At 42.9% G+C, this 144,179-nt stretch overlaps 4 protein-coding genes across 5 annotated transcripts in view; 2 read left to right on the top strand and 2 right to left on the bottom strand.

Moving 5' to 3' along the window:
• Positions 1–18,551: 18,551 nt before the first annotated feature.
• Positions 18,552–22,277, bottom strand: LOC115161122 (ankyrin repeat and SOCS box protein 9-like). Its single transcript, XM_029711878.1, has 5 exons — positions 21,924–22,277; positions 21,719–21,798; positions 21,268–21,375; positions 19,661–20,634; positions 18,552–18,838 (listed from the first exon to the last, which is right to left on the bottom strand). The coding sequence occupies exons 1-4, from the start codon at positions 22,015–22,017 to the stop codon at positions 20,443–20,445; spliced, it is 474 nt and encodes a 157-aa protein (XP_029567738.1). The 5' UTR covers positions 22,018–22,277; the 3' UTR covers positions 18,552–18,838; positions 19,661–20,442.
• A 1,899-nt stretch (positions 22,278–24,176) lies between these two features.
• LOC115161125 (G-protein coupled receptor 143) lies at positions 24,177–37,590 on the top strand. 2 transcript variants are annotated; one of them, XM_029711881.1, is made up of 10 exons: positions 24,177–24,377; positions 24,703–24,983; positions 26,914–27,023; positions 30,168–30,262; positions 31,524–31,616; positions 32,187–32,296; positions 33,654–33,762; positions 34,536–34,653; positions 34,814–35,081; positions 36,625–37,590. In XM_029711881.1, the coding sequence occupies exons 2-10, from the start codon at positions 24,725–24,727 to the stop codon at positions 36,726–36,728; spliced, it is 1,266 nt and encodes a 421-aa protein (XP_029567741.1). In that variant the 5' UTR covers positions 24,177–24,377; positions 24,703–24,724; the 3' UTR covers positions 36,729–37,590. The 2 variants fall into 2 exon arrangements, with proteins under 2 accessions (XP_029567741.1, XP_029567740.1); XM_029711880.1 differs by lacking the exon at positions 24,177–24,377 and having other exon boundaries at positions 24,650–24,983.
• A 221-nt stretch (positions 37,591–37,811) lies between these two features.
• LOC115161124 (F-box-like/WD repeat-containing protein TBL1X) lies at positions 37,812–77,659 on the bottom strand. The gene is made up of 15 exons (XM_029711879.1): positions 77,304–77,659; positions 52,250–52,359; positions 51,149–51,294; positions 48,716–48,935; positions 43,356–43,488; positions 43,031–43,172; positions 42,834–42,897; positions 42,628–42,725; positions 42,451–42,511; positions 42,218–42,339; positions 41,942–42,016; positions 41,685–41,812; positions 40,573–40,738; positions 40,155–40,256; positions 37,812–39,911 (listed from the first exon to the last, which is right to left on the bottom strand). The coding sequence occupies exons 2-15, from the start codon at positions 52,305–52,307 to the stop codon at positions 39,885–39,887; spliced, it is 1,542 nt and encodes a 513-aa protein (XP_029567739.1). The 5' UTR covers positions 52,308–52,359; positions 77,304–77,659; the 3' UTR covers positions 37,812–39,884.
• A 25,764-nt stretch (positions 77,660–103,423) lies between these two features.
• LOC115161126 (anosmin-1) overlaps positions 103,424–144,179 on the top strand; it is a 75,293-nt gene continuing 34,537 nt past the window's right edge. Inside the window, exons 1-2 of the mRNA XM_029711882.1 lie at positions 103,424–103,680; positions 111,869–111,916. Of these exons, the coding sequence (XP_029567742.1) occupies positions 103,486–103,680; positions 111,869–111,916 (243 nt within the window). The 5' untranslated portion in view covers positions 103,424–103,485. The remainder of the gene's footprint in view (positions 103,681–111,868; positions 111,917–144,179) is intronic.

The raw sequence follows: 144,179 nt of genomic DNA on the forward strand, positions 1-144,179 counted from the left end.
TACTCACAGACACCATTCAAACAGTTTTAGAAACTTCAGAGTGTTTTCTATCCAAATCTACTAATAATATGCATATTCTAGTTTCTGGGCCAGAGTAGTAACCAGTTTCATTTGGGTACGTTTTTCATCCGGCCGTGAAAATACTGCCCCCTATACTTTAAGAAGCTAGAATGCACGCCCTAGTCAGTGCAAACAATTCTGCCGCCTGAGCTGACAGATGTGAAGGCAGTTTTGCACTCTCTAGAGAATTTATAGCAGTATTGACGGCGTAGGCCACCAATGGTTCACCCTGTGGTGATTTTTGGGCGAAGCCATCAACAAACAGCTCTTAGTCAGCATTTTGCAATGGCACAGAGAGGTCAGGGTGGGGTTTACAGACCTGGTCCATAATGACAGCACAATCGTGTGGTTCCCCATCATCGTCAGTTGGCAAAAGGGAAGTTCTTTAGCAATGTCCATTTCGTCCTGTCTCCAAGTCTTCTGGATGTTGACAAGCAGATAACATTGTCATGGCCCTCTTCACCATCCGCAGGTCGTGGTTGTGAATTATGGAACGTTACCAGAGGTGCCAGGAGAAAGGTTGTGTTTGGGTCCCCTTTTTTTCCTGTTCTAGTCATGACTGTTGGGGGTGAGGGACTTAGCTGTGTGGTAGGGGTCGAGGTCGATGGTGGACTAAGTTTCCAGAGTCCATCAACACCAGAGACAGGACTCAATGTGGGCGGTGCACGGAACAGATCTCCACTGCTCACGGGCCACCTCAGAATGGTAGAGCTGCGGTGGGGGAGACGGCTGAGCAAGTTGCTATCGGACAACCGGTGCTGGTGCAGGTGATACAGGGGTATACTAGGGGGGTGGAAAGTTATTATCATCAACCGTGTTTCTCCTTCTTTTCTTATCTTCCTTTGTCTGTTTCTTCTTCTTACTTTCTTTCACCATTATTCTTTTAACTTTCCTGTCTGACTGTCTTTCGGCTTCCCTCTCCCACTTTCTAAACTTACCCCAATCTATTTTACTTTTCTTGCCTTTCTTGGTTTCCTCAAACTTCTCTAGGTTCTTTCTAAATTCTGCAAATAAAACTTCACTTAATGTGCCTTTTAAGAGTGTCAAAAGGAACACTTCTTCTTCCACCTCCCCAGGCCCTGCACCTGATTGCAGATCAGAAACATCCTGTAAGAAGTTCTGGAAAGCGGTTAAAGACCTGGAGAATAAACCCTCCTCCTCACAGCTGTCCATGTCTCTTAATGTTGATGATGTGGTTGTTACTGACAAGAAGCACATGGCTGAGCTCTTTAATCACCACTTCGTTAAGTCAGGATTTCTATTTGACTCAGCCATGGCTTCTTGCCCGTCCCACATTTCCTTATTTCCCACCCTTCTAATGCGACTATCCCCGATGCTTCTCCCTCTTTTTCCCCTGCCCCGCTACAAAGTTTCTCCCTGCAGGCAGTCACCGAGTCCGAGGTGCTAAAGGAGCTCCTTAAACTTGACCCCAAAAAACAACTGGGTCCGATGGTTTAGACCCTTTCTTCTTTAAGGTTGCTGCCAAGCCTATCTCCAACCTTTTTAACCTGTCTCTCATTTCTGTGGAGGTTCCCATTGCTTGGAAGGGATCCACGGTTCGTCCTTTATTTAAAGGGGGAGATTAAGCTGATCCTAACTGTTATAGTACTAACTATTTTGCCCTGTTTATCAAGTGTTGGAAAAACTTGTCAATTATCAACTGACTGGCTTTCTTGATGTCTATAGTATTCCCTCTGGTATGCAGTCTGGTTTCCGCTCAGGTTATGGATGTGTCACTGCAACCTATTCTTGTGGGCCGGCTAAGGAGTATTGGTGTCTCTTAGGGGTCTTTGGCTTGGTTTGCTAACTACTTCTTTCCAAGAGTGCAGTGTATAAAGTCAGAAAATCTGCTGTCTCAGCCACTGCCTGTCACCAAGGGAGTGACAACAACATAACTCAGGCAGTAGGAAGCTCTCGCATCCATTTATATGCAGATGATACAGGCTTATACTCAGCTGAACCTTCCCTGGATTTTGTGTTAAATGCTCTACAACAAAGCTTTCTTAGTGTCCAACAATCTTTCTCTACCCTTAACCTTGTTCCAAACACCTCCAAATCAAAGGTCATGTGGTTTGCTAAAAACAATGCCAATCTCCCTACAGGTGTGATTACTACCTCTGAAGGTTTGGAGCTTGAGGTAGTCACCTCATACAAGTACTTGGGAGTATGGCTAGACAGTACACTGTCCTTGTCTTAGCACATATCAAAGCTGCAGGCTAAAGTTAAATCTAGACTTGGTTTCCTCTATCGTAATCACTCCTCTTTCACCCCAGCTGCCAAACAAACCCTGATTCAGATGACCATCCTACCCATGCTAGATTACGGAGATATCATTTATAGATCGGTAGGTAAGGGTGCTCTCGAGCGGCTAGATGTTCTTTACCATATGGCCATCAGATTTGCCACCAATGCTCCTTGTAGGACACATCACTGCACTCTATACTCCTCTGTAAACTGGTCATCTCTGTATACCCATCGCAAGACCCACTGGTTGATGCTTATTTATAAAACCCTCTTAGGCCTCACTCCCCCTATCTGAGATATATACTGCAGCCCTCATCCTCCACATACAACACCCGTTCTGCCAGTCACATTCTGTTAAAGGTCCCCAAAGCGCACACACCCTTGGGTCGCTCCTCTTTTCAGTTCGCTGCAGCTAGTGACTGGAACGAACTGCAACAAACACTCAAACTGGACAGTTTTATCTCAATCTCTTCTTTCAAAGACTCAATCATGGACACTCTTACTGACAGTTGTGCCTGCTTTGTGTGATGTATTGTTGTCTCTACCTTCTTGACCTTTGTGCTGTTGTCTGTGCCCAATAATGTTTGTACTATGTTCTGTGCTGCTACTGTGTTGTGTTGCTACCATGTTGTTGTTATGTTGTGTTGCTACCATGCTGTGTTGTCATGTGTTGTCTCTCTTGTCGTGATGTGTGTTTTGTCCTATATTTATATTTGATTTATTTTTTATTTTAATCCCTGTCCCCGTCCCCACAGGAGCCCTTTTGCCTTTTGGTAGGCCGTCATTGTAAATAAGAATTTGTTCTTAACTGACTTGCCTAGTTAAATAAAAAAAGGGAAATCTGCTATTTTGTGCCAAAGCGGTACCTGTTCCAGAATGTCCCTGCCCCATTTATCCGCCATTATTTTCACCGGTCCAATCAGCTGATCGGGCAGGCAAGGTTCTCCCTTGTTGCTCTTGCCTCCTTGTGAAACTCCATAATACACACACACACATTCAAACACACAAAACAACAGTGTTTAATGAGGAACGTCTTCCTTTCTTATAATTCAAAAATATTTGTTATATACAGTACCAGTCAAAAGTTTGGACTTACCTACTCATTCCAGGGTTTTTCTTTATTTTTCCTATATTCTACGTTGTAGTATAATAGTGAAGACATAAACTATGAAATAACAAATATATATGTTATATTTGAGATTCTTCAAAGTAGCCACCCTTTGCCTTGATGACAGCTTTGCACACTCTTGGCCTTCTCTCAACCAGCTTCATGGGGTAACCTGGAATGCAAATGTGCCTTGTTAAAAGTTAATTTGTGGAATTTCTTTCAGCCAATCAGTTGTGTGGTGACAAGGTAGGGCTGGTATACAGAAGATTTGGTAAAAGACCAAGTCCATATTATTGGCAAGAACAGCTCAAATAAGCAAAGAGAAATGACAGTCCATCATTACCTTAAGACATGAAGGTCAGTCAATCCTGTGAACTTTGAAAGTTTCTTCAAGTGCAGTCGCAAAAACCATCAAGTGCTATGATGAAACTGCCTCTCATGAGGACCGTCACAGGAAAGGAATACCCAGAGTTACCTCTGCTGCAGAGGATAAATTCATGAGGGTTAACTGCACTCAGATTGCAGCCCAAATAAATGCTTCACAGAGTTCAAGTAACAGACACATCTCAACATCAACTGTTCAGAGGAGTGTGTGTGAATCAGGCCTTCATGGTCGAGTTGCTGCAAAGAAACTACTACTAAAGAACACCAATAAGAAGAGACTTGCTTGGGCCAAGAAACACGAGCAATGGACATTAGACCGGTGGAACTCTGTCCTTTGGTCTGGAATCCAAATTTGAGATTTTTGGTTCCAACCGCTGTGTCTTTGTGAGACGAACGGATGATCTCCGCATGTGTGGTTCCCACCATGAAGCATGACAGAGGTGGTGTGATGGTCCTTTGCTGGTGACACTGTCAGGGATTTATTTAGAATTCAAGGCACACTTTACCAGCATGGCTGCCACGACATTCTGCAGCGATATGCCATCCCATCTGGTTTGCGCTGAGTGGGACTATCATTTGTTTTTCAACAGGACAATGACCCAACACACCTGCGTGGCTGTGTAAGGGCTATTTGACCAAGAAGGAGAATGATCTGCTGCATCAGAAGATCTGGCCTCCACAATCACCCGACCTCAACCCAATTGAGATGGTTTGGGATGAGTTGGACCACAGAGTGAAGGAAAAGCAGCCAACAAGTACTCAGCATATGTGGGAACTCCTTCAAGACTGTTAAAAAGCATTCCAGGTGAAGCTAGTTGAGAAAATGCCAAGAGTGTGCAAAGCTGTCATCAAGGCAAAGGGTGGCTACTTTGAAGAATCTCAAATATACCATATTTTGATTTGTTGAATACTTTTTTGGTTACTACATGATTCCATATGTGTTATTTCATAGTTTTGATGTCTTCACTATTATTCTACAATGTATAAAATAGTAAAAATAAAGAAGAACCATTGAATAAGTAGGTGTGACTGGTACTGTATATTCTTAATTATTATATTAATTTAAAATGTTATACCCACATTGTAGTTTCTCCTATGCACATTTCCTATTTAGGTTTTAAATGTATAGCTGGTTTCCCAATCATAACCAACTGGTTTACCAGTACACTGATTAATTTAAAATAATTCTAACCTGCAGGAAAATGTTCTTATTTCTATCTCAGGGTTGTGCCCTGGGATCACATAATTCGTAACAGTGTCATGTCATCCCATGGCCGCTTCTCTGCTTCAACAGAGATACACAACCCCTGTCTCTGACCAGGATACTTCTGCTTCAAAAAAAAGATCCCAATTGGAGTTCACCCTGCTCCAACAGGGTGTTTGCCCTAGAATTTACCCTTTAATTAAAGATATCCCTGTTTAAACAGAGTTCCTAATTAAAGATTATAGCACTCCTCTATTCAGAAATAATAATAATAATAAGTATTTTCACGGCCGGATGAAAAACGTACCCAATTTAAACAGGTTACTACTCTGGCCCAAAAACTAGAATATGCATATTATTAGTAGATTTCAATAGAAAACACTCTGAAGTTTCTAAAACTGTTTGAATGGTGTCTGTGAGTATAACAGAACTCATATGGCAGGCAAAAACCTGAGAACGCTTCCATTGGCTGTCTAAAGCCTTCAGAAAGGGGTTTGAGCATTTCCCTGTCACTGGGCAGATAATAGGACCTCAGTTACTGAGTGGTCTGCCTGGCAACAAAGGGATTGGATATGCTCTGTCACGCGAGCACGCCGTTCCTTCTTTTTCTTCTTGAATGAATATGCTATTGTCCGGTTGGAATATTATCGCAATTCTACGTAAAAAATACCATTAAGATTGATTTTAAACAGCGTTTGACATGCTTCTAAGTTCAGTAATGGAACATTGTCACTTTTCGTCTCTCGTTCCGCTCTCGCGCGTTATGCCTTTGGATAAGTGATCTGTACGCACGAACAAAACAGAGGTATTTGGACAGAAATATGGATTATTTTGAACAAAAACAACATTTCTTGTGGAAGTAGCAGTCCTGGGAGTGCATTCTGACGAAGATCAGCAAAGGTAAGAGAATATTTCTAATACTAATTCTGATTTTAGGTAGCGCCGAACTTGGCGGGTGTCTGAATAGCTCACCGTGATGGCTGAGCTATGTACGCAGAATATTGAAAAATGTGCTTTCTCCGTAAAGCTATTTTAAAATCTGACACAGCGGTTGCATCCAGGGGTAGTCTATCTATAATTCTTAAAATAATTGTTATATATTTTGTCAACGTTTATGATGAGTATTTTTGTAAATTGATGTGCACATTCACCGGACGTTTTGATAGGAATACATTTTCTGAACATCACGCGCCAATGTAAAATGCTGTTTTTGGATAAAAATATTAACTTTATCGAACAAAACATACATGTATTGTGTAACATAATGTCCTAGGAGTGTCATCTGATGAAGATCATCAAAGGTTAGCTGTATTTTGGGTTTTATTGACACATGTCCTTGCTTGGAAAATGGCTGTGTGATTATTTTTGTCTATGTACTCTCCTAACATAATCTAATGTTTTGCTTTCGCTGTAAAGCCTTTTTGAAATTGGACAATGTGGTTAGATTAATGAGAAGTTTATCTTTAAAATGGTGTAAAATAGTTGTATGTTTGAAAAATTGAAATTATTGCATTTTTTGAAGTTTTGTATTTCGCGCCATGCTGTTCCACTGGCTGTTGAAGAGTGTGGGACGGTGACGTGCCACCTAGCCCATACAGTCCAAAATCACATTACTCAATTTCACAAACAGTTCCATCCTTATTCATTCATTTTATACAACCATTTAGATATAAGTCTCATAGCTGAGGCTATTGTATAAACATGATTATGGTAATGTGGCCGTATTGTCTCTCATGAGTTTCACAAAATTGTACCAAACGGACCAGTTCATAGCTGGATTCTTCACCAATCTTTTATACCTTCTCCAGAACCTGAATATTGTTCTGTTGTCAAGTTCTGTGTGGTAGAAGAAATTCCTTTGTGTGGTCTATGAAAACTCACTCTGTCTCTATACTGTGGCCATGAGGAGAGAATCTCCTCATAGGAATTTACAACCTCTTCTTACAGAGCCTGGTGTCAGGAGTATAGTTGGGGGGGATGGTGCATAGAAAAGGGCTGGTGCAGAGGGAGGGGGGTCAACTGTGCTCGCTGTACCCAAAGAGGGCAACGTCATGACAGTGGGGATGACGTCATTGATGCACTTATTGATGAAGCCGGTAACTGAGGTGGTATACTCCTCAATGCCATCAATGCCATCGGCATTGGAACATATTCCAGTTTGTGCTAGCAAAATAGTCCTGTAGCTTAGCATCTGAGTCATCAGACCACTTCCGTATTGAGCAAGTCACTGGTACTTCCTGCTTTGAGTGTTTCATATGCATTGGCTTTTGCTTTGGTTGGATCCTTTTCTTTTCTCCTTCTTATTTTAGCACATCGCATTCTGCTACCTCATGTTTCGTAACAGTGCTTTTTCCGTGTTTCCCCTTGTTCACATGTTCTGATGTTATGAACTTTCTTTTTACTCTTAAAGGTTTCTTCTGTATGAGTCTACCTCGCGATTGAGAAACCTCTGTCCTTGCATTAATGGACTGTTTATATTAGTCGTTGGATTATTTGAGGAGAATGTGTGTACTGGGTGTAAAACATGCATTATTTGTTGTATTTTCACTCTCACTGAGAAATGCTTTTGCAGCTGTTTGGGGCAGTAAGTGCCTGTGCATTTTGCAGGACAAGGGTAAATAGAGTGCCAGGCTCTCTAGGGGGCTTTAGGTAAAAGTTTTAACATCAGGTGCAGGTGGGTAATCTCTTAAATGCAGCTATACCTCCTTCAGTACCTGACCAAGTCTTCGTCAAAATCCACTCAAAGCCAGATTGATCCAGTTTGTTACATAAAGTGTTCCAAAACCCAGTATGACCATCCTTCCATGTTCCCACACACTCACACCACTAATGCATTACTTTCAGTCATTACAGTTCAGAAAGTTAATTAGATGTTTGAAGGTGTGCAGACACATGACTGTTTTCCCTCCCCCCTGACAGACAGAGGGAAGATCTCAATGACATATTCCTTGTGTCCTCTCTCCTCCTTAAAACCCATTGGATGAGAAAGTCAGACGTCCCTCCCCTCTGACCTTCTCCTCCAATAGGTTTTGAGAAGGAGGCAAGGAGAGAGGTCACGAGGAGTATGCAATTGAGATTCTCCCAGACTCATCCTGTCACGACACCGACGGATGGTGGCGCCCCTCCTCGGCGGGGCGGAGCTCGGCGGTCGTCGTCGCCGGCCTACTAGCTGCCATCGATCCTTTTTTGTTTCACTTTCTGTTGGTTAGGTCTAGGTAGGCACGCACCTGTTTTGGGTTAGTTATTAGTAGGGGGGGTTATTTAGTTTAGCGTAGGATGTCTGTGTTTGTGCGTGATTATGTTTCTTGTCCGTTTTGTGTGCTTGAGAAACGTGTGCTGGTTTTCCTCTGCCTGTGGTTGGTTTCTTTGTGTTCACCACCGCAGAAGTATTTAAGGGCTGCGTCCCTATTTTTGGCGACCACATCTATTTTTTGGAATAAAGAAGTGTGGTCAAGAATTCTCTGTCTCCTGCGCCTGACTCTACCTCTCATGTTTTTTTGAGCCAGCTCGTGACAGAAATCACGCACCAAACTTGATGGAGTCAGCAGGAGCTTCAGCGCCAACCCTGTCCATGGAGGAAAGAGTTGACCAACACTCCACCCTGCTCCACCGTCTGGGGACCGCCATGGATCAGGTGTTGGCGCGCATGGAGAGCTGGGACCGAAGCGCTCTCGGCCCCCTGAACGCGGCAGGTCAACAGCCTGCGCCCCCACCAGCACCCAGTACCAGTGGGGTGAAACTCGCTCCCCCCAGGGAGTACGATGGGACGGCCGCTGGGTGTAAGGGCTTCTTACTCCAGTTGGAGTTATACCTGGCGACCGTTCGTCCCTCTCCCTCGGGGGAGGAGAGCGTCAGCGTCCTCGTCTCCTGTCTCACGGGTAAGGCCCTGGAATGGGCAAACGCCGTGTGGGACAGTCCGGACTCAGCCAGGGACAACTACCCAGAGTTCACCCGCCGCTTTCGGGCAGTATTCGATCATCCCCCGGAGGGGAGAGCGGCGGGTGAGCAGCTGTTTCACCTGAGGCAGGAGACGAGGAGCGCGCAGGATTTTGCTCTCGAGTTCCGGACCCTGGCCGCGGGGGCAGGGTGGAATGAGAGGGCCCTTATAGATCACTACCGTTGTAGTTTGAGGGAGGACGTCCGCCGGGAATTAGCCTGTCGGGACACGACCATCACCCTGGACCAACTGGTGGATCTGTCCATCCGACTGGACAATCTGCTGGCCGCCCGCGGACGTCCGACCCGGGCCCTGCTCATTCCACCCTCCAGCCCTCCTGCTCCCACGCCTATAGAGATAGGGGGGGCAGCAGCCAGGAAGACTGGAGGGGGAGTTCGCTCCTGCACCTCATGTGGTCGCAGAGGGCACACTGTGGACCGGTGCTGGAGAGACTCCCCTGGGAGTCTAGAAGGCAGGCAGAGCGCTCCTTTGACACCTCAGGTGAGTCAGCACCAGCCTCACCCAGAGCCCCCTGTCCGTCACATGTATGTGTCAGTGTCTTTTCCTTGTTTCTCCCCTCACTCCCGGTTTAAGGCACTAGTCGATTCAGGCGCGGCGGGGAGTTAAATGGACCGTGGGGTCGCGGCTAAGTTAGGGATTCCCCTGGTCCAGTTGGACCAACCCTTCCCCGTGCACGCCCTAGACAGTCGACCACTAGGGTCAGGGAGGTCACTGTGCCACTGGTCATGGTAATGCGGGGGGGTCATGAGGAGCGGATTAGTCTTTTCCTCATTGATACCCCAGCGTTTCCAGTGGTTCTAGGGATTCCCTGGCTAGCCACTCACAACCCTAAGATTTCGTGGGGACAGAGGGCTCTTAAGGGGTGGTCAAATGAGTGCTCGGGCAGGTGCATAGGAGTTTCCATCGGTGCGACTACGGTGGAGAGTCCAGACCAAGTCTCCACCGTGCACATTCCCTCAGAGTATGCCGATTTGGCTATCGCCTTCAGTAAAACGAAGGCGACCCAATTACCACCTCATCGATGAGGAGACTGTGCGATAAACCTCCAGGTGGGCGCTGCACTTCCTCGTAGTCACGTTTATCCCCTGTCTCAGGAGGAGACAGCGGCTATGGAAACATACGTCACTGAGTCTTTGAGGCAGGGATACATTCGGCCATCTAACTCACCCGTCTCCTCGAGCTTCTTTTTTGTGAAGAAGAAGGAGGGAGGTCTGCGCCCGTGCATTGACTATAGAGGTCTAAATGCCATCACAGTGGGTTTCAGTTACCCACTACCTCTCATCGCCTCGGCGATAGAGTCATGAGGAAAATGAGGTACGGGAGGTCCCTCCACCCCCCCTGGACATCGGGGGGCCCCCGGCGTACACAGTCCGGTCCATCTTGGACTCCAGACGCCGGGTGAGGGGCCTGCAGTACCTCGTGGACTGGGAGGGGTACGGCCCGGAGGAGAGGTGCTGGGTACCGGTGGAGGACATATTGGACCCAGCGCTCATCCGGGAGTTCCACAGCCTCCATCCGGATCGCCCTGCGCCTCGCCCTCCGGGGCGTCCTCGAGGCCGGCGTCGGCGCGCTGCGGGAGCCGCGCGTCAGGGGGGGAGTACTGTCACGACACCGACGGATGGTGGCGCCCCTCCTCGGCCGGGCGGAGCTCGGCGGTCGTCGTCGCCGGCCTACTAGCTGCCATCAATCCTTTTTTGTTTCACTTTCTGTTGGTTAGGTCTAGGTAGGCACGCACCTGTTTTGGGTTAGTTATTAGTAGGGGGGGTTATTTAGTTTAGCGTAGGATGTCTGTGTTTGTGCGTGATTATGTTTCTTGTCCGTTTTGTGTGCTTGAGAAACGTGTGCTGGTTTTCCTCTGCCTGTGGTTGGTTTCTTTGTGTTCACCACCGCAGAAGTATTTAAGGGCTGCGTCCCTATTTTTGGCGACCACATCTATTTTTTGGAATAAAGAAGTGTCGTCAAGAATTCTCTGTCTCCTGCGCCTGACTCTACCTCTCCTGTTTTTTTGAGCCAGCTCGTGACACATCCTCCTCCCTGATTTCCAAGATGCCACTAATTACACAGGTCTGATAGGTCTGCCCAGAGTCCCAGTAGTCAGGAAGTCCTCCACAAAACTGATTTAACATTAAACACCAGTAAATTGTCCGGCTCAATGTGCGCAGCTGGCCCAAGATGCTCATTGTATGCTTGAGGGGACAATGATTTACTGCAAGCAGCAAATTGTGAGGGGATCAATGGAGAGGTAGTGAGAGTAATGAGAGCTCCAGGATCTGTATGTGTCTGAGCAGCTGTTGCTGTATTATCACAGAAGAGGGAAATATCCACGTTCACGGCAGCACATTACCTTGTGTTTCCTCTTTCAGCCTTTCTGATTATCCGTCAGTTTATAGTACAGAGAAAGATGTTAGTGTACAGTGGTTTCAATGTGGGTCCCTCAAGCTCTGTTTTTATGCTTTTAATAACTGGGTGATGCAAACACCATGATCTGTACCTATGTGATATGATGTCAATGATGCTAAACCTCATCAGTCAAGGCTAAGTATAGACAGCTAACTGATGGGGCTATTGTGGTGGAATCAAAAGGAGAGACTTTTAGATTTCTTCAAAACAATCAAAATTTATTATTTAATTACTGCAGTAATGGAGCTGGTCGGTAATCACCCCTGGAGGTGATCACTGAGAACTCAACAAGCTGGTTTGAGCCACAGCATTTTATATCAAAGTCCATCCTCCTCCAGTCTACATGACACACAACAGATGCATGAAATGGGTCACAAGGTTAAGATTTGTATGAAAGATACTTATAATTCACAGCAGACAGTATCTACTGTAAAAACAGTTTTCATTGTGTAGAGACCAGTGTCTGCCCCCCCAACTCCATACTGGAGCCATTTCCCCCTGGTACACCAGTAGAGAAACATTAACTCATGCTCTGGAATGCGGTATCCCCAAAGACATCATAAATCTCCTGTCAGTGTTATCTCTCAGAGGCCCACTTTCAGTTCACACAGACACAATAGAGAGTTATAAGAATCCTCTATTCTGTTGCATAAAACAACAATTTGATGCTATAAAAGTATTATAACATAATCTTGTAATCTCCACCATACTATATTCAGACCTACAGCACATATAGTACTGTACATCAAGAGGGGGGTTTCCCTTCCCCATCCACTCAATGAAAGCCACATACTGTAGTTATTTCCACATACTGAATCTACTGTAGGTCATTCAAATCAAATTGTATTTGTCACATTCGCCGAATACAAACGGTTTAGACCTTACCGTGAAATGCTTACTTGCATGCCCTTAGCCAACAATGCAGTTCAAGAAATGGAGTTAAGAAAATATTTACTAAATAAACTAAAGGAACAAAAATGTAATTAAATCAAAATGTAACACAAGAAAATGACATAACAATAACAAGGCTATATGGGTACTGCTACCAAGTCAATGTGCAGGGGTACAGGTTAGTTCAGGTAATTTGTAAAGTGACTATGCGTAGATAATAAACAGTGAGTAGCAGCAGTGATTAATTGTTCAGTAGTCTTATGGCTTTGGGGTAGAATCTGTTAAGGAGCCTTTAGGTCCTTGACTTGGTGCTCTGGTACCGCTTGATCGTTAGAAAGTAAATTACAGACTCCTCTTTAAATCTGCGTATGTCACGCCCTGACCTTGGAGATCCTTATTATTCTCTATGTTTGGTTAGGTCAAGGTGTGACTCGGGTGGGAACGTCTATGTTTTTGTATTTCTATGTTGGCCTGATATGGTTCCTAATCAGAGGCAGCTGTCATTTTTTATCTCTGATTGGGGATCATATTTAGGCAGCCTTTTCCCATTGGTTTTTGTGGGATCTTGTTTTTTGGTTAGTTGCCTGTGAGCATGCCATTTTCTTCACATTTCGTTTGTGCTTTATTGTTTTGTTTGGTGAGTTTCATTTATTAAAAGATGTGAAACTCTACGCATGCTGCGCCTTGGTCTCCTTCTTACGACGAACGTAACAGAAGATCCCACCTCAACTGGACCAAGCAGCGTGCCCGGGAGGAGATGGCATCCTGGTCTTTGGAGGAGGTTGAGGAGAGAATAGACTGGACTTGGGAGGAAGTATTGGAGAGATACGAAAGCCTGCCGGGGAAGCAGGTGGAAGCAGCGAGAGAGGAACGGCGACGAGACAGGGAGTCACGGCAACGATGGAAGCCCGAGAGGCAGCTCCCCCCAAAATAATTTTGGGTGGGGCACACGGGGAGATTGGCAGAGTCAGGGTTTAGACCTGAGCCAACTCCCCGTGCTTACCATGGGGAGTGTGTGACCGGTCAGGCACCGTGTTATGCGATGATGCGCACTGTGCCCGGTGCGCTCGTTGCCGGCTCCCCGCATTTGCCGGGCTAGGTTGGACATTCAGCCAGGAAGGGTGGTGCCGGCTCAGCGCTCCTGGTCTCCAGTACGCCTCCTCGGTCCAGGTTATCCTGCGCCGGCTCTGCGCACGGTGTCTCCGGTGCGCCTTCACAGCCCAGTGCATCCTGTGCCAGCGTCCCGCATTTGCCGGGCGAAAGTAAGCATCCAGCCAGGACGGGTTTTGCCAGCTCTACACTCGAGACCTCCAGTGCACCTCCACGGCCCAGTATATCCTGTGCCTGCTCCATGCACCCGGCCTCCAGTGCGTCTCTCCAGCCTGGTACGCCCTGTGGCAGCTCCCCGCACCAGGCTGCCAGTACGTCTCCTCAGTCCGGTGAGACCCGTTCCGGCTCCACGTACAAAGCCTCCAGTGATGATCCATGGTCCGAAGCCTCCAGTGATGATCCATGGTCCGAAGCCTCCAGTGATGATCCATGGCACGAAGCCTCCAGTGATGATCCATGGCACGAAGCCTCCAGTGATGATCCATGGCCCGGAGCCTGTAGTGATGATCCATGGCATGAAGCCTCCAGTGATAATCCATGGCCCGGAGCCTCCAGTGATGATCCATGGCAAGAAGCCTCCAGTGATGATCCATGGCGCGGAACCTGTAGTGAGGATCCATGGCACGGAGCCACAGTGTCTCCTGACCCCTCCTGTCAGCCTCCAGTATTTATGTTGCAGTAGTTTATGTGTCGGGGGGCTAGGGTCAGTCTGCTATCTGGAGTATTTCTCCTGTCTTATCCGGTGTCCTGTGTGAATTTAAATATGCTCTCTCTAATTCTCTCTTTCTCTCTTTCTTTCTTTCTCTCTCTCGGAGGACCTGAGCCCTAGGACCATGCCTCAGGACTACCTGGCATGATGACTCCTTGTTGTCCCCAGTCCACCTGGCCGTGCTGCTGCTCCAGTTTCAACTGTTCTGCCTGCGGCTATGGAACCCTGACCTGTTCACTGTGATTACTATTATTTGACCATGCTGGTCATTTTTGAACATTTGAGCATCTTGGCCATGTTCTGCTATAATCTCCACCCAGCACAGCCAGAAGAGGACTGGCCACCCCTCATAGCCTGGTTCCTCTCTAGGTTTTGGCCTTTCTAGGGAGTTTTTCCTAGCCACCGTGCTTCTACACCTGCTTGCTGTTTGGGGTTTTAGGCTGGGTTTCTGTACAGCACTTTGATATATTTTACATTTTACATTTTAGTCATTTAACACACGCTCTTATCCAGAGCGACTTACAGTAGTGAATGCATACATTTCATACAATTTCATACATTTTTTTTCTGTGCTATATATCAGCTGATGTAAGAAGGGCTATATAAATACATTTGATTTCATTTGAAAATGTCAGTGAAGACACTTGCCAGTTGGTCCGCGCATGCTTTGAGTACACGTCCTGGTAATCCATCTGGCCCCACGGATTTTTGAATGTTGACCTGTTTAAAGGTAATGCACACATCGGCTACGGAAAAGCGGGATCACACAGTCTTCCGGAACAGCTTATGCTCTCATGCATGCTTCAGTGTTGCTTGCCTTGAAGCGAGCATAAAAGGCATTTAGCTTGTCTGTTAAGCTCCCATCACTAGGCGGCTCGCTGCTGGGTTTCCCTTTGTAGTCCGTAATAGTTTTCAAGTCCTGCCACATCCGACGAGCGACAGAGCCGGTGTAGTAGGATTCAAGCTTAGTCCTTTATTGATGCTTTGCCTGTTTGATGGTTCGTCTGAGGGCTTAGCGGGATTTCTTATAAGTGTCCGGATTAGTGTCCCGCTCCTTGAAAGTGGCAGCTCTAGCCTTTAGCTCGGTGCGGATGTTGCCTGTAATCCATGGCTTCTGGTTGGGAAATGTACGTACGGTCACTGTTGGGACGACATCGTCGATGCACTTATTGATGAAGTCGGTGACTGAGGTGGTATACTCCTCAATGCCATTGGATGAATCCCGGAACATATTCCAGTCTGCTAGCAAAACAGTCCTGTAGCATAGCATCCAAGTCATCTGACCATTTCCGTATTGAGCGAGTAACTGGTACTCTCTGCTTTAGTTTTTGCTTGCAAGCAGGAATCAGGAGGATATATTATGGTCAGATTTGCGATGTCGAGGTAGAGCTTTGTGTGCGTCTTTGTGTGTGGAGAAAAGGTGGTCTAGAGTTTTTTTTCCTCTGGTTGAACCTGTGATATGCTGGTAGAAATTAAGTTAAACAGATTTAAGTTTTTCTGCAGTCTCCGTCCACTAGGAGTGCCGCTTCTGGATAAGCATTTTCTTGTTTGATTATGGCCTTAGTCAGCTCCTTGCGTGCGATATTAGTGCCAGCATTGGTTTGTGATGATAAATAGACGGCTATGAATAATATAGATGAGAACTCTGTTGGTAGATAGTGTGGTCTACAGCTTATCATGAGATTTTCTACCTTGAGTCTTCTTTAATATTGTGCACCAGCAGTTATTGACAAATAGACACACACCCCCGCCCCTCGTCTTACCAGACGTAGCTGCTCTGTCCTGCCGATGCATGGAGAAGCCAGCCAGCTCTATATTATCCGTGTCGTCGTTCAGCCACGTCTCGGTGAAACATAAAATATGACAGTTTTTAATGTCCCATTGGTACCATAGTGTTAATCGTAGATCGTCCAGTTTATTTTCCAATGATTGCATGTTGGCCAATAATACGGAGGGTAGTGGTGGTTTACCTACTCGTCTGCAAATTTTTACAAGGCACCCCGCCCTCCTCCCCCTTTTCCTCTGTTTTTTCTTCACGTGGATGACGGGGATTTGGGCATTGTCTCGACAAAGCAGTATATCGTTTGTGTCGGACTGTTTAAAGAAAAAGTCTTTGTCCATTTCGAGGTGAGTAATTGCTGTTCTTATGTCCAGAAGCTATTTTTGGTCAACCGAGACGGTAGCAGGAACATTATGTACAAAATGAGTTACAAACAATGCGGGGGAAAAAATAACACATTTGGTTAGGAGCCCGTAAAACTGCAGCCATCCCCTCTGGCGCCATTCTCACGCGCCATTCTCGTGGCAGGTGGATGACAAGTGGGCATCAAGAGTCATGCTCTGCCTCCTCTCTCAACATACATCCAACCTTGACTGCTCTCCCTCTGCCCTAGAACCTATATCCTAAAACCAGTGTTTGCTCTGATTCCCCCTGTGGAGTGGCAGGCCTCTAATAGTAGTTTATAGATACAGTGAGGTCAGGTGACAGTGATCCCTGTAAGGGGGTTAGTTATAGACACGGAGAGCCATAGACACAATATGAATGGCACTTTCTCTGAGTCTTATTTTATAGTCAGTCGTTCATAAGCAGTAATTGGAATGAATGTGGTCACCATATTATCAATTATTATAGAAAGTAATGTTCCTCTCTGAGGACAATAAAGTATAACTAACCAAAGCAGAGTTTTCTCCCTTTACAGATTGGTTATGAAATAAAGGAAGGATGATAACCCTACTGTATTGTAAATTATAACTTTTCAGAGAGGTAACAGAAAGGTGTTCTGTACTCTCAGAAACCATAATACTAGGCGGTGTGAGTCTGAGATTCTAGTCAACTTTCCCCATTCTTAAATGGAAGATTAGGTATCAGAGATTGATCCTTCATTACACTACCTTTACCTTTTGTTTCAACATCTCCTCAGTGTTCTCTCTTGGGTTATTATGAGGAATACAGTGGACCACACAAAGCGAGAGAGAAGGCAATCAATATAGCAGTCTGGCTAAGTGTATAACCTCGCAAAGACCCACACTTCTGTCTCCAAGCATCCATTTCTCTCCCAGCGATTGGCTTTAGTTTTCCTTGATTATCTTGATTCATGGCAAGGCCCTGGGGCGGCATCTCCTTTCCCAAAGGCTTGATTGAATGCATATTTGAGGGAGAATGGAATAGCCCGAGTGTAATTGTGTTATAACATATTTATTCAGGAGAAAGTCCTTTATTGTGTCTAAGTATAGTGCTGTTCTGTGTGTGTGTGTGTGTGTGTGTGTGTGTGTGTGTGTGTGTGTGTGTGTGTATTAAATATTTGATTAGGATCCCCATTATCTAGTGCTAAAGCAGCAGCTACTCTTCCTGGGGTCCAAACAAAACACAACATAATTGAGCAATAGGGGGTGTGGTATTTGGCCGATATACCACGGCTAAGGGCTGTTCCCTGCACGATGAAATGCGGAGTACCTAGATACAGACCTTATATACCATGGATGTCAGCCAATCAGCCTTCAGGACTCGAACCACCCAGTTTATAATACATACATACACCCAGTTTATAATACTAGACAAGTACATCACAAGGACAGAACTATATAGTGTGTGTACCTATGTGTTAACTTATATATTTACATAATTGTATGGATAGATAAATGCATAAATGGGTGTACGTATCATGGATGGATACTTACATTCGAAGCTTGTTACAATATCCATGAACATTGTTTGAACAAAAATAATTATGTTAATTTGGCATTAATTTAGTAAAACTTAATGAACTCTTGCTGAGATATAGTCACACCACTTCATCAATATCTAGATAGACAATGAACCCTGCTCTCCTTTTTACATAAAATGCTGAGATATATTCACACCACTTCATTTATATGTAGATATACAATGAACCCTGATCTCCTTTTTACATAACAAAGTCCATGTGTCCACAGTTCCTGTTCTTTCTTCAAGTGACAGTAGACGTATTCATGTATTTATGCACAAATGAATGCATAAAATCTCAAGTTCTCTCTTCTTTCTCATATCTTTCATTTTTCAAGATATGGCACAAACAATCCCACCAATCAACGTTCACATTTGAGAGTTTGTCCTCTGTCCAAAGATGCTTGTGTTAGGGTGCCACCTTTGGACCGAAAGTAGAAATGCATTGAGATATTCTTTTTTTTTTTTCATTTTATGGATGTACCCAATAGATCTGATTGGTACAGCAGGTATTGTTTCAGTTCTGTGGGGATCTGGAGACCATGGATTGAACTAAGTCTGGCCTTTCCCAAAATCTTCCTGATGGACAGTCGGCACAGCTGCACATACACTCATGGCCAGGCATCCAAGAAGAAACGGACATGATTTAGAACAACAGAAAGACATTTTCAGGGTTAGATGTTTTAAATGATACAAGAACAATGTAAATAGTACCAAAATCTATTACTATATCATGGTATCACAATGCAAGAACCAATAACCATTTCACAAACACCAACATATGTATGACAGGTTTAATTTGAAGTATACAAGCAGTTCAAAACACCACCAAAATGTTGTGTATCAGATAGATCCATTAGGGGACTAGCTACCTCCTCTGTGGCCCAGCATTATTTTCTCCACGGGGCTGTTGCAAGATGCCAGGTCCAGGGGTCGTTTGCCCTGTGTTTCTCTGCTGCTGCAGTCAGCCCCATGCTCCAGCAGAACAGACATCAGCTCAGGGTTGGACAGACGGGCTGCCGTGTTCAGAGGAGAGTCCCCATCCTTACTTCTGTTCACACTAGCACCTGACCGAGAGCGTATATTTATGGATATTGTGTGGAACATGTATAGATTTTGTATGCACAGTAAATGTCATATGAGTGCCTTAGGTGAATAAGCCTCAACCTACATTATACAGAACCAGTCAACCCTCATTCCAGGGTTTTTCTTTATTTTTTACTATTTTCTACATTGTAGTATAATAGTGAAGACATCAAAACTATTAAATAACACATATGGAATCATGTAGTAAGGAAAAAAGTGTTAAACAAATGAAAATATATTTTACATTTGAGATTCTTCAAAGTAGCCACCCTTTGCCTTGATGACAGCTTTGCACAAGGCCCTTTTCTATTTCAGCATGACAATGCCCCTATGCACAAAGTGAGGTCCATACAGAAATGATTTGTTGAGATCGGTGTGGAAGAACTTGACTGGCCTGCACAAAACCCTGACCTCAACCCCATCGAACGCCTTCGTGTTGAATTGGAATGCCGACTGCGAGTCAGGCCTAATCGTCCAACATCAGTGCCCGATCTCACTAATGCTATTGTGTCTCAATGGAAGCAAGTCCCCACAGCAATGTTCCAACATCTAGTGGAAATCCTTCCCAGAAGAGTGGAGGCTATTATAGCAGCAAAGGGGGGACTAACTCCATTATAATGCCCATGATTTGGGAACGAGGCATTCGACACTACTGGTCATGTAGTGTACTTAATGTGCCGAGTCTATGTTGGTAAAATGTATTATATACAGCAGAACCTTGTGATAGAAGCACACTGGTCAATGTCTAGTCCAGATTCTACAGTATCTAGACTAGACAAATGGAAGAGAATCCACTTTCATACCTAGCTGAAGCAATTTCTTCACAGTGCTCAGATGCTGATTGGTGCAGGCAGTGTAGAGTTGGGAGCTTGATTGGTCAGTGTGTTAATCAACATCTGCCCCGTGATGAACCTGAGACTCAATGCATTCTGGGTGACCTGGACAGAGATATCTTCAAGGAATAAAGAACAGTGCGTGGGATCTGCTTTGAAAAAGTGCTGACTGTATCTAAATCTAGGGAATGACACATCTCATTACACATAACAAAATAAATCAACGTGACCATGGCTTAACAAATTGCTCTTGCTCTTAAGTATTACAAAAAAGGAAAGATGACAGCATCTCCCATAAATTCCTGCAACAGTACATTTTTAGCTAATGGTGCTCTTTTTTATTTTATAAAAGCTGACACATTTTGACTTTCATCTTTGTCAAAGTGCTGTAGCTACTGTATATGAACCTTTGAGAGAAAAAAAACCACGCATCATGATCTCTTCATTATGTTATTTTCGCCAACATTTTGTCATCTCTACAGGGATTTTCCCTTTATTACTTTGGCACAAGCTGCAGTGCAGTCTTCAGTGAATCACGTGGCTACCTCCTTGGCTGATGCACCACTGATAGGGTTGCAAAATTCCAGGAACTTTCAATAAATTCCCTGGTTTTCCCCAAATCCGGTTGGGGGAGTCCCGGAGTCAGAAGGGATTAAGCCGGAAATCTGTAACCTCCAACAAGGATTTCTAGAAAACCGGGGAATTTATTGAAAGTTCCCAGAATTTTGCAACCCTAACCACAGAGGATCTATCTATCTATTAGGAGTCTGTCCTTCAGAATATGACCCCTGATCTTTGGCTGTGGCCTGGTGGATGGGGGAGGCTGAGAGGCTGTATCCTTCGGGTAAGGCTCCGTGCTGGAGGAGCAGGGTCACACAGGCCACGTGGCTCTGGGCACAGGCCTCTGACAGGGGCGTGGTCTGCTCCAACGTGGGGACGTTCACCTGGTACCGCAGACAACAACATACACTCATCAGCTCTACTGAACAGCTCTTGTCTTACATCCAATACATCTTGCCGCATCCCTCACCCATCCTATCAAAACCAACAAAAGTACTGGTGATAGTCTGCTGAGAAGGTTAACACGCCACTGTCTGTCACATTGTAAGCATACTACTGTGTCAGTGTGTCTAGGGATGGTAGTGTATACACCTATATGGAGAGTGCATCAGTGGTTTTTCGTTTTCGCTCAGTGCTTTCTTATAACTAAAATGTAGTAGGCTATTCAACAGTTAAGTTATTGAAATGTGACTTTTCACTCAGCGTACAGTTGAATTCAACAGTAGGGCTATTGTTGTCTACAGATTTGTGCTAATAATGTCAAAGTGGCAAGGATTGTGTGTGATTAATCGTCTAATATCGTCATAATCTAACCCATATTCAGGGTGGTCTGCCTGTTCTTGGCCTTTGTTTGTTATACATTGAGAGTGGTCATTTGTAGCTCAGTTGGTAGAGCATGGCACTTGTATGATTAAATTCAATCATAATCATGTCAATAAACATGTACACAACCTTGTGTTGTGTGAGTCTTAAAATCAGCCAGAGATGGTGCAGATAGAGTGGAATTCCTTACTCACATTTGCCCCATTTTCTATCAGTAACTTGGCACAGGCAGTGTGTCCCTGCAGACATGCTCCATGAAGGGGAGAGACTCTTTCTAGAGTGGCCAGGTTGACACACGTTCCCTGTGACGAAGAAAGAAACATGACAACAATAAAACATCAAAACCAATCCTATTCCCTCTGCAATTACCTCAATCAACAATAGACAGACATTTTTAAGCTTATTCAGAAATTCCACTCCCCATATTAAAATTGCTTCGAAGTGTGCAGCATTTCTAAGCTGTCCGTTGTATAATACTGTGCTTAAGTGATACATTCCATCTATAGTCCCGTTCTGCAGATGATGGTAAGGCTACTGTTACTTTATAAACAGAAATAACAAATATCAGTTTAACTGACGCCTGCAGGCATGAGCGTGCATAATAACAGTTGACTCCTTGCCAGTCCAAGGCTGTGCCTTCCTTACCTGAGCTATTAGGTTTCTCAGTGTGAGAACATGTCCATTGTAGGCTGCATCATGAATGGGGGACCAATCTGACTCAATATCTTACAAAATAAAAACAACACGCATAGGATCATTCACAGATACATACATAAATGTATTAGCCAAAGCATGGATATAGACAAGTGGATACTTTGTCTATCTCACCATGCAGTCTACTACTACTCACCACTCATCAAAGGGTTGGAGAGAAACACAACAGATACAGTCTGAGTTGCATTCTTCCTCTGGTTATCACTGCTGTGTCCTGTGGCCTGTCTCATTGTTTACCTATAGAGTTCCTCAAATCAGACAGCAGTCTAGTAGTCTGTCTACACCATCAGTTTTGTAACATCAGCAACTGGGCTGTCACCTGTCGCTGGTGTCAAAATGTATCTGTACCCGTCTGTTCCTGAACTGTTTTTGGGGTGTTTTTGGCATCAGGCCCCAACTCAGAGCCTGTGATGTCATTTCCCACCAGACTCAGAGTCTGCGATGCAGGAAGTGGGTTTGAATGCCCTGCTGGGCTGGTTTTTACAGTGCACATGGTGCTTATTAAGAACCAATGGTGGGGCAGAGAGAGTGAGTGGAAGCCTGTCGAGCAGGTTCGTAACTTGACACTGTCATCACAAACAGTCCACTCAAAGACAGACCATATAAATAATATACGGCAGTACAATAATGACAAGATGAACATTCAACTCTTATAAGACGGGTCCAGTATTAGAGGGAGGGAGAGAGGGAAGGAGGGGGCTTGATGAAGAAATATAGAGGGGGAGAGGTGGAAGGGGAGGAAGAGAGAGTTGGGGCTGGAAAGATACATAGAAATCAGATTTGCAGTGACATGTTTGTTTTCATAGTTTGGGTTATTGTGTCAACACCCTGTGTGACACACACTTTGCCCTCTGAGGAGGTGTTGGATACAAACTGTAAAGCCATGGTTTAAATGGAGGAGTATTTTTCCATGAGTGGCCGTTCATCAGCTGTAGATGCAGAGTTTAGGCCTACTTGCAAGTTTCCAAAAAACCTGTGTTATTGGAAAGGAATGCAGTTCAAATAGCTGGCTGGATAGGCTTCTAAATGGCAACATTTTACAAGGAGAAATTCAAGGCTCACAGAGATTTGCAAGAGAGAGAAATTTGCCAGAAACCAATTTATGCTCCCTACTTTTTCCATTTGGAGGATACAATGTTGTCTTAGAGGAAATACACCAGAAATACTTAGTTACTGCATTGTCTGGCATAGGTTCATCTTTCATGGACAGACTACGTAAACATAAATTGAGCAACCCACCAATTACGTGAGACTTTAGTTCTGGGATAACCGAGATTATACATAAGTACCACAGGAAGCTGGTGATGGGAGGACGGCTCACAATAATGGCTGAAATGGAGGAAATGTAATGGTATCAAACACATGGAAATCATGTCCTCCCCAATTAAAGTGCCACCAGCCACCTGTGATAGGTACACTGGCATTATCAACAACTGACACTGCCCAAAGCAGATCTGCCACGATAATAAACTAATCCTCCACATAAATTTGTTGATTTTTAAATACCCCAAATTTGCTACCCCTCATTGACATTATCGAGAGGCAAACACGTGACAGTGAGAAAACATGACAAGGCACTCCTTATGCGCATTCTGTGACATGCACTCTTCATGGATGCAACGAGGTGATTCTCTATCCCAAGGATAGTCCAGATGAAAACATTCTTTAGAAGTTATTTTATCCACCATCAGATGACAGTAGCAGAGAGAGGTTTGTTCAGAGGGAAAACGAGACAGAGAGAGAAGAGAGAGAGCTCTCCAGGGGGATGCTGCAAAATCAAATAGCCTACTATCAATCTATCAATCAAATGTATTTATAAAGCCCTTTTTACATCAGCAAATGTCACAAAGTGCTATACAGAAATCCAGCCTAAAACCCCAAACAGCAAGCAATGCAGATGTAGAAACACGGTGGCTAGGAAAAACTCCCTAGAACGGCATAGGGAGAAACCTAGAGAGGAACCAGGCTCTGAGGGGTGGCCAGTCCTCTTCTGGATGTGCCGGATGGAGATTATTAGAGTACATGGCCATTAAGGCCAAATTCTTCTTCAAGATGTTTAGTCGTTCATAGATGACCAGCAGGGTTGTAGAGGGTGCAACAGTTCAGTACCTCAGGAGTAAATGATGTTGATATAATCCCTGCCACTGTAAACCTAACACATAAATGACTTTGTGCCTTGTCAGAGAAATGGCATGGATTAGAATAGTTTATCATTACATAAACCCACTCAATGCCCTCTCTGTAATCAATGCATATTCATAGCTCCTTTGTTTTGTTCCACAAATCCTTTCCGCACCTGCTTTTCTGGTTCTTAAGAGTTGGAATGCAGCAGCTCCCTACCTTCTCAGGCCAAGGGGCTGTGCAGTAGGGTGTTCATAATCTATCTGTCTGGACTGGGTAGGGCCTTTTAACTTTGCTACTGTATTTCAACTTTCGAATGTAGCCTACCTACATTCAAACCACTCTAAACGACTGCATATGATCACATGTTCTTGTATAATTGGGTCAATTGTTGTCGAAAATGAAAAAGTTTGCATACTGTGCATTTCATATTTTCCACCAGGACTACAGCCTCTGCTATTTATTAAAGGTGAGTCACAGTTTCTTCCTGAACACACATTGATTCACTCCTATTTTCACGTTTTCATACACTCATAATACAATTTATACTTAATATTATAGAGGCATGGACAACTTGTTGGAAAAATGTAACTGAACAAAGAGTAAGCCTTTTTTACTCCAAATGCCCGAGCAACATTCTTTTTGTAGGCTCTTACCAATGTGGGGCAGTTAAACCCTGACTGGAAAGATTAAATAGAAGCACATGATGATTCAACCCGTGATTTTCACTAGGAGCAGCTCATACCACGACTAAATGAATGAATTTCCCTTTATTTTCTCCCCTGACACCGTAGCCTGCTTTTCTGCATCTAGTCCATGATGGCATCCCCAAGGCTGGAGACGTTCTGCTGCCCAAACAGAGACGCATCGACTGAATTTGTCATTACTTTTCAGCCCCTCTTCTTTAGCGCCATTTGCATTGGTAGCGCAGGTTTAAGTTTGATATTTTCTATATTACAACTTTTGCCCAAACGTAGGGGTTACAGACGCCTTGGACAGTACCCTCTTCCCAAGCCAGCGTCTTCTTCGAGAATATTGTTTATCATCAGCATATGTGATATTCTGGGATGTACAGGTAAGGAAATGTCCCGTTACTTTTCATCAACACCTTCCACGTCACTGCCGATACGATGGAGAGTTTAATCAAAGTTGTAGGCGTACACAAAGTTTAGAATTGTGTCAGCCTACTTTACTGTGAACTTTTTAATTGTTCATCATAGCCTATGACAATATAATCTACTATTGTTGCTAGTGAAACACCAGTTCTTATCAAATCAAATCAAACTTTATTTGTCACATGCGCCGAATGCAACAAGTGTGGACTTTACCGTGAAATGCTTACTTACAAGCCCTTAACCAACAGTGCAGTTCAAGAAGAAGAAAATATTTACCAAGTAGACTAAAATAAAATATTTACCAAGTAGACTAAAATAAAAAGTAGTCTAAAATAAAAAACACAATAACAATAGCAAATATCACATGCAATTGGGCATATTGCTCAATTTGCTCATTTTGTAATAGCTCTCAGTCTCACATGGAAATCCACTCATGGCACATCATGTAGCTAAGCCTAATTATGATGACGCATGAGCCAACATTTTCAAGTTGTTATAAACCATTTATGCATTGTGAAAGAATGGACTCTTACCAGTTTGTTTTCATAACGGTAATCAATCATACACAATGGAGAAAATACTGTATAGTCCCACAAGCCAACCATTAGACTGATTTGTGTCTAAATGAGGCAATTTATAGGCCTAGCTACTATAGTAGTTTCAGTTTCTTAACATCACCTAGGCTACTGTTTGAAATTAGAATATGTGCTGGATAATTCCTTGATATAGTAAGATTAGAATTAGACTCATGTGAGAGGTGGAGTCTAATCAGCCAACATTGCTTGAATTGTCACTGGTGACATTTTATATCCTCGAAGCCCTCTGAAATAGTCACAAAATGGACATTTGTCACACAAAATGATAGCATACTAAATCAAAGCACGTTAAGTTGAGTCATGGCCTTTACTAGAAGGTCTAGTAGAGATAAGACACTAATGGAGAAGAAGAACTGAGGACTGCTGTCCTTTTGTGAGAATAGAACTGAGGGTGTTTGATCAATTCTATTCTTCATTTAAATTAGTTTGCTGATATATTTGTTGCAATGAAAACCTATTTCATTGTCTACAGGGAAAATGACATTAGAACACAATAAATCAACACGGTAAATCAATTGGTAGTGAAAAATTATACATTTGACAGTTTCTACCCACAAAGGTATGTCTTTCTTTGTTATTTTGCTTCTACAGAAGGTGTCAAAGAATAATCGAATGAACCTGAATAGTATGTGGTTCCAGTTTCTCCCAGGAGGGTTATTTTCCCACTGCAAATAAAAACAACTTTAATACGTTCAACATGCCACATTTCAGCCAACGCACACTAGAGCATCAAGTACATCACGTTAAGTTCCTGAAGTATACTCACACGTTTCCAAGCGTCATAGCACAGTGCAGCAGGGCAGCCCTATTGGATGCAGGAAGCGGAAAGGCCCTTATGAACCATCACCTGACGTCTCTAGTATTTCCATTACACTTGTAACCACAATAAAAAGGATTCCATGACATAATCACATTAACAAGGTGTGTAATAATACGAGCCAAATAAGCAACAGCTTCATGATCTGTTTCCAGTGTTAATTAAAGCCAGTGAGGATTTAACTCCAGTATAATACCCTGTAAGGTGTGTATGATGCTATGGTGATTTCCGTCCACCTCACAAAGATGACAGTTTAACGGACAGATGTTTAAAAATCACCCTCTATTTCTATTTAGTTTCTGTGATCTGAGCCTTGTTGCATTTGTTTGACCGTTCTACTGACCGTCCAATGGTTGACCGTTCTACTGAGTGTTTCATCAACGGAGACTCATTGACATCCATACAGTCAGGAGTCTTATAAAACAGATCTTTATGAGACGGTCAGATGTTTTGAGATGTTGTGTTTGTCTCCTCCAGGTATCATAATGAGGTCATCCATCTGGCTAGGCATGCCCAACCTTGTCAGAGGGATCAATGTGGCCAACAACAGCGACGTGTGGCCAGAGGTGTTCTGCGTCGGCAGTGCAGTACGTATGATAACCACCTCTAGGACTTTTTCCTGACCAGGAAAAACTCCTGACCTGGCAGAAGAAGAGTTATGGCAGGTAGCCTAGAGGTTAAGAGCATTGGGCCAGTAACCGAAAGGTTGCTGGTTTGAATCCCTGAGCTGACTAGGTGAAAAATCAGTCAATTTGCCCTTGAGAAAGGCACTTAACCCTAATTGTTCATTTAAGTTGCTCTGGATAAGAGCGTCTACTAAATGACTAAACTGAGACAAAAAGGAGCTCAGCAAATATACAGTACTGACAGGAATGGGCGAGCAGATTGTATTTTACATTAGAAACAGTCACTTGCATGACAAAATGGTGCTTAAAGGAGTTATTGTTGTGAAGAACCATAAAATAAAATATTTTTTTATTTCACCTTTATTTAACCAGGTAGGCAAGTTGAGAACAAGTTCTCATTTACAATTGCGACCTGGCCAAGATAAAGCAAAGCAGTTCGACAACATACAAAAACACAGAGTTACACATGGAGTAAAACAACATACAATCAATGATGCAGTAGAAAAAAAAAAATAAGACTATATACAATGTGAGCAAATGATGTGAGATAATGGAGGTAAAGGCCAAAAAATGCCATGGTGGCAAAGTAAATAAAGTATGGCAAGAAAAAACACTGGAATGGTAGATTTGTAGTTTGAAGAAAGTTAAAAGTTAAAATATAAATAATATGGTGCAAAGGAGCAAAATAAATAAAATAAATAAATACAGTAGGGGAAAAGGTAGTAGTTTGGGCTCAATTAAAGATGGGCTATGTACAGGTGCAGAGATCTGTGAGCTGCTCTGACAGCTGGTGCTTAAAGCTAGTGAGGGAGATAAGTGTTTCCAGTTTTAGAGATTTTTGTAGTTCGTTCCAATCATTGGCAGCTGAGAACTGGAAGGAGAGACGACCAAAGGAGGAGTTGGCTTTAGGGGTGACCAGAGAGATATACCTGCTGGAGCGCGTGCTACAGGTGGGTGCTGCTATGGTGACCAGTGAGCGGAGATAAGGGGGGACTTTACCTAGCAGGGTCTTGTAGATGACCTGGAGCCAATGTGTTTGGCGACGATGATGAAGTGAAGGCCAGCCAACGAGAGCATACAGGTCGCAGTGGTGGGTTGTATATGGGGCTTTGGTGACAAAACGGATGGCACTGTGATAGACTGCATCCAGCTTGTTGAGTAGGGTATTGGAGGCTATTTTGTAAATGACATCGCCGAAGTCGAGGATTGGTAGGATGGTCAGTTTTACGAGGGTATGTTTGGCAGCATGAGTGAAGGATGCTTTGTTGCGAAATAGGAAGCCAATTCTAGATTTCACTTTGGATTGGAGATGATTGATGTGAGTCTGGAAGGAGAGTTTACAGTCTAACCAGACACCTAGGTATTTGTAGTTGTCCACAAATTCTAAGTTAGAACCGTCCAGAGAAGTTATGCTGGATGGGCGGGCAGGTGCAGGCAGCAATCGGTTGAAGAGCATGCATTTAGTTTTACTTGTGTTTAGGAGCAGTTGGAGACCACGGAAGGAGAGTTGAATGGCATTGAAGCTCGTCTGGAGGGTTGTTAACACAGTGTCCAAAGAAGGGCCAGAAGTATACAGAATGGTGTCGTCTGCGTAGAGGTGGATCAGAGATTCACCAGCAGCAAGAGCGACATCATTTATGTATACAGAGAAAAGAGTTGGCCCAAGAATTGAACCCTGTGGTACCCCCATAGAGACTGCCAGAGGTCCAGACAGTAGGCCCTCCGATTTGACACACTGAACTCTGTCAGAGAAGTAGTTGGTGAACCAGGCGACGCAATCGTTTGAGAAACCAAGGCTACTAAGTCTGCCGATGAGGATGTGGTGATTAACAGAGTCAAAAGCTTTGGCCAGGTCAATGAATACGGCAGCACAGTAATGTTTCTTATCGATGGCGGTTACGATGTCGTTTAGGACCTTGAGCGTGGCTGAGGTGCACCCATGACCAGCTCTGAAACCAGATTGCATAGCGGAGAGGGTGCGGTGGGATTCAAAATAGTCGGTAATCTGTTTGTTGACTTGGCTTTCGAAGACCTTAGAAAGGCAGGGTAGGATGGATATAGGTCTGTAGCAACTTGGGTCAAGAGTGTCACCTCCTTTGAAGAGGGGGATGACAGCAGCTGCTTTCCAATCTATGGGAATCTCAGACGACACGAAAGAGAGGTTGAACAGGCTAGTAATAGGGGTTGCAATAATTTCGGCAGATAATTTTAGAAAGAAAGGGTCCAGATTGTCAAGCCCAGCTGATTTGTAGGGGTCCAGATTTTGCAGCTCTTTCAGAACATCAGCTGAATGGATTTGGGAGAAGGAGAAATGGGGGAGGCTTGGGCGAGTAGCTGTGGGGGGTGCAGTGCTGTTGAATGCAGTAGGGGTAGTTAGGTGGAAAGCATGGCCAGCCGTAGAAAATTCTCAATTATAGTGGGCTTATCGGTGGTGACAGAGTTTCCTATCCTCAGTGCAGTGGGCAGTTGGGAGGAGGTGTTCTTATTCTCCATGGACTTTACAATGTCCCAGAACTTTTTAGAGTTGGAGTTGCACGAAGCAAATTTCTGTTTGAAAAAGCTAGCCTTGGCGTTTCTAACTGCCTGTGTGTATTGGTTTCTAACTTCCCTAAAAAGTTGCATATCGCGGGGGCAGTTCGATGCTAATGCAGAACGCCACAGGATATTTTTGTGTTGGTTAAGGGCAGTCAGGTCTCACTGCAAACATATCTCACTGCAAACAGCAGAGAATGTTGAGGAAAGTCAAATGTGTTGAACAAACACCTTTATTTAGAGATTTGAAATTCCCTGAGTAAGTCAATTATTCTGCATGGAGCATTTAACAACGTTGATCCAGTATTTGGGTGTTGGACACACTGACACACAGCAGAGATGCCTAGATGTACTGACCACCCTGTGCTCTTAAACATGCAGAGACACAGACATAGGCCTATTTCAAATACGAGATTAGACCTAGATTAGGTTTAGTTACATTAGAAAGCTATCACGTTACTTATCAAGGAGAGATTCTGCACCATGTATAATATCCTCCTGTATGATGGTTGTTGCAGTATGGTTTATATACAGTGTGTTGTTCTGATGTTTAGTCTGGTTTGTGTTCCCCAGATGTGGATTCAGCTGTTCTTCAGTGCATCCTTCTGGTGGACCTTCTGTTACGCTGTGGATGTCTTCCTTGTGGTCAAAAGATCTGCAGGAATCAGGTAGTATATACTCTCCTCCTGCTATCAATCACATTTTGCTATATCACTTCTATATCAAATATGTTTTCTCTCAATCAGTGGTGGCACTTCAAATGCGGAGGATGGGCTCATGGTAATGGCTGGAACGGAATCAATAGAAAGGAATCAAAAGAATGGTCTCAAACACATCAAACACCTGGTTTCCATGTGTTTGATATTATTCCATTCATTATGAGCCGTCCTCCCCTCACGAGCCTCCTCTGCTCTCAAAATACTATAGACATAAAACTCTTGACTATGTCTCCAGTTAGGGAAAAGTACCACTGCCTCTGATGTGCGCTCTCATCAATATAATATCAGTAATCTCACAATATAATATAGCTGCAACTCCTCAATATAAAACTCTTCTGTCTTTCCAGATGGGGAAAGTACCACAGCGACTTATAGTCTGATGTAGCGCAAAAACAAATATTGTGTTTAATTATTCATACTGTCCTAATGATATGCCACTTCCATTAGGCAGAGAATGTGAAAATCTGCTTTTCATTTCTGATACCATTTCTCTCTGGGCGTTACCGTATATCTCATATGTAATCAGTGAGATATTGTGTGAAATATACTACACAGAGTGTAAAAAACATTAAGGACACCTGCTCTTTCCATGACATAGACTGACCAGGTGAATCCAGGTGAAAGCTATGATCCCTTATTGATGTCACTTGTTAAATCCACTTCAATCAGTATAGATGAAGGAGAGCAGGTTAAAGGATTTTTAAGCCTTAAGATAACTGAGACATGGATTGTGTATGTGTGCCATTCAGAGGGTGAATGGGCAAGACAAAATAATAACTGCAACACTGCTGTGTTTTTCACTCTCAACAGTTTCCCGTGTGTATCAAGAAATGGTCCACCACCCAAAGGACATCCAGCCAACTGGGGGTGCAACTCAATATTAGGACGGTGTCCTTCATGTTTTGTACATTTAGTGTCTGTTTATGTGTTGAAAGCTTTGCCTGACTCATGAATCATGAGTAGGGCCCTGTGTTTTAGTAAATCATGTCACATGACCTGGATTTTAACCTCTATTTTAAGCCTTTTCCAGAAATGAGAATTATACCAAAAATTAAACCAATTGTCTGAGGATGGTACTGGACCATCTGACATAAAAATAAAATAAAATTGAAATGAAAAAGCTTTAAATATAGACTAAAATCCAGGTCATGTGACATAATTAACCAAAACACAGGGCCCCATGACATGTGATGTCTTGTTGTTCCGTCAGTACCATCATCCTGTATCACATGATCACATGGGGTCTGGCCGTGTTGCTGTGTGTGGAGGGTGTGGCCATGCTCTATTACCCATCCATCTCCAGGTATGTCAACAGCTGTCCATTGGCTGTGTCTGTGACATCAAGTTTGTGTTGTCATGAATCACATTGAAAATGTAGGCTTGTGAAGTTGTGACAACATTTATTGTACTGCTGACTGTCAAGATACTTGGAGGAGTGAACATTGTCTTAGGATCCTTGATGTTAGACCAGTTTTATGTGCATTCCAAGACTTGTGCTGTACACTGACAGTCAATAGCCCTATTGTACTTAAAGGGATAGTTCGGGACTTTGGCAATGAGGCTCTTTATCTACTTCCCCAGAGTCAAATTAACTTACGATTTTTATGTACTGTATCTGCGTCCAGTATGAAGGAAGTTAGATGCAATTACATGAACATTGTATCCACGAGTTCATCTGATTCTGAAAAGTAGATAAAGAGCTCCATTGCCAAAATCCTGAACTACACCTTTAAATGACTGAGGATTATGGTGTGCTAACCCAACATGTCTCTGTACTGCTACCTCCTGTGATCCTTCCCCCATGCCTGGAGGATACATGTAAGGTCGTGTGATGTGCAGTGCCTTTCTCTCAGTGTGCTCTCTCGTGTTGCAGCTGTGAGAATGGCCTGCAGCATGCCATTCCTCACTACATCACTACCTACGCTCCTCTACTGCTGGTGCTTATAGTCAACCCTACGCTGTTCGCCAGGACTGTGTCTGCAGGTCAGTTCAAACTGCCCCTCTGGTGCTGGCTAGCTCTTTATGATTCAGAGCCTTGGACAGGCAATATGCGTCCCAAATGGCACCCTATTCCCTATTTAGTGTACTACTTTTGACCAGGGCCCAAAGGCCGCATCCACAAGCACACTCATATCAAATATTCCATACATAGATACAGTTGACGTCAGAAGTTGGAGTCATTAAAACTCGTTTAACAACCACTTCACAAATTTCTTGATAACAAACTATAGTTTTGGCAAGTCGGTTAGGACATCTACTTTGTGCATGACACAAGTACTTTTTCCAACAATTGTTTACAGACAGATTATTTCACTTATAATTCACTGTATCACAATTCCAGTGGGTCAGAATTGTACATACACTAAGTTGACTGTGCCTTTAAACAGCTTGGAAAATTCCCAAAAGTGATGTCATGGCTTTAGAAGCTTCTGATAGGCTAATTGACACCATTTTAGTCAATTGGAGGTGTACCTATGGATGTATTTCAAGGCCTAACTTCAAACTCAGTGCCTCTTTGCTTGACATCATGGGAAAATCAAAAGAAATCAGCCAAGACCTCAGAAAATAAATTGTAGACCATAAGTGTGGTTAATCCTTGGGAGCAATTTCCAAATGCCTGAAGGTACCAAGTTCATCTGTACAAACAATAGTACGCAAGTATAAACACCATGGGACCACGCAGCTGTCATACCGCTCAGGAAGGAGACGCGTTCTGTCTCCTAGAGATGAACGTACTTTGGTGCGAAAAGTGCAAATCAATCCCAGAACAACAGCAAAGGACCTTGTGAAGATGCTGGAGGAAACAGGTACAAAAGTATCTATAGCCACAGTAAAACGAGTCCTATATCGACATAACCTGAAAGACCACTCGGCAAGGAAGAAGCCACCGCTCCAAAACTGCCATAAAAAGTCAGACTACGGTTTGCAGCTGCACATGGGGACAAAGATTGTACTTTTTAGAGAAATGTCCTTTGGTCTGATGAAACATAAATAGAACTGTTTGGCCATAATGACCATCATTGTGTTTGGAGGAAAAAGGGGGAGGCTTGCAAGCCGAAGAACACCATCCCGACCGGGAAGCACGGGGGTGGCAGCATCATGTTGTGGGGGTGCTTTGCTGCAGGAGGGACTGGTGCACTTCAGAAAATACATGGCATCATGTAAAATTCAGAATTCAACTGTAAATACTAACAGCTCTATCCCTTGTCGTATTTAAATGTAGAGTCCTACAGAGATGTGTTTAAATGGGTTCAATCTTTTATAGCTATTTTTTTAGAAGAAACATTGTGATTATTGTAAAACCAGAAAGAATGTGAACCTTAGTTTCTTTTCCATTCAGTGACATCGTTATTGAAGGGACGACAAGGGATCTACACTGAAAACGAGAGACGCTTGGGAACAGAGATAAAAATACGCTTCTTCAAAATCATGCTGGTTTTCTTTATTTGGTAAGAAACTTGTCTTTATCTAAGAAAGACCAGAATATTGCATGTCATTGTGGGATACATAGTATGTAGTCTATAACATTTCTCCTGTCTTCGATTGTATTGTGTTAGCCAAACAGCATACAAAACTTGACGGCAAGTAAATGGGTTATGGAGAAATCTATATTACAGCTCCTGGCAATAAAGTAAACTTACATTTGATTAAGTTAAGGCAACTGTGTTTCCTGGCAATGCTGGAGAATGGCTTATGTGTGAACTTTTTTCATAAAGTCCATGACCTTCCTCAAAGAAGTCATAGTTATAATGCTGTAGTGTAAATCCATTTATTTCTAAAAAGGGCTATCCGAACATTATGGAGAGCTGCAGAGGCCCTTGAATTCTAAGATCCACGTTTCAAAATTGAGGAACTAGCACTTTTACTACACTTTTTATCAATTACTTTAAGGCTGTGTTTACACAAGCAGACCAATTCTGATATTTTGTTCTCACTAATTGGTCTTTTGACCAATCAGATCAGCTCTGAGAAAGATCTGATGTGATTGGTCAAAAGACCAATTAGTGGAAAAAATATCAGAATCGGTCTACCTGTGTAAACGCAGCCACAGAGACCTAATTTGGCATATTGTAGCTAGCCCTTGGTGAATCTGTCGAGTCAGTAAAGGAACTTAACTCATTTTCATAATGAAAAATAAGATTCATTATAAAAAAGTATTGACATTCAGTATGCTTTCCTGACATTAATGTACAATACCTTTATCATGATTCCCACTTCTCAGCTGGCTTCCCAACATCATCAATGAAAGCCTGCTGTTTTACCTGGAGATGCAGACAGATATAAAAGCTGGCGACTTGAAGAATATACGAAACGCAGCCCTCATCACATGGTTTATCATGGTGGGTTCACTGTCAATACATTTACTTTATAGTAAACGATCTTGGCCAGAAGTTTTCATTTGTACAACAAACCAGTCCAGCACCAATGTTAGTGTGTTATTTTGAAGGCTCAGGTTTGTTCATATCTGAAGGTCTCTGTGTTATGTTCTACTGTTTCCAGGGGATCTTAAACCCCATGTCAGGCTTCCTCAACACGTTGGCCTTCCATGGCTGGACGGGCTTCAAAGTGGACTGCAGCCTGCAGAGGAGGAGGGAGCTGGCCTGGGACTCAGCCTCCACCTCGGCAGCTAACGTGGGGGGCTACAACCCCATCGTGGGCTCCACCCTGCTCTACCAGAGCCATGTCCAGGAGGCCAAGAACATGACAGGCAAGAACATGACAGGCAACGGGCAGCCGGCCTCCGACGCCATCAGCGTCCTATCAGAAGGTAAAGGGCATGTGTGGCTGCAGAGCGGGGAGAATGGCAATGGTAACTCCCCAGTGTATCAAGGTTGGTGAAACCTGTTGTACACATGCTGGGCATCATCATCTAATGTTACATTCTGCAGTGCATGGTGCTGCCAATAAAGCCGCACTCAGTTTGTTTCATATCATACAAGCAAGTATGGATTTGGTTTTAGATTCTAAAGCTCTAGATGTCTTCAGACTCATATGGAATGGCATCACTCACCGGGCTTTCCTTAGTAAATCCAGTTTTGAAAAATATATTACTGTCAGAGATTGTCCCCCAGGACCAGCTTAGATGATGTATTATAGAGGATGATGGTCTGAGCCAGGAGAAATGACCAGGGACAGAAAGGCTTTGGTTCTCATCATGAAATGACATGAACTGTTTGTGTAGTAGGTAGTAGCAGAACGTGTATTTAACTGCGATGTGCTGCTGCATCTTAACTCCATAATGTCAAATATTTATGCTCTCACATGGTTATATTACAATTAAGTGAGGACAAAAATATATCATGTATTTTGGGAGAAATGTATGTTTTTGTTTATTTTTTATGTTCTACTATTTAAGCAAACTTAGGCCATGATTCAATCAGATTTAGCGTTAACCCGCATTGGCAGACATCCGCATAGCAATGTTTTGGCGATGTTAGAGGTGTAACTGCGGTATGAGCTGACACATTTCAGCGGCTGCCTAGTGTCACAAACCACTCTCTTCCTTATTATCCCTACCGCGTTAGAAGTTCAAAATGTTGATAGGAAGTGTAGGCAAATACATGGTTTCATGTTAATTTATAGCCTATCAGTCTAATCGAGGTGTAGACAATAGAAAATCACACATTCGAGTGTTTCAACTTGTAGCGTGGGATTTGTTCGATTGTAAAGTCTTCTGGTTAAGCTAACGCAAGGATCGGCTTTTGGATTTGACAACTCTAACGCAGTTCCTCCGCCGACACAGCCAAAACAACCGCTATGCGGGTGTCAGCTAGTACGGATCTGATAGAATAGTGAGATGTTTCGGTGCACAATTTCAAGATAATGTACACAGATATATATAATGTTTTTGATTGTTGTTCAGGATCTGAGACGGTGATCTTGACTTTTTAATGAAAACTCCTCATGAAATAAAGAACAACTTTCAAGGCTTTAGTGTTTCTTGTTTATGAATTTGGCCCTGTATTATAGCTCTCAAGGATCTTATATATAAGTTTCGATATAGAGTTGTGTTGGAAATTTGTTTGGCTTGTTTTTTTTGGTGGGGGGGGGGGGTTTAACAAGAGGATCCAAACATATACTTTAACCCATAACACATGTAAATACAGTCTTGTCTAAACTGTTTAAGAAAAATCGCAATGGTAAGAGATTTGCTACTTGTATGAAGGTGTTGTGCATTGAATGAAGAGAGCTGCAGCAGAGGACTTGTTAATAATAGACACTTGGGAGTTTTGATTTGAAGTGTAAGAGAAGGGATATATATACCCGCCTTAACTCGGTCATCTCCCCTATCCCCTATTTTGTCTTGCTAGGTTCAGAGTCTAGTACAATTGAAATCCACATTTCCACTGAGCACCGAGACTATGAGGAGATAGACGCAGATGGAGAATCGTTGGGGAGCTCTGCAAGGCACTAGCTGGAGCCACCTGCAAAACCTGCTGCCAGCCTCCACTCTCTGCACCTCGTCTTTGCCCTCCCCCATGTTTTAGTTCGCATCCCAAATGGCACCCTATTCCCTATATAGTGCACTACTTTGACCATGGGCCATAGGGTTCTGGTCAAAAGTAGTGCACTATATAGGGAATAGGGTGCCATTTGGGACGCAATGTTAGACCCTGTCCCTGATCTCTGTTGGAAAACCATGAACCCATAGACGCCCCTCTAGATCAACCAGCAGTTAAAAATGGTCTGTCTACCTGTACCATTTCAGTTCCTTTTCTCTTTAGGATTACCATCTCATTATTACTGTACCATAGTTAAAGGTTTGTTATCACAGAACAACATGACACACTTGGCCGTCCGTCTGCTTCTCATATCTCTGGTGTCCATATATGACAGGCCCCAAAGGGTTTGCCAGTTAATTTGCCTCAGCACGGAACACACATCCCTTCTAATCACCATTGGCGTTACGTTACTGAACTTTCAACTGTACAGTAATGGAATAGTCCAAGGCTACCTCACGGTGTCTCATGTTCAATTCAGATAAGAAATGTCAGGTTTGTACTATTGGTGAACCTAGAGGCTGCCTTTTAAAAATGTGCCTTAATTACTCCAGAAGCATGTATTCAATTCAATTCATCAGCAGACCTAGTGTACTGTACGTATGCATGTATGACTTGTGCACATAAGTAGCCCCCAAAAGCATAAACGAACGGGAATATATCTCTACCTGAGATGTTGTTTATAGGTAAATGATTTGTAGATAGGGTTTTGAACGTTACATTGTTAACCTTGTACTTTGGTTCTATTTTATACAGTATTAAACATTGAGCAATTGAGGTTTTGTGATAGTGTTATCTTTAACCCAAGTTGAAGGAGGGTAAGCATTTTGTAATTTCTTTCAAGTTTGTGTCATGAGTTAAATGATCACATGAAGTATCTGATAAAGTGCTACACTGACACCAAATATCTACCTCTCCATATGCACATTATCATAGTAATGCTATACATTCTGCCACATTTAAAGGGAAACGACAAGAACCCAACAATATAAGGAAAGTGTTTTCTAATATCAAAATAGAGTGCTTTATTTGAGACATAATGTGATTTCATTGTTTAGTCTTGGAAACAGATGACCATACCCTAGACTGGGTGGGGGAGAGTGATCGCTGTCAGTCACAGCATTTTATTCCACACTGGGCTTCTCAGCATGCCAAGATGGCCACCAACCACAGTCCGATTCTCAGTCTGACACAGACAATAATGGCTCTCAGCAGCAACAAAAAATAAGTCAGACAATGAACCATCCATCAACGCCCGATTATGTCGTAAAAAACAAGAAATAAAAATGCTGGCCTTCCCCTTTCATCACAAATCCAAACTAAAGCTGCTCCTACCTTCTGAAAAAGTGCACTTCACACATTGCTCTTAAAATGATCTTGACTGAAAGAGAGAAAAGGGACCAGGAAACAGGCATTGTCAGTTTGTTAGTTTGAAGAGACAGATATCACGTTAGACCATGGTAAGTACAAGTATACATACAGCACACAATGGGCGAGTTCGTTTGGCATGGCCCGGTGCCCCGGGTGATTTCACTGAAGTACCAGTGGAGAGGTCTAAAATGTTCAATGGGCCATGTAAAACGAACTTCCCCATTTAAAGCTAAACCCATTATACAGGTATCTCAAATCAGAAGTCAAATCTGACCTATTAGATCAGGCAGTGGAGACATCAGGACCTCCACCGAATTCAACCAATCACAGCTTAGAAGCTACAGCAGGACTTTCGCTTGACCAATCAGATTGATCGGTCAGAGTGTAACCTGGGTTTCTGTCAAATAGCTTGCGGTGCCAAACAGAGGAGTACTGTTAGAAAATATCAAAAGATGACTAGTGATGACTGTTTGCTACTGAAGCAACATTGAGACAACACAATTAAAACATTCACAGCCTCCTCTCCTTCTGGTCTCTCCTTCTCCTGGTCAGTCATCATGTTCTCTGTCTGTTCTGATCTCCATTTCATTGGTTGTCATTAGAACTGAATACAGACTAAGTTCACCGACATGTCCTGTGAAATGGCTACAGTCCACCACAGCGCCACCTGACTTGACAAACCAACCTGATGCACACATAATTGGTAGAATAAAAGAACATACATGGTGTAAAAAAAAATTCTGACATGCATTAAATTTAATCAGGGTCTTGTAACTGAGTATCAGCAAAGAAAAGGGGCAATATCTCTAGCCAGTATTGCGCATCTAGAGGATGATGCCAAAGTGTACTGTAAATAAACATATATACGCAGTATATAAGTCTGTGTATTCATCTAATTTACATATCTTTACATTCATAAAATTTACATCGAGAAGGGAGAATACTTATAAACCACTTTTTGCATCTTGTAAAGATGTCCACAAAAAGTTTTTTTCTTCCTCATGTGAATGAAAACATCATTAAAAGGTTGTTTTTTCTTCATTAAAATGGTGTTATTAAATGCGAGAACAGAACTACCTCATAGCAACGCCTTGTGTTACTCTGACTTTCAAAAGTCCATTTGAGAAAAATTTGCAAGAAGAGCTCTTGAAACAGAAACCATCTTCCACTCAGGACAACTTAAACATCACATTTGAGGAGGGCAGTGCAGCACTAACAATGTCACTCTCCTCATGTCTCCCACATTGTTTCTCAACTCAGGACACCATAGGGTTAACATGTGCTTAGATAAGTTCTAAAACACAACCTTTCTCTCACAATATGACCCCAAACACATCCAAACCTCAGCAAACCTTCCTCATGATTCAGGCCCTAGCCAAATAACAGCAGGGGTAGGTGGTCATTTCACTTCCTCTTTAGGCACCTTTTAAAGCATGGCTGAACAACAATTATTAGATTTAGTCCAGTCCTGTGGATGAATTAACCCAGCAGATTTTCTTTGTGGTCTCAAACAAGAGACACAAATCCATTGAGTAGGTTGTGCAGGTTAGAAAAAGTATTTTGTTGGTCTCCTGTGTCCACTCTGAGGTTGTCCTCCACGTTGCCAGGCCTACTTTGAACTATTAGAGTGTGTTTGCTGATGGCAGAAGGCATTTTGTCTGCACATTCCAGGGTCCATCTTCAAAATCACTGCCAGGATGCTATTTTCGGAGCTCGAGAACGCATACCTGGAGGGCAAAGATAGCATGATTAATAATACATATTATGCTTCAGAATATTTTGGTTTCTCCCCATGTACTTCTGAAAGCATTGGTCTTGAGACTAAAGCATTAAGGTCTTTGCTTTTTATCACTTTGGTTTTACGTACAAAAATTAGTGGTAGTAGCACATGCATAAATGAAAAAAATAAAAACATATCAATACAAATGATATACATTTTAAAACACAAATCATAATCGTATCAAACATACCGATCCATCTGAAGCGCTAGCACCAACTTTGTCTCCTGTGCTGTTCCAGCACACCTCGAAAATCCCTCCAGTCCCCCTGTAGCTATGCACCAAGGCTCCAGACTGCAACCACAACACAACCAAATTACCACCAACTCTGGTGAGGACTGCGTGAGGACCATAGTTGCCTGCTTGACCTAACAATGTCACAGCCTGTATTAAACATAGGGCCAGGTGTTTTACCTGACCACATGACCTACTAACTAACTGTTATAAGATGCTATAACCTGTTATAAGCTATAATAACATGTTATAATCTATAATAACCTGTTATACGCTGTTACAATCTGTTATAAGATGTTACAATCTGTTATAAGCTGCTAAAAGCTGTTACATGTTATAAACTGTTAACTGAGTTATAACCTCCAGGGTGACTCACCATGGTGTTCCAGATGTGTACACACTTGTCGAAGGAGCCGCTGGCCAGGTGCTTTCCGTCGGGGCTGAAGGCCACACTGTAAACGGGCTCCTGGTGTTTGGTAAGGGTGTGGATACACACACCTCGCTCCACGTCCCACAGACGCACCGTCGAGTCAAACGAGGCACTGAGGGGTAGGACAGAGCACATGGTCAGTTCTCCATCGACATCTACTAAATGAAAATACGTACTGTAACTGAAATACATGAAAACTCAAACATTGTTCAACTTTATGTTCATACCAACAAGTCATTACTGATCTTTCAGTACTGATGGTAATTTACAGGGTTTGACAGGAGAGTTAACACCTTTATAACAAAGTAGCAACAAAGTCCTTTTTCTAGCTTCAGGTTGTCAACAACACTACATAGAAAGAAGGATATGAAATATGTCAATAAGTTGGCTTTGGTGCTCGATGCAAACTCTAATTCAAAATGCTGGTCCACAAAGCCAAAGCGAGATGTGTGATGTTGTAGAATCGGTGAGAACATCTGTCACCACAAAATGAGAGACACGGTTGAGTGCATGTGTTAATGAAAAGAGGAGCTGAAGTTCATTAACACGTTCTCATCAAAATGTTATTATTAGGTAGTGTAAGCCAAGTCTTCTGGGGCTGCCCCTGGCTAGATTGCAAATCTCACTTTACAAGGACACAGGAAAATATTGTGAGATTAAAACGAAATTAATAAACAGAAGTTGGGAAAGAACCGATTAAATCACATGATCAGACATGAGCTGTATCTTGGTGTACAATACCGCATTTACCTAATATTACTATCAAGTTCCTAACAAGTCATAGCAGTAATGGCAGTTTTACATCCAGAGTGAAATTTACGCCCATCCCAGGGGATTTCAGAAGAGGTTGTAAATGCCTGTGGTATTTTAACTGTAACATTTACATATAGAAGCATTGGCTTTATGTCCCTGATCCACTGACAGTTACTAGCCCTGAGAGAATGTCTGGGACACTTCTTGACAAGAGACCCCTTCACTGGCACACACACTGTCCATTCTCAACTCATAAATCACAACGCTGTCCCAGAACAAGTCTAGGTGCTGTGAGTGTGTCCCACCTAGCCAGCATGATGTTGAAGTTGGGGTTGCTGGTGCCGGGGCCGGTAGGGCTCCACTTGATAGTGTAGATCTCTTTACTGTGGGCCTGGAGGTCATGGACCCACGAGTCCTGCTTCATACTCCAGATCTGGGAAAGAGAACAGCACTGTGTAATCATTACATTATTATATTGACATATAGAGATCATGGTCATAGGAAAGAGGTGGAATTTATTGTGTGTCCAAAATCTTGGCTGAAGTAGAAGCGCTGGCCTTACCTTTAAAGTCATGTCATCAGAGCAGGAGGCTAGTAACATCCCTGACGGGTCCCACTTGATAGCATTGACTTCATTCTGAAAAACACATGGGAAGACAGACATGTAGACTTGTAGAGGACCAATAAGACATCATGCTTATCCGTTTAATAGTTACACATTATCCTGTTTACAGACCTTCAGAAGTTTGGGAAAATACAGGAAGCAGAGAAATCCTAAGTGTGACTACGTCCTCAGTGGTGAGATGTAGAGGCTAGAACAGAGATGCTGTTTGTTTACCGTGTGGCCTTGGAAGGTTTTGAGCGGCCGGTCGCTGCCCATTCGACACACGTGAATGCACATGTCTGTGCTGCAGGAGGCAAACGTTGTGTTGTTCTGCCAGTCCACGTCAAGGGCTGGAGCTGTAGGTAGGAGGCAACACAGAAGGACAAGGACAGTATTCAAAGGGTTAACTCACATCAACCGAGCAGCTGAAGTCCTACATCTTTCTGTTCGGGACACAAGGGGCTTACCTGAGTGGAAGGGGAACTGCTGCTTGGCCTCTCCTGTGTGTGCGTCCCAAATGATTGTTGTCTGGAAAATGACAACAGATACATAGCAAATACTGCAGGGATAGCTGATTGCTACTGGAGTTACTTGATTTATTCGATTAAATAATATATACAATAAAATATATATTTTTTAAATACCTTATCTACACCAGCACTGAGGATAGAGTTTCCTTTCTTGTTCCACTTCAGTGCAAATATGGGCCCTTTATGTTGCCCCAAGGTGCTAGCCAGATTACCTGTGAAAGACAAGAGTTTAATGTATCTGCACAGATGACAATATGATTCAGGTTTGGCATTGGGCACTGTAATATAAATGAATTAAAATGCAACAAAACTCAACAAACCATCTTTTGTCCATATCCTTGCAAATCCATCATAAGATCCTGTTGCTAAGAGTGTCCCGTCGCTCTATGGGGTCAAATAGAGCAGTTAGTTAACTGTACTCAGTATAGAGGACTTCTAATGTTCCGTTCCAGACCATTTCCGTCAAGTGAGAATTGACACAGTAGATGATGGATGGAATGGACAATTGAGAACTCACATTCCAGTCTAGTGAGGTGACATCTTTGTTGCTGGGGACGTCCTGGCCTCCCTCCCTGATGCAGTGTCTGAGTACCAGCTGGGTGGAACTACTGTTACTGTTCTCATTCAGGTTCCAGATCCGGGCTGTCGAGTCTCCCGACCTAGACACACACACACACAGGCAGAATACAGAAGAGAAAGTCAATACAGACAGACAGAGACAGAGACAGAGACAGAGACAGTGTGTGAGTGAGCTGCTCTAGCCTCGCTAGTCTCAGAAAAGCTGAACCCAGTACTGACCCATCCCTGTGCCCCCCACACTTCCCCTCCCCAGTGAGACTCACCCTGAGGCCAGCAGGTCGCTGACAGGGTTCCAGGCACAGATGAACACCTCTGACTCGTGGCCTCGGAGGACCGTGGCCTTGCTGGCTGGGATCTCCACGTCCATCTCCATCTCCATGGGCTCACTGTGGTTATCTGTAATCAGATCACATCCACACTCTGTTATACACTGGGGCTCCTGAGTGGCGCAGCGATCTAAGGCATGGCATTTTTTTATATATTTTTTTATTTCACCTTTATTTAACCAGGTAGGCTAGTTGAGAACAAGTTCTCATTTACAACTGCGACCTGGCCAAGATAAAGCAAAGCAGTGCGACACAAACAACAACACAGAGTTACACATGGAATAAACACGCGCACAGTCAATAACACAATAGAAAAAAGAAAGTCTATATACAGTGTGTGCAAATGGTGTGAGGAAGTAAGGCAATAAATAGGCCATAGTAGCGAAATAATTACAATTTAGCAGATTAACACTGGAGTGATAGATGAGCAGATGATGATGAGCAGATGATGGTGTGTAAATAGTGATACTGATGTGCAAAAGAGCAGAAAAGTAAATAAAAGCAATATGGGGATGAGGTAGGTAGATTGGATGGGCTATTTACAGACGGGCTATGTACAGCTGCAGCGATCAGTTAGCTGCTCGGATAGCTGATGTTTAAAGTTAGTGAGGGAAATATAAGTCTCCAGCTTCAGCGATTTTTGCAATTCGTTCCAGTCATTGGCAGCGGAGAACTGGAAGGAAAGGCGGCCAAACCAGGTGTTGGCTTTGGGGATGACCAGTGAGATATACCTGCTGGAGTGCGTGCTACAGGTGGGTGTTGTTATCGTGACCAGTGAGCTGAGATAAGGCGCAGCTTTACCTAGCAAAGACTTATAGATGTCCTGGAGCCAGTGGGTCTGGCGACGAATATGTAGCGAGGGCCAGCCGACTAGAGCATACAGGTCGCAGTGGTGGGTGGTATATGGGGCTTTGGGGACAAAACGGATGGCACTGTGATAGACTGCATCCAGTTTGCTGAGTAGAGTGTTGGAGGCTATTTTGTAAATGACATCACCGAAGTCGAGGATTGGTAGGATAGTCAGTTTTACGAGGGTATGTTTGGCGCGTGAGTAAAGGAGGCTTTGTTGCATAATAGGAAGCCGAATCTTGATTTTATTTAGGGTTGGAGATGTTTAATATGAGTCTGGAAGGAGAGTTTACAGTCTAGCCAGACACCTAGGTATTTGTAGTTGTCCACATAAGTCAGAACTGTCCAGAGTAGTGATGCTAGTCGGGCGGGCGCATGTGGGCAGCGAACGGTTGAAAAGCATGCATTTCGTTTTCCTAGCGTTTAAGAGCAGTTGGAGGCCACGGAAGGAGTGTTGCCTCGTGAAGCTCGTTTGGAGGTTTGTTAACACATTGTCCAAAGAAGGGCCAGATGTATACAGAATGGTGTCGTCTGTGTAGAGGTGTCAGGGAATCACCCGCAGCAAGAGCAACATCGTTGATATATACAGAGAAAAGAGTCGCCCGAGAATTGAACCCTGTGGTATCCCCATAGAGACTGCCAGAGGTCCGGGCAATAGGCCCTCCAATTTGACACACTGAACTCTATCTGAGAAGTAGTTGGTGAACCAGGTGAGGCAGTCATTTGAGAAACCAAGGCTATTGAGTCTGTCGATAAGAATACCGTGATTGACAGAGTCGAAAGCCTTGGCCAGGTCGATGAAGACGGCTGCACAGTATTGTCTTTTATCGATGGAGGTTATGATATCGTTTAGTACCTTGAGCGTGGCTGAGGTGCACCCATGACCAGCTCGGAAACCAGATTGCACAGCGTAGAAGGTGCGGTGGGATTCAAAATGGTCAATGATCTGTTTATTAACTTGGCTTTCGAAGACTTTAGAAAGGCAGGGCAGGATGGATATAGGTCTATAACAGTTTGGGTCTAGAGTGTCTCCCCCTTTGAAGAGGGGGATGACTGCGGCAGCTTTCCAATCTTTAGGGATCTCGGACGATACGAAAGAGAGGTTTAACAGACTGGTAATAGGGGTTGCAACAATGGCAGCGGATAATTTTAGAAAGAGAGGGTCCAGGTTGTCTTGCCCAGCTGATTTGTACGGGTCCAGGTTTTGCAGCTCTTTCAGAACATCTGCTATTTAGATTTGGGTGAACGAGAAGCTGGGGAGGCTTGGGCAAGTAGCTGTGGGGGGTGCGGAGCTGTTGGCCGGGGTCAGGGTAGCCAGGAGGAAAGCATGGCCAGCCGTAGAGAAATGCTTATTGAAATTCTCGATTATCGTGGATTCATAAGTGGTGACAGTGTTACCTAGCCTCAGTGAAGTGGGCAGCTGGGAGGAGGTGCTCTTATTCTCCATGGACCTTACAGTGTCCCAAAACCTTTTGGAGTTAGAGCTACAGGATGCAAATTTCTGTTTGAAAAAGCTAGCATTTGCTTTCCTGAATGACTGCGTGTATTGGTTCCTAACTTCCCTGACAAGTTTCATATCGCGGGGACTATTCAATGCTAGTGCAGTACGCCACAGGATATTTTTGTGCTGGTCGAGGGCAGTCAGGTCTGGAGTGAACCATGGGCTATATCTGTTCTTCGTTCTACATTTTATGAAAGAAGCATGCTTATTTAAGATGGTGAGGAAATTACTTTTAAAGAACGACCAGGCATCCTCAACTGACGGGATGAGGTCAATATCCTTCCAGGATACCCAGGCCAGGTCGATTAGAAAAGCCTGCTTGCAGAAGTGTTTTAGGGAGCGTTTGACCGCACACCCATAACGGATGCAGGTCAATGAGGCAGTGATTGCTGAGATCCTGATTGAAAACAGCAGAGGTGTATTTGGAGGGCAAGTTGGTCAGGATAATATCTATGAGGATGCCCGTGTTTACGGATTTAGGGTTGTACCTGGTGGGTTCGTTGATAATTTGTGTGAGATTGAGGGCATCTAGCTTAGATTGTAGGACTGCCTGGGTGTTAAGCATATCCCAGTTTAGGTCACCTAACAGAATGAATTCTGAAGATAGATGGGGGGCAATCAATTCATATATGGTGTCCAGGGCACAGCTGGGAGCTGAGGGGGGTCTATAACAGGCGGCAACAGTGAGAGACTTATTTCTGGAGAGATACATTTTTTAAATTAGAAGCTCGAACTGTTTGGGCATAGACCTGGAAAGTATGACAGAACTTTGCAATCTATCTCTGCAGTAGATTGCAACTCCTCCCCCTTTGGCAGTTCAATCTTGACGGAAAATGTTGTAGTTAGGGATGAAAATCTCAGAATTTTTGGTGGCCTTCCTAAGCCAGGATTCAGACACGGGAAAGACATCAGGGTTGGCGGAGTGTGCTAATGCAGTGAGTAAAACAAACTTAGGGAGGAGGCTTCTGATGTTAATATGCATGAAACCAAGGCTTTTTCGGTTACAAAAGTTAACAAATGAGAGTGCCTGGGGACACACAGGGCCTGGGTTAACCTCCACATCACCCGAGGAACAGAGGAGGAGTAGGATGAGGGTACGGCTAAAGGCTATCAAAACTGGTCATCTAGTGCGTTGGGGACAGAGAATAAAAGGAGCAGATTTCTGGGCGTGGTAGAATAGATTCAGGGCATAATGTACAGACAGGGGTATGGTGGGGTGCGGGTACAGTGGAGGTAAACCCGGCATTGAGTGATGATAAGAGAGGTTGCATCTCTGGACACTCTAGTTATGCTGGGTGAGGTCACCACATGTGTGGGAGGTGGGACAAAGGAGGTATCTGAGGCATGTTGAGTGGGACTATGGGCTCCGCAGTAAACTAAAACATTTTTATTTTATTTTACCTTTATTTAACTAGGCAAGTCAGTTAAGAACAAATTCATATTTTCAATGACGGCCTAGGAACAGTGGGTTAACTGCCTTGTTCAGGGGCAGAACGACAGATTTTTACCGTGTCAGCTCAGGGATTTGATCTTGCAACCTTTCAGTTACTAGTCCAATACTCTAAACAACAGTATACAAGGCATATTGACATTTGAGAGAGACATAAAGCAATCACAGGTGTTGATTGGGAGAGCTAGCTAAGACAACAACAGCTAATCAGCTGAGACAACAACAACAGGTAAAATGGCGATGAATGGGCAGAGAAGGTCGGTTAACTACACACAGGGCCTGAGTTCGAGGCTGGGGCCGACAGAGAAACAAAAAAAACAACAACAAAAAACAGTGCTAGAGGCATCACTACAGATCATGGTTTGATTCCAGGCTGTATCACAACCGGACGTGATTGGGAGTCCCATAGGGCGCGCACAAATGGCCCAGCGTCGTCCGGGTTAGGGTTTGGCCGGGGTAGGATGTCATTGTAAATAAGAATTTGTTCTTAACTGACTTGCCTAGTAAAATAAAGGTTAAATAAAATAAAGAAATAAAACAGACACATACATGACTCCCAGTACCTACTATACAGGAGATCACATATATTGAAAATATAGTTCCATTTCCTTCTCATCCAGAGCCATATTCAGTTGCAAAAACTTTAACTATCTGGACTGTTTCCCTCTAAGTTGGTTTCTGACAAAAATTAGAGGTGTTTAACCTCTCCCCTTTCAAATCATAACCATTTAAGATCAGAGAATTTAAATTAGGCTAGTTCCAAAACATTAACGGCAAATCGCCGAGAGCCCGAGACAGTTACTAAGTCTTAAATAACAGTGTTATCTAAGATTTGCAACTACCGCATCAAACGTACTTGTTGACCCAATTGAAGCGGAAGGAACAATCTCTAGAGGATCAAAGCTCAACCATTCTGGGAGATGAGCTAAGAGCTAATCCAGTAATCATCTTCATATCCTGCCTGCAGTATTGATAAAATGTGTTTTTCTTCCAGACTTGTTTTTGCTGAAGAGCATTCCTACGGGGCTGCAGCATCCCTGTCTGTTCAGACAAGCATTACTTAAACTAACATAGTCTTTGCTGATGTTCTGCCACCCACCCACCCACACAGACAGACTAACTCCAGTGGGATCGGCTGACACAAACATCCACAACATCCTCTATCGGTTTCTCCCTAATCTAATGCTTCACCCAATCCATACCTCTCTGGTTTCACTGACTGAATTCTAGAAGCATCTGTTAGGGAGGCACAATGAAGGTGAATGCATGCAGGGTCAAATTCATCAACACTCAATGCCATGTTACTAATTACCTCACATTCAGTGAAAATCCCACGGCTCTAGAGTATCACACACACACTGCTTGATGTAGTAAGTCTCACATAGTAAGTATCAAGATAATGTGGGAAAATGTTTAGCTATCATTTGATAGGTTACGGCACGACAACGCTAGCTAGTGATAGCTAAACGGCCCTGTTAGACAGGAGGCTGTTCTTACACATGGTGTGTGTGCCGTTCTCTTCTCCATTTACGATGGCCTCTCCGTTCTTTGGTGCGTTGGGTTGGTTGCTTGCGGCGGTGGATGCCATGGTGCAGGCCGCCTGTTGCTGGGCTAGCTTGTCACGGAAGGCCTGCTGCCGCGTCTGCACCACATCTGGCATCACCGCGTCGATGAGTGACAGAGACTCAATGGGCCGCCCATCAAACACCGTGCCATCCTGCCAACACAACACCAAATATGCCATGGTTACCCCATTGGATGTAGAGTGCACTGATGAACAATAAATTCGAACTGTAGGATTTACATTTTTAATTTGCCAAGTACAATAGTGTATTGATTTTGGTATTGTTTGAGATTCATGACTTCGATAAACTTATTTAGCATACAAATGACTGCTGAGCTAAGTATTGTATTAGTGAGGGCAGTCTTATATAAACAACCCCATTGATTTACATGGAGACTGTGTGGTGTTTGTTCTGGGTGTGGTAGTCCAGGCCAGGGTTGTATTCTCTAGGCACCAAAAGGAAGAAAACAGATTGAAAAAGAACCTTAATGAATAAACTATATATATATATATATATATACACACACACACACACACACACACACACACACACACACACACACACACACACACACACACACACACACACACACACACACACACACACACACACACACACACACACACACATACACACATACACACTCAGTCAAAAGTTTGGACACAACTACTTATTCAAGGGTTTCTCTTTATTTGTACAATTTTCTACATTATAGAATAATAGTGAAGACATCAAAACTATGAAATAACACATGGAATCATGTAATAATGCCCAAAAAAGTGTTAAACAAATCAAAATATATTTTATATTCTTCAAAGTAGCCACCCTTTGCCTTGATGACAGTTTTGCACTCTTGGCATTCTCTCAACCAGTTTCACCTGGAATGCTTGAAGGAGTTCCCACATATGCTGAGCACTTGTTGGCTGCTTTCCCTTCACTCTGCGGTCCACCTCATCCCAAACGATCTCAATTGGGTTGAGGTCGGGTGATTGTGGAGGCCAGGTCATCTGATGTAGCACTGCATCGCTATCCTTCTTGCTCAAATAGCCCTTACACCGCCTGGATGTGTGTTTTGGGTCCTGTTGAAAAACAAATGATAGTCCTACTAAGCGCAAACCAGATGGGATGGCGTATATCTGCAGAATGCTGTGGTAGCTATGCTGGGTATGTGTGCCTTGTATTGTAAATAAATGACTGACAGTGTCACCAGCAAAGCACCCCCACACCATCCCACCTCCATGCTTCATGGTGGGAACCACATGAACCACATTCACCTACTCTGCGTCTCACAAAGACAAGGCAGTTGGAACCAAAAATCTCCAATTTGGACTCACCAGACCAAAGGACAGATTTCTACCAGTCTAATGTCCATTGCTCGTGCTTCTTGGCCCAAGCAAGTCTCTTCTTCTTATTGGTGTCCTTTGGTAGTAGTTTCTTTCCAGCAATTCGACCATGAAGGCCTGATTTACGCAGCCTCCTCTGAACAGTTGATGTTGAGATGTGTCTGTTACTTGAAACATTTATTTGGGCTGCAATTTCTGAGGCTGGTAACTAACTTATCCTCTGTGGCAGAGGTAACTCTGGATCTTCCTTTCCTGTGGCGGTCCTCATGAGAGCCTGTTTCATCATAGCGCTTGATGGTTTTTGCGGCTGCACTTGAAGAAACTTTCAAAGTTCTTGAAATGTTCTGTATTGACTGACCTTCATGTCTTAAAGTAATGATGGACTGTCGTTTCTCTTTGCTTATTTGAGCAGTTCTTGCCATAATATGGACTTGGTCTTTTACCAAGTCTTTTACCATTGGGGCTATCTTCTGTATACCACCCCTACCTTGTCACAACATAACTGATTGGCTCAAACACATTAAGAAGGAAAGAAATTCCACAAATTAACAAGGCACACCTGTTAATTGAAATGCATTCCTGGTGACTACCTAATGAAGCTGGTTGAGAGAATGCCAAGAGTGTGCAAAGCTGTCATCAAAGCAAAAGGTAGCTACTTTGAAGAATCTGAAATATAAAATATATTTTGATTTGTTTAACACTTTTTTGGTTACTACATGATTCCATATGTGTTATTTCATAGTTTTGATGTCTTCACTATTATTCTACAATGTAGAAAATAGTAAAAATAAAGAAAAACCCTGGAATGAGTAGGTGTGTCCAAACGTTTACTAGTACCGTATATATATATATATATATATATATATATATATATATATATATATATATATATATATATATATATATATATATGTGTGTGTGTGTGTGTGTTCTTTTGCTAAATGTTTTGCTACGGTATGCACTAATGAATGCGACCCAAGGCAGCACTAGAAGGCAGCCTGGACTGGAGCCCCTGAGCTCACCTCGTTGATGCTGATCTCTGCCTCCACATACAGGAGGCCTTTCTGCAGGATGGAGATGAGGGCAGCAGGGGGCACTAGTGTTCCATTGATGTTGGACTGGCTGATGTGGCTCTCAATGCCAAAGGTGAACGCTGAGTGGGAGAAACCTGGAAAGGGACACACAGAGAACACAGTCAGTACAACGAGAACACCAGAGACCCTGCAACACAAACGTCTCACTCCTACACAGACATATCTACAGACATCTGCCATGTCTGAGGTGTTATTTCTAACTTTTTATATCAATTTTATGTAAACCAAAAAATAAAAGGGAACGTAGAAAGTCATTCATTATTCCAAGTAGACATTTTCAGCGGAAGAAATGTTAAAATGCCAGAGCTATCAAGCATTTATCCAATGACTGGCTTCAAAGAAAGCCCCTACAGTAATCAAATACAGTGGCTAGGATCTCAATAATTCATTCACCCTGTGAAAAATAGGGTAACGTGAATGGCATGTTGACACAGGTACACATGAAGGGAAAGCGATATTCTGAACAGCCAACAGACAGGTAGAATAGGCTGTAGTTGTACCTGTAGTTTCTGGAGTTACTGACACCTCTACTTTCCTATTCCTGCACTCTCTCAAGCTTTTCATCATGTTTTTGGTGAATGTATTGAAGTAGCCATTGGTAAAATGTGTGCCAAAATTCCCAAACCTTTAGGGACCGTTTAGATCAGGGGTGTCAAACTCATTCCATGGAGGGCTTAGTGTCTTAGTCTTTCCATTCAATTAAGACCTGGACAACCAGGTGAGGGGAGTTCCTTACAAATCAGTGACCTTAATTCATCAATCAAGTACAAGGGAGGAATGAAAACCCGCAGACACTCAGCCAGTGGAATGAGTTTGACACATGTGATTTAGAAAGAGTCAATGCAGTCTAATCCATAACAACATAATCAACAAGGTCAACTACAAAGCCATTCTGAATTCCTACATTACCACAGAAACAAATACACAAGAAATATGTAAAGCAGAAGTATAAGAATAATTTCAGCAGACAGACAGAGACAGAGCGAGACAGGACAAGTGTGTTACAGGGAGGTTGGCAGTCATACATACCTGACTCCTGAAGATATCTGTAGACCAAGAAGTTCACTTCATCACTGGTTATACTCATCTTAGCCCACCTCGATGGAGGAGGTACTGTATCTAGTAAAGATCGGCCCACTCTAGGGAAGAAAGAGAGGAAGACAATGAGTTTTAGATTCATTACAGAGCTAGTTACATCGTTTCACAAGATGACAAGATTCCCAATGACTGGGAAAATGTAGGTTATATCTAGGTAGGTCCCCAATCATTATTACCAAATGACTTGACAGCTACCATGTCCTCACATACAAAGATAAAGCAAGGCCATAGTTCAGGCATGTACTTCCTAAACACACACACACACACATTGAGAATGTCAATGACCGGATCACTAAGCTAGTGAATCCATCTCTACTTCACAGGCTAAGTATTCCCCCCCACCTCTCTACTGTGACCCGACAGCAGCGTCCATTTCCATTTGGCTTGCAGGGGAAAGTGGCAGCAGTCAACCATTATTGACCTGGCCACTGATCTAGATGGGTAAAGAAGCCTAATAAAGCAGGACATGGCATTAAAGGCCTACTGTCACTATCTAGTAAACTGCAGAGGAGAACTCAACACACCGGCTAGGGCTAATTACTGGTAAAGTTGGGCAACATTCACATCATTATCGCTTTCACAGAAAACATAATTTACCGGCGACTGCGTCAACATTTCAATTTGGTATTCTTTCAAAACTACAGGGAGCTGAAGAAAAACATAAAAACAGAGCCCTTTAGAATCACAGCAATTGAGTTATTGTTCCCACTGATAAGGGCCTTCAGGCTAGGGAGTGCTTTGCTACAAAGAATGATTAACGGCTGTACTAAATTCTACAGGGACTTCAGGTTACGAAAAAAAGAAAGTATGGGAACTGTAAAAATATCTGAACACTATGAAGTGGATATGAACACACACATACTCAATTACATGCTCGCTTACACACATGGACACACACACACACACACGGACACACACACACACACACCTGATCTCGCTCTCTTCTCTCACTCGCTCTCTCTCTTCTCTGTCGAGAACTGTTATAATTTAATGTGTTTATTGTTTGTCTATATTTTTTATGCAATTGTCTACACGTTTATATATGTTTACAAAAAGCAAGGGGAAGATATTAGAATAGGGGCATAATAACATTGTACAGAATACATTTGTACTGTAGTGAGGCTGTCTCTAGAGTAATGCAAGGTCTCTTTCATGATCATGTAAAACGTCAATGGAAATGCTGGGATGTGTTTTTCAATTATGGTAAAGGTAATTATGATGCAACTATGACGGCAATACGTTATGGATTACAATTATCATCATGAATATTAAGGCTATACGCACTACATGTTACACACATAGACACTTAACAATGCAAATTGGCGGAGTTATTATTTATTTGGACATCACACATTATAGTCTTACTCTTATACAGACATCGTACACACTCACTAAATCACATCCAATATTATACACATCAACCTACTCAGATTTACTACACACATAATATCTTGTCTCAATTTTCTAACATCTGTGGCATTGGCTCACAGGCAAACAGGCAAGGGAATAAAACAAATATTGCTAGAACCTAATTCTTGAATTCTAAATATCAGACATTTGAAAGCTCTAATACCTCTGATGGCAGTAACTTTACAAGCACTAAATGATGGTCAATTTAGACTGAGAATAGTATCTAGTTATGGTAAGGGGAGGCATACAGTTATAATTGTAACGGTTTAGCAGATATAAAAAAAGATCAGTCTTTACATGGCTAAAAGAAAAGGAATATAACATATACTGTTTACAGGAAACTCACTCTACATCCTTAGATGAAGTTGTGTGGAAAAAGGAATGGGGTTGACAACTTTCTTGTCTCTTTCTCTCTTGCATCAAAGGTTAAAAACGTTTTAATAGGAGACAGAATGCGATCGGATCATCATCTAATTGGCATTCACATAACTCCTATAGATTTTCCAAGTAGACATTGGAAATTTAATCAAAGTGTACTGGAGGACAACTTATTTGTAACTAAGACAAAATAATTTATAACTGAATTGTTCCAGTATAATATAGATTCAGCAAATCACCTTATTGTTTGGGATACCTTTAAATGAACCTTCAAAGGTCATTCAAATCTATATTCATCAATACTAAAAAAGCTGTTTCTGGCTAAAGAGACAAGACTAATAACAATGAGAATCCATGAACTAACAGTACAGGTAGATAGCAATAAAAACAATACTACAGAGATAGAAAAGAAGTTAGAGGAAAAACAAAAATAACTTTAGAAACTTATTCAAGAACGATCTAATGTAATCTACTACAAAAATAAAGCAAACTGGATGGAATATGGAGAAAAATGCACAAAAGTCTTCCTGAATCTCATATATAGGAACGCTAACAAAAATAATTTGCATAAACTCGTTACTGAAGACAGTCATCTATGATTCCCCGAATGATATTTTAAAAGAGGAAGCTAATTATTTTAGGTAGATGTTCTCTTTTCCGTCTCATCCTCTCCCACAGAACGAAGATTTTGGTACGGAATTCTTTCCAAATAATATAAAAAATGGAAAACGAACACAGAAATTGTACAGAAAGATCAGCCAAATTACAGAGGAATAACATTGAGGCTATTAAATCCTTTCAGTCTGGAAAAACCCCAAGGCTTGATGGCATACCGGTAGATATACTAAAAGCTCCATTGTTAGATTGTTTTACCTACTCCTATAGAAATGGTAGTCTGTCAGGTACTCAGCAGGAAGGTCTGATTTCACTATTATTAAAACAAGACCCAGATGGCAAATATAAAGACCCAGTCTATCTAAAAAAAATGGAGGCCCATTACACTTCAATGTGGTGATGCAAAAATACTAGCGAAATGCATAGCACTCAGAATTAAAAGGGTTTTACCAGGTATTGTTCATCCTGATCAGACAGGTTTTTTTACATGGACGATACATTGGAGATAATATACGACAACTATTGGAAATAATAGAACATCATGAAACATCTAAGAAGCCAGGCCTGGTATTTATAGCGGATTTTGAAAAGGTATTTGATAAATTAAGGGTGGATTTTTTCCATTTTGGTAATTCTCTTATAAAATGGGTAAAAATAATGTATAGCAGGCGTAAAATCTTACACCCCAGGTGTAAAATAGTAAATAATGGCTACATCTCAGAGAGTTTTGAATTGTCAAGAGGAGTTCAACAAGGCTGTCCGTTGTCACCATATCTATTCGTTATGGCCACCGAAATGCTAGCTATTAAAATCAGATCCAATAACAACATTAGAGGATTACAAATCCAAGGCTTAAAAACAAATGGTGTCCATGTATGCTGATGACTTAAGTTTTATATTAAGTCCACAAGCTAGAGCCCTGCAATGTCTCATTGAAGATTTAGATAACTTTTCTGTACTCTCTGGACTAAAACCTAATTATGATAAAGTGTACAGTCGTAGCCAAAAGTTTTGAGAATGACACAAATATTAATTTTCACAAAGTTTGCTGCTTCAGTGTCTTTAGATATTTTGTCAGATGTTACTATGGAATACTGAAGTATAATTACAAGCATTTCATAAGTGTCAAAGGCTTTTATTGACAATTACATGAAGTTGATGCAAAGAGTCAATAGTTGTGTTGACCCTTCTTTTTCAAGACCTCTGCAATCCGCCCTGGCATGCTGTCAATTCACTTCTGGACCACATCCTGACTGATGGCAGTCCATTCCTGCATAATCAATGCTTGGAGTTTGTCAGAATTTGTGGGTTTTTGTTTGTCCACCCGCCTCTTGAGGATTGACCACAAGTTCTCAATAGGATTAAGGTCTGAGGAGTTTCCTGGTCATGGACCCAAAATATCGATGTTTTGTTCCCCGAGCCACTTAGTTATCACTTTTACCTTATGGCAAGGTGCTCCATCATGCTGGAAAAGGCATTGTTCGTCGTAAATTGTAGCCAGCTCTGCAATGCTTGTTTTGAAAACAAGATATACTTTGAAAAAGGTATCATTTTCAATTAATCGAAAATGAGACATGGCAATCTGCACAAAGGCAAAAAGGCAATTTTTAAACAATGGATGAGCTTTTCTTAGTAATCTCCTTGAGAACCATTTAGGGTTCAAGTAAAACTTTTGAATGAGTGAAGCTTTTAGAGAGAGGTTTAGTGCTTTTATATTTAATAATCTCAACCCACCAAATTCATATTCATTATATAGATAGGCACTTTTTATTTTGTCTGGTTTAGCGTCCCAGATAAAGCAAAATATTTTTTTGCTTATATGATTTGAAAAACGAATCATCAGGAGTAGGCAGCGCCATAAGTAAACTGAGATATGACTAAGGAGTTAATCAGGGCAATTTTTCCATAAATAGACAGGTATTTACCTCTCCATGGTTGCAGGATCTTGTCTATTTTTACAAGTTTTCTATTTAAATTCATTGTGGAGAGCTTATTTATATCTTTTGTGATATGAATACCAAGTATGTCTACTTCACCATCAGCCCATTTTATAGGTAAATTGCAGGGATTGTAGGTCAACTGTAAAAGGTGTATATTTTAAAGATCCAATACGTAATATTGTACAGTCGTGGCCAAATGCTTTGAGAATGACACGCTTATTCATTTTCACAAAGTCTGCTGCCTCAGTTTGTATGATGGCAATTTGCATATACTCCAGAATGTTATGAAGAGTGATCAGATGAATTGCAATTAATTGCAAAGTCCCTCTTTGCCATGCAAATGAACTGAATCCCCCAAAACATTTCCACTGCATTTCAGCCCTGCCACAAAAGGATCAGCTGACATCATGTCAGTGATTCTCTCGTTAACACAGGTGTGAGTGTTGACGAGGACAAGGCCGGAGATCACTCTGTCATGCTGATTGAGTTCGAATAACAGACTGGAAGCTTCAAAAGGAGGGTGGTGCTTGGAATCATTGTTCTTCCTCTGTCAACCATGGTTACCTGCAAGGAAACACGTGCCGTCATCATTGTTTTGCACAAAAATGGCTTCACAGACAAGGATATTGCTGCCAGTAAGATTGCACCTAAATCAACCATTTATCGGATCATCAAGAACTTCAAGGAGAGCGGTTCAATTGTTGTGAAATAGGCTTCAGGGCGCCCAAGAAAGTCCAGCAAGCGCCAGGACCATCTCCTAAAGTTGATTCAGCTGCAGGATCGGGGCACCACCAGTACAGAGCTTGCTCAGGAATGGCAGCAGGCAGGTGTGAGTGCATCTGCACGCACAGTGAGGTGAAGACTTTTGGAGGATGGCCTGGTGTCAAGAAGGGCAGCAAAGAAGCCACTTCTCTCCAGGAACAACATCAGGGACAGACTGATATTCTGCAAAAGGTACAGGGATTGGACTGCTGAGGACTGGGGTAAAGTCATTTTCTCTGATGAATCCCCTTTCCAATTGTTTGCGGCATCCGGATTTTTACCTTGTCAGCTCAGGGATTCCATCTAGCAACCTTTCGGTTATTGGCCCAACACTCTAACCACTTGTCTACCTGCCACCTGATATTTGTGTGTCTAACTTTCTCACTCATTATTATTATTATTCACAATTCACATAAGTGAATTTGTCCCAATAATTTTGGTCCCCTAACTATGTACAGAAAGTGATGTAATTTCTATACAGTTCACCCAATATGGATGAAAATACCCTCAAATTGAAGCTGACAGTCTGCACTTTAACCTTATATGCATTGTATAATTTCAAATCTAAAGTGCTGGAGTACAGAGCCAAAACAACAAACAAATGTGTCACTGTTCCAATACTTTGGTAGCGCACTGTATTTGTCTGCTTTGCCTTCAGTTTGAAGGCAAAGTTCGCAACTTCAGTTCGCTTTACTCGTCAACAGATACATTGGGCTTTGATACAAAATAAAGTTGATTATTGCAGTGCTTAAGGGCATTTCACACAAACTGGTTGCACCTACAGTTTCAGGATTTTGAGGATTCTTTTTTCTGAATTCTAAAAGTATTGTTCCAGTCTCACCTTTATATTTCATACCCTATTATACATAATATACTGTGTACAGACAGACAATGGATTGATATATTGTTGGAAAATGATTAATCGTTAAAAAAAAATTGCGAATATCCGAAACATACAATATACTTGCAGTGAAGCCGCTCAACAACTACCTCATACCAGTTGCATGAGAGTGTGTGTGTATTTGCATGTGTACAAACACCTGCACAGCATCAGCCTCAGGCAAACCGGCATTAGTTGTAAAAACACTGCCCCTCAGTGTCATGCAAACATACTTTTTGTTATGTTTTAGTTTTACTTTAATTTTTTTTTATTTATCTTTGACCATCATTCCGCACAGCAACTCCACTCCCACAGCTTCCTTCAGCCCTCCCATCTATCTCTGCTGGCCAACCACTTCGGGTTTCTACGCAACACATATCTTTCAACTATGCTCTGATGTTTAATGTACAAATTCAATCTATCTAATCGAATAGAATCCACAGATTGCGAGTTGAAGATAAACACTTTTACTAAGCGTATTAGTATATTCGGAATTTACTGACCCGGTCTCTCCAGATCTCCTAACAATACTATTTCAAGGGTTAATTTTAGGTCCATGCTATGCATTTTCAGCCATTCCTGAACCTGAGACCAGAAACAGGCTACCTGAGGGCAATACCTGTCGTGTGTGTAGGTGGCAGGGAAGTCAGGCGCAGGAGAAACAAACTTGGTGTAACTGGAGTAGTTTAATAATGTAAAAACAAACTCCAAAACCAAAGTACATAATAAAATAAACATGGGTACAATAACCCGTCGCGCACCAATCCAACAACACGAGCACATAACAACAAACAATCTCTGACAAGAACATGAGGAGAAACAGAGGGTTAAATACACAACATGTAATGAATAGGATTGGAACCAGGTGTGTAGGAAGACAAGACAAAACTGACAATCTGTGTGGCACAGTTGTAAACATCCTGGTCCTCAAATGAAACTGGTATACTTTCCTATTTATGCTATTTTTATTCCCCCGACAGTTTTGATCCTTTATATTGGGCAGACAGACCAGTTCCCTACCTCCTCCCGCTGCCACCTGCCTCCTCCATTTTTGGGGTAATGCTGTAATCAATTGGTTGTGCTCTTGGATTGAGCAGACCTTCCCGTACAATTCTGATAACTCCATGAAGGACATAACTCTACCATTCCAATTTACAATATAATTTTAGAACATAATACCCTTTTGACAATCACAAGAGGTTAAGAATTCCTCAGAGATTAGCAATATATTTGAACTTGATTCTAGAACTGACCTTTAGAAAGCTGGATCATGGCCATTGTTACTTTTTGTGCATTCAGCCTAGTCTGAGGGGTAGAACTGGACAAGAGGGACAAACTCAGAATCAGAGTAGAGCCAGTAAGTAAGAAATGCAGGCCTCTAACCTCCATACCACACCCCACAGAGCTCAACTGACTCTAAAGAGTTCCCTTTTGGTAGCATAGCAACAACCGGCGCAAAATAGACACAGAATAGTGTTGTCCCAATTACCACTGGGCTCTGTGCCAGCCGGGTCGAACATGTTACTCAACATGAATAATGCAAGTGTTCACCTTGGAGTAACAGTGTTGCTTCCGTCCCTCTCCTCGCCAACCTGGGCTTGAACCAGGAACCCTCTGAACACAACAACTGCCTCCCACGATACATCGTTACCTATTGCTCCACAAAAGCAGTGGTCCTTGCAGAGCATGGGAAACAACTACTTCATGGTCTCAGAGCAAGTGACGTCACCGATTGAAACGTTACTAGCGTGCACCGCTAACTAGTTAGCCATTTCACGCCGATTACACTGGGATATTCTTTCACATGGACTCTCTCTGGCTTTATTGCACCGCACAGCAGACATGCAGCGCTCAAATTAAATAACCCCCGATATTGGCTGAGTGTGAATGTTCACATGAATTTTCCGCCAACAATCAGAGATGGTGCTATGATTTGGAGCTGGTGTGAAGATCAATCTCACGCTGAGACACATTCTCCTTGTGTGGATTCACACTAACGTTCCATGAATACATAAATCACACCACCACGTTATTGAATGAGAGGCATCGTTTGATTCAGTATCATATGAAACCAAAAACACAATTAATAATCTGATCAATAATTGATTACACATTTTAAAAAAGTACAAAAACCACCAAAGCTGGAAGCAGGTCCCATTTTCCCTAGCTAAGCCTTTGTGTCAGTCTGGGTGGGCTGCAAAACTCAGAGACATCCCTACACACCACTTCTCTTTGGCAGGGCTGGAAGGGAAGTGCTATCGGCATCAAAGCAGCGAGCCATTGCTGCCATCACCACAACAAACAACTGGAAACATAATTACCAGGCGAAGCCCAACGGGTCAGGGGGGGGCTCAGCACTAATCCATATATCAGATGGGCACATGACGGCATCAACCATTACAAAGCTTCCTGGGCATCTAGGCTTCCCTCGAAACAACACAGCCTATACACTTCTCCCACTTCTGACACAAATGCTTACCTAGGCATGTGCTTTGTGCTGTAGCAACTAGCAAGAGCACTTTAACGTCATGATCTGTTGAGTGATAAAGGTACGGTGAGGACAAATTGAGTTGGTGGATTGAGAACATTGGTGATATTGACACTGTCTGTAGAGCAATTCCACAGTAACAGAGTGATGCTTAGACTCAGATGTATTACTTTAAAATGTATGCCAAACAAAAACCAATGATTGCAAAGTTAAACAGTGCAGATGCAAAGTTTGGTGACAGAATGACAGCACAAACAGCACAAACTGTCATTCTGTTACCAAATTTTGCATCTGCACTTTTCTTTATTAGGTACGTGTTTTTGTAAAATGTTCTGTGGAAATTGCTAAAAGTAGTCCTTGTGCATAGAGTCCTATGGTTTGTTTAACTTTAATCATTCATTTTTGTTTAACATACATTTTTAAAGTGAAAATCTTAGTCTCTGCATCACTCTGTTATCGTGGAATTGCCCTGTACAGTTTGCTTCCACATCAAACACATAGTCTATGCTAGGCTTGGGCGATAAACCATATACCGGGGGATTTTGAAATACTGATGGTATGATTTTCAATACCAAAATGTAGAAGGTCAGTATAGCTATAAGAAATCTAAGATGTGTCAAATGAATTATATCCAGCTCAGGGTTCCAGCTTTGCTAACCTGTTAGATAAGGGGCTAAATGTTAATATCAAGCTTCTTTTTTACAGCAGACATTCTAGCCTGAGTACCAGTCTCTTTAGCTAACATTCCACTGTTTGCCCTACCTGGTCATTGCCAAAGAGACTGGGCTTTATGACATCTTCAAATATAAATATTCTATCATTAATGATAATGAGGAAAACAGATTTGATCCTGATTTCGATAAACCTCACAGCTATCCTCCAATCACAACATTTATCCAAATACTGAAACTATCACTTTTTTTCCTCTCCACAGAACACGTTGGTATCCGGTTGCTAACCATTATTTTTTTTTGGTCCAGACGAAACCAGTCTGTTAAATATTGCTAGCTCATGTCAAAATTCTCAAACTAAATACTACAAGACTAGAGACATTCAATCCTCTCCTGGATCAAGATCCCTGTTGCCTAAATTGTTTTTGTTTTCTAAATAGTGGCCCTTGTGTGCACTTCCGGAAATACTGTATATGCCGGTAAGGTACAGAAAAGGTATGACGGTATGAAAATCTGGATACCGACCAACCCCTACTCTATGCCACAAATGCTATCCGTTAAATATCAGAATTCGGATATCAGTTATGATATCATTGGAAGGACATATCTGCCTAATGTAATCTTTCGGTACACATTATCATCTACATCATAGTGTAGTGCCATTCATCAGACCCATTTCAAATACATTATTTGTCTTGGTCCAAATTGTTTTCCTTGTTTGGGGCATGCATTCACAACAGTCCCAAGCAATTGCATTTAGCCTCCAAATAGTATATCCAAGGAGTTGACTGATTGCAGCAGCAGAAAAATGGAAATACTACTGGACAGTTATGAGCTTCCAATTAGTTGTCAGCCCTGTGACTCATTAGGGAAATCATTAGCATGTTTAATGCACAGTAAAGTTGATTCCAGCCATTCACCCGTTGCCACGATGTTTAGGTTTCAACTGAGTGTTATGCCTGAGGCTGTGGTGAAAGTACATCACAATTTAACTGAATGTCCAATTTTATTTTAGTTGTTATGAACCAAATGACAACTATAGTAGCTGCCTGAGCCATTAGAAATTCATTGGAAAGAGCACCACATCAGGTTGAATGTCCACGTAAGTACAACCACTTATTGCAGAAGGTAAAATGGCTCAACCAAAACGATCTCAGGACTCAAGCCAAAACAGTGTTGCTGTCATGTAAGCATTTCATGAGCGTTCCATTTAAAACATAATTTATTGCTACATTCACAATTTTTCCACAAAACACATCCAGTCTTTCCAGCGCAGGCATGGATTAGTTGCTCTACGATGAAGTTGCCTTTAAACGTTGATCTATGGTCTGATCTTTTTTCCCCTCTCTAACTGTGAGGTTAAACATTTGGGGAAGGGTCAACTGATGGTACATAAGCACTCTGTGGCACTACAAACAGAAATGGCTGCCGCTTATTGTAAATTCATACCGTAAAAATATAAACTGCTTAACTATTCTCCTAGATCTACAGACAGTACAGAAGTACAGACAACCTACAAGCAGGGGAAGCTGTGATAAGTCTTCATGATAAGGTCACCACGGGGGGATGTAATTACAGAGAGAGAAAAAATCAGTCGCAAATGCTGATTTTTGCTGGATAATCTGGCCTAAAAATAGATGTGGATGGTTTGTGTTTAGAACTCAAGGACAAAGCAGTGTGCTCTCCCAGACTAGAGAAGTCTATTAACATCTAATTATTGGATATAGAGGAAAGAGAAAACAACCATGTCCATACACTGCAGAGAAAACGCACAAAACCCTAGCAAATTACAGTACAAATGTATATTTTCTTATTTACATAAGTTTCTAATCATCAACAACAACAAATAGTATTCAATATGAAGATAAATGAAGCATAAAATAAAAAAATGTAAATCATGACATAGGTTTTAAGAAGACAACATGCTATCAAAATACCCTGAGACAGTAAAGCTCAGAAAAACTCAACAGCCAGACATATATGTGTATAGGTTTTGAAGGGGATTGATGTAGAAAAACAGGACACAAAAAAAAGAGTTTTACAAAAACACAGGAAGACATATTCTACCCTAACATGCTGAGGCGGACCCCATTTTCTCCTGTGCAGTCACCTCCTGACAGATGTGCAAATATGACCTGGATCAGCAGCCATTTTCTCTTGAACTACTCTTCTGAGTAAAACCTGCCATTGGTTAGACTGACCATTGGGGGAAGGGGGAGAGAGGGGGAAGAAGGGAGGGGAATGGGGATGATAACTAATGATGCCACAATCAGGTAGCCACAACAACTATTTGTGTATTATTGTCTGCCTTTCTCAAGGACTCACCCAAACGACAGGTGGTGTGGGGTGGGAGGGAAACTGTGGGATGGTAGCACTACCGTATCTAGGGGAAACCACTTCTTCCACGCCTGCCGTGCCTGCCTAGATAGAGGTGATTGACTGACAACAGTTTGAAGATTACACTGTGTTTCTGTAGTTGTAATATTGAAGGGAATATCAAATCCAACAGGATGTAGTAGGTCTACATCAGGGAGTCATTTATTGACTACTACAGTGAATAGCGATATCAAAGCATTATTGCAGCTAGCAGCTTTTCAGCCACTGATCCGGTGACTAACTTTGCCCAAAGTTCTTTTCTGTCCTACACCACATCACACAGGACCAGATAGAATCCATGTACACGCCTCACTTGAACGTTCATGCATATCGAATAGGGATGCACGATATATCAGTGAATATATCGGAATTGGACGATATTAGCTAAAAATGCCAACATCGGTATCGGCCTTCTTTAGACTAGTTGAGTATCTGGAGCATCAGCATTTGTAGGTTCGATTACAGGCGCAAAATGGCCAGAAACAAAGATCTTTCTTCTGAAACTCGTCAGTCTATTCTTGTTGTGAGAAATGAAGGCTATTCCATGCCAAGAAACTGAAGATCTCGTACAATGCTGTGTACTACTCCCTTCACAGAACAGCACAAACTGTCTCTAACCAGAATAGAAAGAGGAGTGGGAGGCCCCAGTGCACAACTGAGCAAGAGGACAAGTACATTAGAGTGTCTAGAAACAGACACCTCCGAAGTCCTCAACTGGCAGCTTCATTAAATAGTATCCACAAAACACCAGTCTCAATGTCAACAGTAAAGAGGCGACTCCGGGATGCTGGCCTTCTAGGCAGAGTTCCTCTGTCCAGTGTCTGTGTTCTTTTGCCCATCTTAATCTTTTATTTTTATTGGCCAATCTGAGATATGGCTTTTTCTTTGCAACTCTGCCTAGAAGGCCAGCATCCCGGAGTCGCCTCTTCACTATTGACGTTGAGACTGGTGTTGAGGGTACTATTTAATGAAGCTGCCAGTTGAGGACTTGTGAGGCGTCTGTTTCTCGCATAGAATAGCATTCATTTCTCAGAACAAGAACAGACTGATGAGTTTCAGAAGAAAGTTCTTTGTGTCTGGCCATTTTTAGTCTGTAATCTAACCCACAAATGCTGATGCTCCAGATACTCAACTAGTCTAAAGAAGGCTAGTTTTATTGCTTCTTTAATCAGACCAACAGTTTTCAGCTGTGCTAACATAATTGCAAAAGGGTTTTCTAATGATCAATTAGCCTTTTAAAATGATAAACTTGGATTAGCTAACACAACGCACCATTGGAACACAGGAGTGATGGTTGCTGATAATGGGCCTCTGTACGCCTATGTAGATAATCCATAAAATAAATAATCTGACATTTCCAGCTACAATTTCTTTTTGCTTTTCTTTCAAAAACAAGGACATTTCTAAATGACTCCAAACTTTTGAACGGTAGAGTATATAACGTAGGTACATGACGTAATAACGGCACGTAAAATTTTGCGCTACACGTGCAACACAGCATTCCTAACCTAGCACACACAACATCTGGTGTGGATCGAGCAGTCAACAAGTCGAGCAGTCATTTGAAAGAGTAAGACATTTTCAGCGAGACAACTCAAAAGCGAAATCCATTACAGCCAAAATAATGGAATTCATTGCCCTCGACAATCAACCGTTCTCTGTCGTGGGTGATGTTGGCTTTTCCCGACTGGTCGAGCACCGGTACTCTACCAAGTGCGCTATTTTTCAGATGTTGCCCTACCGGAGTTACACAGTAATAGAGTCAATGCTATTAGCTTCACGACATCCAAACGACGTTCCATAGTATGTGTCTTTGCGTGTCAAAAAAGATACAGTAGCACTGTCAAAGCTGTACAAAAGAAGTCTGCAAACAAGCAAACACCGGCCATGAATGATGTGTTTACAATACCACGTTGGTAATAAAGCATAATTTGTTCGACCGCAACTTCTGGGGTAGCTAGCTTTAGCTAGTCCCTAGCTAGCACCAATACAACCAACCTGAAAACAATGACCAGTAGAAACGGCAGTCAATTTCATTATTCTTAGCATTGATTTAGGAATCCTTGTGAGTAAGTATTAGCTAGGTTGCCACTTGTTGTTCGCCTATTGAAATTGAACTTGAACTTCATAGCTAACCAGCTACCTAACCCTGTTGCCCAAAGCTAACGTTATAAACAGCCAGCTAGGTTTATCTGGCTAGTGAGGCTCGACCAGACCGAGTTATGTGTTGTGACCCATCTATGTGAAGCTAGCCACAATAATGATTAGCCACAATAGTGGACTTTGCGGTTAGTCTTGCAGTTAGCATTTATTTTGAAGGCAAAGTGCAAATTCCACTATTGTGCCTAATCCTTATTGTGACTAGCTTTACATAGATGTGTCCGACCACCATTAATCAAATAAGAACTGTCTTATAAATTTAGATGATGACACCTAGCTATATAGCTAGCTAGCTAACTATAGCTACTGAAACAGATGTCGTGTTATTTGACGTGTATCTTTTTTGACACGCAAAGACCCAAATGGCGTTCCATAGAAATCCTGGTTGAGAATGAAACAACTGACCAAATGAACAACGAAACAGCACAGCAAGTGAGGGAAAGAAATGGGTTTTGATTATGTTTTACTGGTAATGGGGACATACGTAAATGCTAACAAAATAACTTATTGGTTATTGTGGTGTGTGTGTGTAACCTTTATTTAACTAGGCAAGTCAGTTAAGACCAAATTCTTATTTACAATGACAGCCCAGACGACGTTGGGCCAATTGTGCGCCGCCCTATGGGACTCTCAATCACGGCTGGATGTGATACCGCCTGGACTCGAACCAGGGACTGTAGTGACGCCTCTTGCACTGAGATGCCTTAGACCGCTGCGTCCGTGTGTGTGTTAACTATTTAACTGTACTAGAATGCTTAAAAGGCCGCAAAAAAATGTTTTATATAGGTATCGGGTTTTTTTGGAAAGGAAAATATCGGATATCGGTCAAAAATGGCATATAGGTGCATCACTAATATCGACCATTGACATCAATGCAGCATGTATGTTAAACATGGAGTTTGGCCTACATTTTTATTATCATTATATAATTCACAAATGACTTGACAAAATGGCAAATAACATGGGAGCCAGTTGTCTCAAGTGTTATGTACATTGTTGCCAGCCAATCAGATGGATGGATACATCTACCGCCATATCCTGGAGTCATCTATAACCTTTATTCTAGGGTTCACTGGAAAATACATGAGATAGAGACAGATACTGCTTTCACATAGGATTTACAGTATTTTGTCTGTAAAAAAAACATTATTGCCTGCATATGCCTTTTATACATCCCCTGTGCATGCTGGCGACGAGTGGCAGTAGCGGTGTGCAGATGTGGGTGTGCGTCTATTTTAATAAATTCATTGAATATATACCATCAAAAGAAATCCATTATTAATTTGTATAGGCAGGTACTAAGAAACATTATAAGACTAATAAACAATGGCATATGTTGAGTTTAATTATGTTACGTCCAAATGAATGAAATCAATAGTTCATTAAACAGACAAGACACACACACACCCCCGTCCATCACAGTCAACACACACACACATATATACATACATATTTTTTTCATTTTTTTATTTATTTCACCTTTATTTAACCAGGTAGGCTAGTTGAGAACAAGTTCTCATTTACAACTGCGACCTGGCCAAGATAAAGCAAAGCAGTGCGACAGAAACAACAACACAGAGTTATACATGGAATAAACAAGCGTACAGTCAATAACACAATAGAAAAAAAAGAAAGTCTATATACAGTTTGTGCAAATGGCATGAGGAGGTAAGGCAATAAATAGGCCATAGTAGCAAAGTAACTACAATTTAGCAGATTAACACTGGAGTGATAGATGTGCAGATGATATTTTTTTAAGTAAGAATATAATGGAATATAATAAGAATAAAATACAAATAATATTTTTTCCACCCAACTTGTGTCACAGGATTGTGTGGAACCACTGTCCTATAAAAAAGGTGATATTTTGAAACAGAGCCCAAGCCCATGCTTTTTTGATCCGCGTTTCATCTCTTTCTTACCCTCACTCCACTTCATTAGGGAGCAGACGTAGTGTCTTACATTGAGAGTATCTTCATGACACAGATAGAAAATAATAGAAATCCTGTTTTCAAAGCATGTGTCTCGTGTTAGTATCTCCACGGGTTTTTGGAGTTACCTATACACGATCGAGGAAAGCAAGAGGCCTACACCTGATTTACATGCTGACCAGACCGGACACGTCGCGTTGCAAAATAAATTTAGAAATCCATGTTATTCAATTATTGCACCCACACTGCTCGCGTGCGCCAACAAGCGTCTGCGTTGCCAAGGGCTAAAATAGAACTCCTTTCTATTTCTGACGCAGATCGCGCTGCAAGTCCTGCCTCTCCCATCTCCTCATTGGTTTATAGAAGCAGGTACCCACGTGCCATCTCCTCATTGGTTATACCCACGTGGGTGATTGAAAGACGAAATGTTTTGCCGGTTGTCGTGGTAATACTATGAAAGTGTAGATGCCAATCACCATATAAGTTCAAAGATGAAAAAGCCTGGAAGGAGGAAAGATGACTAGAAACGATTTGGTTGGCCATTTTGTGTGTGGATTAATAACTCATTTGTTTGTTTTCTCATCTATCACTGATCAGAAACATTTAGCATGCAATAATGTAGCCTAACACGGAACCCAAACTAGCTGCGCACGTGCGCAATCATGCGATATCGTGCATAAATGTATTTTGTCCCCCTACACCAGACGCGATCACAACACGCAGGTTAAAATCTCAAAAACAAACTCTGAACCACTGACATTAATTTGGGGACAGGTCGAAAAGCATTAAACATGTATGGCAATTTAGCTATTTAGCTAGCTTGCTGTTGCTAGCTAATTTGTCCTGGGATATAAACATTGAGTTGTTATTTTACCTGAAATGCACAAGGTCCTCTACTCCGACAATTAATCCACACATAAAACGGTCAACCGAATTGTTTCTAGTCATCTCTCCTCCTTCTAGGCCTTTTATTCTCTTGACTTTAAATTGCGATTGGCAACTTTCATAAATTAGGTGCATTACCGCCACCAACCTCGTTTGTCTTTCAGTCACCCACATGGGTATAACCAATGAGGAAATGGCACGTGGGTACCTGCTTCTATAAACCAATGAGGAGATGGGAGAGGCAGGACTTGCAGCGCGATCTGCATCAGATCACATCAGTGAGAGCAGTGTGGGTGCAATAACTGAATAATATAGCTTTCTAAATGTATTTTGCAATACGAGCAGTGTAGTCAGGACCCCTCCTAAAATCCCACCTGTTTCGTTTTGGTTGTGGTCAGTGACTCTTTGTTAGTTCCCCTTCTGTTTGAGCGAAATGTAGTTAGTTAATTCACTATATTGGGGAACAAAGCAAGCCATGCATCTTTTATTCAGATTTTTTGTAAAAAAAAAAATGTTTTGCTGAAGGCAAAGTAGAACCCAATATTTCAAACACACTTCAAGTTAAAGATTCAATGTATGATGACTTGGCTATATAATAAAAGCCATCCATACCATCCAGGCTACTGTATATCACAAGCGTAAACTATTTCATAGCATGTAAATCCATGCATGCAGATATGACAACAGAAGAAATTAGCATATAGCCATGCAGTGATTCATGCCCCCAAACATTCAAAAGAGAAGGAGCAGTCTGACAGAACCAGTGAGGGCCTATTGTTCTACAGTACACGTACACGTTTCCATGATTCTAGTGATTGACAGAAACCTCAGTCCATGAGTAGGCTATTGATTTAATTATCTCTATATTTACAAATACTGATTAAAATTGGCAGACTGATTAAGACAATATACATTTTAAATGTAAAGCATTTTCAACTATGAAAACTGTCACCAATATAATTCAGTGCCTCTTGGGCTATTCCACGGTAACAAACTGATGCTGAGATTCAAATTTTCACTTTAAAATGTATGTCAAGCAAAATGATTGCAAAGTTAAGCTAGCTACTTAGCAAGCTAGAAAACTAAATTCATAGCTGGAGCCATGAGCTGGAGATAATTATCTAAGATGTGCAAAATAAATTAAACTTAGTGACTTAGGGTGCCAAATAGTTATTGAAAAATCATAGCATTGGTATTTCAAAATACCCCTGTGTGTATATATATATATATATATATATATATATATATATATATGCATATATGTGTGTGTGTGTGTGTGTGTGTACAGTTGAAGTCGGAAGTTTACATACACCTTAGGCAAATACATTTAAACTCAGTTTTTCACAATTCCTGACATTTAATCCGAGTAAAAATTCCCTGTCTAATTGAGTGTATGTATCACCACTTTATTTTAAGAAAAATACATGTCAGAATAATAGTAGAGAGAATGATTTATTTCAGCTTTTATTTCATTCATCACATTCCCAGTGGGTCAGAAGTTTACATACACTCAATTAGTAATTAGTAGCATTGCTGTTAAATTGTTTGACTTGGGTCAAACGTTTTGGGTAGCCTTCCACAAGCATCCCACAATAAGTTGGGTAAATTTTGACCCATTCCTCCTGACAGAGCTGGTATAACTGTGTCAGGTTTGTAGGCCTCCTTGCTCGCACACGCTTTTTCAGTTCTGACCACAAATTTTCTATGGGAGTGAGGTCAGGGCTTTGTGATGGCCACTCCAATACCTTGACTTTGTTGTCCTTAAGCCAGTTTGCGACAACTTTGGAAGTTTGCTTGGGGTCATTGTCCATTTGGAAGACCCATTTGCGACTGATGTGACTGATGTCTTGAGATGTTGCTTCAATATATCCACATAATTTTCCTCCCTCATGATGCCATCTATTTTGTGAAGTGCACCAGTCCTTCCTGCAGCAAAGCACCCCCACAAAATGTTGCTGCCACCCCCGTGCTTCAGGGTTGGGATGGTGTTCTTTGGCTTGCAAGCATCCCCCTTTTTCCTCCAAACATAACGATGGTCATTATGGCCAAACAGTTCTATTTTTGTTCCATCAGACTAGAGGACATTTCTCCAAAAGTACGATCTTTGTCCCCATGTGCAGTTGCAAACCGTAGTCTGGCTTTTTTTATGGTGGTTTTGAGCAGTGGCTTCTTCCTTGCTGAGCGGCCTTTCAGGTTATGTCGATATAGGACTTGTTTTACTGTAGATACAGATACTTTTGTACCTGTTTCCTCACAAGGTCATTTGCTGTTGTTCTGGGATTGATTTGCACTTTTCGCACCAAAGTACGTTCATCTCTAGGAGACAGAACGCATCTCCTTCCTGAGCGGTATGACGGCTGCGTGGTCCCATGGTGTTTATACTTGCGTACTATTGTTTGTACAGATAAACGTGGTACCTTCAGACATTTGGAAATTGCTCCCAAGGATGAACCAGACTTGTGGAGGTCAACAATTTTTTTCCTGAGGTCTTGGCTGATTTCTTTTGATTTTCCCATAATGTCAAGCAAAGGGGCACTGAGTTTGAAGGTAAGCCTTGAAATACATCCACAGGTACTCCTCCAATTGACTCAAATGATGTCAATTAGCCTATCAGAAGCATCTAAAGCCATGACATAATTTTCTGGAATTTGCCAAGCTGTTTAAAGGCACAGTCGACTTAGTGTATACTATGACTGGGGTGGCTGGAGTCTTCTGACCCACTGGAATTGTGATACAGTGAATTATAAGTGAAATAATCTGTCTGTAAACAATTGTTGGAAAAATGACTTTTGTCATGTACAAAGTAGATGTCCTAACCGATTTACCAAAACTATAGTTTGTTAACAAGAAATGTGTGGAGTGGTTGAAAAACAAGATTTAATGACTCCAACCTAAATGTATGTAAACTTCCGACTTCAAGTGTGTGTGTGTGTGTCTGTGTGTGGTGTACCGACAAAGCCTAATACAAGCAGAAGTCTGCATTACTTGTCACAGTGTTAGTCAACCTCTTAGAACCTCCAGACTGTGGTATTACTATGAGAGCGTATAGGTGAGTGCTTCAAATTACAAACAGTAGGAAATGGCAGAGATAAAGGCTAACCAAGGCAGACATGAAACTTAAATGGCTCCTACACGTTGGTTTGGGATCCATTCCAGAGCTGTGTTCTAAGAGCCAATATTCAAGGACAGGGTTATCCTGGAAACCAGAACAGCGAGAGGCCATGGTCAAGGCTGCACACCAGACCAGACAGATGGCCCATACAAGCATAATGAGAGCAGCAGAAATCTTTACAACTACCACCATTAATTATTAACTTCAGTGTTATTTTCCTTTAACTGCCGTGACCGTATGTCCCATTTCTAGAAAACAATATACTGTTTCAACTTTGGTTAACAATACGATAAAATCACAATACTTACATGCTGACTGCGTGTGTGCGCATGTTGATTTTGTCTATCCCCACCAGACGCGATCATGACACACAGATTAAAATTCCAAAACCAACTGTGAATCAATTTATATTAATTTTGGGGCAAGTCGAAACATACATGAAACATTCTTGGACATTTAGCTAGCTAGCTTGTCCTGGGAGATGAACATTGGGTTGTTATTTTATCTGACATGCATATGGTCCTCTTTTTAGTTGGTTCTTTGTAGAAATTTAAACCGGCGTCATACAAAACGTGTGTTTCTCTACTCCGACAATTAATCCACAGATATAAAGGGAAACGTAGTTCGTTTTTAAGTTAATTATCTGATATTAATCTTGCCTCGTTTGTCTTTCAAGCATCCATGTGGGTTTGTATCTTCCTGATATCCAATATGGAGGCGACTTGCAGCGCAGCGCGTTGAGTGTTTCAAATAGAACCAAGTCCTATTTTAGCACTTGGCTACGCGGACGCTTATTCACGCAAGCTGTGTGGGTGAAATTACAGAATACATGTAAGTCTACGCAACGCGGCCGGTGTGGTTTGCGTGTTGGGTGCCGATACAATATACATTGCAATTCTCACGATTCTGTATGTATTGCGATTCTATACTGAATCGTTCCACATCAGAAAGCACAAGAAAGAGGATTTCGACACACACCATCTCGGGTTGTTCTGAAATCGTTTCAATAAATATAGTACCCAACTTCCGATTTGAACCAAACTTCTTCATACCAATGAGCAAGAAGAAGGAATCCCCCCAAAAAGGTCAAAAGCCACCCACCCACAGCACCGCCACATCCCATGCCAAAACCTGGTACTTTCACACTACTTTATGGTAAATAATACAAGTGACTTCAATGACTAATTTCTCTGAACAGGGGCAAAAAAACGAATCACCAGATTCACAGGTAATACATTACATAATATGGAAAAACAATACTACAAGCCACGGCTTCATTCCTCTTGTCAAACATAGAGAACTGATACTGTATACTAGTTGTTGGGGTGCGATTGGCATGGGAAAGTGGGGGATTCCTCATCTCTTACTCATTGGTAGGAAAAGTTCTATCTAAATCAGATGTTGGGTACAATATGTATTGGATATTATCTGAATCCTATATATTTACATGGCCAATTTGGGTGAAATTAATTAGCATAGTTTCTCAGATAAAATACAATTTCAACAAAATGTTTCAGGTATGGTAATGTCACACAAATTCCTTTCTGATGATGTATCATGGGTTCACAGTAAATGCTCCCCAATTACACTCTGATATTGTGAAATCATACATGGAAAAAATTGGCAGGTCATCAGATAAATCTACATTATTTTCTACAAATACTATTTTTGTTTTTTTACAACTTTCAATAAACAGTAGGCCTATGGGTTTAAAGCGGAATGTGTATTCTATTCCCCTGTACTTCCCTCAATTCGAATCTCTCGCCATCCTTTTTATGACACGTCACAAACCTGACACGTATATGACACCACTGTCTCCTGGGTTACACAATTCATAGGATAGCTTATTAGATATGCCTCAATTACTTTTGTGCTTTACCAGGAGCAGAATGGGGTCTGTCTGGAATCTATAGCATTCAAACAAGGGCACTAGCAATCATTACAGTTCAGGTCTGAGAATAGAGATTGATTCGCAGCTGCAGGTTTTTTAGAGATTGAGGTTTTTGCTGTGGCCTCCAGTACACTCTCGACAGGCCTCCAACTTGTCTTTACATGTATGGCATAAACACAAACAACGTCATGAGGGTACAGCCAGACACAACAACAAACACAACCATCCCAGATCCCAAATAAATGGATGTAGTCTTGAACAAGGCTGTAATGCCATCAATGGGTGTTATTTCTGAGTAAAATATTGGCTGGTGGCCCATGTGAACCGTAAGCCCCTCTTGCCTGCCATGCCTCCTCCCATGTTCTATTAGAAATAAATATTGCTGCATAAATATTTGAACAAATGCAGAGTTTGAGAGCGGTTGTCACATGGGGTTTCTGTATCTGGGACTAACTTCAGGTACTGCTGGTGAATGGGAATGAAGCACTGCTGTGAACAAATGGTAGTTCCACACAAAATGCCCTCTATTTGAAAGATCTCATCTCCTGCACAAAGGGGGAACTTTCACAAATGTATCTAAATAACAAAATGTATAACCAAATGAAACAACAAACTACTGAGTGAAGGAGAACATGTAAATGACCATTAGCCTACAGTGGAACATTGGAGACTGGTAGGGTTGTGTTATTGGTTCATGGAGGGAAATAGGTTACCTTTTCTGTTTTACGCTACTTTCTTTTTTCAGGCACTGAATGTTTTTGTTGTATGTAAAACATGTCTATTTGAAAAATGAAAACTAATATTAAAAAAAGACTACAACCTGACTGAGGGCAAAAAAATCCATCTGAAAGAGCGGTAGATAGCCTAGCGGTTAGAGCATTGGTCCAGTGAAAGGTCGCTGGCTCCAATACCCGAGCTGACAAGGTAAAAAAAAAAGTTCTAATAAAAATTGGCCGATGTGCCCTTAACCCTAATTTTATGTACTGAAAGCAGCCCTGACCAACTGAGCTAATTGATCAGTTCAGTGATTGCCTAAATTCAACACACCCGGTCTTCCAAGTCAGTTAAATCAAAAACATAAAAGTGCCTGCGGCACTCCATGACCAGGGTTGCCTACCCCTGCTGTAAAACAACCTATTTCACTACAGCTATCCAGTGTATGTGACCAAATTATTTTAAGTTGGCTGTTGTATACGTCATTCTAGTCACAATTAGCGCACTTTAGCAACAACCATCCAGGCATTTCTAACCTGAACACACAACGTCACCACTCACCACTAAAGCCAAAGGCCAAATCAGATCACTGAACCTTCAATAGACATACAAACACATGGCCAACAATATTATTCATCTAGACCCCCTAGAAAGCTGAGACATTCAAGTGTAAACAATCTGGGTCTTCTGAAACACTGCTCATCGGGAAAAAAACAACTATATAATCTCCCAGAACATAATGTTCACTAAGACATAAACCAATTCAAAGTCTTGACAATATCATTGCAGGTTTTCCCAAACTCGGTCCTCGGGACCCTAAGGGATACGTGTTTGTGTTTTTGCCCTAGCACTACACAGCTGACTCAAATAATCAACTAATCATTAAGCATTGACTCAACCCGACGACCGAGCTCGGGAAACGCTGCATTAAGGCTTTGCGTTGCTGTTACCACCGATACTGCTCCATCTCCAAAATGGGGCCAAGGTTCACAGTCATACCTTACTAATGACTTTTTACATTACCACTCTCTAATAGCTTGTAGATTTCCACAAATGGAAAAGCCTTGTCATCCAGGAGCAGCAATTAAGTTATAATAAACCCCCATTGTTCTTTTAATAGATGGCACTAAACCAGTTGTTCTTATGACTCATTTGGTTTCACTCTACAACCAAACCAGTGGACACAGGCAAGACAAGCTCCAGTTTTTGTTGGTATTCTAGGCCTTTATTAGTTCAGATTCCTTGGTAATGGAGGATCATCATAAGAGTTAGAATAAGATAATTTAAGTGTCACTGTACTGGTAAACTCTTGCCATACATTGAAGAATGTTGGTGGGTGTTGTCAAGTTTTATATGACTGCACATTATCCCATAAAATGTAAGTGTGAGGATGGAAATGACTTTATGTTAACATAGAGCCTAAATAGTCTTTACAGCGCTGTGTTCTGTGTCTAACGTAAGGACCTAGATACCATCAGATCAACAGGTGATAGAGGTGGTGCCATCCCACTGGGCACAGACATTAGTTAAATGTCTATTTTGTATTTACATTTGGTTGAGTTGTCAACTAACATGAATTCAACCAAAAAATGTAACCATGATATTGGATTTAGGTTAAAAGTTGGGTGAAAAAAAGTACTTTTTGCGAATCCAATCAGAGTTCGAGAGCAGCGGGTAGCCTAGTGGTTAAAGCATTGGGCCAGTAACTGAAAGGTTACTGGGTCAAATCCTGAACTGACAAGGTAAAAATCTGTCGTTCTGCCTCTGAACAAGGCAGTTAACCCACTGTACCCTGGTAGACCCTCATTGTAAATAAGAATTTGTTCTTAACTGACTTGCCTAGTAAAAGGAAAAATATTTTTTTTGTTGTTTTAACAATTCCAAGCTGATTAAACGTGGAATTATTTTAAAATAATTATGGTGTGGAAACAACGTTGAGTCAACCGGTTTTTGCCCAGTGGGATAGGCCTAGGCTACATTCCAGGTGATGATACCTCTTCTAAACCTCAAGCCTCCCAGTGACCTATCCACAAGCTTCGCCAATACCATTCAGTATATCCATTCTCGAAAGACTCCTCCAATTTCATGTGTAAACACAAGGAAATACACAAACTCTAAAATCTAATGCCCAATTAACATTTTAACTAATTTATTGAATGGGCTGGAGGGTGAATGTTGCTTTTATACATGGGCTAAACGTCACCATTTTGACTGATACTGTAACAAGAAGTAACCCTGGCAGCAGGTTACTATGAAACCAATGTCTGTCTGACTGGTGGTGCAGTTGACTCTACTTCCCCTCCCCCACTCATGCGCTTCCGAACTATCAGCATGAGCAATACCTTTTAAATGTGGCCAATATTACAGTTTATTATTAAGTTTGAGTATGTTAAGTTGCATCATACGTTTTCTTTTTCATTTACTCTTTAATCTAAAAATCAGGGTTATAACTCAGCAGGGAAACACAATAACTGCCACAAGAAGTTACTACATTTGATGTATTGCAGCTCAACAAAATGTGTAATTTATGTCAAAATATACAATAATTAAAGTACTATGTTAAAAAAAGGCAACGTTTATATTAGACTACTAACAATTAAAAAATCGAAATGTTCCTTTGGAAGACATTTCTACACATGTAGAGTGTGATCCAGTAAACGTGTCATAATAAACAGTGTTACTCAGTTCAGCAAGTATTAACATGCAACAATGTATAATTCATGGAAGTACTATGTTACTATTAATGAAACTTGAACAAAAGTTCTAACTTACCTTTCTCAGAGTGAGCTCGTGGTGTTGCCGCCACCACTTCCACAAGGAGATCCTGCAACTCAATAAGCAAGGGACGACTTTCCTCCCATTTTGCTTATCATACTTCAAGTTCTGTCCACCGCTGCTATCTCTAACTGCGTTCCGAAGGTAACAGAGATGGGCTAAAATATATATTCCTGGCAAATGATTGTGTGGCATGTAAAGTTTAAAGAAGCGCGAGGTCTAAAGCTGGGGATGTATGCAATTGAGTTTTCAGCGTTTCTGAAAATAGAACGTCAAGAGACAGCAGCAAGCACTCATCGGCATAGAGAAAGAGGGCTGAGAGAGAGAGAGATAGAGACTGTCGTGACCTACAATGAAAAAATCAGCACCTGACCTTGAACCTGCTTATTCAAAACATAAAAATCCTTCCAGTAGCCTAAATGGTAACGAAATACCATGATGTTATTTTGCCTACAAGCCATGTTCTTTATAGATGAAAATGTAGAATTTATAGTCAATTCTAATGCACGTGAATGGCATTGTTTGACCTCTTTTCAATGATTTCCTCTATTGTGCCATTTACAAGTTATGGTTATTAGCCCTTATTGCCTCAACTTAATTTCTTGTACATAATTGCATGTGCAGAACATGGCCACTGCAAACTTCAACCAAAGAGCATTGTAGCTATAGTCATGTATTGTCTTTGGTAGCCTACTTGTAATTTTTACATTGTATTTTGCCATTTTAAAATACAAATATAAATTGAGTGATGATAACAATGATTATTGATTAATGTCATTGCAACACCTACAAAACATATTGTGTGATATTTTTTTAAAGTAGGCCTATGTATTACTTTATATGGTAAAATATTATTGTTTGATTAAACATCTACATCAATCAAGGATAAACTACACTGTAATCCCAAAATATATATTTGAAGTGAATCGGAATTCAAAGTTTGAAGAATTGCAATAAATTATAATCTTAGCTTTGTTAGAAAATGACTAATGTTTCTAATGCACAAAGGCCAAAGACCTTGGGTGGTTGGATCTGGTAAAAGGGCTACGGTAGTAATCTTCACATGATGCAACCCTACATTGTATCTGGCCTCTGAGTTGATTCCCCTCCCCCACTGATCTGTATTTTTCGCCTGTAGGGTCACATAGTGGTTGATTAATTCTCCTTTCGCATTGCTCAGTCATTCAGATTTGGAAAGTAAATAACAAGTTGACATCGTTACTGCTCTACATTCGTGTGACACATTCCTTTGGTTACCGTATGAGCGTGAATATTTGCGCACAACTGACTAAAGAATTATGCAATTCATCATCATACAGTAGGTCAGAGTACCATGCACACGTTTGAAAAAGATAGCAATGGATTCATACCTATGTAATAACATTGTTATTAACACTTATTACATAGTATTGCATAGTACTTTAGTAATCACTGTTACCGTTTCCACATTTTATTTCACAAATGATAGTGATACCGACTGTACTACTACTGTAGCCAAGTAAAATGTGGATTCTGAACTGCCAAATGTGACTGTATATCAAAAGCATCACTCATAGTCAAAATTGAATTTAAATATAATTTAGATAAATTAAGATGTAACTGTGACAGTAAAACCATCCAAATACATTATACTTTTACATCAAACTTTATAAATCATTCTTGCGAGTAAAGTTGCTGCATCCTTGCATCCCAGGATTTAGCTTTCTCCTTCCCTCTGCAATTAATTTTATGATAAAACCATCTCTTCTACTTTATTCTGATTAAATATTGGCTGTACAAACAGATTAAAGGATTTGATCATATTCCTCATCACATTGTCTTATTACAACATTACCCCCTTATTTAGGGGTCAACGGGTGAAAAAAATAGCCTTTTCCAATATGCACTTGTAACTACACTTTCTAGGCCTCTGGTGATTTTGTGGCCAGCGTGACTAGTGTTTTCTGCTCTGAAGTAGGGCCTATGTTAATTATTTGAACTGGGCTTAATTTGGAGCCTGTAAGTGTACGGCTATTAGTGTGTATGTGGTAAGAACTCTTCCTGCCATGGAGCTGGGGCTGACCTCCTAACAAAGAACAGGTTCAATCTGTTTCCCCTCCCCCAACCCGGGAGACTGATGAGGGTCACATGACCTTTCTAGACAGCACAGAGTGGGGATGGTAATATGTTGATGTGGGGGAAGGGTGCCGATAGTCACACACTGTTATTAGCCCTGGGAAGCGCAGCCTCTAGCAGGGTTTTATCCAGCTGTGTCTCTGTTTCTCACTGTGCTGCAGTACCCATTGACATATTGGATTTAGCTCCCAAGTCCTCCTGCTTTATTCATACCATAAAGAGAATACGAGCACAGGCAGGGTGTGAGTCAGTCTGGCAGGGCCAAGACAATCCACCCACCAACACAGAAGCCTACTGTGTATGTGTGTGTGCTAGTGTTTATGCTCGTGTTTGTGTGTGCTCGCATCTGTGTGTGTGTTTGTGTTAGGGTGTGTGTGTGTGTGTGTGCAAGTCAGTGCCTATGTGTATGCCTCTGTGTGCACATGCGTGTGAGTGAGGAAAGGCTTTGTGAACTCAGTAACACTGTACCACCCCTCCCCCCTACTTCCGTCCTTCCCATCCCCCACTGCAAGCAACCGCACAGGCGAGAGACGCATGAGGGTTTCTATGGTGCTGTTATGTCATACAGACCCATTTTCCAGACAGAGCAACACAGAATACAAGAAAAAGAAAGCTATTTTCAGCGACAGGGTTTGAGTGTTTACCTTTGTGAAATTCCACGTCTCAGAGGGAATATACTTTTTATATGACTACACTTTTTGCTGCATATGTATACTGTATTTGATCTTCTCACATAGATCTATTAGGTCAATACTTCTCCGCTGAGATGTTTATCTGGAGGAAATATATTACCATGTTCACATTTGACATGACATTTTAGTCATTTAGCAGACGCTCTTATCCAGAGCAACTTACAGTTAGTGCCTCCCTCTTAAGGTATCCAGGTGAGACAACCACATATCACAGTCATAGTAAGTACATGTTTACTCAATAAAGTAGCTATCAACAAAGTCAGAGGGGGAAAGAGGGGGAAAAAAGTCAAGTGTGAGTGTTAATGAAAGGGATGGGAGGACCAAGAGACCAGAGGTGGCTCGCTTTGGGTGTAGTGGAGGTAGAGAGGGGCAGTTCACACATTGAGGAATGCTTCTTAAAGGGTAACTGCAGTGCATTCTTTCTCAGCTAGAGTCAAATTCCGGAGGGAGGGAGTGAGGGGAAAGGTGGGGAAAGCAGACATATGCCAGCGATTCAAGGGCTGGGGTCAGGGGTCAAGGGTTGATGACCTGTGGCTCCTGCTGCTTCTCCTCTCCTCCTTCCATCTCTTGCTTCCTTCCCTCCTCCAAGTACTCAAACAGTAAGTGTTACAGAATGACATGACAGTTGATGTCTCTAGTAGGTTTTATATTCTAATGTACTGAGAACGTGCAATAGATTATACAGGGATTATCTGTGGTGAGAAGCAACTTGATTCCCTTCATGATTGAGTAGTTATCTCTTACAGAATATCCATCTTGATTTGGCTCTATTACTAGAACAATCTGTATCCAAATTGCAGTATGTTTACACATAATCTAGGCCTATGTAATACTGCTCAACATTTTATTTTGGTCCGAATGGCCAAATGAACCCTAATAATGATAATGATTTTGACGCCATAGGCTGTTACAACTCCCATTTACAGTCAATGTGAGAATGTATTTCATATACATACCCTTGCAGGAAAGTAAACATATGAAAGCTTTTAGATTGTATCTAAATTAATATTATAGTCCTGTGTGACTCACTTGGTAGAGCATGGCACTTGCAATGCCAGGGTTGTGGGTTTGATTCTGCTAAATGAATAAAATGTATATATTAAAGATCCTTTTCCACAGCAGACATGTTGTTTGGAGACATTGTCTTTAGTCACAATAGCCAAAATAGAACATGTACAATGCAGATTACTTTAATGGTATAGCTAGTTGAATTGTCAGCGATTCCAGGTTTTAAATGAGATGCTGGCAGCGCTGAACATGGGGGTGTGTTATGAACCCCCTTCACACTCTGTAGCTAGAAATGACAATTTACAGTTCTGCTTCATTGTCCACTGAGGTGACAAATCTCATTCAAAACCATCGTTTGCCCTAATTTTTGCTCAGTTGTTAATCTTTCACTTTGTAATTTAAACCAATGCGTATTACCGCAATGTAATCTAACAACACCTTTGAGAAGACCAAAAGCTTTTCATTTAATACAAAATCATTTTACTAAGATAACAGTATCACCAAGGTCTATATTTCTACATCATCACACTGTTCAGACAATAAAACAGGACTCCTTGTAAGATCGATTACATATTTTGGTAAAATAAAAGCAAGCTAAATGCTAACATTAAATGTCTAGTTTATAACTTTCACAGCGTTCCTCCATGGGACACTAAATGCTCTGGATGGTTCATGATTTTCACCTCACAGCCTGGATACATCTAAAACAAAATATGATTTATACAGAAATCTAACTGTGGTCTAATAGTGACAATGTATTGTTTGTTTTGAAGGATAGGGGACGGAGAATGTCTACTATAGCCTAGTTACCGCTGTGAAATCAGTGGATTCAGCCTGGTGCTTTGTCATATCAGCATTTTCTGTGTAATGGGGCCATCCACTCAGCCAAGCCAGCCAATGACAGTAGTAATACAGCCGAGTGAGTCGTCACCCCACACTATCACCTTGCTTTACTAATGGAATTGTTTGTATGCATTGGGTCTACTTAATTACTGAGCTGCCCTAGTCCCTATAAAGACACATATCAATGACACTGTGTGGATGAGCTATGAGGAGTTTTGTATGTGGCAGAAGAAAGGTGTTGTGTAAGGTGGACTGGAGCAATGGACAAGCAGTATTTTTCACGTCATAAAGGTCATTTATGCGGTTAGTAAGCCCTTGTCAGAGAGAAAGAACAAAACAAATTTAGAATCCAAGATGTGTTCTATTTTCCATTACATATGTAATTCTGATAATTATGTTCCTCAGACGAGAAAACCTAAATCAATTCTCCATTGTTTGGTATTAATGCTGGATCATCTCCTGGAAATAATTATTACAAATAAAACAAACCACTAAAAAAGCAGAGTCTCAGCACCCACAAGTTTGTATGTGGCAACATTGTCATCTAGTGGTCACTAAATGTCTTCACGCTACCCTGTGCTATATCTCATTCCCATCAGCTCTGACAGTACCCATCACGTTCATTAATAGTGTACGAAAAAAATGCATTTTTTTCAAAGTTCATTTTTTTCTCTCAATATTATATTCAATGAATAGATGGTTCAGTAACCTCACGTTAACGGTATTGCTAAGAGACAGAGTGGAAAGTCAAGGAAAACCCACCCAGCAAAATGATAGACAGTGAGTTTATTACCTGGCAAACTGCCTCAGAGGGACACACACATCAATCAAAATACATTGAGCAGATTAAAGAACATTATAACATTGATCGGTTATTGGAAAGTAACTTAATGGCACTATCCACTTTGGGAAGCTTGTAGAGTTGAGAATAGCAGACAGAGGTGTAATGTGTTCGCATGCTTGGTAAGCGTTATGCGACATCTTTTTGTCTAGGAACCCATTACACCTCTTTGTTTGTCTGAACAAAATTTTGGGAGAGCGCGATAGTTATCTTTTGAAGAGTTGAAAATAGCAGCCTGCTGATATCAGTGCCTACAGTGCTGCACAATGCAGTATTGTTTAGGGAGGTGGTGGTGAATGTCAGAACAATATTCCAAGGGCATCTATGTTTAGAAGTCTTCCACACTTAACAGTTTTTCCGACCTCATATAGAGGATAAATATTATCACAGGGAATATGGGAAAGTCTTGTGAATACATACTGTCGATTGAGTCCATAGTCTAGACTCTAGTATTACAAACAAAGACTACTGTACCAAATTGAGAGGGAGCACTGTAAGAGTGCAGTCATTTCATAAGACTGAAATTGTGGCATACTCCAGTAGTTCATTAGAACACCATAACTGTCATGGTTAAATATCTGGCCATGTGAAAAATACATTAATTTCAGCAATGGCAAAAGGTGTACAATAAACCAAGATTAAAGTATGTAATATTGACAAGGACTCGATAACAGTCAATGCATATTGAAACAGTCCAGACATATTCGCTGAAATGATTCCCCCTTGTGGTAGGAAATAAAACTGCCACGGCGAGAATGAGAGAACATTTTGGGTCTCAGCCCTAGATGTAACCAGTTATACAATTTCATTTACCGCAGTGTCAGTGAGTTCAACAGCCCCATTTCAGCCCTGCTTGCCTCCACTTGGAAAATAGATGTGTATCTGTTGTAATGATGTCATCTCAGGTGTTAGCACTCATGTTGCCGTGAGACATTCTGTTTGTTGTTATTCTTGGCTTTTGAGCAGTTTTATGCAATATCATCCCAGAGACATTATCAATGTGCAATCATGATGTGCTTAGATGAAGAAGGGGTCACCTGTAGTGATACAAGCAGTATGGCTTGTATATTCTTGTCTTTCTCTTTATGGGACGCACTGGAACTGTCTTTTTCCAATGGGCTGTTTTATGTGCAGTTGGCTATAGAATATCATGCAATGGCTATAGGTACTGTCTGAGACCATACAAAAAGTGTGGGGAAAACAAGAAGCTAAAAAGGAAAGGTGAGCCAGATTTATTGGAGGTGTTAAGTCAGGACATTCGACATCCACCTTCTCTATACAGTACCAGTCAAACGTTCCGACACCTACTCATTCAAGGGTTTTTCTTTATTTGTTCGATTTTCTACATTGTAGAATAATAGTGAAGCCGTCACAACTATGAAATAACACATATGGAATCATGTAGTAACCAAAAAAGTGTTAAACAAATCAAAATATATTTTAGATTCTTCAAAGAAGCCACCCTTTGCTTTGATGACAGCTTTGCACTCTCTTGGCATTCTCTCAACCAGCTTCACCTGGAATGCTTTTCCGACAGTCTTAAAGGAGTTCCCACATGCGCTGAGCACTTGTTGGCTGCTTTTCCTTCACTCTTTTTTATTTTATTTTATTTCACCTTTATTTAACCAGGTAGGCTAGTTGAGAACAAGTTCTCATTTACAATTGCGACCTGGCCAAGATAAAGCACGGCAGTTCGACACATACAACAACACAGAGTTACACAAGGAATAAACAAACATACAGTCAATAATACAGTAGAAAAAATAAAAGTCTATATACAATGAGTGCAAATGAGGTAAGATAAGGGAGGTAAGGCAATAAATAGGCCATGGCGGCGAAGTAATTACAATATAGCAATTAAACACTGGAATGGTAGATGTGCAGAAGACGAATGTGCAAGTAGAGATACTGGGGTGCAAAGGAGCAAGATAAATAAATAAATACAGTATGGGGATGAGATAGTTGGATGGGCTGTTTACAGATGGGCTATGTCCAGGTGCAGTGATCTGTGAGCTGCTCTGACAGCTGGTGCATAAAGCTAGGGAGGGAGATAAGAGTCTCCAGCTTCAGTGATTTTTGCAGTTTGTTCCAATCATTGGCAGCAGAGAACTGGAAGGAAAGGCGGCCAAAGGAGGAATTGGCTTTGGGGGTGACCAGTGAGATATGCCTGCTGGAGCGCGTGCTACGGGTGGGTGCTGCTATGGTGACCAGTGAGCTGAGATAAGGCGGGGCTTTACCTAGCAGAGGCTTGTAGATGACCTGTAACCAGTGGGTTTGGCGACAAGTATGAAGCAATGGCCAGCCAATGAGAGCGTACAGGTCGCAGTGGTGGGTAATATATAGGGCTTTGGTGACAAAATGGATGGCACTGTGATAGACTGCATCCAATTTGTTGAGTAGAGTGTTGGAGGCTATTTTATAAATGACATCGCCGAAGTCGAGGATCAGTAGGATGGTTAGTTTTACGAGGGTATGTTTGGCAGCATGAGTAAAAGATGCTTTGTTGCGAAATAGGAAGCTGATTCTAGATTTAATTTCGGATTGGAGATGCGGTCCAACTCTGCGGTCCAACTCATCCCAAAACATCTCAATTGGGTTGAGGTTGGGTGATTGTGGAGGCCAGGTCATCATGCAGCACTCCATCACTCTCCTTCTTGGTGAAACAGCCCTTACACGGCTCTGATGCGCACCCCTTTACAGAATTCCACACCCCACCATGGAGTCAGCAGGAGCAGGTAACCCAGTTATAGGAGTAGAGGAGCGCATCAGAGAACACTCGGCGATGCTACAACATCTCGGCGTTGCGATGGACCGCGTCGTCCAGACCATGGACCGCTGGGAGAGACAGGGAGTCCCTCCAGCGCCTCCACCAGCACAACAGGGGTTCCCACTACTCGTTCCTCCTGTACCCGGTCCCAGTGGGATGTGTCTCGCCCTTCCCGGGGAGTATGATGGGACGGCAGCACGGTGCCAGGGGTTCCTGCCACAGCTGGACCTATACCTGGGCACCGTTTACCCGGCTCCCTCGGGAAGGGAGAGGGTGTCCGCCCTCATCTCGTGCCTCTCAGGGAGAGCTCTGGAGTGGGCTAACGGCGTGTGGGGAGAAGGAGATGCGACGCTGGATGACTTCACGGAGTTCACCCGTCGCTTCCGGGCAGTCTTCGACCACCCGCCCGAGGGTAGAGCGGCGAGTGAACGTCTTTTCCACCTGAGGCAGGGGACGAGGAGCGCCCAGGAGTTCGCCCTGGAATTTCGGACCCTGGCCGCAGGAGCGGGATGGAAACGACAGGGCCCTTATCGACCACTACCGTTGCAGCCTGTGCGAGGATGTCTGTCGGGAGTTGGCCTGCAGGGATACCACCCTCACCTGCGACCAGCTGGTGGACCTGTCCATTTGGTTGGATAACCTGCTGGTCACCCGCGGACGTCCAGAGAGGGCTTTGTCGATTCCCTCTCCCAGCCCCACCGCTCCGGTGCCTGGAGCTGGGAGGTGCTGCGCTCAGGAAGGCCGGAGGAGGGGCTTTCACGTATACCATCTGTGGCCGCAGAGGTCACACTGCTGGTCGGTGCCGGGTTGGTTCCTCTAGGGGTCGAGGTAGCAGGCAGGGCACTCTGGCGTTGCCCCAGGTGAGCATGCACCACTCTCATCCAGAGCCCTCTGTTGTACACCTGTTTGTGCATGTTTACTTTCCTGAGTTTTCTCCATATTCCCAGCATAAGGCGCTCGTCGATTCAGGCGCGGCTGGGAATTTTATCGACAGAGCATTCGCCCATAGGTTAGGGATCTCTATTGTTCCAGTGGTTAGGCCTTTCCCAGTTCACGATCTGGACAGTCGACCATTAGGGCACGGGGTAATTAGGGAAGCTACCATCCCCCTGGGCATGGTGACGCAGGGGGTCACGAGGAGAGAATCAGTCTCTTCCTCATTGACTCTCCTGCATTTCCTGTGGTACTAGGCCTTCCCTGGTTAGCTCGTCATGACCCCACCATTTCATGGCAACAGAGGGCTCTCACGGGGTGGTCGCGAGAGTGCTCAGGGAGGTGTTTAGGGGTTTCCGTTGGTGCGACTACGGTGGAAAGTCCAGACCAGGTCTCCACCGTGCGCATTCCCCCAGAATATGCCGATTTGGCTCTCGCCGTCTCCAAAAGAAGGCGACTCAATTACCCCCCCATCAACGGGGGGATTGTGCGATAAATCTCCTGGTAGACTGCACTTCCCAGGGGTCACGTGTATCCCCTGTCACAGGTGGAGACGGTGGCTATGGAAATATATGTCTCCGAGGACCGAGGGGTACATTCGGTCCTCCACTTCACCCGTCTCCTCAAGATTCTTTTTTGTGAAGAAGGAGGAAGGTCTGCGCCCGTGTATTGACAAACGAGGCCTAAATGAGATCACGGTGAGGTACAGTTACCCGCTACCTCTTATCGCCATGTCGATTGAGTCAATGCACGGGGCACGCTTCTTCACCAAACTAGATCTCACGAGCGCTTACAACCTGGTGCGTATCAGGGAGGGAGACGAGTGGAAGACGGCGTTCAAAACGACCTCAGGGCATTATGAGTACCTCGTCATGCCGTACGGGTTGATGAATGCTCCATCAGTCTTTCAATCCTTTGTAGATTAGATTTTCAGGGATCTGCACGGGCAGGGTGTAGTGGTGTATATCGATGACATTCTGATATACTCCGCTACACACGCCGAGCATGTGTCCCTGGTGCGCAGGGTGCTTGGTCGACTGTTGGAACACGACCTGTATGTCAAGGCTGAGAAATGCCTGTTCTTCCAACAGTCCGTCTCCTTCCTAGGGTACCGCATTTCCACCTCAGGGGTGGAGATGGAGAGTGACCGCATTTCAGCCGTGCATAATTGGCTGACTCCCACCACGGTAAAGGAGGTGCAGCGGTTTCTAGGGTTTGCCAATTACTACCGGAGGTTTATCCGGGGTTTTGGTCAGGTAGCGGCTCCCATTACCTCACTGCTGAAGGGGGGACCGGTATGTTTGCAGTGGTCGGCTGAGGCGGACAGGGCTTTTGGTCACCTGAGGGCTCTGTTTACCTCGGCTCCTGTGCTGGCCCATCCGGATCCCTCTTTGGCGTTCATAGTGGAGGTGGACACGTCCGAGGCTGGGATAGGAGCCGTGCTCTCTCAGGGCTCGGGTACGCCACCGAAGCTCCGCCTCTGAGCCTTCTTCTCGAGGAAGCTCAGCCCAGCGGAGCGAAACTATGACGTGGGGGACCGGGAGCTGTTGGCTGTCGTCAAGGCTCTGAAGGCGTGGAGACATTGGCTTGAGGGGGCTAAACACCCTTTTCTCATCTGGACTGACCACTGCAATCTGGAGAACATCCAAGCAGCGAGGAGACTGAACCCTCGCCAGGCAAGGTGGGCCATGTTTTTCACCCGTTTTGTTTTCACACTTTCTTACAGACCAGGTTCCCAGAACGTGAATACCGATGCACTGTCCCAGCTGTATGACACAGAGGAGCGGCCCATGGATCCCACCCCCATACTCCCGGCCTCCTGCCTGGTAGCACCGGTAGTGTGGGAGCTGGACGCGGACATTGAGCAGGCATTACCTGCAGAGCCTGCTCCCCTCCAGTGTCCCGCTGGGCGTCTGTATGTTCTGTCTGCTGTCCATGATCGGCTGATCTATTGGGCCCCAAGCCACTTTCCTCTGGTCATCCAGGCATAGGTCGGATGGTGCTCTGTCTGAGCAGGAAGTACTGGTGGCCCACTTTGGCCAAGGACGTGAGGTTTTATGTTTCCTCTTGCTCGATGTGCGCTCAGTATAAGGCTCCTAGGCACCTGCCCAGAAGTAAGCTACACCCCTTACCCGTTCCACAACAGCCATGGTCACACCTGTCGATCGATTTCCTGACTGATCTCCCCCCATCACAGGGAAACACCATGATCCTGGTTGTTGTGGATCATTTCTCTAAGTCCTGCCGTCTCCTTCCTCTGCCCGGTCTCCATACGGTCCTACAGACTGCGGAGGCCTTGTTTACGTACATCTTCTGGCATTACGGGGTGCCTGAGGATATAGACTCTGATCGGGGTCCCCAGTTCACTTTGAGGGTCTGGAGGGCGTTCATGTAACGTCTGGGGGTCTCGATCAGCCTTACCTCGGGTTTTCACCCCAAGAGTAACGGGCAGGTGGAGAGAGTAAACCAGGATGTTGGTAGGTTTCTGAGGTCTTATTGCCAGGACCGGCCGGGGAGTGGGCGGCGTTTGTGCCCTGGGCAGAGTTGGACCAGAACTCGCTGTGCCACTCCTCCACTAACCTCTCCCCCTTCCAGTGTGTACTGGGGTATCAGCCGGTTCTGGCTTCTTGGCATCAGAGTCAGACCGAGGCTCCTGCGCTGTACGACTGGTTCCGGTGTGCCGAGGAGACATGGGACACCGCTCATGTTCACCTTCAGTGCGCCGTGCTGTGCCAGAAAGCCAATGCAGACCGTCACCGCAGTGAGGCAGGCCCCGGTGTTCGCACCGGGGGACCGGGTCTGGCTCTCAACCCTCCGCCTGCCCTGGACCGGGTCTGGCTCTCGATCCTCCGCCTGCCTTGCCCCCCGCCTGCCCTGCCGGAAGCTGGGTCCGCGGTTTGTGGGGCCATTTAAAGTCCTGAGGAGACTGAACAAGGTGAGTTACAGGTTAAAGCTTCCCCCAGATTAACGTATTAACCCCTCGTTCCATGTGTCTCTCCTCAGGCCGATGGTGGCTGGCCCGCTCCAGGAGTCTGAGGTGCGGGAGGTTCCTCCGCCCCCTCTGGACATCGAGGGGGCCCCGGCGTACTCCGTTCGATCCATACTGGATTCGAGGCATTGGGCGAGGGGCCTTCAGTACCTCATGGACTGGGAGGGGTACGGTCCAGAGGAGAGATGCTGGGTTCCGGTGGAGGACGTGTTGGACCCTTCAATGCTGTGGGAGTTCCACCGTCTCCGTCCGGATCGCCCTGCACCTTGCCCTCCGGGTTGTCCTCAAGGCCGGTGTCGGCGCACTGCTGGAGTCGCGCGTGAAGGGGGGGTACTGTCACGACTTCCACTGAAGTCGGTTCCTCTCCTTGTTCGGGCGGCGTTCGGCGGTCGGCGTCACCGGTCTTCTAGCCATCGTCAATCCCATTTTCATGTTCCATTTGTTTTGTCTTATTTTCTGACACACCTGGTTCTCATTTTCCTCATTAAGTGTTGTGTATTTAACCCTCTGTTCTCCCCCGTGTCTTTGTGTGGAATTGTTTGTTGTAAGTGCTTGTGCACATGTTTACTGGTGCGCGTCAGGTTTTGTACCCATGTTGGTAATTTCTTTATGCCATTGGTTTTGAAATTAAACTGCTCCGGCTATTAGTTCTGCTCTCCTGCGTCTGACTTCACTGCCACCAGTTACGCACCCCTTTACACGCAAACCAGATGGAATGGCGTATTGCTGCAGAGTTCTGTGGTAGTCATGCTGGTTAAGTGTGCCTTGAATTGTTAATATATCACTGACAGTATCACCAGCAAAGCACATCCACACCGCCACACCTCCTCCTCCATGCTTCACGGTGGGAATGACATATACGGGATCATCCGTTCACCTACTTTGTGTCTCAAAATGACATGGCGGTTGGAACCAAAACTCTCAAAAAGGACAGATTTAAACCGGTCTAATGTTCGTTGCTCGCATTTTTTGGCAAAAGCAAGTCTCTTCTTATTATTGGTGTCCTTTAGTAGTGGTTTCTTGCAGCAATTTGACCATGAAGGCCTGATTCATGCATTCTCCTCTGAGCAGTTGATGTTGATGTCACAGCATCCACAGAAGGTGGCGCCCCTCCCCAGTCGGGCGGTGCTCGGCGGTCGTCGTCGCCGGCCTACTAGCTGCCACCGATCTACGTTTCTGTGTCTTTTGGTTTTGACTGTCTAGGTCCGCACCTGTTCCTTGTTAATCATTAGTGGGGGGGTATTTAGTTTGTCCTTTTTGTTTGGGAATTCGTGCGGGATTGTTTCGTGTCATGTTCTTTGTGATAGTCGGCATTTTGCGCTGCTTCAGCCACGTCGCGTATTTTTGGATTTAGGCATCAGGGTTGCCGGGCTGCGCCCCATGCGTTTTGTATTTTGGAGCTGTCCTGTCTGATATTCTGTGCACCCTGCCTTGTGGCGACTTTATTTTATCGGTGATTATTAAACATCTGTTCAAACGGACCTCAGTCTCCTGCACTTGACTCTACCCTTTCCTGCTATCAAGGATAGCTCTGACAGAATCCCGCACCACCTCAGATGGAGTCAGCAGGAGCAGAAGCGCCGTCCATGGCCGAACAGGTGTCGCAACATCCCAGCCCTCCTGCTCCAATGCCCATGGAGATAGGAGGGGCTGCAGCCAGGAGGACCGGAGGGGAGGGCCTCTCCTGCACCCACTGTGGCCGTAGAGGACACACTGCGGACCGGTGCTGGAGAGGTCCACCCGGGAGTTCGGATGGCAGACAGAGCACCACATCGACCCCCCAGGTGAGTCAGCACCAGCCACACCCAGAGCCCCCTGTCGACCACATGTACACCTCAGTTTGTTTTCCGGAGTTTTCCCCTCACTTCCAGTATAAGGCACTAGTTGATTCAGGCGCAGCTGGGAGTTTTATGGACCGTGGGGTAGCCAAGAAGTTAGGGATTCCCCTGGTTCAGCTGGACCACCCCTTCCCCGCGCACACCCTAGATAGTCGACCGCTAGGGTCAGGCCAAGTGGGGGAGGTCACAGTGCCACTGGTCATGGTGATGTGGGGGTGGGGGGCATGAGGAGCGTATCAGCCTATTCCTCATTGACTCCCCGGCATTTCCGATGGTACTGGGAATCCCCTGGCTAGCCACTCACAACCCTCAGATTTCGTGGAGGCAGAGGGCTCTTAAGGGGTGGTCGAGGGAGTGCTCAGGTAGGTGTATAGGAGTTTCCATCGGTGCGACCACGGTGGAAAGTCCAGACCCAGTCTCCACCGTGCACATTCCCTCAGAATATGCCGATTTGGCTATCGCCTTCAGTAAAACGAAGGCGACTCAATTACCCCCTCAACGACGAGGGGATTGTGCGATAAACCTCCAGGCTGACGCGGCCCTTCCTAGGAGTCACGTGTATCCTCTGTCTCAGGAGGAGACAGCGGCTATGGAGACATACGTCACTGAGTCCATGAGACAGGGATACATTCGGCCATCCAAGTCACCCGTCTCCTCAAGCTTCTTTTTTGTGAAGAAGAAGGAGGGAGGTCTGTGCCCGTGCATTGACTATAGAGGTCTAAATTCTATCACGGTGGGTTTCAGTTACCCGCTACCTCTCATCGCTACGGCAGTGGAGTCATTTCACGGGGCGCGCTTCTTCACAAAACTAGATCTCAGGAGCGCGTATAACCTGGTGCGAATCCGAGCTGGAGACGAGTGGAAAACCGCATTCAGTACCACATCTGGCCATTATGAGTAACTCGTCATGCCGTATGGGTTAAAAAATGCTCCTGCCGTCTTCCAATCCTTTGTGGACGAGGTTCTCAGAGACATGCTCGGTCAGGGTGTGGTGGTATACATCGATGACATCTTGATCTACTCCGCCACACGCGCCGTGCATGTGTCTCTGGTGCGTAAAGTGCTTGGGCGGCTGCTGGAGCATGACCTATACGTCAAGGCTGAGAAATGTGAGTTCTCCAAACGAGCCGTCTCTTTTCTGGGATATCGCATTTTGACCACAGGGGTGGTGATGGAATGTGACCGCGTTACGGCTGTGCGTAATTGGCCGACCCCAACCACGGTGAAGGAGGTGTAGCGGTTCTTGGGGTTTGTCAATTACTACCGGAGGTTTATCCGAGGCTTTGGCCAGGTGGCGGCTCCCATTACCTCACTGATGAAGGGGGGTCCGGTGTGGCTGCGGTGGTCGGACAGAGGCGGACAGAGCATTTCATCGTCTGAAGGGTCTGTTTACCGACGCCCCGGTGCTGGTGCATCTGGACCCCTCTTTGCCATTCATAGTGGAGGTGGACGCGTCCGAGGCTGGGGTAGAAGCGGTGCTGTCGCAGCGTTCGGGCGCGCCTCCGAAGCTTCACCCCTGTGCGTTCTTTTCTAAGAAGCTGAGTCCAGCGGAGCGCAACTATGATGTGGGGGACAGGGAGTTGTTAGCCGTGGTCAAGGCCCTGAAGGTGTGGAGACATTGGCTTGAGGGGGCACGACACCCTTTTCTCATCTGGACTGACCACCGTAACCTGGAGTACATCCGGGCAGCGAGGAGACTTAACCCTCGTCAAGCCAGGTGGGCCATGTTTTTTACGAGGTTTCAATTTACCCTCTCGTACATTCCAGGTTTCCGGAACTGGAAGGCCGACGCACTGTCGCGTCTCCACGACACCGAGGAGCAGACCATTGATCCTACTCCCATACTCCCTGCCTCCTGTCTGGTGGCACCGGTGGTCTGGGAGGTGGATGCGGACATCGAGCGGGCGGGTCAGTCAGAACCCACTCCACCTCAATGTCCTGTGTCCCGCGGGTCTGAAGTACATTCTGCTCGGTGTTCGCGATTGCCTTATCCGATGGTCGCACACTCTACCCTCCTCGGGACATCCTGGTGTGGAACGGACGGTGCAGGGCCTGAAGGGGAAGTACTGGTGGCCCATTTTGGTTAAGGATGTTAGGCGCTATGTCTCTTCATGTTCGGTGTGCACCCAGTGTAAGGCTCCTAGGCACCTGCCTCGAGGGAAACTACAGCCCCTCCCCATTCCACAGCGACCTTGGTCCCACCTGTCGGTGGATTTCCTCACGGATCTCCCGCCGTCTCAGGGGAACACCACGATCCTGCTCGTTGTGGATCGGTTCTCGAAGTCCTGCTGTCTGCTCCCTTTGCCCGGTCTTCCTACGGCCCTACAGACCGCGGAGGCCCTATTTACGCATGTCTTCCGGCACTACAGGGTGCCCGAGGACATCGTCTCTGATCGGGGTCCCCAGTTCACGTCCAGGGTGTGGAGGTCGTTTATGGAGAGGCTGGGGGTCTTGGTCAGTTTGACCTCGGGTTTTCACCCCGAGAGCAATGGGCAGGTGGAACGCATTAACCAGGATGTGGACAGGTTTCTGCAGTCCTATTGCCAGGACCGGCCAGGGGAGTGGGCGAGGTTCGTGCCATGGGCTGAGATGGCACAGAACTCTCTGTCGTCCCCAAGGCCGGCGTCGATGGGCTGCGGGAGCCGCGCGTCACGGGGGGGTACTGTCACAGCGTCCACAGAAGGTGGCACCCCTCCCCGGTCAGGCAGTGCTCGGCGGTCGTCGTTGCCGGCCTACTAGCTGGCACTGATCTACGTTTCTGTGTCTTTTGGTTTTGTCTGTCTAGGTCTGATGGTTTCGGAGACTGCACTTGAAGAAACTTTCAAAGTAATTGAAATGTTCAGTATTGACTGACCTTCATGTCTTAAAGTAATAATGGACTGTCATTTCTCAAATCAAATCAAATTTTATTAGTCACATGAGCCGAATACAACAGTTGTAGACCTTACAGTGAAATGCGTACTTACGAGCCCCGAACCAACAATGCAGTTTAAAAAAATATGGAGAAGAATAAGAGATAAAAGTAACAAGTAATTAATAAAGAGCAGCAGTAAAATAACAATAGCGAGACTATATACAGGGGGGTACCAGTACAATGTGCGGGGGCACCGGTTAGTTGAGGTAATATGTACATGTAGGTAGAGTTATTAAAGTGACTATGCATAGATGATAACAACAGAGAGTAGCAGCGGTGTAAAAGGGTGGGGGCAATGGAAATACTCTGTGTAGCCATTTGATTAGGTGTTCAGGAGTCTCATGGCTTGGGGGTAGAAGCTGTTTAGAAGCCTCTTGGACCTAGACTTGGCGCTCCAGTACCACTTGCCGTGTGGTACAGAGGGAACAGTCTATGACTAGGGTGGCTGGAGTCTTTGACAATTTTTAGGGCCTTCCTCTGACACCACCTGGTATAGAGGTCATGGATGGCAGGAAGCTTGTCCCCAGTGATGTACTGAGCCCTTCGCACTACCCTCTGTAGTGCCTTGCGGTCGGAGGCCGAGCAGTTGCCATACCAGGCAGTGAGTGATGCAATCAGTCAGGATGCTCTCGATGGTGCAGCTGTAGAAACTTTTGAAGATCTGAGGACCTATTCCAAGTCTTTTCAGTCTCCTCAGGGGGAATAGGTTTTGTTGTGCGCTCTTCACGAGTGTCTTGGTGTGCATGGACCATGTTAGTTTGTTGGTGATGTGGAGCTCTCAACCTGCTCTCAACCTAGTTTGTAGGTGATTGAAGCTCTCAACCTGCTCCACTGCAGTCCCGTCGATGAGAATGGGGGCGTGCTCGGTCCTCTTTTTCCTGTAGTCCAATATCATCTCCTTTGTCTTGATGACGTTGAGGGAGAGGTTGTTGCCCTTGCACCACACGGCCAGGTCTCTGACATCTTACCTATAGGCTGTCTTGTCGTTGTCGGTGATCAGGCCACCCACTGTTGTGTCATCGGCAAACTTAATGATGGTGTTGGAGTCGTGCCTGGCCGTGCAGTCATGAGTGAACAGGAAGTACAGGAGGGTACTGAGCACACACCCCTGAGGGGCCCCTGTGTTGAGGATCAGTGTGGAGGATGTGTTGTTACCTAACCTTACCCCCTGGGGGCGGACCGTCAGGAAGTCCAGGATCCAGTTGCAGAGGGAGGTGTTTAGTCCCAGGGTCCTTAGCTTATTCAAGACCTTTGTGTGCACTATGGTGTTGAACACTGAGCTGTAGTCAATGAATAGCATTGTCACTTAAGTGTTCCTTTTGTCCAGGTGGGAAAGGGCAGTGTAGAGTGCAATAGAGATTGCATCATCTGTGGATCCATTGGGGCGGTATGAAACTTGGAGTGGGTGCAGTGTTTCTGGAATAATGGTGTTGATGTGAGCCATGACCAGCCTTTCGAAGCACTTCATGTCTACAGACGTGAGTGCTATGGGTCGGTAGTCATTTAGGCAGGTTACCTTAGTGTTCTTGGGCACAGGCACTATGGTAGACTGCTTAAAACATGTTGGTATTACAGACTCGGACAGGGAGAGGTTGAAAAATGTCAGTGAAGACAGTTGCCAGTTGGTCAGTGCATGCTCGCAGTACACATCCTGGTAATCCGTCTGGCCCTGTGGCCTTGTGAATGTTGACCTGTTTAAAAGGCTAGGGGCAGTATTTTAACATCCGGATGAAAAGCGTGCCCAAAGTAAACTGCCTGTTACTCAGGCCCAGAAGCTGGGATATGCATATAATTGGTAGATTTGGATAGAAAACACTCTACAGTTTCTAAAACTGTTAAAATAATGTATGTGAGTATAACAAAACTGATTTGGCAAGCGAAACCCCGAGGAGAAACCATCCAGGGGAAAAAATTGAGATCATAGGATTTTCCATTTGCTTTCTATGGTTGCAGTTCCTATGGCTTCCACTAGATGTCAACAGTCTTTAGAAATTGGTTGATGTTTTTCTTTTGAGAAATGAAGAATTAGTGCTATTCATTCCATGTGTCACTCTGAAGGTCCCTACTATTTTGGTGTGCGTGAACAGGAGCGCGCTACGTGTTATTTTTCTTCAGTATTGGAAACAGATTTTCCTGTCTTAAATTTTATCGATTATTTACATTTTAGGATACCTGAGGTTGGATTAGGAACGTTGTTTGAAATGTTTGGACCAAGTTTACAGGTAACTTATTAAAACCTCTTACATCTAGACGTTCCGCTAGCGGAACACCTGCTCCAATATCCAATGATGGGCGTGGCGCGAAATACAAAGTCCTCGAAAATCCGAAAACTTCAATTTTTCAAACATATGACTATTTTACACCATTTTAAAGACAAGACTCTCCTTTATCTAACCACACTGTCCGATTTCAAAAAGGCTTTACAGCGAAAGCAAAACATTAGATTATGTCAGCAGAGTACCCAGCCAGAAATAATCAGACACCCATTTTTCAAGCTAGCATATAATGTCACAAAAAACAAAACCACAGCTAAATGCAGTACTAACCTTTGATGATCTTCATCAGATGACACTCCTAGGACATTATGTTATACAATACATGCATGTTTTGTTCAATCAAGTTCATATTTATATCAAAAACCAGCTTTTTACATTAGCATGTGACGTTCAGAACTAGAATTCCCACCGAACACTTCCGGTGAATTTACTAAATTACTCACGATAAACGTTCACTAAAAACATAACAATTATTTTAAGAATTATAGATACAGAACTCCTTTATGCAATCGCGGTGTCCGATTTTAAAATAGCTTTTCGGTGAAAGCACATTTTGCAATATTCTGAGTAGATAGCCCGGCCATCATGGCTAGCTATTTTGACACCCACCAAGTTTGGTACTCAAACTCAGATTAACTATAAGAAAAATTGGATTACCTTTGCTGTTCTTCGTCAGAATGCACTCCCAGGACTTCTACTTCAATAACAAATGTTGGTTTGGTTCCAAATAATCCATAGTTATATCCAAATAGTGGCGTTTTGTTGTGCGTTCAAGACACTATCCAAAGGGTAACGAAGGGTGACGCGCCCGGCACGTTTCGTGACAATTTTTTTTCAAAATATTCCATTACCGTACTTCGAAGCATGTCAACGCTGTTTAAAATCAATTTTTATGCGATTTTTCTTGTAAAAAAGCGATAATATTCCGACCGGGAGTCGTTGTTTTCGTTCAAAGACAGAGAAAGTAAAATGGACTCTCCTCGTGCACGCGCGCGCCAGTCTCATTGTTCTCAGATCAACCACTATCCAAATGACCTACTGTTTTTCAGCCATGGCCTGCAAAGTCATCATTCAACGTTCTGCCGCCTTCTGAGAGCCTATGGGAGCGTTAGAAAATGTCACGTTACAGCAGAAATCCCCTGTTTTGGATAGAGAGGATCAAGTTGGCCAAGAAATGGTCAGAGAGGGAGCTTCCTGTTTGGAATCTTCTCAGGTTTTAGCCTGCCAAATGAGTTCTGTTATACTCACAGACACCATTCAAACAGTTTTAGAAACTTTGGAGTGTTTTCCATCCAAAGCTAATAATTATATGCATATTCTAGTTTCTGGGCAGGAGTAATAATCAGATTAAATCGGGTACGTTTTTTATCCGGCCGTGAAATACTGCCCCCTATCCATAACAAGTTAAATACTTTGCAGTCATGTTGGGCAAGTTGGAACCAGTGTATTTCTGAATCAAACACGCCAAATAATTGGACATTTTGGGGATATAAAGAAGTATTTTATCAAACAAAACGACCATTCATTGTGTCACTGAGACATTTGGGATTGCAAAAAGAAGAAGATCTTCAAAGGTAAGGCATTTATTATATCGTTATTTCTGACTTTCGTGTCGCACCTGCCTGGTTGAAAAATGATTTTCATGTGTTTGTATGTGGGGCGCTGTCCTCAGATAATCGCATGGTCTGCTTTCACCGTAAAGCCTTTTTGAAATCTGACACAGCGGCTGGATTAACAAGAAGTTAAGCTTTATTTTGATGTATTACACTTATATTTTCGTGAATGTTGAATATTGATATTTCGGTAGTTTGAATTTGGCACTCTGCAATTTCACTGGATGTTGTCAAATCGATCCCGCTAAAGATCCCGCTAAAGGGATTGGTGCGTGAAGGGATCACTAAGAGGTTAAAGGTCTTACTCACATCGGCTGCGGAGAGCATGATCACACAGTCTTCCAGAACAGCTGGTGCTTTCATGCACGTTTCAGTGTTATTTGCCTCGAAGCGAGAAAATAAGTAGTTTAGCTCATCTTGTAGGCTCGTGTCACCGGACAGCTCTCAGCTGTGCTTCCATTTGTAGTCTGTAATGGTTTGCAAGCCCTGCCACATGCGACGAGTGTCAGAGCCAGTGTTGTACGATTCAATCTTAGTCCTGTATTGACGCTTGCCTGTTTGATGGTTTGTCGGAGGGCATAGCAGGATTTCTTATAAGCTTCCGGGTTAGAGTCCCGCTCCTTGAAAGCGGCAGCTCTAGCCTTCAGCTCAGTGTGGATGTTGCCTGTAATCCATGGCTTCTGGTTGGGGTATGTAAGGTCACTGGGTACGACCTGATCAATGCACTTATTGATGAAGCCAATGACTGATGTGGTGTACTACTCAATGCCATCGGAGGAATCCCGGAACATCTTCCAGTCTGTGCTAGCAAAACAGTCCTGTAGCTTAGCATCTGCTTCCTCTGACTACTTTTTTATTGATCTAGTCACTGGTGCTCCCTGCTTTAATTTTTGCTTTTAAGCAGGAATCAGGAGGATAGAATTATGGTCAGATTTGCCAAATGGAGGGTGAGGGAGAGCTTTGTATGCATCTCTGTGTGTGGAGTAAAGGTGGTCCAGAGTTTTTTTCCCTCTGCTTGCACATTTAACATGCTGATAGAAATTTGGTAAAACGGATTTCAGTTTCCCTGCATTAAAGTCTCTGGTTACTAGGAGCGCCGCCTCTGGGTGAGCGTTTTCTTGTTTGCTTATGGTGGAATACAGCTCATTCAATGCTGTCTTAGTGCCAGCCTCTGACTGTGGTGGTATGTAAACAGCTACGAAAAATACAGATAAATACTCTAGGTAGGTAGTGTGTTCTACAGTTTATCATGAGATATTCTACCTCAGGCAAGCAATAGTTCGAGACTTCCTTAGATTTTGTGCACAAGCTGTTATTTACAAAAATACATAGTCCACCACCCCTTGTCTTACCAGACGCCACTGTTCTATCCTGCAGCATATAACCAGCCAGCTGTATGTTGAGTGTCGTCGTTCAGCCACGTCTCCATGAAGCATAAGCTATTACAGTTTTGAATGTCCCGTTGGTAGTTTGTTTTCTAGCAGAATGGAAGGAAGGGTTTATTCGATTGCCTACGAATTCTCAGAAGGCAGCCCGCTCTCCGGCCCCTTTTTCTATGCCTCCTCTTCACGCAAATCACGGGGATCTGGGCCTGTTCCCGAGAAAGCAGTATTTATATTATTAAATATATATTATTTGAGCTGTTCTTGCCATAATATGGACTTGGTCTTTCACCAAATAGGCCTATCTTCTGTATACCACGCCTAACTTGTCACAACACAACTGATTGGCTCAAACGCATTAAGAAGGAAAGAAATTCATAAAATTTACTTTTAACAAGGCACACCTGTTAATTTAAATACCTTACAGGTGAGTACCTCATGAAGCAGGTTGGGAGAATGCCAAGAGTGTGCAAAGCTGTCATCAAGGCAAAGGGTGGCTACTTTGAAGAATCTCAAATATAAAATATATTCTGATTTGTTTAACACTTTTTTTGGTTACTACATGATTCCATATGTGTTATTTCATAGTTTTGATGTCTTCACTATTCTACAATGTAGAAAATAGTCAAAATAAAGAAAAACCCTGTAATGAGTAGGTGTCCAAACTTTTGACTGGTACTGTATATTGTGTCTTTGATGGTTGTAACAGAGGGCAGTATGTTTCAGCGATACTCATCAATAATAATGACCTGAACATTGGCTTCAAGGAAGAATATTTCCAGATGGGGAAGTGGGGAGGTCCTTAGGACTGTTAACAAATTGATGTCTTTCAAATCATCCTAATGTATTGATTCGAGGGTGGTAGACAGTAATAAAATAACCAAATCTGACCTTTAAAGGATATGGAACAAGAGGAACACTCATCATGATCACAATCACTATCAGAACCTATACAAACTAAATTACCTAATTTAATTTGACAGATAATGTCATTGGTAAGCACAAAGAGGCATGCAACTTTCAATCTGTATATTTTCTTTCATGCATTGTATTCGCTATTATTTGAACAGTAGTCTTTTATAGCTAATGTACTTAGTCTGCCCATACCTCACTAAAATAACACAAGATATCCTGTACTTGATCATCAGTCAGGATCCTGTACATGCTTGTCCTTTCTGATCTGAGAGCCTTCATACCACTGCAGTCACAGGTGTGTGTAACAATGACTACACCTGCAGCCTTTGGGATCAAAGATGGGCGCTGAGCACTTCTTCTTATAACAACATCAAAACCTGGTGAAAACGGATGCTGGTTTGTTACCAATTCAAAAACCTTTTTTTCCATATCATGTGTCAAAGCCCATATGTGTGTAACATGAGGACTGAAGCAGACCATGCAAGCAATGGAATATATCAGACTACCGCAGCTTGGAGGTTGTGCTCAGTGAGATTGACAGCGTGTCAGAGGCTTTCCCATACACAAGCTCTCAATTGGATGAAACACTACTATTTTCACATACTGTGCAGGCAAGGAAGTGTAGCCATAACAACCTGCCATGTCACACTCAATCATCTCCAAGATACTAGAAAAATAGCACTTGTCTTCACATCAATTCTCAGTGTTTGGTTTACCATATATATTTTGTTTTTGTTAAGGCACTATTTTGAGTATGGGTGTACAGCTTGAGGTCAGATGTTGAGGTCAGGGGGAGGTTGGGGCGGTGTGGTGGTTAGGTTCAGGCCATTCAGAGGTCATGCTGGGATTAGGGGATTTTAGAAAGGAAGTTTGAGTTAATGGGCTTCAGTTGGCATTGTCCTGGAAGATATCAACATACTATAAATGTTGACCAATGATACACTACACTTTTTTTAGAAGAAGAATGCCATCAGGGCAATCCCACAAATCATCCTATATCCAACAATACAAACGTGTCTTTATCTTTCTAGGTACCTATAGATTACTCAATCTAGAGGACTCAGACTTCGGAGCAAAGTACACACAGGTTTATTTACGCATGTAAACATCAGTTGTTAGTAGAGACCCCAACAGTAATTAATGGAGTGAATTAACACGGTGACGAGGGTAACTAAAAAAAATCAGGTGCCAGAGATGCATCTCTGCCCAGACAAACACCTCTGCTCCCGATCTGGCTTTACGGCCTGAGGTCACTATTGGCAGAGGTTTTCCCAGTCAATGAAACGGTGGAGTCAGTGTGAGGAGGGATGCATACGTGTCCGACAGGCTGTAGGAGACATTAGGACCACACACAGGCACTGTGTTTCCTTCACCACACACCATAAAACCTCTACCACACATGGCTGTAATAAGCCAACAAATTAAGCCATTTCACTGTTTTTAAGGTACACAGACATCCGCGTTTAAATATTTTAAGAGTGGCAAGGGTTCTCTCACCACAAGTTATCTCTCACTACATTATGCTCTGGGACCACCAGGGAAATGAACACCCATTCAGATAGTGTTTCTGCCGCCATGGGAATGTGTTTACACACCATGCAACAGCATCAGAAAAGTGGTAGCTGTTTCTCTTCTCTAATCACAAATCATACTCTAGCAAACATGCCTAGTGGATACACAACCTGCAGGAGGGATAACTATAGGATATGTAACTGATAAAAATGTGTTATTGGACACAGAAACTAGTATTTTGGGGGTGATCCCTGTCCTTGGCACCGGCAGCCTCATTAACAGACCCATTTCATGAGTGCGAGAGAGAGAGGTAAGGGCTGAAGTATTTGGCACTGAGCATCGCTGGCCCAGGGCGAGTTGGCTAGCTGACCCAAAATCGAATGATTGTGTAAGTCTCCGTTTGGATCCCATTCTGCATACTGTTTAAGAGCAACACTTATAAAAGTTCATTACATTGTGGCTGTAATGGTATAGAAGAAAGCACTCCCGTAAGCTGAGAACAGCAGAGCAACAGTTTCTAGTTCCCCCTAGGGAACTTTCTTATTAAATACGGACATTTTTTTTTCATCAATAAGTGGCAAGGATTTAAATATTTTCCTACATGTCATATTTGCTCCAATCCCTGGGCTATGAAACAATGCCAGATAATGGGAGACCATGTTGAGGAATTTGTTTTAAGATGGTTTTAATTGTTTTCCAGGTAGAATATTTTTCCGAGCTACTGTTAAACGGTGAGGCACAGGCTGGACGGAAGGGATTTCCTGGGAAGCTTTCCAGGGGCCATATGTGGGGGGCTTGGACAACCTGTATACTATGCATTTCTGATGTGTTGTGTCATCAGTAGGTGGCAGTAGGTCGAAGACATGAAATGTGGAGCTTCCTATTCAAGGTGTGGTTTATGTAGGATGAGCTATTTATGTTTTGGGGAGATTGTAATACTGCATGATGAACAGGGTAGCCTAGTGAATCGGGTCCACTGTGAAAACCTCTAGCCTAGTGTGTGCAACTAGAAGTTCTTCAGATTTTAATTCAAATAAATAAAATGTTACTTGTCACATGCGCCAAATACAACAACCTTATTGTGAAATGCTAACTCACAAGCCCTTAACCAACAATGCAGTTTTAAGAAAAATAAGAGTTAAGATAATATTTATATAAAAAAATAACACAATAAAATAATAACGAAGCTATATACAGGGGGTAACGGTACCTAGTCAATGTTACATAAGTAGCCAATCCATGTCATGAGATGACATTGAATTCAAATGTTATTCATAGCAATAGCACAAAATCATTCAAACCATTAACTCAAATATAGTTAATTTCAAAATCCTTCATAGTGAGTCCACAACCTCTACCTGCTGCAAGGCACCCGCAGTATTTGACAATCACATCGGTATCCGCCAATCACAGAGCGCACGCGGTTCTGACTCCTCCCCAGTGTATAATTGAAGTTTCTTTAGTTTCTCCACTGGAGTCAACACGCAGTGTAGCCCGATCAGTAGACGAATAAAAAGCAATAGGCTACCCGCAAACGAAAAATGTTGCCCAGGAGCGTAAATGTATGTGTTACCCTGTGTCTATGGATTACAGAGTTGTCGACCCATGGAACTTTCGCTTCGAGGACCAGGCAGGATGACTCTTTCTTCACTGGCAGCATTTACCGAGCTAGATGTGCCTCAAGGTGTCTCAGCCTGCACATCACTCGCATCTCCGCCTTTTTCAAGCACTCCCAGGTAAGAGTGTATTGCTCACAGTCTCTTCAACTTTTACGGAATTTACGCATTATGTGTCCTCCTCATAATAAAAATAAGACATTTTTCGAGAGACAAGAGTTGAGGTCAAGACACGTACTGCATCTGTTGAATAAGTTATTGGTACTGAAATGTCAATGTAAACGATTTGGCATCTTCTACGAAATAAAAGCTTATTGATAATCTTGTGGGACTTCACTTGTCTTGCCGAAAAGTGTCACAGTTGATTACCCTACAGGAGTCGATTGGTTTTGCGCTCCGCTATGTGGATCAATTCTGCAGCAGAGCACATGACACTTACAAGTATAATGCAAGGACATTCTAGCATTGCCATTCTGTTTTTTTTTTATCAATTAACTGGTTAATTAACCCATACAAGTAAGTAATGAGTGCTGCTCTTGAGATTTGTTAACCAATTTGTGGTTTTCACATTATAGGCGTTTAGCATACACTCTTATCCAGAGCAATTTACAGGTGCAATTAGGGTTAAGTACCTTACTCGAGGGCACATTAACATATATTTTTTTCTTCTTCACCTAGTCGGCTCAGGATTCAAACCAGCGACATTTCAGTTACTGTCCCAATGCTCTTAACCTCTAGGCTACCTGTCACATCTTTGGATGTTTGCTCTACTTTGTGTATAGTCTATCAAAATGAGGCCGTTTTCTTATCACCCCACATTCATTTCACTCACCTCACAATTAGCCATAAATAACCTGGAAAATGGATCACAATGCTGATACACACCGATGGTGACCACTAAGTGTGTTTCGATGGCCTTCTACAATTTGTGTTGGAAGAAGTTTTCACCCTTCACTGGACACAGTTCTCTCTCAGGACCCAGTGAAAAGGACTCACCACTGATCCTTCCATTCTCCAGCTCTCTTTCACCTCCTATCTGCCCTTGGTTTTTCACTAGTGAACATTTGCATTTTCAAGGGTGAAGTCGGGCCTTTCACACTGTATTGTATTTTATTACTAATTGCTGTGTGTGTTTTGGATTCAATGTCAGGAGAACTTGTCAACTTTGACTAACTATCAATTGAGTGCTTTGTCTCTCTTCTCTATATTAGTTGGGTTTATGTTGGGTCATATGTTTTGTTATTCTTTATTAGACCAGGTAGTGTAATAAAGCTCTCATAAATTAGTTTGAAGATAATTTCAACAACTTCTCAACACTGCCCAAGCGTTTGATATTGAGGCATAAAATCAATCACCATTCAACTGAAAAGTCAGAGGTTGAGGTGAAACTAGTGAACTCCCCTGCAACTATAAAGGGTTAATTGTCTAGTAATAGACTGCAGAGCCTTAGTATTTGTATTCGATCTCAGGTGTGTTCAGAGGGCAGGAAATTAGGAGGAAGAGGTGCATTTTTGCTCAGTGACAAGGTGCTGGGTGAGCAGGCTTGCAGCTCCAAGAATAGAAGCCAATTGTTGATACTCTGTGAGGACTGTCAAATGCACTGTGTTCTCTCTCAGCAGGCTCTTTCATGTGGAAATGGGATGTCTGGTCAGCTGAAAAAACACATACCTCCCTGTGCCCCAGCCCTAACCCCTGCCACCAAATTCCAGCGTCACACTTCGTAGAAGGGATACTAGCCCACTGATGCTATCCCCAGTGAGGTCACCTTCCTGCTAAACGCAGAGGCCCACTTTGGCTAAATGTGATAAGCTCTAATGTACTGTTGCCACAATACTAGTGCATGCCCAGTCAGCGCTCAACGTGCTGCGACCTACAGGTGGATCTGCTTCCTCTGCCAGATCTTATTACAGAGTGGCTGCTCGCCTCCCTCTAATATGATTGAGACTTTAGACCTCTTAATTCAACACGGAAAGCATTCCTTCTTAGTAATAGGGGTAATTTAATACTGTTTAAGGAAACCAAGACACACAAAGTTTCCAGTTTCATGTAAATAGACCCTTTCAGCAATAGCTTTTATCTACAGGGGACATTTACTGTTATTTGATTTTTCACATTAGAACATATATAATGTAACCTCTTTGTGTGTATTGTACAACAGCCAATTTGTTTCATAACTTTTGTAGCAGCCAGAAACAATTTTCCTATGTTTTTTTTATATTGTCTTTTATAGAATTTATAGCCTAATAGAAACATTTGTTTGTATATTGAAATTAAAAACTGGAAATGATTTTCACACTTTCAGCTGTAAACTCCCAGACAAGTCCTCCCTTGAACTTGGCCGAATCAGGATCCAAGGAATACGGTTTTAATTGTCAGTGATGATGAGTTATTGAGCTTAGTAGAAACAGACTGAAGATGCAGTTGGAAAAAGGCATGGCCTTATGGTTTTTGGATTTATGGCAATTTAAGATTTATGAATGTAGAATTACTTCCAAATACAGAGGTTTTTATTGACATTTTACTTCGCTTATAGGGGACTTGTCAACCTGGTACAATAGACAGAGAGGGGAACACCCAGTCATAAATATGGTCACTGGACACTTTAAAATATTAAGAGTGAACTTAGTTCTCTGTTCACTATTACATTCTGAAAGCACCAGGCTTGTCGTGGATTATTTATGTGAAGACCCATGAAGCCAAAAAACAAGGTGTGGACTTGTTATTACATTTGAAGTCATAAATGGAATTTAATTTTTTTTTTTTAATACCCAATTAGCGGAGGTACTGAAAGTTAGTATTGCACTTGAGAGACTTATGTTCATTGCTGAGGAAAGAAAGGTGTTTTTCCGTGTCCACTTATTTGATATGAAATAAGTTGGGGTGGAATCAGACGACAGCCACTGCTTGTCTCGTGTGGACTTTTTTATTAGTGAAGACGGGATGAATAGGGGTCTATGTAGCTTGGCCTCACCTCTCTGTAAAAGCGTTTAATCCATGCCAGTCGTGTCTGTAAATGTCAGCGCTCAGTGAGTGCTACTGCCTGGTACACCCTCTAGTGTCTCATCAGACAAACAATACACATTCCTGACAGGATACAGCCTCAACACCTTCAACATTTCTATGTGATACAACATTCACTTATATCTCCTATTATATTACTACTCGTGTATGTTATCCTGAAGAACAGGACTCTGTCACTATCCCTGCCTTTCCATTCACATTTTATTTACTCAGAGCCCACAGCTATGGACTTAGATCTGAAGGGCTTTTATTTGAGCCAGTCAATAGATGACATGACCTAGGGGGTTGCTTAGTTATTTTGGTCCAGAGAGGCTCCTGGGTTGTTGATGGACATATAGGCAGGTTGCTTGCTCTTTGAGCTGTCTCTGCCTAGGGTTTGAATTGTCTATGAAATCATAGGGGTGCTGAATGGTGTGCTGGGCCAGACTAATCCATAAAATAATAAAGTCTAGTCTGCACACCAAGATGTGCTACACATATATTTATTGGTTGACAATGTTTCGATCCAAATAGATGTTTGTCAGGTCTTTTACCGATGTCAGTGATGTACAATTTCTGTGCAGAATTGCTGAAAACATAAATATATTCATCAGCACTAATTTTAATATAATGTAGGACTGCAGCTACACAATATTAGTTTCTGAAAAATTGGATGTAGAAAGTGAACACTGAACAGAGATGTCACAAAAAAATCTTAAAGATGAACAGGAAACAAAAGAGAGCGTTTTTCAAATGAAGGAATGCAGAGCAGGCTTTTTGCCCATGTTCCTCAAATGTCTAGACAATACAACATGCCCCCGGCCACCTGCTCTTCCTTCTCAACTGACACAAGTCATAATACATCTCTGGGGTGAATCTGTGTTTACAAGACTTCACCAGTGACACAGAGAAAGCTGTGAGTTCACCTCCAGCATTCAGACACACAGTGCAATTATTTGGCTTATTTTTTCTGTAGTGAATGTCTTGATCTGGAAGGTATTAATCGATCAGTGTCTTTGACAGTCCCTCAGCAGCACTGCATAATGTTGAAACTGCTGAGGAATGCCACTGTGTCGTTGGGATGAAGTCCTGACCTATAATTATTCCCCATTGCTCCATGACATGCTGGGGTCAGGCCTGGACAGCTGGGGTAACGTCCCACTGTGCCCCACCAGTGCTGCAGATATGCTGTCACTGAGCAAAATTAGCCCCTCTGCAGATCCCTATCTGTCGCCACTGACAAATGGGCTGTGAAAGGTGTTAAGAACTAGGCCTGTTATTTAGGAGCGGGTCTGGACTCGTGACAATTTGTATAAATGATCTAGAGTGTGCCCCCGCAGTGTAAATGCCAGGGGTTTATTTACTGTCACTTGAGATATTATTTAGATTTGTTTGATCATAAATTTAAAAAATATATATTTAATACCATTTAGATTTGTATGAGCCTACACATAAAAAAATATCCATCATGTTATATAGCACAACATTTCAATCAAAATACAGTGCATTCGGAAAGTATTCAGACCCCTTGTCTTTTTCCACATTTTGTTACAGCCTTATTCTAAAATGGATTAAATTGTTTTTTTTCCCCCCTCATCAATCTACACACAATACCCCATAATGACAAAGTAAAAACTGGTTTTTAGAAATGTTTGCAAATGTATTAAATATGAAAAACAGATATTACATTTGCATAAGTATTCACACCCTTTACTCAACACCTTTGGCAGCAATTACAGCCTCGAGTATTCTTTGGGTATGTCACTACAAGCTTGGCACACCTGTATTTAGGGAGTTTCTCCAATTCTTCTCTGCAGATCCTCTCAAGCTCTGTCAGGTTGGATAGGGAGCGTCGCTGCACAGCTATTTTCAGTTCTCTCCAGAGATGTTCGATCGGGTTCAAGTCTGGGCTCTGGCAGGGCCACTTAAGGACATTCAGAGACTTTTTCCGAAGCCACTCCTGTGTTGTGTTGGCTGTGTGCTTAGGGTCGTTGTCCTGCTAGAAGGTGAACCTTTGCCCCAGTCTGAGGTCCGGAGCGCTCTGGAGCAGGTTTTCATCAAGGATCTCTCTGTACTTTTCTCTGTTAATCTTTCCCTTGATCCTGACTAGTCTCCCAGTCCATGCCGCTGAAAAACATCCCCACAGCATGATGCTTTACCGTAGGGATGGTGCCAGGTTTCCTCCAGACATTGAGCTTGGCATTCAGGCCAAAGAGTTCAATCTTGGTTTCATCAGTATAGAGTCTAATGGTCTGAAAGTCCTTTAGGTGCCTTTTGGCAAATTCCAAGTGGGCTCTCATGTGCCTTTTACTGAGGAGTGGCTTTTGTCTGGCCACTCTACCATAAAAGCCTAATTGGTGAAGTGCTGCAGAGATGGTTGTGCTTCTGGAAGGTTCTCCCATCTCCACAGAGGAACTCTGGAGCTCTGTCAGAGTGACCATCGGGTTCTTGGTCACCTCCCTGACCAAGGTCCTTCTCCCCTGATTGCTCAGTTTGGCCGTGCAACCAGCTCAAGGAAGAGTCTTGGTGGTTCCAAACTTCTTCCATTTAAGAACGATGGAGGCTACTGTGTTCTTGGGGACCTTCAATGTAGCAGACATTTTTGGGTACCCTTTGCCAGATCTGTGCCCCGACAATCCTGTCTCGAGCTCTACGGACAATTCCTTAGACCTCATGGCTTGGTTTTTGCTCAACCTGTTTTTGTCATTATGGGGTATTGTGTGTAGATCGAGAGGAACAAAAATAATTTAATTTTAGAATAAGGCTGTAACAACAAAATGTGGAAAAAGTCAAGGGGTCTGAATACTTTCCGAACACCTTCCTAATATTGAGTTCCACCCCTTCTTGCTCTCAGAACTGCCTCAATTCATCAGGGTATGGACTCTACAAGGTGTCAAAAGCATTCCACGGGGATCCTGGCCCATGTTGAATCCAATGCTTCCCACAGTTGTCAAATTGGCTGGATGTCCTTTGGGTTTCTTGATACCCACGGGAAACGGTTGTGTGGAAAAACCCAGCAGCGTTGCAGTTCTCAAAACCGGTGTACCTGTGCCTGGCAACTATTATCATGCCCCGTTTCAAGGCAATTAAATCTTTTGTCTTGCACACATACACAATCCATGTCTCAATTGTGTGATGGCTTAAAAATCCTTCTTTAACCTTTCTCCTCCCCTTTATGTACACTGATTTTAAAGTAGATTTAACAAGTTCCATCAATAAGGGATCATAGCTGTCACCTGGTTAATCTGTCATGGAAAGAGCAGGTGTTCTTAATGTTTTGTATTCTCAGTTTACATACTTCTCTTCTGTAGTATTGCTTACTGTATCATTCCCTGTTGCAGCCTGCCTTAAAGGTGCATTCTTCAAGTTTTCCTGTTCCAAAATGTCAGGTGCTGTCTTTGAAATGTAATCTATAGGTAGAACATAGTGATGGGGGGGGAAATCGATACATTTACATAATCTTTATATTTTTGATGTATCGTTTTGTCTATCGCAGTATATTTTTGACGCTAGTTGGCTATACCCACACCAAAACTCCAGTATTTTTCCTTCATAGCTTATTCTGCATCTTCTTTTTAAATAGGGAGCCAATTTATTTTCAGCACTTCTTTCCATGACTGATAACTTTATTTTCTCATGTCTCTCTCTTGTCCTCTGTGTCAGACATATGGTAAGCAGTATGTTTGGAACATCAAATAGCAATAAAATCACAGTATCAACTCGAAATGCATATAGAATCGCAATAGATATCGTATCTGCACCTAAGTATGGTGATACATTATCGTGAGGTCCCTGGCAATTCCCTACTAATTTGTTTGGTAAAATTATGAGAAGTTTTGTCAGTCAGGCATCCTGTTCATTAGTAACATGGATTTATTTTAATGTTATTAAAATTGGCAGTAGAGCAGCTTGTGGAATGGACGTTTAAAGGTGGAATCCGCTGTAGGGGGGAAATAGCGGCCCCAACCACTGGCTACCCCACCACCATTATTGTTGCCGAGCTGAGGAGCGTCGCTCAGCATGGTGCAAAAAACAGAGCACAATATGTACAATCGCACGTGCAATGATGTCTGCGAGGGGAAAAACTGTTTTCAGTAACTTCTGTGTTACAGTATTGCAAATGCAGTTACACAATTAAGTAATACAGCTTTAGAAGTCTGCTCTAGAATTCCTGATGTACCATGAATGTCTTTGAAGCCAGCTGACCGTTATACTTGACACCAAACACGCAGTGCTCACTGGTACTGGATGGCAAAGTAAAGCCTTTAATGATGAGTTCTTTCCTGAGGTCTCACTGGGAATTTCCACTGGATTACATTGTTTGAGAAGGCTTTGAACTTGACATTGAACTTGAGCAGACTTTTTGGTTTGCAGACCCTTAAAGTTTGGCTAGTCAGTCAGTCCTGCCGCAGTGTCTTATTGTACAGAACAACTGATTCATGTCTAATGGTGACCTTTCATTTGTAACATACGTCAGCTAATGGAAATTCACACTCATTGCCTTTATTTAGGTTTCATTTCTCTATATTTGATATGTCCAAACTATTCATAATGGCAAACGAACTTCATTGGGAATTTGAGCTAACCAATGAAGCACATGAATTTTCCTACCTACAGCCAGAGTGCAATTTTAGCCCTTTTTAGCCCCTAATCAAATGGTCAATTTTGTCTGGATGATCATTTATCTTACATTTAATGTCCAAGTGAATCCATATTGGAGAGAATAGCCTTGTGGTCCTTTTCTCTATTGGAACTCAGGAAATGGCCACTTGTGTCGGGCATTTAAGCCATTAGAACTTCTCAAGATGAAAGGGAGACACTTTGTCTTTAGGCACAATTAGGACCAAATTTTTGGCTTCGTGGGACCCAGAAGGTGACACAAAGCAATTAAGGGGGTATTGGAGGTGTCTGCAGTCTCCATACAAGTGCTGACATCAATTCCTATGCGAGTGACCTCTGGGATGTCTGTTGTGAGATCAAATGCAGGCACCTCCAATTCTGAACGACACTGAAACTGACCAGACTGACTGGCCCCACTCTGACTTTGCTTCCTTAGGATTCACATTGGGGTGAAAGAATCTTAACTTCTAATTTAAAAAAATACATGTGAAAATGTTTTTCTTTGTGGTGAAACGGATTCAGAGCACACCTTTTTTTTGTTTTTCAGATGCTTGTTTGAATTGTAGTGTGAATAGCTACTGTGTGTCCTGGAATGAAACTCTTTGTTTTGCATTGCATTGACAATGACTGAATAGATTTTCTCCGTACAAAATCATAAGTCATAATCTTCTTTCTATTTTCATTACAGAATAATGGATCCTTGGTGTGGTGTCAGAATCACAAACAGTGCTCAAAGGTATGTAACAAGTCTTGGCTGCATATGCTTAAAATAACTAAATGACAGGAAATGTACAAAACAAGTTTGAGATACCTGATTTATACCCAAACTTTATAGACGTTCTAGGTAAACAATTTTAAACTGTGATAGCTGTTATGCTCTTTACCTTCTCATCAGTCAAGTTGTTCTAGGGTTATTGAGATTCCACAACTCATTTCTGATACAGCTCTTTGTTTATTAGAATTCCAGTAGGCCATTTTGTCCTCCGTTTCCCAACGGTCTTGTTTGGGTTTCGTGCCCTGTCCCGAAGACGGTTGATAGAAAGACTGACAGGTGCTCTGGAAGGATGCTGCTGATACCTCCTCTCAGCTTCACTGGGAGCTGTTGACAAGACCCTCACTGTGGTGCTGAGCCCACTGAGCAGACAGTAGACTGAGAACAGGCTCTGCCCAGGGCATTCTGGGACAACAACCAGATAGGCAGATGACAATGACACAACAGTGGAGCTCAAACACATGGGGCAACTCTGAACCCTAGTCACTATTTAGGGGACCACCTTTTGGCCTGCCCCTATGTGACTCTGGCCAAAACCAGTGCACTTTACTGACAATAGGGTGCCATTTCATACAGTAACTGATGCGCTCTGTCTGTCAAACTCTTCTGTTCACATAAACCATGACAGCAGCAACCGACCTACTCGTTGGTTCTGATTGGGTCATAGTATGAGGACTGAATTTCATCCAGGAAGTAAATAGTCTAGCTGAGTGTTCTCATTCACACCGTTTTTTGTTTTTCATCTCCTGTGTTTTCCATTGTTATAAAAACATTGTCTAAATAGCTTATGTGACGCGTGCTATTATGAAGGTGATGACCAATTTGGATCTCATCCTTGTCTGTACTAGCTCGTATGGCTTGTTCATTTGGCATGGAGCACAGGTAGAGAAAACAAATGCTCTCCTGTGTTAATGTTTGTGTTTCTCACGCTGTTTTATTGAGGTTGTATTCTAAATCATATACCTGGAAATGTCCAAGGACACCCAGTTCATTTGTCAGAGCTCGTATGCTGAACATTTGGGCCCAATCAGTGTTGGACAGTATGATTTACAAAGGATGATTTGGACACCCTCTGATTATAAATGACTACATGGATAATATGAAACACAGTGAAACGTCAAACTGCATAACAGCCTTTGCTGACTATACAGTATTGCATTTGTTATGAAGATGAATTATAATCAGCGTCTTGTATTCACGCCCACATGTAACCAATCCCCTTTTGTTTGATATTTAAATATTTCTATGTTCCTTCAAATCAAATTTTATTGGTCACATACATGTGTTTAGCAGATGTTATTGCGAGTGTAGCGAAATCCTTGTGCTTCTAGTTCTGACAGAAATATCTAACAAGTAAAATCTAACAATTTCACAACACATACCCAATACGCACAAATCTAAGTAAAGGAATGGAATTAAGAATATATATATATGGACGAGCAATGTCAAACCCAGGGCCTCAATCTTAATGATGAGCTTGGAGGTTACTATGGTGTTGAATGCTGAGCCATAGTCAATGAACAGTATTCTTACGTAGGTATTCCTCTTGTCCAGATGGGATAGGGCAGTGTGATGGCGATTGCATTGTCTGTGGACCTATTGAGGTGGTAAGCAAATTGAAGTGGGTCTAGGGTGATAGGTAAGGTGGAGGTGATATGATCCTTGACTAGTCTCTCAAAGCACTTCATGATGACAGAGGTGAGTGCTACGTGGCAATAGTCATTTAGTTCAGTTACCTTTGCATTCTTGGGTACAGGAACAATGGTGGCTATCTTGAAGCATGTGGGGACAGCAGACTGGGATGGCCAGCTGATCTGCGCATGCTCTGAGGACTCGGCTAGGGATGCCGTCTGGGCCGGCAGCCTTGCAAGGGTTAATGCATTTAAATGTCTTACTCACATCGGCCACGGAGAAGGAGAGCCCACAGTCCTTGGTAGCGGGCTGTATCGGTGGCACTGTGTTATCCTCAGTGGGCAAAGAACATGTTAAGCTTGTCCGGAAGCCAGATGTCGGTGTCCGCGACGTAGCTGGCTTTCCTTTTGTAGACCCTGCCACATGTCTTGTGTCTGAGCTGTTAAATTGCGACTCATTTTGTCTCTCTACTGACGTTTTGCCTGTTTGATTGCCTTGCGGAGGGAATGACTACTGTTTGTTTTCTGCCATATTCCCAGTCACCTTACCATGTTTAAATGTGGTGGTTCGCAATTTTAGCCTCTTACATCTAGATGTTCCGCTAGCGGAACACCGCTCCAATATCCAATGATAGGGCGTGGCGCGAATTACAAACTCCTCAAAAATCCCAAAACTTAAATTTTTCAAACATATGACTATTTTACACCATTTTAAAGACAAGACTCTCCTTTATCTAACAACATTGTCCGATTTCAAGAAGGCTTTACAACGAAAGCAAAACATTAGATTATGTCAGGCGAGTACCCAGCCAGAAATAATCTCACACCCATTTTTCAAGCTAACATATAATGTCACAAAAACCAAAACCACAGCTAAATGCAGCACTAACCTTTGATGATCTTCATCAGATGACACTCCTAGGACATTATGTTATACAATACATGCATGTTTTGTTCAATCAAGTTCATATTTATATCAAAAACCAGCTTTTTACATTAGCATGTGACGTTCAGAACTAGCATTCCCACCGAACACTTCCGGTGAATTTACAAAATTACTCACGATAAACGTTCACAAAAAACATAACAATTATTTTAAGAATTATAGATACAGAACTCCTTTATGCAATCGCTATGTCAGATTTTAAAATAGCTTTTCGGTGAAAGCACATGTTGCAATATTCTGAGTAGATAGCTAGCCATGATGGCCGAGCTATTTTGACACCCACCAAGTTTGGCACTCACCAAACTCAGATTTACTATAAGAAAAATTGGATTACCTTTGCTGTTCTTCATCAGAATGCACTCCCAGGACTTCTACTTTACACCCGATGTTGTTTTGGTTCCAAATAATCCATAGTTATATCCAAATAGCGGCGTTTTGTTCTTGCGTTCAAGACACTATCCGAAGGGTGATGCGCCGGCCCGTATCGTGACAAAAAAATTCAAAATATTCCATTACCGTACTTCGAAGCATGTCAAACGCTGTTTAAAATCTATTTTTATGCGATTTTTCTCGTAAAATAGTGATAATATTCCGACCGGGAGACGTTGTTTTCGTTCAAAGACTGAAAATGTAAAATGGACTCTTCAGGTGCACGTGCGCACCCGTGTCATTGTTCTCAGATCGACCACTATCCAAATCCCCTACTGTTTTTCGCCCAGGGACTGCAGAGTCATCATTCCCCGTTCTGGCGCCTTCTGAGAGCCTATGGGAGCCTTAGAAAATGTCACGTTACAGCAGAGATCCTCTTTTCAATAAAGAGGCTATAGAAGGCCAAGAAATGGTCAGAGAGGGCACTTCCTGTATAGAATCTTCTCAGGTTTTGGTCTGCCATATGAGTGCTGTTATACTTACAGACACCATTCAAACAGTTTTAGAAACCTTAGGGTGTTTTCTATCCAAATCAAGCAATTGTATGCATATTCTAGTTTCTGGGCAGGAGTAATAACCAGATTAAATCGTATACGTTTTTTATCCTGCCGTGAAAATACTGCCCCCTATCCTAAACAGGTTAAGCTTGAATGGGCTAGTGACTGTGACGGCATGCAATTCAAAGGAGGAGATAGACAGATGGGTCAGGGGAGAAAGAGAGAATGTCCACTTGGGAGAGATGAGGATTCCAGTGCCACCACCCCGCTGACCAGATGCTCTCGGGGTATGCGAGAACACGTGGTCAGACGAGGAGAGGGCAGTAGGAGTAGCAGTGTTTTCTGTGGTAATCCATGTTTCCGTCAGCGCCAAGAAGTCGAGGGACTGGAGGGTAGCATAGCCATGTTGCTTTATCTTGGTCAGGTCGCAATTGTAAATGAGAACTTGTTCTCAACTTGCCTACCTGGTTAAATAAATAAAATAAACTGCCTTGTTCAGGGGCAGAACGACAGATTTTTACCATGTCAGCTCGGGATTTGATATAGCAACCTTTCGGTTACTGGCCCAATGCTTTAAAGATGAACTAACCTGTTGGGGCTAGGGGGCAGTATTGAGAATTTTGAAAAAAATATGTGCCCATTTTTAACTGCCTCCTACACCAACTCAGAAGCTAGGATATGCATATTATTAACAGATTTGGATAGAAAACACTCTGAATTTTCTAAAACTGTTTGAATGGTGTCTAAGTATAACAGAACTCATATGGCAGTCAAAGCCCAGAGACAAATTCTGACAGGATGTGGATATCTGATGTGTTGAATTACTTTTAAGCCTATGCCATTGAAACACACAGGGACGTATTAATCATTGAGCACTTCCTACGCCATCCACTAGATGTCACCAGTCTTTACAAAGTGATTTGAGTCTTCTACTGTGAAAACTGACCGAACGAGAGACTTGGAACGTTGGTCATAAGCGGATGGCCAATACTACTCTGGCGCGCGAGTGCATGTTTGGGTACTCTCGTTCCAATACGTTTTAAAAGAGAATGCAATCGTCCGCCTTGAATATTATTGAAGTTCTGATTGACAAGGGCCCTAATGATTTATGCTATACAACGTTTGACATGTTTGAACGAACGTAAATATTTTTTTTCCCCTCTTTGGTGAAGACAAGTCCGGCGGGTGTCGTTCATGTTTTTGAGTAGCCTACAGGACGCGCTAACAACACGGAGCTTTTTGGACATAAATTATGAGCTTTTTCGAACAAAACTACATTTGTTATGGACCTGGGATTCCTGGAAGTGCCTTCTGATGAAGATAATCAAAGGTAAGGGATTATTTACATAGTATTTTTGATTTTAGATGACTCCAAGATGGCGCCTAGTCTGTATCGCAAAGCCTATTTTTCTGGCCGCAGTATTCAGATTATTGCAAAGTGTGATTTCCCAGTAAAGTTATTTTTAAATCTGGCAAGGCGGTTGCGTTCACGAGATGTTAATCTATAATTCTTTGAATGACAATATAATATTTTACCAATGTTTTCGAATAGTAATTATTTAATTTGTTTTGCTGATTGACTGGCGGTATTGGAGGGAAAATATTGCCTCAACATCAACGCCATAGTAAAACGCTGTTTTTGGATATAAATATGAACTTGATAGAACAAAAAATGCATGTATTGTCTAACATAATGTCCTAGGAGTGTCATCTGATGAAGATTGTCAAAGTTTAGTGCATAATTTTAGCTGGTTTTCTGCTTTTGGAGACGCCTGTCTTTGCATTGACAAAACATTACACACAGCTATTTTCAATGTACTGTCCTAACATAATCTAACTTTATGCTTTCGCCGTAAAGCCTTTTTGAAATCGGACAACGTGGTTAGATTAAGGAGATGTTTATCTTTCAAAGGGTGTATGTTTGAGAAATTTGAATTGTGACATTTAATTGTTTTCAAATTTGGCACCCTTGATATTTCACCTGCTGTTGATAGGGTGTACCAGGGGTGGGACGCTTGCTAGCCCATAGAAGTTAATGCAAACGCTGTGTCAGATTTCAAAAACCTTTACGGCGAAAGCACACCATGCAATAATCTGAGTACAGCGCTCAGTCACCAAAACAAGCCATACAGATACCCGTGATGTTGTGGAGTCAACAAAAGTCAGAAATAGCGTTATAAATATTCACTTACCTTTGATCTTCATCGGAATGCACTCCCAGGAATCCCAGTTCCACAATAAATGTTAGTTTTGTTCGATAAAGTTCATCTTTATGTCCAAATACCTCCTTTTTGTATGCGGGTTTAGTTCACTAATCCAAATGCACAAGGCGCGGGCACTAAGTCCAGATGAAAAGTCAAAAAAGATCCATTACAGTTCGTAGAAACATGTCAAACGATGTATATAATCAATCTTTAGGATGTTTTTATCATGAATCTTCAATAATATTTCAACCGGACAATTCCTTAGTCTTTAGAAAGGAAAGGGAATGGAGCTCGCGCTGATGGCCGCGCACGATCAACAACTAAAGGCTTTCAGCTGAGCCATCTACTGTGACTGGTCTTATTCACTCCCCTTTCACAATAGAAGCCTGAAACAACTTTCAAAAGACTGTTAACATCGAGTGGAAGCCTTAGGAAGTGCAATCTGACCCCATTTACACTGTATATTGGATAGGCAATCACTTGAAAAACTACAAACCTCAGATTTCCCACTTCCTGGTTGGATTTTTCTCAGATTTTCGCCTGCCATATGAGTTTTGTTATACTCACAGACATCATTCAAACAGTTTTAGAAACTTCAGTGTGTTTTCCATCCAAATCTACTGATAATATGCATATCCAAGCTTCTGGGCCTGAGTAGCAGGCAGTTTACTCTGGGCACGCTTTTCATCCGGACGTGAAAATACTGCCCCCGATCACAAAGAAGTTAACCATTAGGCTACCTGCCGCCCCTGGCCAATATACCACGGCTAAGGGCTGTATCCAGGCTCTCCATGTTGCGTTGTGGGTAAGAACAGCCCTTAGCCATTGTATATTGGCCATATACCACATCCCTCTGGCCTTATTGCTTAAGTGTATATTTCTGTATGTGATCATATGCACATTATCATTACATTATACTGTACATTGCAACATTTAGAACTACATTTTTTTTAAAGAGGGCACTAATGAAATACATTAACTTAATCTAATATTGCTGGGAGCCTCTGGGAATCGTAAGTCGCTCTGGATAAGCGACTATCTCCTAAATGACAAAAATGTAAATGCTAAATTAATATTTCTGGGCTCCAGAACCTTTTCAGGTCATGCCTAATGAGCTCGTCAGGGTATTTTTAAAGGAGAGATATGGCTTCATTTAAAGGAGAGCCTCTGTTGTTTTCACTTTAATGCAGCAAAACTTGTTTCTCTCCTTTCCATGGTGATGGCCAACATCAGATCTTGGCACAAGCCATTCCCCAGTCATTCATCATGAGTTTTATGTTTGAAAAGGCTGTTGCTGGCTGCAAGTCCAAGCACTGCATACTGTTTTCATAATCAACCGGCTACATTGCTAGAACTCTGAAAATGCCAGAGATTCTAACAAACATGTCCGTTTGTACTTGTTTACCTTGTTTCGCTGTGTGTGTGTCAATTTCTTTTTTATTATAATTTTTTGGTTTTACAATCCTTGGGACCAGATATGCTCACAAGATTAGTAAAACAAGGAAAATTCGGACAAGTGGGACATTTCGTCGTGCCCGCCAAGGAAAGGCTATTTTAGGGTTTGTATTTGTATTTATTATGGCTACCCCCATTAGCTAACCCTAAAATAGCCTTTTTCCTTGGGGGGCCTGGCGAAATGTCTCATCCGAATTTTCCTTGTTTTACTATCCTTGTGAGGATATCTACTCTTCCTGGGGTCCACCAAAATTAAGGCAGTTGTATACAATTAAAACATTTTACATTTCACAATACATTAAGTGTGTGCCCTCAGGCCACTACTCTACTACCACATATCTACAACACAAAATCCATGTGTGCGTATGTTATTGTGTGTGTCTCCACAGTCCCCGCTGTTCCATAAGGTGTATTTTTATCTGTGTTTTAAATCTAATTCTACTGCTTGCATGCGTTACTTTATGTGAAATAGAGTTCCATGTTGTCATGGCTCTATGTAGTACTGTGTGACACCCATAGTCTATTCTAGACTTTGTGACTGAATAGATCTCTGGTGGCATGTCTTGTATGCATGGGTGTCTGAGCTGTGTGCTAGTAGTTCGTTGCGTTCAACATGTCAATACTTCTCGTAAATACAAGTAGTGTTGAAGTCAATCTCTCCTCTACTTTGAGCCAGGAGAGGTTGACATGCATAATATTAATGTTAACTCTCTGCGCACATTTTAACCTCTCTAGGGATCTGGCCAACATCCAGTGAAATTGCAGAGCGCCAAATTCAAAAACAGAAATACTCATTATAAAAATTCATCGGTTTAAAGATGAACTTCTTGTTAATCCAACCACGGTGTCAGATTTCAAAAAGGCTTTACGGCGAAAGCATACCATGCAATTATCTGAACAGCGCCCAGCAGACAAATCATTACAAACAGTTACCAGCCAAGTAGAGGAGTTACACAAGTCAGAAATAGTGATAAAATTAGTCACTTACCTTTGATCTTTATATGGTTGCACTCACAGGACTCCCATTTACTCAATAAATGTTTGTTTTGTTCGATAAAGTCCCTCTTTATATCCAAAAACCTATGTTTTGTTCGCGTGTTTTGTTCAGTAATCCACAGGCTCAAAGGCAGTCACAACAGACAGAGGAAAAATCCGAAAAGTATCAGTAAAGTTCGTAGAAACATGTCAAACGATGTTTATAATCAATCCTCAGGTTGTTTTTTGTCATAATAATCAATAACATTTCAACCGGACAATAGCTTCGTCAATATAAAAGGAAAACAAGAAAGGCATGCTCTTGGTCGTGCGCATGAAAAACCTCTGGGACACTGCAGTGTCCACTCATTCAAAGTGGTCTTACTCCCTAATTTTTCAGAATACAAGCCTGAAACAATTTCTAAAGACTGTTGACATCTAGTGGAAGCCATAGGAAGTGCAATTTGAGTCCTAAGTCAATGGATACTGTAATGGCATTCAATAGAAAACTACAAACATTATTTTAACAGTTTTGGAAACTTGAGTGTTTTCTATCCAAATCTATCAATTATATGCATATCCTAGCTTCTGGGCCTGAGCAGCAGGCAGTTTACTTTGGGCACGCTTTTCATCCGGAGGTGAAAATAGTGCCCCCTACCTTAGTGAGGTTAAGCACTAGCCGTGCAGCCCTGTTCTGGGCCAATTGTAATTTTCCTAAGTACCTCTTTATGGTACCCGACCACACGACGGGACAGTAGTCCAGGTGCGACAAAACTAGGGCCTGTAGGATCTGCCTTTTTGATAGAGTTAAGTGCTTTATTATAGACAGACCTCTCCCCATCTTAGCTACTGTTGCATCAATATGTTTTGACTATGGCAGTTTAGTCTTCTCAACTTGCTCAATTCCACATTATTCATTACAATATTTGAGGTTGGGTTTAGTGAACGATTTGTCCCAAATACAATACTTTTAGTTTTTGAAATATTTAGGACTACTTATTTCTTGCCACCCATTCTGAAACTGTTGCAGTGATTTCCCTTGCTGTGGTAGCTGATGTGTATTGTGTTGAGTCCTCAGCATACGGAGACACACAGGTTTTACTCAGAGCCACTGGCAGGTCATTAGTAAAGATTGATAAAAGTAAGGGGCCTATACAGCTGTCCTGGAGAATGCCGGACTCTACCTGGTTTATTTTGGAGAGGCTTCCATTAAAGAACACCCTCTGTATACATTTCTCTCAGCCAATCATCAGTCATTTGTGTAAGTGCCGTACATGTTGAATGCCCTTCCCTATAAGCGTGCTGAAAATCTGTTCACTGTGAAATAGCATTGTATCTGGCCAAACACTATTTTTTTCCCCAAAAGGTTTACTAAGGGTTGGTAACAGGCTGATTGGTCGGCTGTTTGAGCCAGTAAAGGGTGCTTTGCTATTCTTGGGTAGCGGAACGTCTTTTGCTTCCCTCCAGGCCTGAGGGCACACACTTTCCTGTAGGATTAAATTGAAGAGATGGTAAACAGGATTGGGAATGTTGTTCACTATCATCCTCAGTAATTTTCCATCCAAGTTGTCAGACCCAGGTAGCTTGTCATTGTTGATAGACAACAATATTTTAGTTAAACTCTTCCACAGTCACTTTAGGGTTTGGGGTTATGGGTGGGGTTAAGGGTAGGGTTAGGTTAAGAGTTAGGAAAAATTGTATTTTGAATGGGAGTCAATAGTTTGGTCCCCACAAGGATAGTAAAACAAGTGTGTGTGTGTGTGTTACATATCAGTTAGCAGTTTGGACTTGTTTAGGTTGCACTTTCAGACATATTGTCTGAAACGAGGAGAGAGACTATTGTTTAGAGTGTGAACATGATGTAACATCTTTCAAAGTAATATTAAAAGTTCACAATAGTCAGTCTCCTCGTTCTTTCCTTCCTTCCTTCCTTGCTCTCTCTTTCTCTCAGCCTCTCAAAGCACAGGGGCCATTGTGTCAGCTCAAACAATCACTCCAAATGGGCCCATGTCGTACAGTGCCTCTGTGTGAATGGCTCTACAGACTCTAATTAGCCTCTCCTTACTTCATGAACAGCTCCCTGTCAAACAGAGAGACAAAAGCATTGGCTGAAAAGTCATCCTCCCCCTTCCTGGGTCTACCTTGCCAAGGGGCTGCAGCCTGCCTCATCCATCCAGGCCCATAGTGGGGTCCCTGTGTGGTAAAGACTGGTTCATTATTTAGACAAAGATGCTGTGACCCTATCCATCTGTCAGTGGTTAAGGAAATCAAAGCCTCACAGTATTCAACTGAGACGGAGGAAAGTCCTCCTGGCCTTCTCCTATGCAGTTTCCGTAGCCTCCCAACTCCCAGCAGCCCCCATTGTCATGGTGATTAACCCCCCCTGCCCTCTTGCCGGGGCAGGGTGAGGTGGCAGTGGCGGGGAATCATTAGCATGCCATAACAACAGGCCAGCCCTATTCAGCCGAGACGCCAGGAGGACGGAGTGGAGAGCATGCAGCCATTTGTATGAGCTATTGTCATTTGGTGTACTCTGCTTTCATAGCGTCCCACTTGAGACATTTGGATAAGGTACTCATCGAAAGTTTGCAAACTGCAGGGCGTTCTCTCTTTTTCTGCTCCTTGTGCAAAGAGAGTGTGTGTGTGTGTGTGTGTGTGTGTGTGTGTGTGTGTGTGTGTGTGTGTGTGTGTGTGTGTGTGTGTGGCAGACAAAAAGCTTTCCACATGCAGAGTATGGCTGACATTAACGTGGGCTGCTTTCCCCAAGTGTGTGATCCAAGCTCCAAATCAAATGCTAGGATTGACTTGAGGCAGCTAAATGGCAGTTTGCAAATAAGCAATGCACTTCATTATCATTACCCAAACTCCTCACAGGGAAGGAGAAGAGAAAGACAGTGTGTGCCATGCTCAGTTACCCTGGCCTGTAGATATGCTGGAATTTACCCAGTACTCAACCCATTTCTTCAATACCCAGTTTTTCAATTTGATGTAAGAAAAAAGTGTATTTTTGATTTTAAGGACAAAATCATGCCTTGAAATAAAGATGTAATACAATACCATGCCAACTTGTTGACCGGGGAGATCGTTGACCGGGGAGATGGAGTTCTCCGTGAACTAGAAAGTTCAGCCCATTGCTAACATGAAAATAAGTAATCTATGAATCTGTAGTATAACATCCCACAGCAGTGAATGGACGATTTCAGTGAACTGACGACTTTCCCCCCCATCTGCCGCATCACCAACCCACTAAGGTTTTCAGAGCTTGCCAGTAGAGAAGCTTTGTAAAGCAACATTGTCTGCAGGACAGCTAATTAACGGCAATGAGTTGTGGATGACCTTCACGGAACTGAAACGCTCCAGGTTACTTTTTGACTCTCCTTACCCATCATACCCATAGAGCTAGACATCCCTGCAATAAGAACTAACACATTGTTTGTTCTATTGGATTACACACATCTCAACCCAACCTTTACATTTTGTGACGAATGCTACAGAACAGTTTGCTTGAATAGCAAGCAGTGGAGAGCTATGCAAGTCTCGTGTTTAAGTGTCTTTCACCCCCTCCCCCTTTCTTACCCACTAGTTTTCTCACATCAAAAATAATTATCCGGGTTCCCCAACAGTAGTGTTTTTCTAGGTCAATCAGTCCAATAAAATTAAATTGGTAGCTTTGGCTTTTTCCTTAATCTGCATTAAGAAAATGATGGCATGTGCTCTGGGAAAATATCACATTCTTCATTGGCTACAAACTTCTAGAGTATGTCATGGCAATTTACTAAAGGCTCACACACATCACACTGAATGTGGATGTAGTGTTTGTCTGCCAATCATTTAGCTTGCTGGGTTTTATGGACAACCCGCTGTAGACGTCTGACTGCGGACATTTTTTCAGGCGATTTGGTTCTACATGTAAAATCGGTGCGCACTCGTTTCGCAAATTACATTGAGGTGCTAAGAACTCTCGGCCAGCAAGGGCTGTTGGTGTGTCCTGAGTGCTAAGGTCTTTGTGGGGCCATGTTTTCTCTGGCGGCAGGCAGTCGTATTTGGCGGCGCAGTGAAAATATCTAAGTGCTGTGTGGATGGTTTATGGTCGGGGCATGGCTGGGACTGTTTTGTTTGCTTGGACGCACTTCAATCCACCTTTTGGTGGTGGTCGAGCCAGACCCTCAGTGGCCACCGACACCTCTGTCCTCACCCACCACATCCAGCCACACCACCATTATGGACAGATCCCTCCACGTCTGAGTGAAAATCACTGTCAAACACAGGAGGTTGGTGTCACCTTAATTGGGGAGAACGGGCTTGTGGTAATTACTGGAGTGGAATCTGTGGGATGGTATCAAATACATGACTTCCAGGTGCTTGATGCCATTCCATTTGCTCTGTTCCGGATATTTATTGTGAGCTGTTCTCCCCTCAGCAGCCTCCACTACTGTCAAGTGTGTGTGCTGTCATATCTAGACTCTGACTGAAGACTAAAACACACTTAGTTCTAGAAGTGAAGTGTCATGCATACCATTGGACCAAATATTGAGATTAACTCACAATTGTTCTAACTGGTATTCCTTCACAATGATAATTTTCTCATCTCATTAGACAGTGGCATTAGTTCTTAGAACAATATTTTATTTAGGTTCAACTCTGTGTGCACACATTGCTAACTGTTTGTATTATTTCCAGTCTCTGCCCTTTTATATTTGAAGAATGTGTGAGTTTGAGGCCAGCCTTTTTTGTATGTGTGTGTGTGTGGCGGAGGAGGAGTGAAGCAAGGCTGGTCAGTCCCAGCAGGAAGGACCTGATCTGGACATGGCTGTTAAGTTTCATTGGCTGAGGGGGGTTGCTCTATTGCCTGCTATTTGTTGAGATCATAATTGACAATGTGAATCGGGAGACAGGGAAAGAACCCGCAAAGCAAGACCAGTGACGCTGGAGACGAGCATTGTCTCACTGAGGTTACAGCCTCTAGACTTTCTCAGGCAGTGATAGATCACTCCTAGTGAAAAGAGGAAGGGATAGTTGAATTGCGCCATATGGCATCTCTCGGAGAATCGCCAACATAAACAGATATTTGTTTTTGTCATTTTAAGGAGCTATTTGGGACACTTACTGTTTAACCATGCATCAACTGTTTTCAAACGCCCAAATAAACTGTTAATCAGAGGCTTACACAGCTAGCACAATTTTACACGTCTCCTTGTCAAATGTAAGGTGTTTGTTTTATGTTCTTGCTTTTCTAGAAGGATTATTTTAATCACAACTGCTTGTCAAATCCTCTTCTAACAATAATGACCCATCACACCGGGACAATCTGCTCTAATCCAAGTCGTTTTTTCCTGCAGACAAGGAACTCTGTGCTGTTTTCTACTGGCTGTGTAACTTATCAGCACCCACAAGCTCAGCCCATAGCTTAGTCCTCTCCTATTCTGAGATCACTAAAGGAAAAGTTGGAATGTCAACCTTTTGTTATACAAAGTCATCACTATTTTCTTACACAACCTTTCACAGTTTGGACCCAGACATGAGGAAGGTTAGTTTTAAAGGAGTGTTCATCAGGAGGGTGTTTTTGACTGGATATTTATAATCAAATCCATCACGTATTTGCCATATTCATCTCCTGAATGAAACTGCACAGATCGTCTGCAGTGTTTCCCCTTCATGCATTTAGTAGTGGCGCACCACCGCGGGCTAAATTGTGGCTGCCACTGCAATTAAAAAATATATAGATAATTTTCAGGATGGTAAAACGCTTTTCAGTGTACACTTAAACGACTCAAACCAGATATAAAGTATGTAGAAAAGATAATGGAGCTATATATTTTTAAGTAAGATCATCTTTGCGAACTAACATTCACCAAAATAAAAAGTAGACAGTCAGGGGAAAATATAAAATTCCCAAAATGTCATGGCATGGGACCCAATATATTTTTTGTCACGCAGATGGCATAAGAACAAGGCATAAGCCATGGCAAAATGTGTATAATAGCAGGAAACTTGTTTTTAAAACATCCTAGGGGAAACGCTGTTCTGTGATATTCAGTAGGGCATCACTGGTATAATGAAGTCAGCAGAAACACTTTGCTCTTATCTCAGAATTAGTGTGGGAGTTGGCCTGGTCACTATGTCAACAAGAGTAATTTACACTGCTAGGATTTCCAAAGGCTCCTAATTGCTCTGTAATCGAAATCGGCCATTCCAGCCTAAGCTCTCACTTGATCCCTACAAACACGCAGCAGTGTAAATCCAGTGACCTTTGACCTGGCCCTGTGGCCCTCTGGATAAAGCCTCTCATGCTCTGAATATTGACATTCTGGCTTTTGTGTTCCCTGGTATATTCTCATTGGTAGAGATGATACAGATCAAGTTTACTCAGGGGGAAGACCTACCATTTGTGTCTGCTGCTAGAGGATTGTGGGGGCTGGTTGAGTGGGAGAAGTAGATTTGAAGTGTTTCTCTCTTAGATCCAGATAGCAGTGGAATGTGATTAGGTCAGTCTCACTCTCTATGAAGACCTGTGGTGTTGTAGATGTTTCTTACCTAGATGGTGAGTGGTCTGAAGCTTCCATATTCCAAATCATCCACATTTCATTTGTAATTCCTCGAGTCCCAGTGTATGGAAACAACAGGAACACGTTGGCGAAGACCAAATGCATTTAATTGCCCACAATTCACCACGGACTACATGGTAGTCTCTTTCTCTCCTATTATGTGGAAAATATTATCTGATTATCACAACTTGAAATCGTATCTTGCATTGTGAAACAAAGCCTAAACAAATGACTGAGTGATGCTGGGAAAGTGCATTAGATAGAATGGAGAACTATGCTCCACTTTTATCCATCCATCATCATGCAGGACGATGTGGCGGTTCCTATTATCACTGGTATGAGGGGGAGACTAGAGTACAGTAATCAGATGGGACGTTAAACGGAGTGGTGTGTGACAAAGAGGGGGACCGCCACAGAGGGCCCATCTCTTTCCCAGGCCACCGCAGCACAGTGAAAGGACAACTAGACATGTTTATAACCCATCTGACCCCGTCTGATGGAGACATCCTGTTGAGTCTAATTGTCATGATATGTAAACTGAGCCCTGAGAAAGATGATAAGTGAGGCTCACATTACCAGCCACTGTAATATTCACCTCTTGTCTTGGCTGGCTGGCTGGTGGCGTAATGTAACAACAGTACCAAACGACCAGACCAGAATGAGTCATCATCTTCGTTGCCTTGCTTTGATTGTTGTGTCGGTATGTAGTATGTTTCAGAAATTATATAGTAGTGAGTTGGATGTTGGTGGCTGTTATGGGTGAAACTTCAGAGTCCTGAAGTATTGAGTGAACTGCTATTGCATTCCACTGCAGACAGACAAAGCCTCGATCCTGGCTGGGCTGGGCTTTTTTAGTATTTTTTTTGGAGCTCATAAATTAAACAGGCACCTCTGTGAATGACATGTATAATGCATGAACCCTCCTCCTCTTTCCCCTCCTCCTCCCCCTCTTTCCCCTTCTCCCTTTCTGGCAAGATATTCCTCCAAGGCTCTTTGTTGTCTGTTCCCTTCAACTGCATTTAAATTAATAATTAAAGTGAAACTCAAAATGTCTGTGATACCACCTGCTAGGTTGCTTACTGTTTCCCGCTCTCTATTGAAGAACAGAATAGCAAGTCTTCAACCATTGGTTATTATGGTGCCTGAGGGGATGGCTGCCATTTTACGGGCTCCTAACCAACTGCTATTTTGTTTTTTCGCATTGTTTCTAATTTACCGTCTCTTATAACTGAAAATAGCTTCTGAATATCAGAAGAGCGATCACTCACCTCGAACTGGACAAAAAAAAATGTATTTAATGAGTCCGACGCGAAGGATATACTGCTTCTCCGAGACCAGGCCCAAATCCCCGTCATTCGCGTGAAGAAAAGACGGAAATTGTCACGACTTCCGCCGAAGTCGGTCCCTTTCCTTGCTCGTTCGGCGGTCGACGTCACCGGCCTTCTAGCCATTGCCGATCCACTTTTCATTTTTCTTTTGTTTTGTCTTTGTTTTACACACCTGGTTTCAATTCCTTAATTAAAGGTTCATTATTTAACCCTCTGTTTTCCCCATGGTATTTGTGCGTGTTTGTTCATTGTTAAGTGGTTGGTATTTCTGTGAGCTGGTGTGTTTCCCAGCGTGGAATAGATTTTTGGTTTATTTTTGAGTAAAGTTACGTTTTTACTCAGTTCTGTGTCCTGCGCCTGACTTTGTCCGACCCGCCACACACTGACACTTGACAGAAATACAGGGGGCGGAGATCAGGGTGCCTTGTGAGAATTTATCGGCGAGTGGGTAAATCGCCTCTACCATCCGTTTTGTTGGCCAACGTGCAATCACTGGGAAAATAAACTGGATGATCTCTACTCAAAATTATCCTACCAACAGGACATTAAACTGTAATATCTTATGTTTCACCGTTGTGACTGAACGATGACACGAATAATATTCAGTTGGCTGGGTTTTCCGTGCATCGGCAGGACAGAACAGCTACGTCTGGTAAGACGAGGGGTGGGGATGTGTCTATTTGTCAATAACAGCTGGTGTGCGATGTCTAATATTAAGGAGGTCTTGAGGTATTGCTCGCCTGAGGTGGAGTACCTCATGATAAACTGTAGACCACAATATCTACCAAGAGAGTTTTCATCATATTTTTCGTAGCCGTCTATTTACCACCACAAACCGATGCTGGCACTAAGACCGCACTCAACGAGCTGTATAAGGCCATAAGCAAACAAAAAATGCTCACCCAGAAGCGGCACTCCTAGTGGCCGGGGACTTTAATGCGTTTTACCTAATTTCTACCAGCAGGGGGGGAAAAGAACTTTAGACCACCTTTAATCCACACACAGAAACCCATAAAGCTTTCCCTCGCCATCCATTTGGCAAATCTGACCATAATTCTATCCTCCTGATTCCTGCTTACAAGCGAATACTAAATCAGAAGTACCAGTGACTCGCTCAATACGGAAGTGGTCAGATGACGCGGATGCTAGCACAGACTGGAATATGTTCCGGGATTCATCCAATTGCATTGAGGAGTATACCACCTCAGTCACCGTCTTCATCAATAAGTGCATCGACGACATTGTCCCCACAGTGACCGTACATACATATCCCAACCAGAAGCCATGGATTACAGGCAACATCCGCACCGAGCTGAAGGCTAGCGCTGCTGCTTTCAAGGAGCGGGACACTAATCTGGACACTTATAAGAAATCTCGCTATGCCCTTAGACAAACCATCAAACACGGGACTAAGGTTGAATTCTACTACGCTGGTTCTGATGCTCGTTAGATGTGCCATGGCTTGCAAACTATTACGGACTACAAAGGGAAACCCAGCCGTGAGCAACCCAGTGACGAGAGCCTACCAGACGAGCTAAATGCCTTTTTTATGCTCGCTTCCAGGCAAGCAACACTGAAGCATGCATGTGAGCTCCAGCTGTTTCCAGATTACTTTAAACAGGTCAACATTCACAAAGCCTCGGGGCCCAGATGGATTACCAGGACGTGTACTCAGAGTATGCGTGGTCCAACTGGAAAGCTTTCAACCTCTCCCTGACCGAGTCTGTAATACCTACATGTTTCAAGCAGACCACCATAGTCCCTGTGCCCAAGAAGCGAATGTAACCTTCCTGAATGACTACCGCCCCATAGCACTCATGTCGGCAGCCATGAAGTGCTTTGAAAAGCTGGTCATGGCTCACATCAACACCATCGTCCCGGAAACCCGAGACCCTGTCCAATTCGCATACCGCCCCAACAGATTCACAGATTAAGAAATCTCAGTCGCACTCCACACTGACCTTTTTTCTGCCTGGACAAAAGGAACACCTACATTACCAGTCAAAAGTTTCGACACCTGCTCATTCAAGGGTTTTTATTTATTTAGGCTATTTTCTACATTAGAGCACAATGTTGTTTTGAAAACATTGGATGGATAATGGTATTCACAAAGTTTTATAACTACTTCTCTTTCATGGTCGTTTAGAGTTGGCATGTAATATTTAATTGTGTTAAAGAACAAGAAATGTATGTTGACTTGTCATGCATTCCTGCTGCTCATAATTGTTATTACCCTGTTAATTATATTGGTGCATGAGCTATAAAAAATATTCTGGGGAATATTTAATTGCTATATGCTTTGACAGTTTATGACTAGGGTTGCAATATTCCGGTAACTTTCAATAAATTCCCTGGTTTTACAGAAATCCAACCGGGATTTCTGAAAAACCAGGGTCTTTATTGAAAGTTACCGGAATTTTGCAACTCTACTTATGATTGACACCAAATGGCGGATGTCAAGTGGTTGATAAATGAGTTGTAGAAACAAATCTGAGATAATAACCGAGGGCCTTGTGAAAGTAGTTGATGAACTCTAGGAAGAGGGGAATGGAAACCAGACTGTTTTCTCCACTAGTCTGTTATGACAGACATATAGAAAGAGTCTGTGTGTTCTTTACGCTGTGCTGTGAACCTATGAGAGGGCGTATGGTGACATGAGTCATGTAATCCATGGTTAACATCATAACACAAACCAATGAGAATGCCTTTGAAGTCTACATCGTCTTGAGTCAAACCAGAGCTTGAAGTGTGTGTGTGTGTGTGTGTGTGTGTGTGTGTGTGTGAAGGATGTCACACTGCTTGCTTAGAGAGTACCCTTTCCTCCTGATTCGGCTCACACTGAGGCTTCGACCCAGGACCTCTGCGTTGCTAGCACACGTGACCGTCTTCCCAAAGGTGGCATGCAAAAAGCTAGATAAAAGTAGGGAGGTGCATCTTTCCCTCTCAAGATGATGCGTATCTAGATACATGGGCTCCGATATGATACAGGAATGATACGTTTTTGATGCGATTTGGTTGGATTAGAGCATGTATATGTCTAAATTGGGGTACGCTTAACGCCTGGGGTACGCACTATGCCGTCGGGGGTACGCCAAATAAAAATGTGACTCGCATTTAAAAAAATAATAATAATCTTCACATTTTCAAACAGTCCATTTATATTTTCCAACGAGGTTATATATTTAGGTGAGTGTTTTTTTTCTCTCGCCTGAGTAGCCTCGTTTCACTGCCAAAAATAAAATTAAACCATCTAGTATTCAGCGAAATAACACAATGTCAAATACAGGTAGCCTAGTCAAATAATTAACATCCAATCACATTAACCGTTACTCTCTCGCGAGAATTCCACTAGCGGTCCGTATGTAGCCAAACGTAGCTGCTGCTCATTCCGTTTACTTGAAAATGGATAAATGGTTAAAAAAATAAGGCCCACATCCATAGAGACACATACCAGCTCTACTGGTAGTACTGCTACTACCAGCAGTACTACACCTGCACCTGTCGACGACACAAGTTGTTCTGCTTCCACGAGCACATCCAATGCTAACATCAGTAACTCTACATTTGTTGTTAGCCCAGCTAGCATGGACACTGACAGTTGTGAATCTAATGCATCCGAAGTGCTACTGCCCCCTTTTTGAGTGAGAATTAAGATGACTTTCAAGGAGTAAGACATATATAAAAGCAACAGATACCATTTAATAAGAAGGGGCTAGAAGCGTCTTATATGGGGAGCTACCGAGTGGCTTGGACAGGCAAGCCCCATACAATTGTGGAAGACTTAATTTTTCCTGCTGCCGCGGATATGACTGGGACAATGCTGGGGGAAAAGGCCCAAAAAACTATACAGAAAATGTCTTCATCAAACAACACTGTTTCACGATGCATCAGTGACACGGCAGGAGATTTTGAAACAATTACTGCTTCGCATACAAGCCAGTAAATTCCATGCGTTACAGCTGGATGAGTCAACAGACGGGGCGGGCCTGGCACAGCTCCTGGTATATGTCCGTTACATTTATGGGGGGCCAATTAAGGAAGCCATCTCTTCTGGAAACCAGAACAACAGGAGAGGCTATTTCTAAAGTTCTGGACAGCTTTGTGACATCAAATGGACTTTGGTGGTCAAGATGTGTTGGTATCTGTACTGATGGTGCAAAAGCCATGACATGGAGACATAGTGGAGTGGTAACACGCATGCATGCAGTTGCTCCCGAAGCCACTTGGGTACACTGCAGCATCCACCGAGAGGCTCTTGCTGCCATGGGAATGCCTGACAGCTTGAAAGACGTTTTGGACACTACAGTGAAAATGGTTAACTTTGTTAAAGCAAGGCCCCTGAACTCTCATTTTTTGCACTATGCAATGATATGGGCAGCGACCATGTAACGCTTTTACAACATATTGAAGTGCACTGGTTTTCAAGGGGCAAAGTATTGACACTTAATAAAAATATTATTATATATATATATTTTTTTTTTTGGAGAGACGAGCTTAAAGTTTTCTTTACTGACCATAATTTTCACTTGTCTGACCGCTTGCATGATGATTGAGTTTCTCACACGACTGGCCTATCTGCGTGATGTTTTTCTCGCCTGAATGATCTGAATCTGGGATAACATGGACTCTCAAGAACTATATTCAATGTGCGGGACAAAATTGAGGCTATGATTGAGAAGTTGGAGCTCTTCTCTGTCTGCATTGACAAGGACAACACACAAGTCTTTCCATCATTGTTTGGTTCTTTTGTGTGCAAATGAACTCAAGCTTACGGACAATGTCAAATGTGATATAGCGAAGCACCTGAGTCAGTTGGGTGAGCAATTATGCAGGTACTTTCCCAAAACGGATGACACAAACAACTCGATTCGTTATCCCTTTCATGCCCTGCCTCCAGTCCACTTATGGATATCTGATCAAGAGAGCCTCATTGAAATTGCAACAAGCGGTTCTGTGAAAATTGAATTTAATCAGAAGCCAGTGACAGATTTCTGGATTGGGCTGCGCTTAGAGTATCCTGCCTTGGCAAATCGCGCTGTTAAGAAAATAATGCCCTTTGCAACCACGTATGTATGTGAGAGTAGATTCTCGGCCATCACCAGCATGAAAACTAAATACAGGCATAGATTGTGTATGGAAAATTATTTAAGACAGACTCTCTCCAATACAACACAACATTGCAGAGTTATTTGCATCCTTTCAAGCACACCATTCTCATTAACCTGTGGTGAGTTATTCATAATTGTTGATGAACAAATAAAGTTTTATATGTAAGATGGTTAAATAAAGAGCATAATTATTGATTATTACCAAGACAGTTGTGAAGAGGCCTCGACAAAACCTTTCCCCCTGTAAAGTTTTGGCATGGGTCCCCAGATCCTCAAATAGTTCTACAGCTGCACCATTGAGAGCTTCCTGACCGGCTGCATCACCACGTGGTATGGCAACTGCTCGGCATCTGACCGTAAGGCCCTATGGAGGCTCTCTACAGACAGATTTACATCTACACCCCCCCCCCCACTCCATTCCAATTTTCACTGCTGCTACGTGTTTTCTATTATCTACGCATAGTCACTTTACCCATACCTACATGTACAAATTACCTCAACTAACCTGTACCCCCGCACATTGTACCGGTACCCCCTGTATATATCCTCGTTATTGTTATTTTGTTACTTTTTTATAATTTTTTACTTACCTTTTATTTAGTAAATATTTTCTTAACCAACAGTGCAGTTCAAGAAAGAGTTAAGGGATTGTTAGTAAGCATTTCATTGTAACCTGTGACAAATAAGATTTGATTTGAATGCCAGGCACACCGGTTTGGGTTTTTCACGCTCAACAGTTTCCAGTGTATATCAATAATGGTCCACCACCCAAAGGACATCCAGACAACTTAACACAACTGTGGGAAGCGTTGGAATCAACATGGGCCAGCATCCCTGCAAAATGCTTTCGACACCTTGTAGAGTCCATGCCCCGATGAATTGACGCTGCTGTGAGGACAAAATGGGGTGCAACTCAACATTAGAAAGGTGTTCCGAATGTTTGTACACTCACTGTACATGATTGTTCATAGCAAAACTATTGCTGATGGTGAACTTGAACAATTGACATAAAATCGACAATAACCTACCCAATTAACGTTGGTTGTCACTCAACTAATAAAGCCTAATATTGCTCCAGCCGTTTTACAAACATTTTGAATGCTGAAGGTGACTGGGGGCCTACCTTTCGTTAGTCAGTGCATGAAGCAGCGACCAGTGTGACTAACACACGCATGTGTCCGGGCGTGGCGATTCCACCCTGTTGTGGACGTCCCCATTTGAAATGCATGACATCTGGCGTAACGTAATGGAGTGCTTATGGATAATGTGAACGAGGCTTAAGTTTCACACATCCCCATGTGCTACATGTGCATGGATGCGTGTGTCTGTTTGTGCGTGTGTGCTGGGGGGGGTGTAGAATCAAGTTTCAAGTTAGAGCACTTCAGTTAATCGGCCTCCTTCTCCTCCAACCTTGACATACCTAATCCAATCACACACACTAGTGTGGCAGTGTGCCTTGACTGAATTTCCAAACGCACCTGTGTTGGTTTACTGCACACACACAGAGAGAGACAACTTGAGAGCCTAATGCACACCCACACCTCATGTTACTCACAGTCCACTGAAGGAACGTCGACGGTTTACTGAACTCAAGGTACACTGAACTTTATAGTGTAATAGCTCACGATAGTCACTCCACCCAGATTTATTGTCAACATTTTTACAATCCTATGAAAGTTAATGGCAAATCAAAGACCTATTGGACAGCCTTCAGAGCATACGATTTTCTACTTATTCACATTATTCACAACCCAACACTCGATGAAATATGTTTAAACTGTTCTGATGTGTTGACCTCACGCTTGTTTTGATACTCCATGTGTGCATCAGCCGACAGGCAACTCCTCACCAGATGTACAACTTCAATTCATTCATTTTAAATATGTAATGAAATTCACTTAAAAAAAAAAAGTTTTTTAGGACAGGGTTGAAATAAAACGCTTGACTTGAATATGGATTTGGATGGAAATCAAGCTGACTTTTTGAAATCTCTATGCAGTTTGAAGTGGGCCCTCTGCCATGAATAAGAATGAGGGGGAACATGGGGAAGACAGAAGAAACATCAAGAGTAATGGTGCTCATAGCAGCTCTTCTGAGATGGCGGGAGGGAGGGAGGGAAAGGACAGGGATAAAGAGCGAGAACTTTAACCAGGTAGCTCCTGTGTGGATCGATAAATATGAGCTGGGCTCTTAGCAAGCGAGTGGCGCTGGAGTAATTGAGTCTGGTGATGTGTGTGAAAAGTGCCAGGGCAGCAGATAAGGGTCATAACTTATCTGCGATAGGAGGTGAGATTTACAGTGTGTGATCAACAACAGAGATCCCTCCATATAACCCTCTCCCAGAGGAGTTTTGTCCCTACTGCTGCAGCGCTGCATCCTCCCTGGAACTCCAGACACGCCTCGTAAATATCTCCCCCACCACCAACTCACCTCGCTAAGCTGACATTGAACTTCAGGGCCACGATCGATAGTTTCTACTGGCTCCAACCATCTTTGCTTTATAGGGGGGAACGTATACAATGGATTGGGAGGCCTGTTGTGTATTAATAGGGCCTAGGTGACATTCTAGTCAACTTCATAGTTGAAAGAATGGATGGAAAGCTATCATATTGGTTATCCATGTGTAGAAATATTATGTTTATTTTTATGGATCACAGTACGTTTATGAAATGAAGGAATTAATCATATAGCTTGTCGGAAAGCCACACACATCTCTCCTAAACCCCGCCCCATGATTGTACAAATATGCTCAGACGGTATGGGAAAACGTCTCCTATGTAATACGTTAGTATGAATGATGTTCCTGCCTTTTATTATGTCTACAGTGTGTGTTATGTAGCCCGCGGCAATCTCGACTGGTAGCGTTTCACGCTTCATTAACTGAAGCATAACACTTTCTGTGACATTTTATGCAAGACATTTTTCAGAGTTTGTTGTTCCAGCTGTCCCCGTTGGGAAGTGAGCCTTTTTTACGATGGACTAAGATGCCCAGCCGCCCGGGGAAGTGGAAGTTCTAGGATTCTCACACACACACACACACACACACACACACACACACACACACACACACACAGAGCTAAGCAGTATTTCCCCCCCCCCCCCCCCCACTCCGTAACAAACTGAGGACGGGGCTGTGGCATCGGCAGCCATTGTCCCTGACTCTCACATCAGCCCCACAGAAAGCCTTTCAGGGCTCACCAGTGCAACAACTGCTGTGTTTTACTACAGCGTGAAATGGGCAGTGATGGGCCATGGCTGGCTCTACTTCGCCATGCAGAATGTACTGTATCACTCACTGTTTTGGGAGGATGATAAGGACACAAAGGGAGAGTCGGGAGCACAAACACTATTGTTGATACATTGCTCTAGCCAAGAGCTGTGGTGGAACTCAAGCCTCTACCGATAGTCAATGTGCTCGTTCACATCTGGGAGTGAAAACAGTTCAATTCACCATATTTGTTTGTGTAGAAACTTGCATATAAATATGTTAACGCATCATAGAACAATCTCATGTAGGGTTGTTATTCCAAAAGATGTTAGCCTGGATGCCAGTCTTAGGCATTAGCTTCAACTCTATCTCAGACTGACACCCAGGTTAACCAGACAGATGCAACATGACCAGCACAATTAGCCGCCTTCCCTTCCATGTTGTCTTTTGATTGATGAGTCACCTTTGTAATTATACAGAGCGTCTCCTATTTGCTTTGGCAAGACATCTGTCATGGCTCACGCCCCCTCTCCTACTAAAATGTCAGTTCTGTGGGTGTGACTGTCGAGAAACGCTGACAGATTGTCAGTTACCTGGGAGAGCTCTCACAGTGAGGAACTCAAATGCTTATATTATTTTATGACATATCCACTCCCTCAGAGAAAGAGATTGTCAGACAGGTAAAATCCTTAGGAATGCACTTTTTTTTATTGTATGAAAACATATTTTTGTACAAAATTATTGTGAGACGAATGTCGAAAGTGATAAGCTTCATGCACTAACATACAAGGTCGGATCTATGTTGTAATCTTTTGAGCATGGAATGCCATCTGAATTCCACTTGTCTTGACACGCAAGCATTTCAAACGCAAGTATCAATCCATTTTCACTTCACATATAAACTCAGCAAAAAAAGAAACGTCCCTTTTTCAGGACACTGTCTTTCAAAGATAATTCGAAAAAATCCAAATATCTTCAGGGTTTTAACACTGTTCCCATGCTTGTTCAATGAACCATAAACAATGAATGAACATGCACCTGTGGAACAGTCGTTAAGACACTAACAGCTTACAGACGGTAGGCAATTAAGGTCACAGTTATGACAACTTAAGACACTAAAGAGGCCTTTCTACTGACTCTGAAAATACCAAAAGAAAGATGCCCAGCGTTCCTGCCATGGCCAGCGAAGAGCCCGGATCTCAATCCCATTGAGCACGTCTGGGACCTGTTGGATCAGAGGGTGAGGGCTAGGGTCATTCCCCACAGAAATGTCCGGGAACTCGCAGGTACCTTTGTGGAAGAGTAACATCTCACAGCAAGAACTGGCAAATCTGGTCCAGTCCATGAGGAGATGCACTGCAGTACTTAATGCAGCTGGTGGCCACACCAGATACTGACTGTTCATTTTGATTTTGACCCCCTCCCTTTGTTCAGGAACACATTATTCAATTTCTGTTAGTCACATGTCTGTGGAACTTGTTCAGTTTATGTCTCAGTTGTTGAATCTTGTTGTGTAAACATTTGTATGACCATATGTTAAGTTTGCTGAAAATAAACGCAGTTGACAGTGGGAGGACGTTTCTTTTTTTTCTGCTGAGTTTAGATCCAATTGTGATGAACCATACAGGGACCTGAGCCTTTCTTCAACCAATGGAATGCATTTATTCCCATGCACACATGATCTTTTAATGGGAAAATTGGCTTGATCCCACGGCTTACGTGTGTATGTTAAGTGATTTGTAGAGGGGATTTTGGGGCTTTGGCATGTGCTGTGTCTGCTGGCTGAGGTTCCTTTAGGCTAGATAGGCTGGTCGTTAGTGCTGCTACTACCCAGGAAGCCTACTATACTTTACTGCAACTGGAAATGTGTTACATTAAATGTGCTACTTTAAGCCTATCATTTGTGAGGACATATGCGGTTTTGAAAGACACTTCAGTAGGATTATGTAAACATGCATTATATTATGAATGAGTATGTTATTGAATGTAAAACTATTGCTCTAATGCACTTGAAGTTTTCTTGAAAGTTATTTCAGTGTTTCCCCCCCTGTGTTTTCTTTTGAGTCTCCAGGGGTTCATTCTGAACTTGTGCTCATCACATACAGTCAATACTGTACTTGGTTTTAGGGGAGGTTGAAGCCACTGAAGAAAAATGTAACTGTCTCCCGCCTCTATCCCCTTTCTCTCACTCCTCAACACTTGAGTGTCCAGATAGTGTTCCTCCAACCCCAATCAGGAGGCGAGACCAAGCGATCAGAGTTCTGAGAGCACAGTGTGTAATTGAGAACTGGCAGGTGAGCTGAGCGCAGGGCCCTGATTGCTCCATGTTCCTCCCAGAAGCCAGGTTTACGCACTCCATAAAAAGCAAATAAACTTTTCACTGGAAATGGAATAACGACAGATGCTGCTAATGAGCTAATTAAAAACTCATAAACACAGATTCAGCTCCCTGACTGAGATGAGTCATTTCTTACATCAACGGTGCATTTTAAGAGATTATTATACGCTCGTCTCTGTCAGTGAAACATGGACAAATACTGTACTTTATCCTCTGACTGACTAATATACTGTATCTAATGGTCTTTGAGACTGAAGCGAGACATCCAGAAGTCTCTGGCCACAAGTTCACCTCATGAATACTCATTAGCTCTCATTTCTCCTCTCACGTAAGGCCTCCATCTCGTTTATCAAAGATGATTCCCCCCTGCTGACCAACATATTGGACTTTCCCATACGAGGAATGCGGTGGTGGAGTCTGACAGTTAGCTGCTGGGTTTCTGTTGGAGCTGGTGCAGAGGGTCTAAATTGAATGGAGCTGACAAGCTCTGGCAGGTTTCTGGTCAATGTGGTTTTGGCCCGTCCCAGTGGCTACACAGAAGCAGTGGTTCCTCTGTGGGAGACTCTCCTACGGGCTCTGCCGGTACCACTGGTTCTGTAGCAGCCAACTAGCAGCACCAGGAACACATCAACCTCCAGCCCCTTTATCCTACCTGAGGTTTTGAACTCATGCCCCTTTTCTGCGGTGGCATCTGATGCCTGATTCTCTTGGACATGCATGAACTTTCATGTTTTATTACATTTAGCCTTATTGAGTTTGATTTGGGGAGGGCGAGCGGTTGTATTTACAGCGATTGGAGTCTGACCGTTATTGGTGTATTTTCATTTTCAATTCCTCATCTGGCATGTTGGGCTAAACAACTTGCACTGCAGTCACAACTAGGCTGCTCTTTGATCCCAGGCCCGCGCCAAACATCCTGTAAATAAATTCCACGTGTTTGAAAAGGGAATCCCAAGAACATTTTAACTGGGTGTGTATCATCTATTAACCATGCTATATGTGTACGACTGGTCGAGGTTCAGAGAGAGGGAGAGCATTGGTGCCAGTGCCAAACTGTATCAGGTCCAGACATGAGGTGGAAGGGGGGAAGAGGGTGGTTGAGGGGGGGTTATGCTGATGCATTTTTTTAAAGGAATTTGTCAAGGGCAGAAGAGCCAGACAAAATATCCCAGCTATTGAATGGATTTTGGGAGTCACGACAACTTTGTGCTCTTTGTTCTATTCAGAAACAAATCCCCCTTGGGCCTTGGCCTGTTACCTCCTTTTGTCGAAAATTGTTCATGTTCTCTGAAGGTATGTGGGGCATCTTCAACAAAGAGGTATGATCGCTGATTTGCAGTGTGTGCCATGGAAGTGGCTGAGGGAGGTGCTTGGCAGTCGTCGGGAGAATTCTACTATATGCACTTTGTTACAACACTGTACATTTACCAGTAATATAATGTTTAATGCACATTTCGGATGAGAGATGCATAATTGGTACTATACCCGCTAGTTATCAAAATTCAGAAAAGAGCTATTCAATTCTACAACCACCTAAAAGGAAGCGAAGCATATTCCACCACAAAGCCCTCACCTACAGAAAGATGAACCTAGAGAAGAGTCACCTCAGCCAGCTGCTTCTGGGGCTCTGTTCACAAACAGAGCTCCGGGGCAGCAATGAAATTACACCCAACCAAATTATGAGAAAGTAAAAAAAGATTAACTATTTGACACTGGAAAGAATCATCCAAAAAACAAAACATATTGGAATGCTCTCTGGCTCTAAACTGAGTACAGTTGCAGAATACCTGACCACTGTGATTGACTCAAAATTAAGAAATCCTTGACTATGTACAGACTCTGAGCATAGCCATGCTATTGAGAGAGGTCGCCACAGGCAGACCTGGCACTTAAGAGAAGACAGGATTGCTCCCACTGTCCACAAAATTAGGTGGAACCTGAGCTGCACTTCCTAACCTCCTGCCAAATGTATAACCACATTAGAGACATATTTGCCAGCAGCAAAATATGTGGCCCGTTGCCATGAGAAAAGGGCAACCAGTGGAACACAAACATTGTAAAATACCACCGAATATTTATCTTCCCCTAATATTTGTACTACAACTAATTGCACATTGCTAAAACATTGTACATGGCTGATAATAGCTGCTTGCATTGGATGGCGCCGGAGATGAAGGCAGACGTTTTACGTGTCACCAACCGATTGTGTTTTTTTGTTTTGTTTTATTTGCAACTCATTTTTTTACATAGTTTTTACATAATGTTGCCGCTACCTTTTCGGTCTCTTATGACCGAAAATAACTTCTTGACATCAGGACTGCGATTACTCTCCACGGACTGGCAGAATACTTTTTTTCCCTTTTAACGAGTCTGACGAGGCCAACGCGAACAATATACTGCTTTCTCGGGAACAGGCCCAGATCCCCGTGATTTGCGTAAAGATGAAGTGGAGAAAAAGGAGGGCGGGCTGCCTTCTGAGACATTGTAGGCGATTCAATAAACCCACACTTCCTTCCATTCTGCTAGCAAACGTGCAATCTTTGGACAATAAAATAGATGCCCTACGCGGAAGATTAAACTACCAACAGGACATTCAAAACTGTAATATCTTAAGCTTCACGGAGACGTGGCTGAACCGCGACACTATCAACGTACAGCTGGCTGGTTATACGCTGCACCGGCAGGCTAGAACAGCAGTGTCTGGTAAGACCAGGGGCGGCGGACTATGTATTTTTGTGTGGTGCACGATATCTAAGGAAGTCTCAAACTATTGCTCGCCTGAGGTAGAGTATGTCATGATAAACTGTAGACATACCTAGAGAATATTAATCTTTATTTTTCGTAGCTGTTTACATACCACCACAGTCAGAGGCTGGCACTAAGACGGCATAGAATTTGCTGTATTCCACCATAAGCAAACAAGAAAATGCTCACCCAGAGGTGGCGCTCCTAGTAGCCGGGGACTTTAATGCAGGAAAACTTAAATTCGTTTTACCAAATTTCTATCAGCATGTTAAATGTGTGACTAGAAGGGGAAAAAAACTCTGGTCCACCTTTATTCCACACACAGAGATGCATACAAAGCTCTCCCTCGCTCCCCATTTGGCAAATCTGACCATAATTCTATCCTCCTGATTCTTGCTTACAAGCAAAATTGAAGCAGGAAGGACCAGTGACTAGATCCAATAAAGAAGTGGTCAGATGAAGCAGATGCTAAGCTACAGGACTGTTTTCCTAGTACAGACTGGGATATGTTCCGGGATTCCTCCGATGGTTTTGAGGAGTACACCACATCAGTCATTGGCTTCATCAATAAGTGCATCGATGACTCCGTCCCCACAGTGACCGTACATACATGCCCCAACCAGAAGCCATGGATTACAGGAAACATCCGCACTGAACTAAAGGCTAGAGCTGTCACTTTCAAGGAGCAGGACTCTAACCCGGAAGCTTATAAGAAATCCCGCTATGCCCTCCGATGGACCATCAAACAGGCAAAGCATCAATACAGGACTAAGATCGAATCGTACAACACCGGGTCTGATGCTCGTCGGATGTGGCAGGGCATGCAAAACATTAGAGACTACAAAGGGAAGCACAGCCGAGAGCTGCCCAGTGACACGAGCCTACCAGACGAGCTAAACTACTTCTATGCTCGCTTCAAGGCAAATAACACTGTAACATGCATGAGAGCACCAGCCGTTTTGGAAGACGGTGATCACGCTCTCCGCAGCCGATGTGATTAAGACCTTTAAACAGGTCAACATTCAAGACAGCCACAGGGCCAGACGGATTACCAGGATGTGTACTGCGAGCTTGCGCTGACCAACTGGCAAGTGTATTCACTGACATTTTCAACCTCTCCCTGTCCGAGTCTGTAATACCAACATGTTTCAAGCAGACCACCATAGTGCTTGTGCCCAAGAACACTAAGGTAACCTGCCTAAATGACTACCGACCCGTAGCACTCACGTCTGTAGCCATGAAGTGCTTCGAAAGTCCGGTCATGGCTCACATCAACACCATTATCCCAGAAACCCTAGACCACTCCAATTTGCATACCGCCCCAGCAGATCCACAGATGATGCAATCTCTATTGCACTACACACTGCACATTCCCACCTGGAAAAAAGGAACACCTACAATTGAAGTTTACATAGACTCAGGTTGGAGTCATTAAAACTTGTTTTTCAACTTCTCCACAAATTCCTTGTCAACAAGCTATAGTTTTGGCAAGTCGGTTAGGACATCTACTGTGTGCATGACACAAGTCATTTTTCCAACAATTTGTTTTATAGACAGATTATTTCACTTATACTTCACTGTTTCACAATTCCAGTGGGTCAGAAGTTTACATACACTAAGTTGACTGTGCCTTTAAACAACGTGGAAAATTCCAGAAAATTATGTCATGGCTTTAGAAGTTTGTGATAAGCTAATTGACATCATTTGAGTCAATTGGAGGTGTACCTGTGGATGTATTTCAAGGCCTGCATTCAAACTCAGTGCTCTTTGCTTGACATCATGGGAAAATCTAAAGAAATCGACCAAGACCCCAGAAAAAATTTTTTGACCTCCACAAGTCTGGTTCATCCTTGGGAGCAATTTCTGGAGGAAACGGGTACAAAAGTCTCTATCCACAGTAAAATGGACGCTATGTTGACATATCCTGAAAGGCCGCTCAGCAAGGAAGAAGCCACTGCTCCTAAACCGCCATAAAAAAGCCAGACTACGGTTTGCAACTGCACATGGGGACAAAGATCGTACTTTTTGGAGAAATGCCATCTGGTCTGATGAAAGAAAAATAGAACTGTTTGGCCATAATGACCATTGTTATGTTTGGTGGAAAAAGGGGGAGGCTTGCAAGCCGAAGAACACCATCCCAAACGTGCAGCATCATGTTGTGGAGATGCTTTGCTGCAGGTGGGACTGGTGCACTTCACAAAATAGATGGAATCATGAGGAAGTACAATAATGTGGATATATTGAAGAAACATCTCAAGACATCAGTCAGAAAGTTAATGCTTGGTTGCAAATAGGTCTTCCAAATGGACAACGACCAGACTTGCAAGCAAAGTTGTGGCAAAATGGCTTAAGGACAACAAAGTCAAGGTACTGGAGTGGTCATCGCAAAGTCCTGACCTCAATCCCATAGAACATTTGTGGGCAGAACTGAAAAATCGTGTGCGAGCAAGGAGGCCTACAAACCTGACTCCGTTACACCATCTCTGTCAGAAGGAATGGACCAAAATTATTGAGGAAGCTTGTGGAAGGCTACCCAAAACGTTTGACCCAAGTTAAACAATTTAAAGGCAATGCTTCACTCAATTAGTATTTGGTATGTAAACTTTTGACCCACTGCGAATGTGATGAACGAAATAAATAATTCTCTGCTATTATTCTGACATTTCACGTTCTTAAAATAAAGTGGTGATCCTAACTGACCTAAGACAGGAAATGTTTAATGTCAGGAATTGTGAAAATAGGAGTTTAAATGTATTTGGCTAAGGTGTATGTAAACTGTATGTGAGGATGCTGTTCATTGACTACAGCTCAGCGTTCA

Source organism: Salmo trutta, chromosome 24 (genome assembly GCF_901001165.1).
Source record: "Salmo trutta chromosome 24, fSalTru1.1, whole genome shotgun sequence".
Classification (NCBI taxonomy): Eukaryota; Metazoa; Chordata; class Actinopteri; order Salmoniformes; family Salmonidae; genus Salmo; species Salmo trutta.

Excerpts from the sequence above, each read along its gene's own strand:
- LOC115161122 (XM_029711878.1), bottom strand. The coding sequence starts at position 22,017 with ATGAGACAGGCCACAGGACACAGCAGTGATAACCAGAGGAAGAATGCA. Across the intron at positions 21,799-21,923 it reads CTCCAACCCTTTGATGAGTG|ATATTGAGTCAGATTGGTCC; the intron begins GTGAGTAGTAGT and ends TTATTTTGTAAG. Across the intron at positions 21,376-21,718 it reads TGAGAAACCTAATAGCTCAG|GGAACGTGTGTCAACCTGGC; the intron begins GTAAGGAAGGCA and ends TCTTCGTCACAG.
- LOC115161125 (XM_029711881.1), top strand. The coding sequence starts at position 24,725 with ATGATGGCATCCCCAAGGCTGGAGACGTTCTGCTGCCCAAACAGAGAC. Across the intron at positions 32,297-33,653 it reads CGCCAGGACTGTGTCTGCAG|TGACATCGTTATTGAAGGGA; the intron begins GTCAGTTCAAAC and ends TTTTCCATTCAG. Across the intron at positions 33,763-34,535 it reads ATGCTGGTTTTCTTTATTTG|CTGGCTTCCCAACATCATCA; the intron begins GTAAGAAACTTG and ends CCCACTTCTCAG.
- LOC115161124 (XM_029711879.1), bottom strand. The coding sequence starts at position 52,307 with ATGAGTATAACCAGTGATGAAGTGAACTTCTTGGTCTACAGATATCTT. Across the intron at positions 42,898-43,030 it reads TCACCTCACTAGACTGGAAT|AGCGACGGGACACTCTTAGC; the intron begins GTGAGTTCTCAA and ends TTGACCCCATAG. Across the intron at positions 42,512-42,627 it reads TCAGTGCTGGTGTAGATAAG|ACAACAATCATTTGGGACGC; the intron begins GTATTTAAAAAA and ends GTCATTTTCCAG.